We start from the raw sequence: 144,179 nt of genomic DNA, 5'->3' as shown, positions 1-144,179 counted from the left end.
TTTTTTAACAATATTAATGAAGAAATAGTTTTAAAAGTAATCATTTTCTGAGAAGTTGGTCTATTTTTAAAAAATTATTTCTGACATGCCTCCCCCTTTTTCTTGATCACATGTCAAAAATCCTAAATCTTTAAATTTTCACAAAAGGTGATATATTTGGCTTTAAATTTGTAAATACAGTGTTTTCACATTAAAACATGACCAGTAAAGGGCACCTAAAGCAAAAAAAGTACTCAATAATGGATTTTCCATGTTGCCATAGGGGAATGCTGATATGGCCTTAACCGCAGTAATGAAAGTGAGTTTTTCCTCATTTCTAACCTAATTTTTGCTCAAATCTACACAAAACTTGATTTCAAGTGCTTATTACCACTATATTTAGGTAAATATAGCCCTCAAAGTTTAATATTTGATATTTTGACTAAATTTTCTACACTTTTTACAAGATAGGACATAAAAATCAGCCAAAAAGACCAATTTTCCATAATTTGGACCTATAACTTAAAAAAATGCATATTTTGAAGGATTTTTGTAGTGTATTCCTCTCATGGCAAAGTTAACAAGATCTTCAAGTAGTTTAAAGCTATTTCAAGAAACTTTTCATTTTGCCATGGCTTCTTCTTAAGGCTAAAAACCACTAATTCCACTTTCCATAGGCTTCTATGCTAATTTCACAATATTCAATGGCTTCTCTGGACTTTACCTTAACTTTAACCTGCAGAGGACTATATATCAGCATGATTCTACATATGTCAGCTCACAATCCTCAGAATGACATGTGGGGTTAGCAGACTTGCAGTGCAGTACTGGTCACCGGAAGTGAAGGGTCTATAAATAGCATGGGAAACCCCAGTGTTTTCACAAGATAGGGGTATATTTAAAAATCATTATGGAGATTAGGCTTCACATCACAAGAAGCAAAATGCACCTATAAAATGTACAGAAATGTTTTTCCTTTCAGAAACTGTTTAAATTTTTTAAATAAGATGAGAACTTTTTTCACAGCACTATGAGGAACAGGGGTAATTTCTGCGTAGGACTATTTTTGCGTACGTTCCAAATGCTCATTGGTTGAATTGGTGGTCTGTAACCTAAATGTAGTGTATGAATTAGCAGTGCTAGAAAATTGCTAAATCTAACGCTAATTTCAACTGAATTAGCGGGTATTACTGATTTCATCATTACCTTACTAATTTACGCTAACAAAAGTTATTGTGAGAATATTTTTTTCAAGTTATGAAGCATGTTTCTAGCAGTGCTAATTTATGCTAGAATATGTTAAACTTTTTACCTGCTCCAGTGTATAATTGGAGTTTGTCAAATTTATTTTAGTGTAGTTGTAGCACTGCTAATTTATACTAACACATGTTTACCATTTTAGCTGTAGCAAAGTATATTTGGAAGAATTTTCCTTTTTTTAGTATAATTGTAGTGTGGCTTATTTCTGCTAAAATGACTTTTTAGCTGTTGCAGTAGATAATGTCGAAATGAATATATTTTATCCTAATATACCTTTAGCAGTACATTTACTATTTTCTATAGCTTTATGATAAACTGTTCTATACTTTTGATGCTGCCTTTATAAGGGTGAAGGAATTTTTCAAAAAGATATTTCGTATTTGATTAATAAACAGAAATGAACTATACAGAAAATATTACCTACTTCACTAGGCAATGGAGAAGACATACAGCAAGTAAAAATATTTGTACAGAAAAAAGTCATTTATTTACATACAAATGTACTGGTAAAGAAAATATGATTGTACACTATAATATACATGTGTATTATGTATAAAGCAAACATTTCACAGGACCTAATTTTATGAGATAAGAAAAAAACAGGCAGAAATTGACAGATTAACATTATGGTTAAGTATAGACACCATTCACATTATAAAATAACAAAAATTGTCAAGTTCAACAAGGTATGGGGGGAAATTAGTCATGTTCCTCTATTATGCATACATTATAAATGTACATGTATATGTATATAAATATTGTGCTAAGTTTCTCAGCTACTAGATGTAGATCTGCTTCCACTGTTGGTTATATAATTCAAATGGTAAATCCAAATTTGAAAAAGTGGAATTATGTTTTAAGCAAAAAACAACCAGGTCTGAACTTTGAGAAGGCATTAAATAAAATTACATCTATATAAATTACAATGTATGATGTAATATACTGCACACCTACAATAATGAAAAATGCATGAGCAATTCAAAAACCAAATAATGTCTTATAAACTGTTCAAAAATTATACAAATGTATGTAAATAGGTAAAAAATATATGAACAGCAAAAACAAGTCATCTGCTGACCACTGTTGTACCTATGTATAACATAAAAACCGCTCTTAATGGTAGACTTTTGGTGGATAAATTTTTTACAGGAAAGCTCATGGATTAAAATCTTTTAACTCAATATTTAAGCTAACCGTTATTTTCTTATTTTCCTTTTCATTCTTAATTTAAAAAGAATTATAAACCTTCCCAACAATTACATAAAATGTATGGAAGAATAACGTTTCACAAAAAATCACTTCACCCTCTGTCTACACGATTTGGGGAACAAGCAACAAATCCATAATTCTGATTTCCGAAGTCCATATAAACACATATCTCTGGTATTGTTTCTACTGGCACAGCAATCCAAGTATTGGACCTTCACACTGCTTTCAAGTTTTCTACTTTGTCCAAGCAAGTTCCTAAAAGTGTAAAATAATTATTCTTAATTCCTTGCCGTAATAAAACGAGACCAGCGTAGTTCACCATATTATTCGTAACATATTCATGTATATCTAATAATCTGATGGCGTTAGTTGACTAATGTCTTCAATATTTTCATACATTACTACATGTTAACTAAATACTACATGTATGTATGTACAATGAACATGTGAAATTTTAAAACTACATGCAAGGACATTTGTACCATATTTAATTACTTTTAGTTGATGCCATTGGCCGTTAATAATGCTGGTAAGGCAATAAAATTGTCTTATACTAAAGAAGATTTTGTGAAACTTTATTTGAATAAATTAATATTGTTAAAGCTAATAAAGATGACTAAAGGCAAGCACTAAATTTTATTTGTCATCACTACCGTGTGAAGCAACTCCTCAGAAAACCCTTAATGTTTCCTTCCATCTATTGTACTATCTCCAATGTTAAACCCCTGATTCTTAATCAATAAATGTCTTAGGATCAACACAAATGAAATAATTTTGAAATCAGCCTAGAAATTTAAAAAAAAAATTGCCCTCCCCCTCTTTATATTCAACAACAAAAATTTTGCAATTGTAAAAAAAGGCATATTGATGCAAACTTAAAGTTACCTGTTTCATATCCACTGCTGAAGTAACTTCATGTCCTTTATCTATGTACATTTGTATCTCCTGATGCAGGCTTTTTCATGAGATGCCCTACGAAAATTATTAATCATGTTGTCATAAACATAAGCTGATCTCTTTTTGCAAAAAGTCAAAATAGAGTCTGTTTAAAAGAAAACCATGCAAAACTGGGAAAATCGTCCAAAAATCATTTCAGAATTGCTGTAAATTTTATTTTCGGATTAAAAGAAGTTCATAAGAGATTCTCAAAAATATGTATGTGACTTTGACCAGACATTGTTCTATTTTTAGTAATAGCTGTTTTAGGTAATAGGGGTATTTCTTTACAGATATGCCATTTTTTATGATGAAATTTTGATCATTTTCAGCCGTTATTATTAATGCACACAATGACTACAGTTCTCGTAAATTATACTAAACCATCTGTAAATTATGTAATATAAAAGTGGCATTCGGGGGATGGCCTTTTTGGGATAGCATTTTTTTGGCACAAATAAAGTATTTCCAAATATATTATTATAAAACCTTTTACTGAGGAAGAAACAAGTGTTTGAAGATGTGCATGAAGACAAGTATTTCTACTTTTATATATTCCTTGATATTATAACACAATGTCAAAATAATAAATTTATTGTTTATTTTGAAATAATGCAAGTCTTGGGGAAGTGAAGTATTTTGGAAAAGAAAAAAAACAATACATGCATACATGTAAAGTGGCCCCATATATAGTGAAGCTATAGCTAGCTCTATAACATAAACTTTAATTTCAACTCCCCAGTCCCTCTACCTTGCCCAATAAAGCGACATGTCACCTGAATTGATGTTTTCCTCTTTGTTTGAAGAGTGGCTTAACCTATCATGTATCACAAACCGTCGCAATGGCCAGGGCAGAGACTTCCGGATGACTTCGAGGAAAAGGGGTAAAGTCAAAACTTTCGAATATTTTCCAGAACTTTTTTTAGCGCAATATTATGAAATGTCTAGGTGACCTGCTGGTGCAACTTTCCAAACATCTGGATTTGGTCCATTTTTATTGAGGTTTGTGTTGTTTTTTTTTTCATAGAATTTTAGGTTCTTTTTTGTTTTGTGCATGGTTTGCTCATTACCTATATAAGCTTAGTCCTTATACCCCTGTATTATACATAAAGTCCCTGCTATAAGTATGAAGGATCATGTATTATGCACAGTGATCCAGGTAAGCTAGCTGTTATCACAGGGCGGCCCGACTGTCCTTTTCCGAGAGTCCCCTTGTGGCCTCTTCTTGGCGCCTTGCCATTTTTCAGGTCAAACTACAAAATGTGGAGAATTAATTGTGGTCATAGAAACAAGATGAAACAAATCATATCAAACAAACTTTTACATGTTAAACTTTTATTGCACGAAGAAGTGTCATGAAGCGCTCTGTTATTTATTTTATTTATAAATTTGCCCTGTTACTAATTTCTTGAAAATAATTAAGTCTATCAGGCGCGTAGCTGCCGTTAGGCAAAAAAGCTTTTGCCTGCACTTAATTTTGCCAATTTTTTTTTTTTTTTTTTTTTTTGAGATAAAATACATCCAGGAGAGGCATAAATGATGCTCTAAAACACTATCTCCGCAGAGCTTCAGGGGGAGCTGCCGTACTTTTGCTTACACTTCAATTTGGCCTCAGCTACGTGCCTGTCTATATACACATTTGATTGTAAACCTTACATGTACACTTTTATATTTCACTTAATATGCCCTTTTGAAAATTTGAAAATGTGTCCCATTCAGAACCATGCACCCTGCCCTTTTGAAATCCTAGCTGGAACACTGATACAAATAACCAAGAAAGAATTTTTGTAGTAGAAAGGATTGGAGTCCATTATATAAATATGATGCATGGAGACATAGACCTGTAATTTTAAATATAAAAAACGGGTCTATGGTGGAGAGAATGAGCCAGTTAACCCTCCCAATTTAGGAGGAAGACTCTCTCTTTTTGGATCAATCTCCCTATTTGAAAAGGCTCCTATGTGACCCAAAAAGAGAAATTCTCCCTCCAAAAGAAGGAGGGTTAACAGGTATGTGTGAAAACAATAAAAAAGATAAAATAAATTTTGCACGTTTGTTTGAACAACATATGTCTTGTTCTATAATATAAAAACAAATCTGTCTCAAAATTAAAAACAAATCTGTCTCAAAGTTAAAAACAAATTAAATCTAATTAAAAAGGTAGAATATACCTATACACCTTCTTTATGTGTTCCAAATATTATCTGTTAGCAACAGCTGTCATGCTGTGCTGGTAGTGTGAACTCTGAATCAGTTTGCAGGTCGCCACATAGTTAACTTTCAAAAAAATATAATAAATTAATTTATATGCTGAGATGGAGAACTGTGATCAAATTGACTATTATAGAGTAGTAAATAATCTGATTGTAATCTACATATTGAATTGAGCAAAATATAAATCTACGAACTGTGTCAACAAAAAGTTTTTTTAAATCCAAAACTTGAAAATCTGGAAACTAAAAGTGGAGAAAGTGTTCAATTTGAATACTTCAGAGAGCTTGTCAGTAAGCATCAAGCATAGGATAGAAACGTCAATATTTATTTTTTTATTAATTTTTTGCTATTGTAGTTGTAATAGTTACCTATAAAACAAATTTTCACGATTATTTTGATAAATTACAAAATCAAACTGAAATATTTCCGTAAAAAATGTTGCCATGGTAACAGCCAGAAAAATACTTGATTGTTAAGGAATTTTCCATGATTTCAACTGTACATTGAAAAATATGTAAAATTGTATGTTGGCCTCCTAAGTTATAACACAGAAAACTGTAATGATATTTATACTGTTTGACTTTGCTTTTTTGGACCCTTTTTTAGCTCACCTGGCCCAAATAGCCATATGAGCTATTGCCATGACTCGGTGTCTGTTATTGATGTAGTCGTCATTTACAATTTGTCAAAATACTTCTCCTCAGATGCAACCAGGTACAACCAACTTTGGTATGAATGTTCCTTAAGTTAAGATATTCTGCATAGTGGGGATTTTAATTCCTCAACAAAGTTGGCCATGGTTACTAAATATAGAACACATGGTCAGACAGCAGTTTTACGTTATTAGCTCTACATGTGGTCAAATTTTCGTGTAAATCTGTCAAACTATGTTGGAGTTATTGCCCTTTTTTTACTTTTTTTGTTATTTTTTATGATATTACTTATGTTCCTTAGGGTATTCTGTTTAGAACGGATATGGGGATTTTTGATTCATTGAAAAACACGACCCTTGTTACTGAAAATAGAACATAGGAGTCAGACAAAAGTTTTTTGCATATGTCTACAAAACCACATTTGTTAGGTTCTTTTAAAGTTCAATAAATTTTGACTAAAACTAAAGAGAATTATAAGGAGAAAAATGTCAGTAGTGAATTCTTTTACATTTGACAAGTTTATACTCAACTATATTATCCAAAATCAGTTAAATGGACAGCTACCTGACTCGCATGGAATTTATACAAATAAAGCATTACACTGGAACAAATAATTCAGTTGGATAAAATTTATCCTGTACTTATATCATAGAATCTGCCTAATTTTTTCATGAACAGTTTTTTTACTACAAAATTACCCAATAAAGAATTTATCAAACTTGAATAGTTCTAATTAAAACCATTGATGCCAAAGTAATAGTTCATTAAAAATGTGCTTAAGTTGTCTTCTTTTGACAAAATGCAGTAATTTTAGGGTTAAATGGGGGGACACGGCACACTGCCTGTATTAACTCCATTCTACCCTTTTGGTACATAAAAAGTTTTTGTTTCACCTCAGCCTGGTGAGTGACACCTGACCTTGTAACTATTTTAAGTTAAGTTTGAAATTAGCTGTGGCCTGACTTCCCAATGCATTACCATTTAGTTATCTTCTCCATTTGTATTGATATCATAACGTCTATACAAAATTTTACTGACATTTGTACCATCTTCCAAGTTTCAAAACTTGCATGACATTCATAATTTTGAAATCTTCACACAACATTTTGTGAAATGTTTTACATATACATCCACATACAAAAACCTATGAAATATTGTACCCAGTTCCAGGCCAATTAAACTCAAGCATCTCAGACTGTAAATTGGACAGTCTTCCTTTGCCAGCAACTACATATAGTCTTGCTTTATTCACATATACTTATGAAGCTTAACCTTATCCATGTAAACTTTCATTAAAATCCATCTGAAAGAGGAATCAGGGCTAAAAATGTGGTGTCAAAACATTGAAGTTGGATTATCCCCCTTTATAAGCATTAAAGATTTTTTTTCTACCTTATAGAATGCACTTCTACATCACCTCCATATAAAGTTTCATCAAAATCCTCTAAACTGTATAAGTAATGCTATATTTACTAGCATCATATTCTATGTATTCCTTTATTCAAGTATTGCTACAATATTTCATTGCAACTAGCACATATACATCTGATGTTAGTTTCATCAATTCAATCACTTCAACAGTGAAAGAAGTGTTGTGCACATAGAAAATATCTTGACCTATGGATGGACGTTATCTGTCGACAAAACATGGCCACCGTCACTAAAAATAGAATATAGGGGTCAGACAGTAGTTTATCGCAAATATCTCCAAAACAGTTAGGTTAAGCCAAATTCTGATATGAATAAAAGTTTTCAGCATAATGAGATCTATCTGTGGTCAAATTTTCATTTTAATCTTTTAAGCCATGTTGGAGTTTTTGCCCTTTTTCGATGTTGTTTTTTTTTGTTTTGTTTTTTTAATGTTAACCCTTTCACAATTGTTCTCCCCTGACACTACTTGACCAATTGGAACCAAAGTTGATATGAATGTGTTTTGGGATATCCTGCAAAGAACTGGAATGGGGATTTTTGATCCGTCAAAAAACATGGCCAACATTACTAAAAATAAAAAATAAGGGTCAGACAGTAGTTTTTCGTATATATCTCCAAAACAGTAAGATTTAGCAAAATTATTTTTTTTCAAGGGAACCAAGGTTATAGCGGTAATCAAAAGAATGCAATCCAGGGACAAAGACCAGACATGGAAAACAGACATACACAACAAAGAACATAAAGTAAATAAATCATACATACAAAGTAACAAAAGCAAATGGGCAACTCGGATTTCACTAAAAATTGGGAACATGGACCAGGTGCACCAGTAGAGTAAGTGTCCTCTGCTTTTCTAGAAACACCCGCCGAGTGAAACATACATGCAGGACTAACAATCAGCTTGAAATGCATTTGTAGTTCTAAAAAATGGTAGAAGATAGTTTATTTGAATTGATTTTGACTATAAAAAAAACATTGTCAGAAAATTGTATAAAATTAAATTATTTTATAATTTCCTATATGACCGTAATATGGAAAGTAACCAAATCTCACAAAATTAACAAAAAAAAAAAAAAAAAAAAAGAATTTACTGGACTTGACAGAATTTGAAACAATTGATGCCAAAGTAATAGTAGATTAAAACGCCATTTTGTTTTCTTTTGACGAAAAACAAAAAAAAGTAGTAGGAAATTTTTATATTACAAAATTACCGGACAAAAGAACTTACTGGACTTTGCACCTCATAGTGTGTGAGGCCTGACCCTGGAACACATCTCTTTTTTAGTTAAGCATGAAATTATCGTAGCCTGACTCCTCCATATACATGTATACTCCTGTAAATTGGATGGACTTCTACATATCGTCTTGCTTTATGCACATATACATATGAAGGGTGACCTTATCCATGTAAACTTTCATTTAAACCCATCTGAAGGAGGAGTTGAAGGCAAAAACTATGGTGTCAAAAGATGGAAGTTGGACTACCCCCTTTTAAAGCATTGAATTATTTTTTTTACCTTATAGAATGGACTTCTACATCACCTCCTTATAAAGCTTCATCAAAATCCTCTAAACTGTATAAGTAATGCTATATTTACTAGCACCATATTCTATGTATTCCTTTATTGAAGTATTGTTACAATATTTCATTGCAACTAGCACATATACATCTGATGTTAGTTTCATCAATTCAATCACTTCAACAGTGAAAGAAGTGTTGTGCACATAGAAAATATCTTGGACCTGTGGATGGACTGAGGAATAGCCTAATAGACGGAGAAGTAGGTCATACTCCTTCATGAAACATTGGACTATTAATAAATAGTTGAAAATTTAACTATTTCATATTTTGATAAATTACCCAAAGATGGAAAACAACAAAAATATAAAATTACTAGACTTGACTTAAATTAATTGATACCAAAGTAGTATTAGATAAAAAACGCACATCGTTGGACAAAAAACGAAAAGGTAGTAGAAAATTTGTTCATGGAAGCTGAACAAAACTTGTTCATGGAAGCTGAACAATCTGCCACATCTCCTGATGCCACCCTATAATTACCTAGTATAGGGTCGAATTGGGGGACGTGGCAGCCGATGGCTGCTGCAGTGAACCCCAAACACTGCCCGACTTCACTTCATTCGACCCTTTTGGTACAAAAAGATTTTGCTAAATTCAGCTTGAAATTAGTTTTCAGCTGAACCTTGACTCTTTTGTTTTAAGTGTACAGTTGTGTAGATGTTGTTCATTAATTAATGTATTGATTTTATTGGACTTTTAGTTTATATTAAAGAAGTGTCCTTGTTGTCATAAGTTTATTACTCTTTAAATATTTTTGTTTTGAAAATTGTTTTTTTTTCAGGTTGGTATAAAATGTGGATTGGCAAGCATATTCTTTTAATTTTATATTGTGTAGTTTCTGGTAATTGAGGTTAACATACCTGGAAAGTAATTGCTGCATAATCTTCATGTGTCTTGACTTGAATCTGTTCAATAATCCTCATCATCATGTGCTGATAGTGTGAACATTCAAAATAGTGTCTACATTGCAAGCCTGAGCCAATTTGCAGGTTTGACAGGTGTATAACCATTTCAGAATGCCACAATTTCGTGACAAGATTAAAAAATTGATCAAAACTGAAATAAAGTCCAAAAAACAAGAAAACAAGTTTCAAAATAGAAAGGATTAAAGTCCAAAAACAAGATAATGAATCTCAAAATAGAAAGGATTAAAGTCCAAAAATAAGATAATCAATTTCAAAATAGAAAGCATTTCTGCACATAGCAATAATTACCCTACCATAGAAAAAATGAAAACCCAAATTGAAACAAACAGCAATTAGGATTCCAAAAAATACAACCAAACAAAAATACTAAGTGTGTCAACAGAACTAGAAAAGTAACAACTTTGTGACATAATTTTTTCACCTGATCTATTTAAATGCCAAACTTTATAAATGAAATTTTTTTTCATACATGCTCACCGGTTATACTTATTCTCTGGAATGAATGTTTTCCCCGAAAAATGTTTTATTTCTGAAATGTACTTTGAATCTTGAACTTTGAGCTACTGACCCTGTCATGAATGTATCACTCACTCTCTCACTCCTAAAAGATTTTTTAAAAATTTGAAAATGCACAAAAAAATTAAAAAATCAAAGCATGGAATACCAAATTTTAATTCTTTGCCTACTAGGAGACCTCAAACATGAACCTTACTGCCCAAAAATAAATCAATATCTTATCAGGCTATTTAGTACAAATTTTGTGAAAATACACAAATTTATGCGTTCAGATGTAAAGGCTAGAACTTAGTAATTTCTTATTTTACAAAATACTTCTTTAAGTATATATGACTTTGAACTACCTTGAACTTTCATCAATTGAACCTAAATCAAAAGCTGTCTTATAAACTCTTAAATTGTTAATTAAAGCTTAAGTTTACATGTTTTAATATATCAATACCTTATGATTGTTGAAGCAAAATAAAATATGGTATGGCATGCTCAGCCACACTTCTTAACAGACCTACCAATTATGGAAGAAATTTAACCAGTGGTTTCAGATGTTGTCTTCACATGAACAACATACTGTAGATAATTTACTTGAACTGATTTTGACAAGAAATACACCGTGAGAAAATTGTTTTACATGTTATTACTTTATTTTAGAAAAAAAATAACCAAAGAATGACAGTAACCAAATCTCGATCTGTTTCAAAAATAAAATGGAAGTCAATGTACTTTTTGATTAAAATCCTACTGAACTACCTAAACAGATATACTATGACCTGACTCACAACCTGATGGAAATACAATTTTTGGTTCTTAAAATTGCAAGTACTTGGACTAAAGACACAAAAGAAAAGTTCTCCTGATGCAACCCTATAATTACTGAAATAGTAATTACAGGGTTGAATGAGGGGACCCTTTTGGTACATAAAAGGATTTTATTTCACCTCACATTAGTGTGTGAGGCCTGACCCTGGAACACATCTCTTTTAAGTTAAGCATGAAATTAGCTGTAGCCTTTTGTCTTCTTTTGACAAAAAAAGAAAATGTTCATGGTAGCTGAACAATCTGCCACATCTCCTGATGCAACCCTATAATTACTGAAATAGTAATTATAGGGTTGAATGAGGGGACCCTTTTGGTACATAAAAGGATTTTATTTCACCTCACACTAGTGTGTGAGGCCTGACCCTGGAACACATCTCTTAAGTTAAGCATGAAATTTTCGTAGCCTGACTCCTCTATATATCCTGTAAATTGGATGGTCTTCCTTTGCCAGCAACTACATATAATCTTGCTTTATGCACATATACATATGAAGCGTGACCTTATCCATGTAAAGTTTCATTGAAATCTATCTGAAGGAGGAGCTCAAGGCAAAAAATAAGGTGTCAAAAAATGAAAGTTGGATTAACCCCTTTTAAAGCATTATTTTTTTTACCTTGTAGAATGGACTTCTACATCACCTCCATTTAAGGTTTCATCAAAATCCTCTAAACTGTACAAAAAATGCTATATTTACTAGCACCGTATTCTATGTATTCCTTTATTCAAGTATTGTTACAATGTTTTATTGCAACTAGCATATATACATCTGATGTTAGTTTCATTAATTCAATCACTTCAATAGTGAAAGAAGTATTGTGCACATAGAAAATATCCTGGACCAATGGATGAACTGAGGAATAGCCTAATAGAAGGAGAAACAGGTCATACTCCTTCATGAAACATTGGACTATTAATAAATAGTTGAAAATTTAACTATTTCATATTTTGATAAATTACCCAAAGATGGAAAACAACAAAAATATAAATTTACTAGACTTGACTTAAATTAATTGATACCAAAGTAGTATTAGATAAAAACGCACATCGTTGGACAAAAAACGAAAAGGTAGTAGAAAATTTGTTCATGGAAGCTGAACAAAACTTGTTCATGGAAGCTGAACAATCTGCCACATCTCCTGATGCCACCCTATAATTACCTAGTATAGGGTCGAATTGGGGGACGTGGCAGCCGATGGCTGCTGCAGTGAACCCCAAACACTGCCCGACTTCACTTCATTCGACCCTTTAGGTACAAAAAGATTTTGCTAAGTTCAGCTTGAAATTAGTTTTCAGCTGAACCTTGACTCTTTTGTTTTAAGTGTACAGTTGTGTAGATGTTGTTCATTAATTAATGTACTGATTTTATTGGACTTTTAGTTTATATTAAAGAAGTGTCCTTGTTGTCATAAGTTTATTATTCTTTAAATATTTTTGTTTTGATTTTTTTTTTTTTTTCAAGTTGGTATAAAATGTGGATTGGCAAGCATATTCTTTTAATTTTATATTGTGTAGTTTCTGGTAATTGAGGTTAACATACCTGGAAAGTAATTGCTGCATAATCTTCATGTGTCTTGACTTGAATCTATTCAATAATCCTCATCATCATGTGCTGATAGTTTGGACATTCAAAATAGTGTCTACACTGCAAGCCTGAGCCAATTTGCAGGTTTGACAGGTGTATAACCATTTCAGAATGCCACAATTTCGTGACAAGATTGAAAAATTGATCAAAACTGAAATAAAGTCCAAAAAACAAGAAAACAAGTTTCAAAATAGAAAGGATTAAAGTCCAAAAACAAGATAATGAATCTCAAAATAGAAAGGATTAAAGTCCAAAAATAAGATAATCAATTTCAAAATAGAAAGCATTTCTGCACATAGCAATAATTACCCTACCATAGATAAAATGAAAACCCAAATTGAAACAAACAGCAAAAATACTAAGTGTGTCAACAGAACTAGAAAAGTAACAACTTTGTGACATAATTTTTTTCACCTGATCTATTTAAATGCTAAACTTTATAATTGAAATTTTTTTCATACATGCTCACCGGTTATACTTATTCTCTGGAATGAATGTTTTCCCCGAAAAATGTTTTATTTCTGAAATGTACTTTGAATCTTGAACTTTGAGCTACTGACCCTGTCATGAATGTATCACTCACTCTCTCACTCCTAAAAGATTTTTTAAAAATTTGAAAATGCACAAAAAAATTAAAAAATCGAAGCATGGAATACCAAATTTTAATTCTTTACCTTCTAGGAGACCTCAAACATGAACCTTACTGCCCAAAAATAAATCAATATCTTGTCAGGCTATTTAGTACAAATTTTGTGAAAATACACAACTTTATGCGTTCAGATGTAAAGGCTAGAACTTAGTAATTTCTTATTTTACAAAATACTTTAAGTATATATGACTTTGAACTACCTTGAACTTTCATCAATTGAACCTAAATCAAAAGCTGTCTTATAAACTCTTAAATTGTTGATTAAATCTTAACTTTACATGTTTTAATATATTAATACCTTATGATTGTTGAAAAAAATAAAATATATGGTATGGAATGCCCATCCATACTTCTTAACAGACCTACCAATTATGGAAGAAATTTAACCAGTGGTTTCAGGTGTTCTTCACAAGATCTTACAGATGGACAAATGGACCCTACGTAAATATTACTTCAATTTAATGTTTTATGTTACAGAAAGAGGTTGTACATATTTAAAAGATATATATATAGCCATTAAAATAGAAAAACTTACCAAGTATGAGCGGATCACAGGACACAGTTAAGGTCTGTTTTTTGGTTTTTTTTAAATAATGTAAAATAGAATTCAACAATTTTTCTTTTGATTGGAAAAGTATTCTTATTTTCAAAAGACAATAATTTACCCCCAAAAAAGTTGTTCAGCTGAATATTATACTGTACACCTGGTTTATCATAATATTGTGTTTAACAATAGAAATATAGTTTGCACAGAAAAGTGATCATTTAAAAATATTTAAATTTCAAGGGTTCAGCGGGAGTCAGTGGGATAACTTCATGAGTCTCCCCACAATATTTTATGTATACTAGAAAATGCATATTCCATATTTCATGAAATGTTAACGATGATTTCATATCATGAAAGTCATTTTATAATTGGGAACTGTTAGAAGCATGCATGTATGAACCAGAAGGTAGCAAAACTCAGTACAGTTGTTTTCAGATAAAAACAGAAGGAGATTGACAACATAACTGATGAATGGATAAGTCTGACTACACTAATCTCAAGTAAAATAGGGGGGTGGGGGGGGGGGGTAGAGATGTGCACCAGGGTCAGTTCAAACCCTGAAATCAGAAGTAGCCTTACTCAACCAAGCATCACCATTTATTGACATCTTTCCTTTCATTCAATCTTATTACATCTGTACTAAGTTTTACTAACTCAAGTTTCACAAAAGCATACTTTTACAAAGTTTTTAATCAGAAGAGGACTATCATGATATGTATCTTCATAAAACATTTCATGATATATGTAACATGCACATACATACATACAAAATACTGTGAGCAGACTCACAAGATGAGACCAGATACTGTAATTAAAGTCGTGTCAGTTGGAATGACTTTCTTTGAAAGCATTTATTCACAATATGTGACTTTACAAGAGTGTTGGCCAAACTATTACCCAAGTTAAATATATAGATCTTCACTACTCACTACATTTATATAGAAAGAGGTTGTTATTTAGTATTGACATAGTGCTATTCATGTTTCAGTAAATGGAAAAGCATTATTTAATGAGATGTCCACTTCATTTAACTCCTTACTTCAATATATTTGAAAGCAATGGTTAATATTTTCTATTTTTCAATGAAGAACAGAAATTATATTGTTAAATAATGTCTTTTGATACAAATTGTAACAGAATAAAAATTTTTCTTGAAGAAAGAAAATTTTAAAGCTGTTTGAAGTGTCCTCTTTTCGAATTGTAGTTAGTTTGATACATCTTTATAAGGTTAAATACTTCAGTTCAACACAATGTTCCAGTGAGTCTTGAGATTTGGCAGTAAAAACTAATGAACTAAAAAGTTAACACTTGTGCATATCAATTAAGATATTGTCGGATTTGAAAGCTGTGGGCTGGGCTTTCGTAAGGAATCTATTACGCAAAAACGTTTGAAAATCAAACCAAAATAATGTAAAAAGATATCTATGAGAAGACATTTTGGTATGGAGTCAATAAAAAAATTTACGAACATAACATAAACAAAAAAAACAAAAGTTAATTTCCTAAATAAAAAAATTTAAAACAGAATACACAAAGAAAACATTGACATTTGAGTCATCAAAATCAGATAAACAACTTATTCTATAAATTTTGATAACTATTTTACACCTTAATTTTCTGATTTTTCAAAAACCTTTATGTGTAACAAGGCCTTCTGCCATTTCCCTAGGTATGTTGTGTTCATATTAAAAAAAAGATCAAGTAAGTAAGTTTCACTTAATAAATTAAACAGAAGTAAATGGATGCTAATGATGACAGTGGTATCATTATACAATAGAAAAAAAATGAGGGTCATTTGAAACAAGAATTTCCTCCATGAAAAAAAGTTTACATAAAGATTCATTCAATTGTAATCAATCCATATTGCACATCATTATAAATTTATTAGTTCAGTCTGTCATAGGACTTTATTATTTTTTTTGGTGGAACAAGCAGCTGTCACAACATCTGATTCTAAAAATCTGTTACTTAACAAAAATATTGATCCAAATGTTAACCAATTGAAAATGGTAATTAAGTAATAATATTTTTTCAGATGTATTTTTAGGAGATTTTGCTGTAAAAACTACTAAACTGAAAAGTAAACACTTTTACATAGCAATTAAAATATAAATATACATTGTCTGATTGTGTTAAAATCTCCTTTGCATGACCATAATTCAATCTAATAGACATGTTTTGTACCAGGTTAACATGCTGAGCCAATTTTTTCTTGTGCTACTTTGACTATAACAACATACAAGAATAATACCCCAATCAGAGCAAACCAGTGGTTACTCTATCACTAATATACTGCATTCATGAAACAGTGAGCATCATCTTTAAAGTCTTTGGTATGATCAAGCTGGAGAAGAAATCTAAATCCGGCTGCACACAAGCTAAGTACATTAATAACATATAAAGTTAAAGTTTGTACACACTTTTTTCTTCAATTGGTACCAAACCTTACCATGAATACCTTCATCAATTTGACACATTCACAAAATATTTTAGTTGAACAGTGTGAATACCTTGATTTTGTACTGACTACTAATTCTTTCACAGGTGACCAAAATCTTAATATACACATCTCAATATACTTGTAGTTATAGTTCATGACATGCTTTCTTACAAAAAACAAGAAGTGAAAACAAACAATGACCAATGTACAGAAAATAAATACTTTAGGGCATTGCCATTCCAATGATGAGACATACACTTATAATGTTAGTGTCATCTTAGTGCACATCTACAAAATACCTCTTCATAAAGTTCAAAGAAGTTCTCAGAACTATATTTAAGATCCAACTTAAATATATATTTGTAACATTTCACATCAGCTACAGGAATCATAAGGATTTTGATACTAAACATAAAGTTTAAGATTCATGTGTAAATGCACAAGAAGATGGATTATATCTAGAGATATGCACAGAATTTGAACTTTTTTCTTCTGAAATATTGAGTTCTGTGGGAATGTGTGGTATTACCTCATGATTCTCCTCACAATATTTCATGTATACTTGAAAATGCATATTCCATATTTCATGAAATGTTTATGATGATTTCACATCATGAAAGTCATTTTCTAATTGGGAACTGTTAGAAGCATGCACTTATGAACCATAAGTTAGCAAAACTCAGTACAGTTGTTTTCAGGTAAAAACAAAAGGAGATTGACAACAAAACAGATGCTTGGAGAAGTTAGACTACACTAATCTCAAGGAAACAGTTTTTATTTTAGGGGGGGAGGGGAGTCGAGATGTGTCCCTAGGCCAGTACGAATCCTGAAATCAGCAATAGCCTTACTCACCAAGACATCACCATTTATTGACCATTTTCCCTTCATTCAACCTTACAACATCTGTACTAAGTTTTACTAACTTACATTTCACAAAAGCACACTTCTACAAAGTTCTTGATCAGAAAATTAATGTGCCCAGACATGGCATTGTATGCACACAAATTGGCATTTTGTCTTGTTCATAAGACACTCCTTTTAGAGGGAGTTGTACCACACAGTCGGAGATACTGGGTCCTATTTATATACCCCGGGGGTCCCACGGGGGGTTTCAGAGATGAAGTATGGTGCCGTCCATGCACTATAAAGAGAGACAGACTTTCTTTTAAAAAAAAAGTCTTCCAAAAAGACACAGATGCCATGCGTCTTTACTGTAGCACAGAAACAGAAAATAATTTCTTAAAATGAGTTTTGTACATCTTCTCACTGAATTTAAATGTGTAAAGTTTCATTAAATTTCCACTATAAATGTAGGAGATCTAGCAACCACAAAATAATGTTGCTTCAAATTAAACAACATTCCATAGAAGTAATTTTGAACTTACTTCATGGTAAGGGTGTCATCCCAGGTTGAAAAAGAACACTGTCAGAACTGCATGTGGATACTTGTTTATCCAGATGTTCATAACCATGCAAATGTTCAGGCTTCAGCCATATGTGTGGTAATTCAATCAACTTTTGCTTGTCTTCTCCCACATTTTAAAACATTTTAAAAAAATTTTACCTGAAAGTTAAAGCATTTCAAATATGACACATAATTCACGCCATTAATAAGTTACCGATCGCGAGTAATAAATAAGTAGAACAGAACTACTTCTCCTTGATCTCAGTTGCTCATTTTTGTAATCTACCAATCCCGATACTATTCCGACTTGGACAAATTGTAATAATATTAAAAATATTCTTGAACAATTTAGCCTAACACGATATATTGAGACACGACACGTAACATGCTCGAAATTCATCAGATGAAAAAAAATAATTTGGTGATTTAAGCTTGAATGAAATTTTCAGCCAAAAACTTACGAGGAATATAAACATACTTAATCTGAAATTTTCACAAATTTAATAAAAATAAAATTTTCCTCCAAAACAGTAAAATTTCACACTTGCATATGGTGAAATACAAAATATAGTTTTTCAAATAAAGTAGCAATTCCTTTTCTTGTGAGACAAGAAAGTATAGAAAAAAGCCAAACTGATTGGACCCATGGACTACCAAATTACCAAAATGGGAATTGATTATGGGGCAAAACAGAAAAACCATGGCAGCTCATACACTAAAAACACTGCCCAACTTCACTTCATCTGACCTATTATCAAGTCTAATGATAACAATTACTTTCCCCTTTTAGCCTCATTTTCAAAAGGGGTTACATAAAAAACAACATTCATATAAAAAGGACCTTCTGCTATGTCCCTAGGAGCAATGACAAAAGTCTTATACCTTTATACGATGGCAAAAACATTTTGGCAGGCTTTTAAAAATCAAAATTAGAAATTACATTCACAAAATCAAAATTTTACATAATGATTCATCCAACTGTAACTAAAACATTAATTAAGCACATCTTTAGTTCAGTTCAAGACTATTTATTTTTTGATGGATCATGCAGTCACAACATTTGATTCTCAATATCTGTGACTTTACAAGAATATTGCAATCCAAATTATATGTTAATCTTCATATGGTATTTAACACATTAACAATATTTGAGTTCAACAGTATATGTTCAGATGTGGTCTTTTGCAGCATCAACTACTGAACTGAAAAGTTGGCACCTTTGCATACAAAGTAAAGGAAAAATTGGCCGATTGTTTTAAAATCTGCTTTACCAGACCATATTTCAATCCAACAGATCCTACTTTGTACCAGTCTGACATGTTGAGACAAATATTTCGTGTGCTACTTTGAAGAAACCCTCAGAGCATCTCAGTGGTAACTCTTATCAACCATGGAACTGTAAGCATCATCTTAAATTCTCAGAACTATATTTAAGATCCAACTTAAATACATATTTGTAACATTTCACATCAGCTACAGGAATCATAAGGATTTTGATACTAAACATAAAGTTTAAGATTCATGTGTAAATGCACAAGAAGATGGATTATATTTAGAGATATGCACAGAATTTGAACTTTTTTCTTCTGAAATACTGAATTCTGTGGGAATGTGTGGTATTACCTCATGATTCTCCTCACAATATTTCATGTATACTTGAAAATGCATATTCCATATTTCATGAAATGTTTATGATGATTTCACATCATGAAAGTCATTTTCTAATTGGGAACTGTTAGAAGCATGCACTTATGAACCATAAGGTAGCAAAACTCAGTACAGTTGTTTTCAGATGAAAACAAAAGGAGATTGACAACAAAACAGATGCTTGGAGAAGTTAGACTACACTAATCTCAAGGAAACAGTTTTTATTTTAGGGGGGGAGGGGAGTCGAGATGTGTCCCTAGGCCAGTACGAATCCTGAAATCAGCAATAGCCTTACTCACCAAGACATCACCATTTATTGACCATTTTCCCTTCATTCAACCTTACAACATCTGTACTAAGTTTTACTAACTTAAGTTTCACAAAAGCACACTTCTACAAAGTTCTTAATCAGAAAATTAATGTGCCCAGACATGGCATTGTATGCACACAGATTGGCATTTTGTTTTGTTCATAAGACACTCCTTTTAGAGGGAGTTGTACCACACAGTCGGAGATACTGGGTCCTATTTATATACCCCGGGGGTCCCACGGGGGGTTTCAGAGATGAAGTATGGTGCCATCCATGCACTACAAAGAGAGACAGACTTTCTTAAAAAAAAAAAAGTCTTCCAAAAAGACACAGATGCCATGCGTCTTTACTGTAGCACAGAAACATAGAAAATAATTTCTTAAAATGAGTTTTGTACATCTTCTCACTGAATTTAAATGTGTAAAGTTTCATTAAATATCCACTATAAATGTAGGAGATCTAGCAACCACAAAATAATGTTGCTTCAAATTAAACAACATTCCATAGAAGTAATTTTGAACTTACTTCATGGTAGGGGTGTCATCTCAGGTTGAAAAAGAACATCATCAGAACTGCATGTGGATGCTTGTTTATCCAGATGTTCATAACCATGCAAATGTTCAGGCTTCAGCCATATGTGTGGTAATTCAATCAACTTTTGCTTGTCTTCTCCCACATTTTAAAACATTTAAAAAAATTTTTACCTGAAAGTTAAAGCATTTCAAATATGACAAATATTTCACGCCATTAATAAGTTACCGATCGCGAGTAATAAATAAGTAGAACAGAACTACTTCTCCTTGATTTTAGTTGCTCATTTTTGTAATCTACCAATCCCGATACTATTCCGACTTGGACAAATTGTAATAATATTAAAAATATTCTTGAACAATTTAGCCTAACACGATATATTGAGACACGACACGCCATCAATTAGTTACCGATCACGAGTAATAAATAAGTAGAATAAAACTACTTCTCCTTGATCTGTGTTGCTCATTTGTGAAACTACCCTCATGATACTTTTCCGACTTGGACAAATCGTAATAATATTAAAACTATTCTTGAACAATTCCTGAAATTAACTATAACCGAACCCTCCATATATTACCATTTAGATATTTTTCTTTATATCAATATTACAATGCCTATACAAAGTTAACCTCTTACAATATCCAAAATTTATCTTCATCTTATCTTCATGGTAAGGGTGTCATCCCAGGTTGAAAAAGAACACTGTCAGAACTGCATGTGGATGCTTGTTTATCCAGATGTTCATAACCATGCAATGTTCAGGCTTCAGCCATCTGTGTGGTAATTCAATCAGCTTTTGCTTGCCTTCTCCCACATTTTAAAATATTTAAAAGAAAATTGTTAAAATTTTCTGAAAGTTAAAGCATTTCATATATGACATACAATTCACGCCATCAATTAGTTACCGATCGCGAGTAATAAATAAGTAGAACAAAACTACTTCTCCTTGATCTGTGTTGCTCATTTGTAAAACTACCCTCATGATACTTTTCTGACGGAAAAATCGTAAAAATATTAAAACTATTCTCAAACAATTCCACCTAACACGATATATTGAAACACGACACGCCATCAATTAGTTACCGATCACGAGTAATAAATAAGTAGAACAAAACTACTTCTCCTTGATCCGTTTTGCTCATTTGTGAAACTACCCTCGTGATACTTTTCCGACTTGGACAAATCGTAATAATATTAAAACTATTCTCAAACAATTCCGCCTAACACGATATATTGAAACACGACACGCAACTGCCTCGAAATTCTTAAGATGAAAAAGATTACTAGGTGATTTAAGCTTGAATGATATTTTAAGCCAAAAACTTACGAGGAATATAAACATACTTGATCTGAAATTTTCCTCCAAACAGTAAAATTTCATGCTTGCACATGGTGAATACCAAATGTAGTTTTTTAAATAAAAGTAGCAATTTGTTTTCTTGTAAGATAAGAAAAAACAGAAAATAGCCTAACTGATTGGACCCATTAACTACCAAATCACCAAAATGGAACAAATTATGGGGCAAAACGGGAAATCCATCAGGGCAGGTCATGCACTAAAAACACTGCTCAACTGACCCTTTTGGTACATAAAAAGATTTTAATTCACCTCGCATTGGTGTGTGAGGCCTGGCCCAGGAACACATCTCTTTTAAGTGAAGCTTGAAATTAACTATAGCCGGACCCTCCATATATTACCATTTAGATATTTTCCTTTATATCAATATTAGAATGCCTATACAAAGTTAACACCTCTTACAATATCCAAAACTTGCATGGTGTTCATTACTTTGAAATCTTCACACAACATTTCAAGAAATATTTCACATGCACATCCGCATACTAGTACTTATGAAAAACTGTGAGCAATCTCACAAAATGATACCCAGTTCCATGCAAACTGAAATCAAACATTTAAGACTGTACGTTGGATGGTCTTCCTTTGTCAGCATCTACATATACTAAATAGTACCATGCTTTATGCTCATATACATATGAAGCTTAACCTTATCCATGTAAAGTTGTATTAAAATCCATCTCAAGGAGTTCAAGGCTAAACAGATGGTAAACATGGAAGTTGGATTATCCCCCTTTGATAGCTAGACTATTTCTCTACACAGCAAACAGTTGATATGTTCTCTGTGATGAGGAAAACTGACATTTTTCCAAACAAAAGAATACTGTTTTCAAAAATTTTAACACAACACATCCTCATATATGGCCTTCAAATATTTGAAAGTGAAATTTCAAAATCCATTTAAACTAAATATGGACAAAGATATCAATTTCAAAAGAAAGTTTCAAGTTTTCATCAAAGCTGGCAGTTCACAGCCTCTAGAACTGTTCTTTTCACGAAAATAGAAGAAAATGGAGTCATACACCAGTGCCAAAAGCTGTGTAATCTATGAAAACAAAACAAAACAAAACACATCCAGAAATCACTGAAGTTGGAAAAATGATATAGTATTTGAGCAACACTGAACCCGACTTGAACCCTTGTTAAGATTTCAGGTCTCCCCAAAAGAGTGAGCAGTTACAAGAATTATTTTCCCAACAAAAGTACATATACATGTATGTTAACTGATGAACACAATCTGCAACAAATAATTGTAGTCCCATGGATTTTTTTTTTTTTTTTTTTTTTCAATTATTTTTTTTCATTTTCTTTTTTTTTTTTTTTTTTATTTTGTTATCGTACCATGGAAGTAAAATCATTTTGCATCAATTGGCTATTTATACTCTAACTTCTATAAAATCCCAACTTTAAATAGAATACTCCCCATTTTGACTATATGATATCATTTCACAATGTGTTTTCAGCCCTCAGATTACCCTTTATTTGACATTTGGTATAGTCATCCACTATCTTACTTTTACATTTGACTTTGAGAAAAACAGATGCCTCTCTTCGTGTCCAAGTGTACACATCAATACATCTGAAGTGTCTGATGTTTATTGGAATCTGCATTTGGCATATTTCAAGTGTACAGACTCTGCATTTTATGCACACAGATTCATATTCTGTCTTGTTCATAAGACACTCCTTTAAGAAGGAGTTGTACCACACAGTTGGAGATACGGGGTCCTATTTATATACCCCGGGGGTCCCACGGGGGGTCTCAGAGATGAAGTATGTTGTTGTCAATGCACTACCAAGCGATACTTTCTCTATAGAATTCTGCCTAAAAGACACAGACGCCACCAATTAGTGCATCTTTACTGTAATACAGAAACATTCAGTTGAATGACAAAGAAAAACATAGAAAATGATTTCTTAAAAAGTGCTTTGCACATCTTCTCACTGAACTTAAAGTGTGTAAAGTTTCATTAAACTTCCACTATAAATGTAGGAGATCTAGCAACCACAAAATAATGTTGCTTCAAATTCAACAACATTCCATACAAGTAATTCTGAACTTACTTCATGGTAAGGGTGTCATCCCAGGTTGAAAAAGAACACTGTCAGAACTGCATGTGGATGCTTGTTTATCCAGATGTTCATAACCATGCAATGTTCAGGCTTCAGCCATCTGTGTGGTAATTCAATTAGCTTTTGCTTGCTTTCTCCCACATTTTAAAATATTTAAAAGAAAATTGTTAAAATTTTCTGAAAGTTAAAGCATTTCATATATGACATACAATTCACGCCATCAATTAGTTACCGATCGCGAGTAATAAATAAGTAGAACAAAACTACTTCTCCTTGATCTGTGTTGCTCATTTGTGAAACTACCCTCGTGATACTTTTCCGACTTGGACAAATCGTAATAATATTAAAACTATTCTCAAACAATTCCGCCTAAAACGATATATTGAAACACGACACGCCATCAATTAGTTACCGATCACGAGTAATAAATAAGTAGAACAAAACTACTTCTCCTTGATCTGTGTTGCTCATTTGTGAAACTACCCTCGTGATACTTTTCCCACTTGGACAAATCGTAATTATATTAAAACTATTCTCAAACAATTCCGCCTTGTCCGCAAAAAACACGACAAGCAACTGCCTCGAAATTCCTAAGATGAAAAAGATTACTAGGTGATTTAAGCTTGAATGATATTTTAAGCCAAAAACTTACGAGGAATATAAACATACTTGATCTGAAATTTTCCTCCAAACAGTAAAATTTCATGCTTGCACATGGTGAATACCAAATGTAGTTTTTTAAATAAAAGTAGCAATTTGTTTTCTTGTAAGATAAGAAAAAACAGAAAATAGCCAAACTGATTGGACCCATTAACTACCAAATCACCAAAATGGAACAAATTATGGGGCAAAACGGGAAATCCATCAGGGCAGGTCATGCACTAAAAACACTGCTCAACTGACCCTTTTGGTACATAAAAAGATTTTAATTCACCTCACATTGGTGTGTGAGGCCTGGCCCAGGAACACATCTCTCTTAAATGAAGCTTGAAATTAACTATAGCCGGACCCTCCATATATTACCATTTAGATATTTTCCTTTATACCAATATTAGAATGCCTATACAAAGTTAACACCTCTTACAATATCCAAAACTTGCATGGTGTTCATTACTTTGAAATCTTCACACAACATTTCAAGAAATATTTCACATGCACATCCGCATACTAGTACTTATGAAAAACTGTAAGCAATCTCACAAAATGATACCCAGATAGAATATAGAATTCTGCCTAATAGACACAGACGCCACCAATTAGTGCATCTTTACTGTAATACAGAAACATTCAGTTGAATGACAAAGAAAAACATAGAAAATGATTTCTTAAAATGTGTTTTGCACATCTTCTCACTGAACTTAAAGTGTGTAAAGTTTCATTAAACTTCCACTAAAAATGTAGGAGATCTAGCAACCACAAAATAATGTTGCTTCAAATTCAACAACATTCCATAGAAGTAATTCTGAACTTACTTCATGGTAAGGGTGTCATCCCAGGTTGAAAAAGAACACTGTCAGAACTGCATGTGGATGCTTGTTTATCCAGATGTTCATAACCATGCAATGTTCAGGCTTCAGCCATCTGTGTGGTAATTCAATTAGCTTTTGCTTGCTTTCTCCCACATTTTAAAATATTTAAAAGAAAATTGTTAAAATTTTCTGAAAGTTAAAGCATTTCATATATGACATACAATTCACGCCATCAATTAGTTACCGATCGCGAGTAATAAATAAGTAGAACAAAACTACTTCTCCTTGATCTGTGTTGCTCATTTGTGAAACTACCGTCGTGATACTTTTCCGACTTGGACAAATCGTAATAATATTAAAACTATTCTCAAACAATTCCGCCTAAAACGATATATTGAAACACGACACACCATCAATTAGTTACCGATCACGAGTAATAAATAAGTAGAACAAAACTACTTCTCCTTGATCTGTGTTGCTCGTTTGTGAAACTACCCTCGTGATACTTTTCCGACTTGGACAAATCGTAATAATATTAAAACTATTCTCAAACAATTCCGCCTAACACGATATATTGAAACACGACAAGCAACTGCCTCGAAATTCTTAAGATGAAAAAGATTACTAGGTGATTTAAGCTTGAATGATATTTTAAGCCAAAAACTTACGAGGAATATAAACAAACTTGATCTGAAATTTTCCTCCAAACAGTAAAATTTCATGCTTGCACATGGTGAATACCAAATGTAGTTTTTTAAATAAAAGTAGCAATTTGTTTTCTTGTAAGATAAGAAAAAACAGAAAATAGCCTAACTGATTGGACCCATTAACTACCAAATCACCAAAATGGAACAAATTATGGGGCAAAACGGGAAATCCATCAGGGCAGGTCATGCACTAAAAACACTGCCCAACTTCACTTCGACTGACCCTTTTGGTACATAAAAAGATTTTAATTCACCTCACATTGGTGTGTGAGGCCTGACCCAGGAACACATCTCTTTTAAGTGAAGCTTGAAATTAAATATAGCCGGACCCTCCATATATTACCATTTAGATATTTTCCTTTATATCAATATTAGAATGCCTATACAAAGTTAACACCTCTTACAATATCCAAAACTTGCATGGTGTTCATTACTTTGAAATCTTCACACAACACTTCAAGAAATATTTCACATGCACATCCGCATACTAGAACTTATGGAAAACGGTGAGCAGTCTCACAAAATGATACCAAGTTCCTTGCAAATTGAAATCAAACATTTAAGACTGTATGTTGGATGGTCTTCTTTTGTCAACATCTACATATACTAATTAGTACCTTGCTTTATGCTCATACACATATGAAGCTTACTCTTACCCATGTAAAGTGTCATTAAAATCAAAGCTAAAGAGATGGTAAACATGGAAGTTGGATCATCCCCCTTTGATAGCTAGACTATTTCTCTACACAGCAAACACTTTATATGTTCTCTGTGATGAGGAAAAATGACATTTTTCCAAACAAAAGAATACTGTTTCAAAAATTATAACACAAGACATCCTCATATATGGCCTTCAAATATTTGAAGGTCAAATTTCAAAATCCATTTCAACTAAATATGGACATAGATATCAATTTCAAAAGATAGTTTCAAGTTTTCATCAAAGCTGGCAGTTCACAGCCTCTAGAACTGTTCTGTTCACCAAGAAAATAGTCATACACCAGTGCCAAAAGCTGTGTAACCTATGAAAACAAAACAAAAAAAATGAAACACATCCAGAAATCACTTAAGTTGGAAAAATGGTAGTATTTGAGCAACACTAAACCCAACTTAAACCCATGTTGTGATTTCAGGTTTGCCCAAAAGAGTGAGCAGTTACAAGAATTATTTTCCCAACAAAAGTACATATACATGTATGTTAACTGATGTAGCACAATCTGCAACAAATAATTGTAGTCCCATGGATTTTTTTTTTTTTTTTTTTTTGAATTATTTTTTTTCATTTTTTTTTTTTTTTTTTTTTTTTTATTTTGTTATCGTACCATGGGAGTAAAATCATTTTGCATCAATTGGCTATCTATACTCTAACTTCTATAGAATCCCAACTTTAAATAGAATACTCCCCATTTTCACTATATGATATCATTTCACAATGTGTTTCCAGCCCTCAGATTACCCTTTATTTGACATTTGGTATAGTCATCCATTATCTTACTTTTACATTTGACTTTGAGAAAAACGGATGCCTCTCTTCATGTCTAAGTGTACATACATGTATCAATACATATGATGTGTCTGATGTTTATTGGAATCTGCATTTGGCATATTTCAAGTGTGCAGACTCTGCATTTTATGCACACAGATTCACATTTTGTCTTTTTCATAAGACACTCCTTTAAGAAGGAGTTGTACCACACAGTTGGAGATACTGGATCCTATTTATATACCCCGGGGGTCCCAAGGGGGGTCTCAGAGATGAAGTATGGTGTTGTCAATGCACTACCAAGCGATACTTTCTCTATAGAATTCTGCCTAAAAGACACAGACGTCACCAATTAGTGCATCTTTACTGTAGTACAGAAACATTCAGTTGAATGACAAAGAAAAACATAGAAAATGATTTCTTAAAATGTGTTTTGCACATCTTCTCACTGAACTTAAGTGTGTAAAGTTTCATTAAACTTCCACTATAAATGTAGGAGATCTAGCAACCACAAAATAATGTTGCTTCAAATTCAACAACATTCCATACAAGTAATTCTGAACTTACTTCATGGTAAGGGTGTCATCCCAGGTTGAAAAAGAACACTGTCAGAACTGCATGTGGATGCTTCTTTATCCAGATGTTCATAACCATGCAATGTTCAGGCTTCAGCCATCTGTGTGGTAATTCAATCAGCTTTTGTTTGCCTTCTCCCACATTTTAAAATATTTAAAAGAAAATTGTTAAAATTTTCTGAAAGTTAAAGCATTTCATATATGACATACAATTCACGCCATCAATTAGTTACCGATCGCGAGTAATAAATAAGTAGAACAAAACTACTTCTCCTTGATCTGTGTTGCTCATTTGTGAAACTACCCTCGTGATACTTTTCCGACTTGGACAAATCGTAATAATATTAAAACTATTCTCAAACAATTCCGCCTAACACGATATATTGAAACACGACACACAACTGCCTCGAAATTCCTAAGATGAAAAAGATTACTAGGTGATTTAAGCTTGAATGATATTTTAAGCCAAAAACTTACTAGGAATATAAACATACTTGATCTGAAATTTTCCTCCAAACAGTAAAATTTCATGCTTGCACATGGTGAATACCAAATGTAGTTTTTTAAATAAAAGTAGCAATTTGTTTTCTTGTAAGATAAGAAAAAACAGAAAATAGCCAAACTGATTGGACCCATTAACTACCAAATCACCAAAATGGAACAAATTATGGGGCAAAACGGGAAATCCATCAGGGCAGGTCATGCACTAAAAACACTGCTTAACTTCACTTCAACTGACCCTTTTGGTACATAAAAAGATTTTAATTCACCTCACATTGGTGTGTGAGGCCTGGCCCAGGAACACATCTCTTTTAAGTGAAGCTTGAAATTAACTATAGCCGGACCCTCCATATATTACCATTTAGATATTTTCCTTTATATCAATATTAGAATGCCTATACAAAGTTAACACCTCTTACAATATCCAAAACTTGCATGGTGTTCATTACTTTGAAATCTTCACACAACATTTCAAGAAATATTTCACATGCACATCCGCATACTAGTACTTATGAAAAACTGTGAGCAATCTCACAAAATGATACCCAGTTCCATGCAAACTGAAATCAAACATTTAAGACTGTAAGTTGGATGGTCTTCCTTTGTCAGCATCTACATATACTAAATAGTACCATGCTTTATGCTCATATACATATGAAGCTTAACCTTATCCATGTAAAGTTGTATTAAAATCCATCTCAAGGAGTTCAAGGCTAAACAGATGGTAAATATGGAGGTTGGATTATCCCCCTTTGATAGCTAGACTATTTCTCTACACAGCAAACAGTTGATATGTTCTCTGTGATGAGGAAAATTGACATTTTTCCAAACAAAAGAATACTGTTTTCAAAAATTTTAACACAAGACATCCTCATATATGGCCTTCAAATATTTGAAAGTGAAATTTCAAAATCCATTTAAACTAAATATGGACAAAGATATCAATTTCAAAAGAAAGTTTCAAGTTTTCATCAAAGCTGGCAGTTCACAGCCTCTAGAACTGTTCTTTTCACGAAAATAGAAGAAAATGGAGTCATACACCAGTGCCAAAAGCTGTGTAATCTATGAAAACAAAACAAAACACATCCAGAAATCACTGAAGTTGGAAAAATGATATAGTATTTGAGCAACACTGAACCCGACTTGAACCCTTGTTAAGATTTCAGGTCTCCCCAAAAGAGTGAGCAGTTACAAGAATTATTTTCCCAACAAAAGTATATATACATGTATGTTAACTGATGTAGCACAATCTGCAACAAATAATTGTGCTCCCATGGATTTTTTCTTTTTTTTTTTTTATATTTTGTTATCGTACCAACAAAGTAAAATCACTTTGCATAATTGGCTATTTATACTCTAACTTCTATAAAATCCCAACTTCAAATAGAATACTCCCCATTTTGACTATATGATATCATTTCACAATGTGTTTTCAGCCCTCAGATTACCCTTTATTTGACATTTGGTATAGTCATCCATTATCTACGTAACACAAAAACATTCAGTCATATGAAAAACATAGAAAATAATTTCTTACACTGTGTTTTATCATATTAACATTATCACATTTTCAAGGAGTTGTACCACACAGTTGGAGATACTGGGTCCTATTTACATCCTACCAAATTCTGACCACAGATTGATCTCATCTTGCTGAACACTTTAACTCTATGTCAGAAAAAACCTAATGTATATACTACTGTCTGATCGCTATTTTCTATTTTTAGTAATGGCTGTAATGTTTTTCAATGGATCAAAATTCACCAAATCAGTTCTATGCAGGACTAAGTTTGGTTCCAAGAAGATTTTTGAGAGAAATATCATTAAAAATTGCAAAACAAGAGGCTTTTAGGAGCCTGAATCCCTCACCTGGTTAGTTTTTCAAAAGCAGTAAAATTAACAAGGAATTGTCCAAAAAGTTTGACTAAAGAATACTTTGGTAGGACTTATCATAAGAATCATTTTTGCAATTGAAAGTTTCTCTCTATCTATTATAGTTTTCAAGATATTGGCTGAAATCTGTAAAAAAAAAACCAAACAAAAAAAACCCTTCATTTTTCATCTTCCAAGAGCAATAACTCTGACAAGGAGTAGCTGACAACTTTGATCACTGTAAACTTTTGAAGGCCTTATAATAAGGATCATTTCAGCAATTGAAAGAGTTTAGCTTAACCTGACACTTTTTAGAGATATGCAAAGAAACTACTGTCTGACCTCTACGTTCCATTTTAAGTAAAGGCAGCCATGTTTTTCAACAAATCAAAAATCCCCATATCAGTTCTAACAAGATACCCCAAGGAACGTTCATACCAAGTTTGGTTCAAATTGGTCAAGCAGTGTCAGACGAGAAGATTTTTGAAAGAAATAACAATAAAAATAGCAAAAACAAACTTTGAAAAGGGCAATAACTCAAACATGGCTAAATGGATTAATATGAAAGTTTGACCACAGATAGATCCCATCATGTTGAACACTTTCACCCATGTCAGAATTTGGCTAAACCTAACGTTTTCACAGATATATACAAAAAACAACTGCCTGACCCCTATGTTCTATTATTTTGAAAAATTGTTTAGGATGACGGCGACGGACGCCAAGTGATGGCAATAGCTCACATGGCCTTCGGCCAGGTAAGCTAAAAACAGGGCAATGTATGAAGAATTTTAGGTACATCCCAACTTCAAGCAAAATTTAAACTAAATGAAGTCATGCTGTGTAATGTAACCCATTTGGTTACCACAGCTTCATACTTTACCCTGTGGGTCACATACTGATGATGTATACCGTCACAGGACTCAGTCTTGGCATGTGGCATACACCTTCACACAACATATAACTTCAGTAATTAGCCAAGTTCCACTTAAAATTAGCTATAGCCAAACTTCTCCATACATTACCATCTACTAATGTAGAACATAAAAATTTCTTGTTTCTAATCAGAATATGACCTATATGATATAAAATCTCTTGGAACATTTCATAAAATATGTCACATGCGCAACCTTCAAATTTTTACATCTTTGAAATTTATGAGCAGCAAGAGTCTTACCAGAAATAATACACGGATAGACAGACAGAATGTGTAAACAGGTATCAGGGTAGACTCATATGCCAAAATTCAGCTCAATATTTACAAGCACATTGAAAAAAAAAGTGTGGTAAGCTTAAATATCAGTAAATTTTTTGAAGTTCAAGGGCCACAACTCTGAAAAGCATCACTGAAGTGTAATGAAAGGTCAACTTGTTCTGCAAATCATCAAGGTTGACTTGCATACCAACAAGAGGCTCTCACCTGGTTGAATTTTGCCTTTCAAGGACAATAAATTTAAGAAGTTACATGTATTTTGAACTTACTTCATGGTAAGGGTATCATTTAAAGTTGTAAAAAAACATCATCAGAACTGCATATGGATGCTTCAGAGTACATCAGTTTATTCATGCTTCAGTAATCTGTGTTGTACCTTTACTATTCCTGTAATTATAAATAAAAATTAATACTAGTATATGTACCTTTTGCCAATCAAAACCAACAGCATGTTCTCCACTGCTGAGACAGAATAGTGACCTGAACAAACTACTTTGCAGATAATTGGCCTTTTTGTCCAGTTATTATCTGGCTTTCTACTTCATAATTACAAGAAACCTGGAAAGGAGATGCACAGTATATAAATAACATATAGCTAAAAGGGTGATAGAGCAGTTTGTTACCCCGAGAAAATCACTGTCAACCCGAGGCGTAGCTGAGAGTGACAATGTATTTTCAAGGGGTAACAAACTACCCATCACCCTCTAAGCTACATGTTGTTTATATTACACTAAATGTTCCATCATCTTAACAATAACTTTTGTTTGTCTTTGTTCTTTATATTTTCTTCAATAAAATTGTTTCATTTTCTTTCGAGTTTGCATTCATTTGAAACTGTAAATTGTGGATAACACCTCTTTTTTTAGTGTACTTGTATCTTTGATGGACCTTTTCCCTGCAGAAATGTCAATAAAATGTTTTCTGTTGTTTTCTTGTTTTTTTTTGCATTTATTTGTTTTTGTTTTCTTTGTTTTTTTATCTGTTTAAAGTTTTCTTGTGTATAATTACTTAATCCAACTGTAACCATAGATCTTTCCGAGGCAGAATTCACAACAACAAAAAAGGTCCAGAATAAATGCAGTGCATGGAAATTGAACAACAATGACATAAATTCTCACTTGAACACTATCTTTTTCCAGTTCAAGCTTCAGTCACTTTTTAATTTAACAAAACAATTAGAAATGTTTGGGTAGAAATTTCTAGTAGATTTGGCAACATAACAAAAAAAAATATAAATATATAGCATATACTGAATTGCATTTATTAATGGACGTTACTGGATATGTATGTTGAGCATATTGATTCTCTCAAACACATAACTGATTGAGATTGAACCGGTACCAATTTTTACCGAAATCAGTTAAGCTTTTCACAAGAGGATAATAGACAAAAAGCTATCACCCTCTGAAACATGTGATAGAGCAAAATATTACCCTTGTATTAAACCAATCAAAATTCAGAAAATTGACATGAAGTATAATAATACAAGTTATCAAGAAAAAGCAACCAACCAAATATCAAAGTATTCCCTCTTAAAGAAGAAGAGAAATCTGTTACAAAAAAAGATGAGAAATCTGATACAAAAAAAGAAGTTACAAATAACCTTATTTATTACAAATCGTGCGGTAAATAGGAAGATAAGCCACAAACCTGAAAAGGGGAGGGGGAGGGCAATCTGTACAGGTCATCATGCTGAAGTAACATAAATATCTAGTAAACTTGGCAATCCTTCTAATAGAAGCTGAGAAATCTGTTAACCATTACAGACAGGGTGATTGCAGTGTGGTATAAATCCAAATAAAAACAAAAGATTCAGGATTATATCCTCCACACACTGATACAAATAGGAATCAGAATTATACCCTCCACACACTGACACAAATGGGAATCAGGATTCTACCCTCCACACACTGACACAAATAGGAATCAGGATTCTACCCTCCACACACAGACACAAATAGGAATCAGGATTCTACCCTCCACACACTGATACAAGTAGGAATCAGGATTATACCCTCCACACACTGATACAAATAGGAATCAGGATTCTACCCTCCACACACCGATACAAATAGGAATCAGGATTCTACCCTCCACACACTGATACAAATAGGAATCAGGATTATACCCTCCACACACAGACACAAATAGGAATCAGGATTCTACCCTCCACACACCAATACAAATAGGAATCAAGATTATACCCTCCACACACTGATACAGATGTATGTTTTTCATCAGGATCTTGTATGAACAATGAAAATAAAATGTACCCATTGTATACCTTGGACATAGTTTATGAATAATAATCACATTTAAATATCACCTTTAGAAGAATCTGTACATGGATTTAAACAAGTTAGAAAAAAGACTGTTCAATCTTTGCTAAATGAAATGGTACAATGTATGTTAATTACCAAACAAAAGTTTTAAAGCTTTAAATCTAGTCAGTAATAAACATAGCCTTCAGCATTAGGTAGAATCTACATACACTGTAATGCCTTCAGCATTAGGTAGAATCTACATACACTGTAATGCCTTCAGCAAAATAGTGATAAAAGATCTAGAACCAATAGAAACAGTAATTGTAGCATAATTGGTCAATGACATGAACAAATAAGAGAGAAAACAAACTAACAAAAAAAGGCCAAAAAAAGAACAGAACAGAAAATGAACAATTAAGGGACACCCACATAAACCAGTTCCTGCATGACACCCACATAAACCAGTTCCTGCCTAACAGTGCTTATCATTTATATGTTTAGTAAACAAGTTCAAGAAAACTAACACTTGGAACAGAAAAAATATATCATAAAATAAACTGTTATCACAGAGATATGCCTCACCTGTTGCACATACATGTAGACCTTCCTATTCAAAACTTGACATTCCTAATTTCAAAGTCAACAGACTGTGACTGCAAGGCATATGCATGAATTGGATACAGAGTTACTAGTGCAACTGCATACCAAACACGATTGACCTATATGTAACATAAGTGGCTCATATCAAACTGACCTAATTAAGAAAACGTAACATGAAAATCTTAACATGACTGCCAATGTAAAAAGTCTTGCCTTTAACAACATTATTTGACAAAATGGTAACTTCTTTCAGGATAAGCATCACACCACTACCTCATTAAAATATATCCCTATTAACAAATGAAACAAATATTTCCTTAAAAGTAATCATTTCTCTTCTTTCCTACTGAATTTTGTACAAATATTGTTGCCCTTGGTAATTGAAACAACAGTGATTTATTTAAATCTTTTTTCGTTAAAAACAACCAATAGTAAGAAATCACTTAGTGATAAATATAAATGGTTACACAGGCAAATATTTTTCACGTGAAATTCACTAAACACGAATTTCATGTGAACTTTTCGTGTGAATTTCACGTGAAGGCTCCATTCACCCAAATTTCATGTGAACTATGTCATTAGTTTAATTGCTCTATTCAGGTGAAAATCACGTGAAATTCGTGTGAAATAATTTTGCCTGTGTACCAGAGACATGTCTCAAATGTCCCACATGGTAACTATTAGGCAACATTTGAAAATGTATGCAGGGGCATTATGCATGAAACAGACATGGAAATATTTGTAGTGATATTAATGAAACTTTACACTAAATACCATTGATTTAAGCATCATGCCTAGTATCCTTACACATGGAACCAGAGTGACAGAACAAATGCCAAGCTGTTAGGGAAAACAGTTTCAAAGTCAAAAGACAATGACTGGAGATATGGAACTGTAATGATTTGATACTAAATGCAACTACATTCCAAAAACAATTGACCTTAGCACAAGTGATTCATGTTTAACTGACCAAATCAAAAAACTTAACATCAAATTCTTAATTAGATAATTGTAAGTCAATAGCCCATGACTACATGAAATGGATATATAGGTTACAATAGCGCAATTATGTCTCCTCGGTATTCAGCCAGATCTTTACCCCAACATGCAGCCCAGTAGAAAATACAGAAATGTTCACGATTGGTGGATAATAAAATTTATATTTTCATGAAAAAATTGTACAAACAGTAAGGATCCAAAAGTATCAAATTTGAAAGCTAGCAGCCCATATATGTGTATTTTATGGAGCACTTAAGGCTTAGGTTGGCTACTGAAAAAATTGATGTTTGAAAAAGTATCCCCCTTTTTGAACCTTAATTTATGGGCAGAAATGCCACGACATGGTGGATTTTATTTAAAAATTTAAAAGATATATGGGTGTATTTTAGAAACATTGTGTAAGATTAGAGAAATTTCACCTGGATCTATTTTAAGATTTTAGTGGAAGTGAGAAGTTGGGTCCAAAAAATTCGGAAATCAGGAAAAAACTTTCTTAAAAAACAGGAGGAGCTGTATCGGGTGTTTCTCTGGAAAATTCAGGAAAAAATCAGGAATTGCTCAAAATCAGGAAAAATCAGGCATACATAGGAAAATCCGGAGTCACTTGACACACTGCTGTTGTGATAATACAACTGGATACCAAACGTGATCAGCTGAATGGTAGCACAAGTAGTTCAATTTAATCTTACCTAATCAGGAAACTTAACATTAAAATCTAAACAAGAAATTTTATAAATTTCAAAGTCAGTAAATTTAACTGCAGGGGCATATACATGTACATGTATATGTCTGTGATGTAGTGATGCTAATGAAACTACATACCAAATATAACTGACCTAGCACAAGTACTTAGATCATAAATACTGACCTTAATCAGAAACTTAAAATATAATCTTAAGTTGAACGCCAATGCTACACCAGAGCACTATAAAAACTAAAGATTGCATGATAAGTTGTGCTAAGAATATCCTCACTCAACCTAGGAAAGGGAGACACCGAGGCAATTGGTAAACAGGAATTGGATGAGCCACGAACCTGAAAAGAGGTGACAGGGTACAAGTCGTCATGAGAAAGCAATATACCATACATGTACATGTAAGCATTACCTCCAGTAGAAGCTGACGTGTGGAAACATACTGCTGCACAAATTAGAATATTTTCTGTTTGCCGTTTTCTAAATTATACTGTTCACAGTGGATGGAATGTACATTATATTATGTCTGAGAAGGACAATTATCGAAAATATTTTGGCCTACACCTCCTACAAAAAATGAATTTTATTACCTCAGTCTAGATACATGTACTTAATGCATGTATATTGGAAAAGAAATAATTCTCATGCCTTGGTGTGGTTGAAAATTGTTTTGACCAAAAAATTTCAAAAATAAATATTATGACCCCATAGACCCACAGACCTGGTTAGCCCCACTAAGTCAATTGGTCACTAATTTCCCTTATATACACTAGATATTTTTTTTTATTTTGTAAAAAAATCAAAAACCTTAAAGTGGCTCGCCTTGCACATCTCCTTTATGTTACTGCTGCAAAATTTCATTGTTACATGTAAAGCTCAAAAACTGTGATAGTTGACACCTTGTAGCAAGACAAACCATGCAGCCCCATTTTCTTAGTTTAACTACATGTGCCTCCAATTTCTGCAATATTTTACAATATAAAGCTAAGCTAAGTACAACACGATTCGACCACAGCCAGTTGAACTCTGTTTGCTGGAGCATGTGTGGACACAATATTAGTTTTTGACACGATTAAGCATACATGTAGGGACTAAGAGTTTGTTTTGGACACAATAAAGCTCAAAATTTGAAATTCAATTAAATTTAAAAGTGAAAAAAGTTCTGCTTTACAGGTGCTTATCAAAGATCTTTACCTTTAATCCCTATAAGTAAACAAGAAATAACTGAAATCTGATTGAAAATGCGTACTGGGGTTTTCATAAGGAAAGCCAAAAAAAATTAAAACTTCGCGTAGCAGACTGCAGTGGTCAAACCCTTTACAGTTGGGGATATTGTGGACATAGTATTAGTTTTCACACTTAAGCAAAGGGCCTTACAATTCATTATGAGGATGACTGCACAATACATTTCAAAATCAGTCCAAACATAAACAAGAGGCTCTCAGGAGCCTGAATAACTCACCAGATTGAACTTTGCCTTTCAAGGGCAATAAATTTAACATGAAGTTGTCCAACAATTTTGACTCAAGAAAACTTTGGTAGGACTTACCAAAAGGACCATTGCAACAAATGAAAAGTTCTTTCTATCTATCATAGTTTTTCGGATATTGGCTTAAAATGTAAAAAAAACCTGTAATTTTCCTCTTCAAGGGCAATAATTCTTACAAGGAGTCGTCTGACAACTTTTATCCCTGAAGACTTTTGTAGTCCTATTAATAAGGATCATTTCAGCTATTGAAAAATTTTGCTAAACCTAAGGATTTTGGAGATAAATGTGAAAAACTACTGTCTGGCCCCTATGTTCTATGTTCTATGTAATGACGGCCATGTTTTTCGACGTATCAAAAATCACCACATCAGTTCTATGCAAGATACCCAAAGGAACAGTCTCGCCAAGTTTGGTTCCAATTGGTCATGTGGTGTCAGAGTAGAAGAGTTTTGAACAATTGTTAATGAAGGTGACTGACAATGACAGCAGATGCCTAGAGATAGCAATAGCTCACATGGCCAACGGCCAGATGAGCTAAGAAGTGGACTTTTTGGGGTGTGGCTCCTTTGGCCCTTATAACTTTAAAGCTGTAAGAGATATCCAAAATCTATATATACATGTAGTAAAAAAATTCTAAATCAGACCAAAACTATAGAAGTGATTTTTTTTGGTGTTGCCCCTGCATGAAGAAGATAATAACCATGATAACTAAATGAATGCACTTATGTACAAACCAATACTCTGGACAGTTACATTTTTGTAGCTGTTAGTCAATGAACACAGGTAACCTTGGATGAAAAAAATAGGGTACACATTCACTGTAGGTAGGTAGGTATAACCATTCTATTAGACACCTAGGACTCTTTATAGTGCTTAAGTTTAGCGGCATCTCATAAAAAATACCAATAAAAGGCATTAAAATAGGGTACATGTAGGGAAGATAACCTTAGTCTTAAACAGACATTTTTTTTTCTTGGCCTTCCTTATTAATTTGTTAATTTTATATCTTATATATTAAAATTCCTGAATAACTTCTCTTCAACTGTATCCAAGTGGTACACATCAATCAAATGTTGAGTATATATGATTTAAGCTTACCAAATAAAATGACTGGAAAAGTTCTAATTATTTTTGCACTATAATTATACTTTGTTAGGAGTGACCAGTTTCTTTAATATAAAGTTCTTGTTCTAGGTACATTTGTATCCCACAAAAAAATTCTTTGTTGTGCATTTTATTCTATTCACAGGGGCTTGCTCCCGGGGGCGGATCCACGATTTGAGTTGGGGGGGGTTAATTAAATTAAATGCTGTGCAAAGCAGTTGAAGCAGAAATTTAGGGGGCGTATGCCCGGTACGCCAGTCCTTGGATCTGCGGCGCCTGGCTCCCACTAACAAATATGCAGCCCCACTAGTATTCTTGGTTATATACTAGTGGTGCTGTATACTTAATAGTGAAAACAAGCTCCTGTGTTCTATATATTGACCCCACCTCACCTGAACAGACACAAAAATAGAGGTGGGCAAGCCTATTATACATCCCTTAACATTGTGTAAAAATGAATTATTTTTGCATTAAATCTCGATTTTTCACAAATTCTACTGGCTAAATTTTCTTGCCTGACCTTGCTGTGCGTTTGTCCTATTTATGTCACCACTACCTAATCTCGATCTCTCCCTTCTGAAATCCTAGATCTACTTCTGTTTCCAACTATTTCATTTCATTTTAAGTAAATTAAAGCAACCAAGCAAAATATAAGTAGCTATAGCCTTCAAAGAAGAATGATTATTTTGAAATACACACATTTGACTTTAAAATTATACTGTCCCTAAAAAGAGCATGGTACAAAGGCTAAAAATGTATAGCATTAGTCCTTTCTAAGCTTAGTTACATATGATACCTTTTGGAAAACATTTACTGTGACTGTGAGCATTCACTGATTCAACTTCGTGCGGCGCGAAAAACTGGTTCTATAATTGGACCTTTCGGCTACTTAATTATATATATATATATATATATATATATATATATATATATATATATATATATATATATATATATATATATATATTGTAAATCACAGCTCAACAGAGAACCAGTACTGGGGTCACCTGATTTGTCTAAGGCATGCCATAATTGATATTTTTTTGAGTAACCACTGATCTGGCTGACATGAAAGAATACCTATTTGCGGTAGAGGTATTCCTAGCTTGGTGCAAGATCAGTTTGAAATCCGGGTCACTAAAACAATATCCAAATTTACTTTTATTGGTTACAATAATGGATATTTTAGTTTGAATGTAAGTGAATTTATAACCAGTATTAATACCATTGGGGAGGGTTTAGTCCTTAAAATGTCATAAAATCAATGTGTTTCCATATTTGAACTATTCTGTGTGGTCGTCTGTTATTTAAACCATGGATTTTCGTCTAGGAGATAAGAAATTTTGTTTTTTTTCATTCCGAGTTTATTACTGATCTCAATCCCATCACCGACCAAGACTCACAAAACTAAGACACTAACCTAGAGACAACCCCAAGACAAGTGAGTCTCAACACAGACTCACATAACGAAACCGGTAGTATCGAGCTCGAGACGACTCCAAGACAAGTGATTCTCGACACAGACTCACAAAACCAAGACACTACTATCGAGACAACTCCAAAACAAGTGAGTCTCACCACGGATGCATAAAACAAAGCCACTAATCTGGAGAAAACTCTAAGGCAAGTGATTCTCACCACTGACTCACAAAACCAAAAGGGCAATTAATCTGGTAATAAGACCATGGATCAGCTGTTTTCACCGATCCGATGACTCCACATTTACATGTATGTTAGCGGTAGTGGATTCCAATCTTGGCTTTTTGACCCAGTGGGGTACAGATATAGGCGTATACTGAAAAAAAATACGAGAATATTCTTTGGCGGCAATTTGATTTGGTAATGGGTGGTGTAAAGGTACCTAAAAATCACCATTAAGTTGATAAGTGGGGCGTACGGTGGACCCTCCCAGGCCACGGACTATTATTTCTCTTTCATTCTAATGTTGACTATAATGTGTCGCTAACTATAGCGAGTTATATTGTTTGTATTGAACTCCGTTAATTTATACAAAGACATTTTTCCTCCGTCAATTCATTGTAGACATTCATTTCTCCGTCAATTGATATTTGTGACACTTTGCTCCGTTATTTTATCCGCTAATTGTGACATGGTTCCGTTAAAGCTCCGGTCTTTGTTAATTTGTATTTAATTGTTTTAATTTCTTGATTTGCACGTGCTGTGTGTTCCTATATAAAGATATCTGAATTGTAATTAAGCAGATTAAAATATGAATACTGAGATGTGTTGTTGTTATATATGTCCAGTGATTGTGGTGAAAAAGAGCGTCACAACATAATGCGGATGGTTTAGCATGTCTGTTATACTGGTGATATTGTGATACTCGCTCGAGGGAGGGGCACTCCAATACTTCTTTGATAGTGAATGCCACTAGGATTCTGTAACCCCACCTTATTTATATACTTTGCTTTTGAAAAAAAATGTAGACCTTTTCATACATATAAGGAGTGTTCCCTTGATTATGATACACTATGACATATAATAATAATATTCATCATGCATTTATTCTACAAATACGAAAATATTTGATGACAGGACAAGGATAGTTATAACTATCCATATAAACTTTATTGACTTATCATATAATTATGTTTGTTTTATCCCGCCTATTCATATTTTTGCAAGCTGGAAAAAAGTACCATTCCAGCGGCACGTCCTATCGCCTTCTAAACCGAGGAACTTGTGTCTATTGGTGACGTATCTTGCTGCTCTACGGTTCAAACTTGTTCTGTTTTGAATCTTAATTTCTCTGTGTGAGGTGACCATATATACTTAAGCAGTACTCTATATCTTAACTCTGGTTTGTACGTCTTACTGTTTGTTTCAGTGTATTGAATTTGCAGGTTTCTTTTTGAAAAAAAGTATGATCTTAGCATAGCATAGCATATAGCGAACAAATAAAGTAAACAATTGAATGTTCAAAATATAACGACTCAATTCATTAGATTCTAATGTACAACATTCTAAAATGTCGAGCTTTCTGGAACATTTAGCAACATCGGTGACCAGACAGAGACCTATGCGAATTATCTCGGTAGTTGTTGACATCATACTTGTAGAAAACCTCAAAATTGTATCACAGAGTGGCATTGGACTTGAATCCACAAGAACAAGGAAAACAAGGGCGACCATTGCACAGCTGGAAAAGAGCTGAAAAATATTGAAAAGGAGGCAAAAAGAACAACCCAGAACAAGGTGAGATGGAGAACGATGTAAGCAGCTATTTACTCCACAAGAAACAAAAAGGACATAGTCAAGTAAGTCGAGTAAGTTAATGTCTATTCTGAAATTTTACCACCGACATCAGTTCCGACATTTCTTCATACTGTGTAGGAATTTTCCTTTACAGTCAAGTCTCAAGGTCTTTCCGAACTCTGGAATCATACGAGGCTGCGTGATGTAAAATTATAAACTCCTCAGCTTTCAAACACATTGTATGCACTTTAAGTACGTACAGTCCTTACAAAATTAAGACAGTTACTATGATAGGAGATTCATGGTGTAGAAAACGTCTTTATTCGGCCTTCAGATGCTATATTATCATGTACATTAACATTTTTTTCTGGATTTAGATCTGCACTTTTGAGACAACCCTACATCATATCAAGAACGATCACTCTTGCAAATAATGTAAGACTGGTTATGGGGTCTGCAATGATGTGTGAATCACCTCCAATCTGATTTTTTAAAGACTGATACTTTTAAATGTTTTAGAACCTTTTAAGTTGATTAGTTAATAGAATGTCTCTTTCAGAGTCGATATCATTTAATCAATTTAAATAAAATTTAATGTCATAAGAGGTGAAATTTTGATATAGAACTTGCTCTCTTTAAATATTTATAGCCATCGCCTGAATATAGCTGAAATATTGCTGCTCGGGCGTTAAACTCCAACAAACAAACAATTATTTACAGCCACCATAGTTTCGAAAAATCGACAGAAAACTGGAATATGTGTTCTAGTATTGTTTGAATTTATGACCCATTAAAGGGAATTATGAAACATTAGTTGTTTGTCAAAGCATACTTTTGATATATGTTCCCCCACATTTCAAAGACAAATCCATACCAATTATTCCATATTCCTATACTCCACCCATTGCATCCAACATTTTCAATTATAAGAGGCTATTGCAGAACCTCGTGATTGAGGACTTCAAGACTAAACCACCTGACTGTTCTTGCAAAAATCTCCATTCAAATATGGTCCATCCGGTCACGTCGTTACGGGAGGTTTATCCATCATCGAAAACGAATCTCTGCGTAATACCCTTTCTAAAGGTCCCACGTACCGTGAACCACGCTCCATAAATTGGAATTATAACTTTAAAGTTCTTATGGATGCCGTGGAGGATTACGCAAGAAAATGGATAAAACGAGAACAAGAAGACATTGGTTCTCTGTTAGAGTGGTTAAAGGCCGTGAGGTCTTTTATTTTGAAACGAATGAAAGTTTTAAGTAGGTCAATGATTGCCAGTGCTGCATCAGTTTTCAAAGACCCCAATGTAATAAAAACATTGTCTTCTATACATGACAAATATGTTGTCGTAACAGCAGACAAAACCCAAAAGAACATTGTTTTTGTCTGCAAAACGTTTTACATCCAATGTTTATTATCAGAGGTAGACGTAGAAAATAATAGCAGTGATAAGACCTTTACTGCTACCACGCTCTCCAAAGAAGAGATAGTGGAAAACCATAAATCTGTGCTATTCTCTTTTGGTCTCTCTACCAAGGACGATGATTGTGATTTACCGTCTATGTACTGGATTCCTAAACTCCACAAGAATCCATACAAGCAACGTTATAAAGCTGGATCTGCAAAATGTACCACCAAACCTCTTTCAAAACTTTTAACTTCTATACTCACAGCTGTCAAAGAGGGTCTACAGTCCTACCACAACACCTATTACTCCTGCAGTGGTATTAATTCAATGTGGATCCTGAAAAAGTCGAAAGATCTCTTAGAGACAATCAGTTCAAGACTATCATCAGAATATAATAACATTAAAACCTATGACTTTTCAACACTGTATACGTCTATTCCCCATACTCAGTTAAAATCCCGACTTAAAACATACATCGTTGTTTTTTTCCAAAAATGATGGTACACATAGATACAAATATAGTTCTTGGTAGAGCTTCTTCATACTTTGTAAATTCCAAATCATCTTCCAAATACACAGAAGAAAATGTTTACAAAATGCTGGAATTTTTAATCGACAACATATTTGTCCAAGAGTAATCAAGGGAACCAATGTTATAGCGGTAATCAAAAGAATGTAAACCTGGGACAAAGACCAGACATGGAAAACAGAAACACACAACAAAGAACATAAAGTAACTAAAATAAAACATAAAAAGTAATAAATGTAAATGAGCAACTCGGACTCCACTAACAACTGGGAGCATGGACAAGGTGCGCCGGTAGGGTGAGCGTCCTCTGCTTTTCTAGAAACACCTGCCGAGTTTCTCATAAAAAAGTCAAGTCCGGGGTAGTCGAAAGAGGAAAGGAAAACTATAACACGTTGAACAAATCAGTTTTCATGGCGCAGATGGATACACCGTAAAGATCCACGAGTGCATGATGACAACTTGATTACTCCTTGATGGGATTATTGCACAATGAACCAACTTTCACATACCTTTTTGATGAGATAATTTCACAATCATTTTTTTTTCTCTCATCCGTTTTATGAACGAGTTATTCATTATTTTTTTAGATATTACAATGTTTCTTTGCAAGTTAGTCCGGGCATCCTACTATGATCATCTCCTCTTTTTTATTTGGATATTAAAATACATGCAAGTCCACAAATCGATATCCAAATTAAAGCGACGAAGGTAGCAGGGCCGGAGAAAATTCGGACTAAGGTAACAATGGGAAGTATCTGATACAAAGAAAATATTCATGACTTAAATTGAAAGAACATATTCAGGTTATGGAAATAATACAAAGAAGAACAAATAAAACATATTAACTCTCCGTTCAACACAGAAAGTATTGACCAGGTGCATTGGTAAGGTAATTATGTCTTCATGAAAACAGAATATATGGACCCGGTGCGTTGGTAGGGTAATTACAGAACATATGGACCAGGTTCATTGGAGTGACGATTGAGCTGTGTCATTTGATGGTTTTTTTTTAATATGATGCTGGTACATTTTTCATTTTTCACCACATTCAGTTGGGGCCAGGGTGATGTTTTTTTCTCTCTTGAAAATAGCATACTACAATTATTTGAACCTATTTGAAATTTTCTTATTTTTCTTCTCCACAAACTGTACTCATCAATGAAAAACAAACCTTACTATACTTAACTGTGGGCCCAGTGTTTTTGCTATTGTTGGTATTTAAACGAACACGAAGATATCAAAGTCAGTCACACTTTGGACGGAAACTTAAATTTGACCTCTATAATAATTCACTTCCTTATTTGGATTTGTTTTGTATGGAGCCTATAATTATTTTAAAAATGACCCTCGGGAAATAGGTAAATGAGACTTAAGTGTAAGTATTTGTAAGAATCAGGCACAATGGGAAAATCAGAAACATGCATGTCAAAAACCCTCCAATCTGACAATGTAATATATCACTCAAGGATACATTCGCTATTTGAAAAGACCATTATTTGATCCCTGCATCACTGGCCAGGCGCGGATCTAAGGACTGGCGTGCCAGGCGTACGCCCCCTAAATCGGTAAGAAAAAAAATTTCAAAAGTTTCACCGCATAATATGTTTTTGCCTTGCTTTGCATGGCATTTAATTCAATTAACGCCCCCTAAACTCAAATCCTGGATCCACTCTGCTGGCTTTGCCCATAAAATTTTCAATAGAATCTTAGAAAAAATGAGTTATCTGCCCTTGAATTGTTCATTTTCAGTGCATTTTAATGAAATTGTAACTAAATGGTCCAGCATGATATGGAAAATCTTGTCTGTTTTCTGATGGCGCAAATAGTCAAGTTATACTATTAAAATGATGTTTTTTTTCATACAATGTTTCACCTACTTTCTTATTCTTACAGGGACTGACACTTACATGGATAAGTTTTTTTTATTCTATTTGTTGACGTGTTAAACTGAATATATATAAATGTCATTAAATCTAACAACTTTATTTTTGTATAATTATAAGAAAAAATATAAAAAGTTTATCCTTCGCGAATTGTATAGTTACGTGTATATGCTCTGATCAATCTTACCGATGGCGTTTTAATAGCCAATTAAAAGCTTTTAAATCTCAAAAGCTATTCATTTTACAATAAATTGGTATTGGGATTTTCTACATCAATAATCTGTCACACTTTACATATATTTTTCAACCATTATGGAATACAAGTAATGGGAACAAATTTGATATTTATATTTTTCTGTCCTTTGGTCAGTGGACAATTGTGGTTGGCTCATACTTATTGGAATGATAGATACGGTCTTGGTTATGATAATAGTAAGTAAAAGAATAAAACTGAAAATGTTCGATAAAAATAATAATATCGAGAGTTAATTATCTATGAAAGGTGAAAACAGAATTCTAGGTACGAGTCAAAAGGAAAGTCTGTATAACAAATGACAATATCATTGTACAAACCGGAAAGATGGAAACCACTGCAATGGTCCTCACTTGGTACAAGCATTTCAAAATGAAAGTGGGTTAAACCAGTTTTTATTGCGCGCTAAACATCCTGCTTCCATTATGGTCCATCATTTCTGATACAATTCAATATAAATAGGCAGCATAAAATTCCCACCAGTCAAAATAAATTTAAAAAGTTGTCAATTAGTACAGACTGAAGATATGAAAAAAAAACAAACAAAACGATTTAAACTACCTTATTTTTTATACTTTTTTTAAAGATCCGACAATTTTGATAGATACATGTATATGCATTGAACACTTGAGACGAAGAATACATGTACAGAATAGTTCAAATTACTGATCAAATAATTAAAAAAAATATATTTCCTTTGAAAATACTCCCGTTTTATATTTTATGTTAATTTTGTCAGATTGCTCAAGTATTTTAATAACTGTCGTGATAACGATGAATCTGATTCCTGAACATTTCTAGCGGACACTAACTATGGGATGTGGTCTGACCAACCAGACAGGACAAACGGATACACCGTTAATGATGCTGGTGGCCAAAGTTGTTCAGGATGTGATTGTGACACACTGAAAAAAGACTCTTTTCTCGAGTCATGTACAGGTAGTTCTGTGTAAGTTAAAACCAATAACACTTAAACGTCATGTGTACAGACAGTTCTGTGTAAGTTAAAACAAATGACACTTGAAAGCCATCTGCACAGACAGTTCTTTGTAAGTTAAAACCAATAACACTTAAACGTCATGTGTACAGACAGTTCTGTGTAAGTTAAAACAAATGACACTTGAAAGCCATCTGCACAGACAGTTCTTTGTAAGTTAAAACAAATGACACTTGAAAGCCATCTGCACAGACAGTTCTGTGTAAGTTAAAACAAATGACACTTGAAAGTCATCTGCACTGACAGTTCTTTGTAAGTTGAAACCAATGGCACTTGAATGTCATGTGTATAGACAGTTCTGTGTAAGTTGAAACCAATGACACTTTAATGTCTTAAGTACAGACAGTTCTATGTAAGTAAATGCAGTGGCGCACAGCCAGTTTTGTTTAACTTAGTTAAATCGAGTGAAACTCGGAGGCCTTTTGTACAGGCAGTTCTAGATCTGCGTAAGTTGAGTCCAGTGAGACTCGGATCACATGTACAGACAGCTCTGGATAATTTAAATCTGTGAAATTAAAATCAGGGACAGCCGGGAGTCACGTGTACAATTTTGTGTAAGCCAAAAGTGGTTACATTAGAGAGTCGCGTACACACAGTCAGGGGCGTAGCTGCCTATACGCAAATACGCAGTTGCGTACTTTCGGAAAAAGTAACAAAAATAAAAACACACATTTTAAAGATGAAATAAAGGTTATTTATCACATATGCATACCATGAACGTAGTATAGGCTCTGAAAAACTGGCTCCAAAATCGTTAAAATTCAGGAGTTTCCCTCAGGGCTTTGCCTTGCCGGACTCACTGGGGGCCTTGAGCGACCCACTCCCCAAGACCCCTCGCCGTAATTTTGCGTACAACTAAAACAGGCCTAGCTACGCCCCTGACAGTACTCATGGGTATGGATTGTCGATAAGCCATTTGTCCGATGATTCTTGATTTTCGCCGATGATGTTTTGCATTACTTTTAGGTCTTATATAACTATCATGCTAATCTTCCTGATACTAAAATTTGATTTTACAATTCGATTTCACCTCTCTGAATAAACGAAAGAAACATTTTCGAATTTATGCACCATTGAACAAGTTAGCATTTGTTTTGGGTTTTCTCCGATGACGTAACATTTTGTTCTTGTTTGATTAAGTCCGATGAGGTCAGGATATAACAATACACTAAAAATAAAAAAAATCGAAATGTCTATGGTTTAATATTTTTTTCAAAATTAAAATAAGTCGTTTAAGTATTTTTCCAAGCAATTCACATGAAAATATACATTAATTCTAGTGCTTTTAACGCCATACTATCAGAGAAACTTTTTTATGATTCTGGTAGTTTATTTTTAAGACATTTATGTCATGCTAATGGAAAACGCGATCAAGTGATGACAATTCCCTTCATGAAACAAGAATCACTTTGGGGAAAAAAACAGAACAAATCATCGTACAAAAACGGCTTATCGAAGAACAACCTACTCCAGCAATGCTAGAGGTTGTCTGGCAAGCTATTTTCTGACTTGGTGCCGTTGAGGTATGGAGGAACAAAATTCCAACCTCTTACGCTGTAGGAGTAAAGAACAACCATGCCCACTGAGGTACGATCAGTTCTATGCAAGTTAATACAGTAAGGAATCACCTACGGACGGTCATATACTTGCGATTCTGTGCACGTTAAAAGCAGTGACATTCCCGGGCGAGAGCCATGTACTGGCAGATCTGCTTAATTAAACATTTGTAACACCCAGGTTTTGTGAAGGTAGTTTAATGTGAAACCATTGATACTCGAGAGTCGTGTACATACGCATTTCTCTGCAGGTTAAAACCGATAGCGATATTTTATGTGTCTGTGGTGTTATTAAGGCTGCGTGTAAATTAAAGGAAAACGTCATTCTGGAACCATCTATCAGCTTATTGCAATGACACATGAGTAACACGGAGAAACGAAAAGTATTAGCTGTATAAACAACTAAATAAACAATTATCAATTTCGTGATTAGAATCCCTATTTTCAAACTTTACAACTTCGTTATATTAAATCCAATTTTGGTTCTGTAAGTGTTTCATTTGGATAAAATTATTCATGAAGTATAGAATCGAGAAAATTAGTTTGAATCTCTTTAAGTCAAACTTTAATGTCCATCTCCATCGCATGAGAAAAAAAAAGATAAATTTTCACATCATGGTATTTCAAATCCCTCCATCGAGATCGACCTTGTTTTATATCCTTCATGCAATTATGTATTTTCAAAAGTAATTCCACATGTCATTGACGCATATAAAATACACCTAACATTTTACACTGCATTGTAGTACTTAGCGAATACTCCTAATTTTGCATATTTCTTATATTAAAAATCGGAAAGGTGCGTTGCATCACATTGTGAGAAAGTGTTTTAACTGAACGTGTCTATTAAGGAAATAATGTGCGGTTTAATTCTGGCAGCGAAGTATTTAAAAATGTGGACCACATTGATTCATTGCACTGATTGCTTCTGTTTAATACACGGAAAGGGTGCATTACACTTGTGCGACTTTTGTCCTTTCAAGGCAACTAAAAATTTGCGTGACTTCTTTTAAATAAATCTTTTAGACAAATTGTTTAAAAACCATGATTGCGAACATTTGATAGTTTGCTTTCAATTCATCCTAATTCAAGAGCCGATTTTGGTCAAATATCCTATTCCAAATTGTACCACCCTGTGAACGTATGTAGTAAACAAAAATTCAAAAATGTGTAAAACTATAACAATTACCAATATCATTCAAGGACCCGAATTTAATATTCTTAATTTTAATATACGTTGTACAGCTTTTACCCTTATTCCAAAAATGAAAAGAAAGTATGTGTTATTGGACTCATTTTCCCCAAAATGGGGAATTTTGTCGTAATATGAATTCGCATTTTCTTTAGATTGTGTAGTATAACTGATTCTTGATATATGCAAATTCCATTAAATATATTTAAAGTTTTAATCTGTTTAGTATGCACTACTTTTTGAAGGTAAAAATATATATATATATATACCTTACAACTTGCACGTAGTAAATTTTATTTTTTCCACTGTTAGGGCCCATTGTTTTGCTTAAAATTGTCTAAAAATTAACACATAAATTGATATTAATAAAAATCACCGAATTCATTTTTTCTTATAAACTGATTTGTTTTACTCTTAATCTACAGACACAAAATTGAAACATTTTGCAGAGAAAAAATAGGGGGCCATCGGGATACCAACAGAGATATACGCAAAATTGTCACTGAGACCACCTCCTTTTCTTAATTTGAATATTTGTTCATAAAAAAATCGAAGTAGTGGAATTACAATTCAAGTAAGCTTATTCTATTTGCATTTTAATACAAAGTAGCTATCTGAAAAATAGTTTTGTGAAAAAAGTTAATAACACTTGAAATATAGCTATATTTGTGATATTTGATAATTTTCTTGTAATGGAGTTATCTCCCCTTAGCCATGCTTTTTCTTAAACGTTGGAAAACCTACATTGAAAAATAAAAGTTGTTCACAATTGGCCACATTATCATGTTGCATTTACATGAAATGAGAAAATTAGAAATTTTGAAATTCTACTAAATAGGAGAACCACTCTAGTCTCTAATTATAGTAATTTATAAAATATCAACTAGTAATTTTTAACTGGTGTCATCCTGGTTTGCCCACTTTTAATTCCTTGTATAAATAAATATAAGGGGTTATGTTGTTTTAACAATTAAAGTCTGTTTCTGAATTGTAGTATATATTTACCTGTATTTTACCTGTAAAATCTTGTAAAAAAAATCCTATAATGTACTATTGAATGAAGTTGAAATATAATTAAATTACATGCATTCAAATTATGCATCGTTATTTTGATACATGACTTTCTAAAATTGAAGTAATCGCAATTTGTTTTTCATTAAAAATTCGAATTTAGTAATACAAGGATTTGTAAAATGCATATTCAACTCCTTGGGTAATATAAGGCGGACTGTTCGATTTTGCCATGTTTTGGATAATGGAACTGGAATTTTTTACGGAAAAATAACCTGTCACAATTTTTATTTAAGAGTAGTATGGCCAGCATCTGGAGTAAAAACATATTCTGGTCTACATTTCAGACACTGTGAAAAATATTTCGCCCCAACAAATTTTATCTGCATGTTTTTTGGGATTCATTTCATCCGCATGCATATTCAAGTTTCCCAGAAAATAAAATAGTTTTTGCCTGGTGTAATTGTGAGAGACACTTCAACACATTTTCCTAAATATAATTTGTATTTTGAAAACAACAACAAAATAATCGAACTGGAAAATGAGAAAGATAAAAAGGATTTGTCTGATGTGTTCGTCTCAGGCTTTGTAGTATAAGGAATTACTAATTTTGTATGACACGTGGCGTAGCTGTCGCCATGTTATTAAAAACTGCAAGGTTTCACAAAAATCGCCGGCTATTTTCTTATAAAAAAAAATCTGTGGTTAGGCTAATATACAGCATTCATTATCGCATTCGAACATTTTCCGTTTTGTAATTATTATGTGAAATCAGCTGTTTTAATATTAAATTTTGCAATTGCAGACAAAAAAGTTTCCGAGAAAGTTCAACAATTAAATAAAGTGATGAATTTTGTCGATAATATGTCATATGTAAGCTTATCATTTTTGGATTTAGCGCTGGAAATAATTTTTTGTTTGCTTTGACCACCCATGGCGGTAAAAGAAATTAAAAAAAAAGGAATTATATAAGCCTGTTACTAAAGTGTAGAGTCAGTCAATGCGAAGCTATGGCTACTTAGTATAAGTTACTTCGACAAACGGTTGAAATGTTCTACTGTTTAGATAACAATGCTGCTATGTTTGGACGTTTTTGTAATGTTGTTATGCCAGCTGGGATGAGGTTGCAGAAATTGTAAACCGTATTCGATTATAGTTATAATTTTCCCGCAAAATTCTCGCATTCCAGTTCCAGCAGCATCATCTAGCTAGCCTGACAGAGAATCGACATTTTTCATATCTTAATCAGACGTACATTCATACTTGCTGTTCCAGTCCTTATCTATCCCTGTACATTTTCTTGCAGTTCAATAGTAGCATTGTCAGACTTGCCGTGAATTCCATCAGTGTTTTTCATCAGACAGAAAATCACTTGATTTTTTTTTATTTCCGGAAACCAAATTTCCCTAGTTATAAGCTTTTGTTTATGTAAAATACCCTCTAGTCATATCGAGTTTCTGGAGAGGGTTTTCTTGAAGGGGAAGCATTAATAATGGGGTGAGGTCATTTTTTCTGTCTAATTTAAATAAAAAAATAAACCAATTTATTGTTCCATTTAAGTCACTAAGTAGACAAGTCCTGTCTGAGGATTTTGGTAAATCTTGTCTTCTCAATTTTAGTTAAAATGTGTGCTTCTTTTTTTGCCAAGGAGGGAGGGGGGGGACAAATTAACATAATTTAGTTATAAAGATCAGTGACATAGTTCCAAAATCAATGGAATAAGTTGGCTAATATAGTGTTTTGAATCCTAGAGTATATAGTGTATGTGTTCCAATGTTTTTAGTTTTCAAGTCCATGAAAATTTGACACTCCACTATGTTAACATAGGCATGTTTATATTGTACCAAGGCAGTTACAGTATATTTTCAAATGTTTTTTTTTTCCATGTGTACATATATTATGTATTATTAAGAAAATTTCGTTAAAATGATTTTAGATTGTCTGTTGAATCCAATTTATCTACATGTATAGTATTCACAAATACTTGCTTGTCAGGTTTTTCTTGTACAAAAAAGTGAATTCCTCCCAAATAACTGAATTGAATTAAATGTAGCCTTCAGAGAATATTTATAAAACATTCTCATTCTAAGTTGCTATATTTAAGATTAATTGATGCAAACAATTGAGAGGTACCTTTGTTCATAAATAATTTAAACTAATTTTTGGTTGTTAGGAAGGGAATTCAATTGCTCAAAGTTTTTGTTTTATTTCTGGGCAGTTAGGGAAAGGAAAACTCAATATTTCATATATGCCCAAAATACCTTATAATAAATCCAAATGAATGCTCTATCCACAATTGTATGATACGATAGATGGTTCTTTTGTAGGTATGTGACCCATTACACGTTTCCAGAGATTTCTTATGTAACATTTGAAAATGTTGACACAGTACAAATGTAGGTATAGAGTAGAGTGATACATGTACATAGCGTTCAATTAGAAATTTAAGAAATTTTTTACATGGATTCCATAAATAAAAAGGGTTGTGTTAAGTGTGACATTTATTTTTTTTTAAGTCTTTACCAATAATTGCATAGAAAGTACATCTTGTAATACTGAGGGATTCTTTATAACAAATTTTCTTTAATTTTTTGTGAAGAATTGAAAACAATTTGAAGAATTATGGTAAGTAAAACATATTTCTTGTAGCTTTTAGTATATTGATCATAATGACATCTAATATATCACAATTGACTGGCTGGGATGTTATATATTAATGAAAAACTCCTTTGCTTCAGATCCATCAAATTCTGTTCTGCCTTTAACATACTGGAACATGCTTTTGTAAACCTGACCAGTCTTACCAAGTTGTAAGTTTGTACAAAGTCAGTTGAACAATTCTTTGTTTTAACATTTGTATATGATTTGAATTCTTTTTTTTTTTTTTTTTAAATTAAATAGCAGTCTTTGTAAGAATCATGCAAATTCTGTGATATGTGATACATCCCAAAAAAGGCTACATATTTTTATTTTTGTAAATAAGTTGTCTGTAGTATGAAATGTATAATTATCAAATCAAATCTGTCTGCTCTTATAACATAATTCACACAGAAAATGCAATAGTTTCTATTGTACATGTATTTCAGTGTCATTTACAGAGTTGTCTCCCTTAATTCTGAATTCCACAGTACATTCTATATAATTTTTATCTCCCTGGAACAAGGATTATATGAAAAACAACATGTTACTTTCTGTTTACTATAACATTTTAAATAAAATATCAAAAATAAAAATATGTAGGTTTTCCATGATTTTGCATTTTGCATGATTCTTATCTGGAGTGCTACTTAATGTTCAATGTAATCTGCCATCTACCTATTTGAAGAAGAAATAGGGATGAAACCTGTAAGAAAAATTTTATATGAAATGTGACCAAAGATATTGTCAAGGTTAAAATTTTTGAAGGGAGATAATCCAGCTTATGCAAAGTTGATAATTCTTATTTTTTTATGATTTTGTTTGGTAACAGGACTATAGAGAATAGTGGTATAACAACAATGCCTGACTTAAGCACAACTCAAATTACTCAACTGTAAGTATAGGAAGGATAGGACGGTAGCAAATCCTGAGATTTACAGATTAATTGGGATACTTGTGTTTCTTAAAACACAAAATGGAAAAATAGGAATTACATTCACTTGTTCATATAATACAATGCTTCATAACACACTTTATATGTTATGTATTGATTTTTATTAAAGTATACAAGTGTGTTCATTTCTGAGTGTCTTCTATGTTTTAGCATATTAAAAAATGACTATTTAAAAATTGTATTAACTGTATTTGTTTAGTGCCCTTTGCTCTTCTGTTATTTTTTTATACGCTCCGCAAACAATGTTCAGGGGTATGTAGGTTTCATCCTGTCTGTCTTTGTCTGTTCAGAACTATTTTCTAAGCAGCTTGCAGCATTATTATGAAACTTTGTGGGACATAATATAACAACATGGAGATGTGCATACTGTAAGGAATTTAAGATTGTGCACAAATTGTAGAAATGATGGCTGATGGACTTGTACGTTTTTTGAGCAAATCTTGGGTTTGAAGCGTTGTCTGCAACTCCTCCTCAATAACTTGTAGGATTGTTATGAAACTTGGTGTTAAATTACCATATTGAAAGGTGCATATTGTCATTATCTTTTTTTAAGTTTTGTTTGTATTTTTTTTAATTTAATTTGTGTCTTTGTGTTGTTTTGTCATTGAAAGCTGACTTGATTTGATTTGTTTTGGAAAATTTTTAAATTTCTCTCATTCTAAGCCTGTGATTAAAAATGCACCTGACTTTTTAACTATCAGGTGGTAACTAAATTTCTGTGAGTTTTCCTGCCATTTTACATTTCTGAGTTTTCTACAGATTTCATGAGAGAAACAGATTCTCCTCCAATGCTTTCAGGGATTACACAATTTCTCCACTCAATTTTAGATTGCAGAAACCTTGTAAACGCTTCAAAACTGAAGGAGAATCTATATACATTATAATTACTTTTGCTTAAGGTAAAAATATTAGTTAGAAAGAAAAAATTGAAGTTGCCAATAAATTGTTGTATTTACTGTATTTGACGGTAAGATCACTTAGCCACACTGATTAGTATTATATTTTTTTCAGGAATCTGATGTATAACAGCATAGAAATCAAGACAACATTTACAGGATCTCTGCCCAGTACTATCACTCATGTGTAAGTGTAATATTTACAGGATCTCTGCCCAGTACTATCACTCGTGTGTAAGTGTAGTATAGGATCTCTGCCCAGTACTATCACTCGTGTGTAAGTGTAATACTTATAGGATCTCTGCCCAGTACTATCACTCATGTGTAAGTGTAATATTTACAGGATATCTGCCCAGTACTATCACTCATGTGTAAGTGTAGTATATGATCTCTGCCCAGTACTATCACTCGTGTGTAAGTGTAATATTTACAGGATCTCTGCCCAGTACTATCACTCATGTGTAAGTGTAGTATAGGATCTCTGCCCAGTACTATCACTCGTGTGTAAGTGTAATATTTACAGGATCTCTGCCCAGTATTATCACTCGTGTAAGTGTAGTATAGGATCTCTGCCCAATACTATCACTCGTGTGTAAGTGTAATATTTATAGGATATCTGTCCAGTACTATCACTCATGTGTAAGTGAAATTTTTACAGGATATCTGCCCAGTACTATCACTCATGTGTAAGTGTAATATTTACAGGATCTCTGCCCAATACTATCACTCATGTGTAAGTGAAATATTTACAGGATATCTGCCCAGTACTATCACTCATGTGTAAGTGTAATATAGGATCTCTGCCCAGTACTATCACTCATGTGTAAGTGTAGTATAGGATCTTTGCCCAGTACTATCACTCATGTGTAAGTGTAGTATAGGATCTCTGCCCAGTACTATCACTCATGTGTAAGTGTAATATTTACAGGATCTCTGCCCAGTATTATCACTCATGTGTTAGTGTAATATAGGATCTCTGCCCAGTACTATCACTCATGTGTAAGTGTAATATTTACAGGATCTTTGCCCAGTACTATCACTCATGTGTAAGTGAAATATTTACAGGATATCTGCCCAGTACTATCACTCATGTGTAAGTGTAATATAGGATCTCTGCCCAGGACTATCACTCATGTGTAAGTGTAATCAAGGATCTCTGTCCAGTACTGTCACTCATGTGTAAGTGTAATATTTACAGGATCTCTGCCCAGTACTATCACTCATGTGTAAGTGTAATATTTACAGGAGATCTGCCCAGTACTATCACTCATGTGTAAGTTGTAACATTTTTGACAGTCATTTCCCTTTTTAATATAATTGATGCACATGTCCACAGGAAACAGTTAAGCAAAGAGCAATGTGAATATTATTATATTATACTTCTACTCACATAATGGTTGGTATATTGGAATCACTATGTCCACCTATCTATCATTCCATTCTTCCATCCAAATTTTGTTAGATTGAATTTATCTTATTTATAATTTAAAATGTTTTATATTACAATTTACTAGAAATGGAAATAGTGATGACCTTCAAAAAGCATATACTGATTTATACACTAGCACATTTCCAGTTTTCATACATTGTACAAATACAAAATAAACTAAGTACCTGAAGGCTATGGAAAGTCTCAAACGAGACCCAGAATGCAAAATTTTGCACCACACATTAGTCCAGAGCTTCTTGGGGCCTTAAGAAACATTTCTGTTCATGGCCTAGCCTAGATGAGTTGAAGATTTGGAATGGTTTTAGTACATGTCATTTGGTATGAACAGTCCTTGAACCAATCTGCTCAATTATTTGTTGGATTGGTGATTGACTGATCACTGATGGATAGTGACCAATCTGATTGCTGTGATATGTAAAATGAAGGACAATATGTTCGTAAAAACTTTAGAATTTTTGTTTTAGTGAGTCAAATTGAGTGCCATATTAAATTTACTTTGAATTTAAATTAATTTTGTATTTGAATGGAAAAAGCCATTGCATGTATTAAAGAAAATTAATTAGAATTGTGTCTAGATTTTTACCATTTAGTAAACATGGGGAAAAAAACGAAACAAATTAATAGAAAAAATATATCTGATCTGTGGTCACGTGATGTATAATAAAGGCAATCAGAAACTCATTGGTGATCCATGAAGGATCGTAATTACAGTTGCACAAATTAGGTCAGGTACTGTAATGATTGTAAATATTCTGTTGAATAATTTAATTAATTATGAATTTCAGGGCTTTAACGGGAAACAAGATATACTGGTTACCTAATGGATTTCTTACTGGTCCTAATCTTAGAAGTGTGTAAGTAAAGTAAGGTAGATGAAATCAGTTGTTATATAGGTAGCAATGATTTACCAAATGTTCCATACCTGCCAACTTTTGAAAAATCACTATAGCATTAAAGGGCTTTTTTTAAGTTGAACAACATGTGCATGCACTATAATAGATTGAAGTTTGTAACCCCTCCCTTTTTTGTGTTGGATTCCTCCAAACCTGATTAAAATTCTTAAGTTTTATCAAATTAAAAAAAAAATATAAATGAGGAAATATACATTGAGCACATATTTCCATCTTTCCATCAATGTCAGTTGGAGTAAAGTTCAAGTGTTCAAGTTTTGAACTTGAAGAATTACAGTACAGCAAATTTTTATGTAAATTATTTGAAGTAGTTATCGAGAAAATGTTCTTTATTCTATTGTATATATTTCTTAGGTGGTAACTATCAAAAATTCTAAAATGGTTGTTCTCACTCTCAAAGCAGGAGATTTGCCAGGTTTTTGCTCTCGTCACATGTTTTCATAGGAATTGAAGTAATTCATTAAGATTTTAACCTGAAAATTCAAATAAGACAGGAGAATTTCTACAAATGCGTGGAAATCTCCTGCTTTGACACAGGCAGGTAATCAGGAGAATGTTGAAATTTTCATGAAATAATTGGAGATTTCTGCCAAAATAGGGAGAGTTAACACCTATGATATTTACTTCCTATTTGGCTGAAATACATGTTTAAAATCCTTTCTGATAGTTGAGTGATACATAATATCTTTTATCTCAGAAGAAAATGATGGACAAATAGAAACAACTGTACCTAAAACGTTTTATTTTATCTAAATTTTCTTCAACAGCTTGAATTGAAGAATTAAAAATTGGTTTCTCATCGTTTTTATTTAAAGAATACACTATAAGCTCAAAGAGATCATAAATGTCTTAACTGCTTCAACTTAAATTTGGACCATTTATAGGAGAGTTCGCCAATCTCATTAGTGATGTCATATTCACTAATTTGCATATCATTAAGTGTCAAATTGGTTGGCAAATAAATGACTAAATAAACAATTGACAATTTTATGATCAGAATCCCAATTTTCAAAACTTTATAACTTTGTTATTTCATATCCAATTTCGGTTCTGTAAAATGTTTCACTGAATAAAATAATTCATATTTTGAATGTGAATTTATAACTCTTACTTGAAAAATAAATTTGTAGTGATATTTATATGTAAACCTCTATTTTCGTATAACATTTTAATTAAAATCTTATACACATATAGTCTAATTTTGGAATAGTTATTTAAAAAATTCCATGGATAAAAAGAATTAGCAATTTTTGGAACCAAAAGAATTTTTCAATTATCTTTAAAAATGAAAAAGTTATGATGATTTGAAGTTGATGCCTGGTGCCATTCAATGGATTTTTTGCCGACCAAGACGAAGTCACAGGTAAGTGATGACATCACAAAGAACTTGCCTTTCCTGCCCTTAATTTTTCTGTTTATGTTGTTTAGACAGTTATTTGTATTGAATGGTATGTTTTATGATTATTCTATGATTATTTTGTATTTTCAGGAGTCTTGGAGGAAATGCTTTCATCAATTTCCCAGTATTAGGCTTTGGTAGTCTTCCAAGTCTTGTTTACTTGTAAGTAATTGAAACATACAATGACTAAAGGAACATTGTAATTTTAATTCAAGTGATTTACTAAAGTTCAAGCTGTCCTTTCCACAAAAAATCACAAGTGTAAAATTAGTCGTAAGTTATAATGTCATAAAAGATCAAAGTATTGTGATGTCATAACCTAAAACTGATTTTACACTTATGATTTTCTGTAAAATCAACCACAAGAAACATTGCTGATTTTTTATTACTACCAACAACACAATTTCTTTCATATTAAATACCACTAAGATACCAATTATGTAATTATACTTTTTGCTTATATTTTATCTGCAGATTTTTATATATTTTAAGGTCTGATTATAATACCTGTGTAAGTGTTGGATTCATATTACAGAAAAACCTGTCTAAACAGCACCCCTTATGGAGTCTAAAATTGGTTTGGATTAGAGAGGTGCTTGGTTTAGACAGATGTTTTGTTTTTGATGGTTTGGTTTAGACAATGTTTGGTTTAAACAGGTGTTGGTTTAGAGAGGTGTTTGGTTTAGAGAGTTGTTTGGTTTAGACTGGTGTTTTGTTTAGACAAGGTTTGGTTTAATCAGGTGTTGGTTTAGATAGGTGTTTGGTTTTAGAGATGTTTGGTTTAAACATGTGTTTGGTTTAGAGAGGTTTGGTATAGAAAAGATTTGGTTTTAGAGAGGTGTTTGGTTTAGACAGGTGTTTGGTATACTTATGTTCAAAACATACTTAAAAGGGATTTTAAAAAGTGTTTAGTGTATACAGGTAATCAGATTATGAAGGGTTCAGTTTAGACAGGTTTTCAGATTATGCAGGGTTCAGTTTAGACAGGTTTCAATGTAAAATTTTAGGATCACATGGAAATTTTTGAAAGAATTTCTTATTACAGTGGTATAGAGAATAACCAAATTAGGAAACTGTCAGCTAAACACATCAACAACTTCAAAGAATCACCACAGCTTCATCTGTATGTAGAAGTCTTTTTCCTTTAAATATTATGCTGTAAATGTATAAATGCTATGACTTGTTACATGAATCACCACCCATCACTTTTTGTTAGCTTTATAGACTTTATTTATTTTTTTTAATTATTGGAAGATCAGAGTTTACTTTTACAATTTATTCTTATTTGTTTATCACTGTAATTAATATATATATGATATAAAATGTAGAACTATATCTTACTTCTGCTCTTAAACAAGTAGAGGTTTCTGTCAACAGTTGTAAGTTTGTACCTCTATGCTTTATTTAATGTCTTTTTACTCAGCTATTGATTTCACAAAAATTTTATGATTTGTTGGTGAAAAAGACAAGATTTCAGCTGCATATTTTGCCAAACATAAAAGGTTAGGTAGATACTGTAAATTGGGATATTTTGTCATTTTCTGTCATAATATGCATGTTAAATTTTGGTGTGATGAATTTTGGTGCATTCTGAATGATAAGTGTTTTATTATTGCTGACAGTAAAAACAAACTATCCTTTATTGTCCTATCCTAAACAGAATGTTTGCTAATCTGACTGTTGTTGTTTACCATAAAAATAATTAGTAAGAGTTATATTTCTGTAAAAAAGTTGTCAAATCAATTAAAGATATGTAGCATATATAAAATGTTTGCTTGTGAACCATATCACTATTCTTGTCAGTAAATGTTTGTTGGTAAAAAAAAATCCTTAAAACTGTAAGGTTTTAACATTACTTGCTTTTGTCCACACCTTCTAGTACACCAATATATATTGGCTGACAAAAATTAGGCAAATGGAATATTTAGGTGTGTTTAATTTTGGTACTTTTCAGAGAGGTTAAAAAAAAAAAACCAAAATAATATTCTGGCACTTGTTCTTTGCTGTTACAGGAATTTAAGTCATAATGCAATAGACTATATCCAGCCATATGCTTTCTCTGGGAATACAAATTTAAAAGTAATGTAAGTATTGAATTAATTCACACTTTGTTCTGCTAAGTCGAGTCAGAGTAAATTTCTTGATGTTATACCATTTGCTTATGTTGGAAGGAAGAATTGTTTTTTTTGTTTTTTGTTTGTTTTTGTTTAAAGGAAAAGTAACTTTTTATAATATACTGATATGAAAGTAACATTGGGTAAAAGAGTAATCAAGGGAACCAAGGTTATAGCGGTAATCAGACAACAGACATACACAACAAGGAACATGAAGTAACTAAAATCATACATACAAAGTAACAAAAGCAAATGAGCAACTCGGACTCCACTAAAAACTAGGGCATGGACCAGGAGCACCGGTAGGGTAAGCGTCCTCTGCTTTTCTAGAGACACCCGCCGCTGCTAAAAGAGATGAAGGACAGCTTTAGAAGTGAACTCCTAATTTAAATACATACTGTTCAAGTGTTTGAGATTAACAAAACACATCTGACACATACTATTCACGATCTTAGTAACATCAGTGTATTGTTTTTTCAGTGAACTACACCAAAATAGTCTATCTACTATTCCAAAAGGTGTATTTGATAATCTGTTTGGACTTCTTCATTTGTAAGTAGGTCATTTGAATAAGTTAAACAACATTTACAATTTAAGGTAGTAGACCTAGGGTAAGGGACACAACTGTTAAAAATCATTGGAATGTTTGTATTCACCATTTTATATCCATCTCATGTAATCATCAAAGTAACTTGGTCTGATTTTCATTCTGTTTCAAAGGGAAGCTTGAAAGGCTTTTGTGAAATTGTATATGATACAAACATATCACTGATTTGAAGAGTTATGTCCCTTACCCCAGGTCTACCTCCTTAATTATTTACGAGTACAAGTACAAATGGTAAGTATCATTATACTCCTGTTTCGCAGGAGAGGTCGGTAAACTGTTTTACCTTGTCTGTATTTATGTGTGTTGTAACAATTTTTTCAGTCATAGTTTTCTCAGCAACTACTCATCACAGCTGCTTGAAATTTTAATCCATTCTTCATGTAGGTATGCAATATGATGGGATCCATTTTTGGAAATATTTCAAAAACAACTACCTGTTTACAAAAGGCTTTGTTTATTTTTTTACTTCTATTTTTGAAAGTTGAAATTTTCATTGCACTTTTCTTAGCTACTACTCATCACAACGGCTTGAAATTTTAACAAATTCCTCCTGTAAGAACACCATATGGTATGGTACCAGTAACAGATTTTTTTTGTTTTTATAGCATAAATATGGTTATTTTTTTTATTATAATGTATTTAAACAGAGTATGTGACTTTTTTTTATCTTTTGATTGACATATTTCAGTATTTAAAAATTACTTATTTTTATGCTATTTACATGTAATAGAAGAAAAAGTAACAGTTAACTCCCACCATAAATACTTTATTTAAATACTATTTTTAATTATTCCAGGGATCTACATGCAAATAAATTACAAGTATTAAATAAAGAAGCTTTAATGAATCTTGAGAATTTAGAAGAACTGCGACTACAGACACAGGAACCGAAGATGACAACCATTATATTTAACTCCATGATCAACGTTGGAAAATCACTGAAGTATCTGTAAGTTACACACAGACAGACCTGCTCAGAAGGTCACCTCTTTTGTGCATAAACCTGTTTTATCAGATAATCTTCCTAATCACTATAACAGTCATTCTTTTTATTTCTAACCCTGTAATATAAAGGTCATCTCTCGGTTTTGCCCTGTAAAAACAAACTGGTTTACAGTATCTTGTACTCACAAAATTCCTACTGAAAAAGGAAGTAAAAATTTCAATTCAACCACACTTGTAATACTGTAATTGGAGACTTATAAGGAAACCATTCTATTGAACCCATTTGATTTGAATTGCAACGTAGTCAAGAATTTCAACACAATATGATCTCGGATACTAGAAAAAGGAACAGATATGGTGAAATTCAACAAATGCACCTTGGTGTAACCTTTAAAAAAATAGTAAATACTTACAGAGATTACCCAAAAATGTGCAATAAGTGTAAACATACCTTCAAGTAAGCCTTGAAGGCCCTGACAACAAAAGTAATAAAATCCATGGTAACAGAACGATGACACCTGAAAAGACAAATAACGATACAAAGACACATTAAAGTACAACATTTACAATAGGGTAAAATCATTCATTTCTAACCAAGTATCATGCTGCAAGTGCAGCATACAACTTGGAAATAGTGTACAAGCATCTGAAATTGACAAAATTAATGTACATTAATCAGGACTAGGCCTGGTAAGCTCAGTTTTGGACACTTATCGTAAATATATTGATTCGATTTTGCAACTATTTTTTCACAAGCAATACCCTGTTTAACTAACATGTATTTCATATTTAAAGGTCATGATCAGTCAATTTATTTTTACAGATTTGTTCTTGTTCAAAAGTTACTTGAATAGTACTTGAATTTGTTTGAACTATCTGCATTGATTATTTGGTAGTGCACTTTGGATTGATACTTCATTACAAATATTAATGTTTCAGATTCATGGCTGAAAATGATCTGACCCATGTTCCACATCAAGTGTTTATGGAAAACAATTTTGATGCTATCATTGAACTGTAGGTATTGGTATTACATTTAGATGTTTTAATTCAATAAGGATCCAGTAGAATGCATTTTGTTTAGCTGAAATGAAGTGGTGTACACTGTACAAATATAATAACAAAAATCCCTTTCAACTGAGATATAGCAGTGGCAGTAAAAAAAACAAATTAAACCAAGGCAAACTACATTCATTTTCTATGCATAGCATAAATTTCCTTGCTTTAATTAAAAAAAAAAATAAATACATGTACAAACATGACAATAGACAGATTCACTAATTGTACTGACTTCTGGGACAAACATTCCTATTTGTTTAACATGTACTTTATGAGGATGCTGCGATGGCACAATGTTGTTTATGAGGATGGAAGTTGAATTTCTGAACTGGTTCATTACATGACTTCTGATAGGACATATTCTATATAAAGAAAACAATACTATTTGTTAAGCTAAAGCTCGTTTAAATTTATTGAAATTCAGGAATTATTTTGTTGCAATTATTGGTGTTATTATATTGTGTCGAAAAGATACTATTTTTAATTTTACCCTTTTTAAAGAAGATGTCATAAACTGCAAAATATCATGTCTTATTTTCCTCTAGAATGAATTACAGCATCTCAATTACACTTTAATACTGATTTTTAGAATGTTCTTGTGAGGTATTAAGCAGGTGTCTTCTAATTCAGTCATCTAGGTACTAACTTGATCACCAATGTAACTGCTTTGGATGCTAATGGTTATGGATCTACATTACGTAGTACATTTAATCAGAAGGAGACTAAACTGGTTCCTTTTTCCACTATGGGTAGTCTCAAAGATTTGTAAGTTAGTTTTACTCTCATTAGAATACAATGTATATTTTGTATACTATTGTCATATTGTTTTGCCTCTATGAGGCCCTTTATTATTATTATTATTATTATTATTATCATTATTTGTTTACTATTTTTTGAAATACAAAAATTAATTGTTGTCTTCTAGCAATTTTAAAATGCAATAAGACAATATATACTATAAAGTATATTATACCTCCTCTCAAAGAGTGGGTGGTATATTGGAAATGCCTTGTCTGTCCATCGTTCCTTCTTAATTTTGTAGCAATTATCTCTCTTCTTAATTGGATTGATGTTAAATTTGGTGTGTGGCTTGATATAGGTTGGGCATATGTTGTAAGAGATTTTGGGTGCTGTGTAACATCAACATTCTGTAAGAATGGAGTTTACTTAGAACATCAATGCATGCAACTTACGTTAATATTGAAGTCTTATAATGGTATATCACTTACTTGATCCATGCTGTTGTGTAGGCACTTGGTTTTGCTCTGACTACTTAAATATTAGTTGATGGATCTTGACAAAATTTTACAATTAGGTGATATTGATTTTGGTGATCTCTGAAAGTTTTTATTTTATATTTAGGTTAAAGACTGGTGAGTTCGTTGTGTTTCCCGATGTTTGTTCCTTTTTCTATTGACTGGTTCAGAATTAGGTGCCAAAGAAACTTTACACAATCATTTTTCAGATTTCCAGTCAATAACTTGAGTTTTAGAAAATAGATAGCTATAAAATTGGTCCACAACAGGAAAATTTTATTGATTTAAATGGATTATGATTCATACGATAATAATTAATTCAGTAATTTAAGGTTAAATATGGAGCATTAAAATTATCTTCTTAAACTTCATAGAAAATGCTTGTTTTTTTATGTCCAACTGCAATTTTTTAAAGTTCTTTATCCCATTTCATTCCAGTCAGAAACTTTTGCTGTGTAAAAAAGTGAAATCACATTCTAAATTTTGAGTTATATTAAGCTTAAATGATGTGTCTATTATTGCCCAAACTATTCAGTTTTACCTCTGAAGTCATTTAAAGTTGCATCCTGCAAAGTATTTTATTTCTAAATGAACTACAGTGCTTTATTTTTTCAATAGTATCATGTTGGCAGATTTAAACATAGAATTCCTTCTTTTTCAGTTATCTTGAAAAAAATGATATAACTCACATTTTGAATACAGATTACTGTAACCTTACATCATTGGATCAGCTGTTCTTGTCCTCAAATAAAATCACAGATGAAAACCTGGACAAGGATGCATTTTCCTGTGTTCCCACATTACGTGTCCTGTAAGTCCATTGCATTAAGGAGATACACCTAGGGTAAGGGACATAACTCATGAAATCAGTGAAAAGTTTGTATCATATTTAATTTCACCAAAGCCTCTCAAGCTTTCATTTGAAGCAGAATAAAATGAATCCAAGTTAATTAGATGCTTACATAAGATTGATGTAAAATGCTGAATACAAACGTTCCAGTGATTTTTAAGAGTTGTGTCCCTTGCCCTAGGTCTACCTCCTTAAATAGTATATTTTCACAGTTATGAAATAACCCTTGATTTTTAAATATTTTTGAGACATATTTATCTATGTGCAAAACCATAATTTTGAATTCCAAAGAATGGTAATGTAATTTCTTTTATTAGGTGTTATTTATAAGAGAAATTATTGAAATAGCTTATGCCAAACAAAACATTTCTGAGCTAGCTAATTTTTACACATGACAATAATACTTAAATCAAATGATTTATGTTTGTAAATTATCATGCAATTGACACATGATGCACATGTGATTTTTATATGAATTTAGAATCCCATTTACACCATATTGGATACTTTTAGCTGTATGTTGAACTACTTGATGATTCTATATATTTTTTTTCATTCATATTCCAACCCTCAGAGATTTAGGCGGTAACTTGATACAGTATGTACCACAGGCCTTGAGGAATGGGACACAACTGCCATCACTTCAACATCTATATCTCCATAGCAACAAGTTAACATTTATTGAAACAGGAAGTTTTACTGATGTGACAACTTTAACATTTTTGTAAGATTTTTTAGAGCTGTTTTGACACCCAGGCAACTGAGTTGAGAGGTCATATAGATTTTCAGTCTGTATTGTTATACCCTCACCCACTGGTGGTGGGGGGTGATATATTTATCCTTCATTCCAATAGAATTTCATCAAAATTTTCTGGGGTCCCAATGGATGGATTGATTTTAAATTTGGGGTGTGGATTTATATAGATTGGGTCATGTAAGTGATTTTTGGTGCTGTCCAATATCAACTTCCCGTTTCTTTGTACTTTGCCTTTTTTTATTGAAAGATAAAGCAAATTTTCCTTCCAAAAATCTGGGCTCTAAATGGATGGATCGATTACAAGAATTTGGGTTTTGGCTATATATAGATGGGACATTGTAAGCCATTTTGAATGTTGTCTGATATTGAACTTCCTGTAGGGGTATACCTAGCATTGAACTTCCTGTAGGGGTATACCTAGCATTGAACTTCCTGTAGGGGTATAGATCTAGCATTGAACTTCATGTAGGGGTATACTTAGCATTGAACTTCCTGTAGGAGTATAGACCTAGCATTGAACTTCCTGTAGGGGTATACTTAGCACTGAACTTCCTGTAGGGGTATACCTAGCATTGAACTTCCTGTAGGGGTATACATAGCATTGAACTGCCTGTAGGGGTATAGACCTAGCATTGAACTTCCTGTAGGGGTATACTTAGCATTGAACTGCCTGTAGGGGTATAGACCTAGCATTGAACTTCCTGTAGGGGTATACTTAGCATTGAACTGCCTGTAGGGGTATAGACCTAGCATTGAACTTCCTGTAGGGGTATACCTAGCATTGAACTTCCTGTAGGGGTATAGATCTAGCATTGAACTTCATGTAGGGGTATACTTAGCATTGAACTTCCTGTAGGAGTATAGACCTAGCATTGAACTTCCTGTAGGGGTATACTTAGCATTGAACTTCCTGTAGGGGTATACCTAGCATTGAACTTCTTGTAGGGGTATAAACCTAGCATTGAACTTCTTGTAGGGTTATACTTAGCATTGAACTGCCTGTAGGGGTATAGACCTAGCATTGAACTTCATGTAGGGGTATACATAGCACTGAACTGCCTGTAGGGGTATAGACCTAGCATTGAACTTCCTGTAGGGGTATACTTAGCATTGAACTGCCTGTAGGGGTATAGACCTAGCATTGAACTTCCTGTAGGGGTATACTTAGCATTGAACTGCCTGTAGGGGTATAGACCTAGCATTACCATGTTTCTTAGTTGTTGTTTCTATGAAGACAGAATTTCACATGGTGTAAGGTTGTATCTTTTCAAAAGCTTAACAATTCTTTGAGTGATTTAACCTGAAGAAAGTCTTTGTTCAATTGGAATAGCAATAATTCAAAACTATTGTGTTATAAATATTCTAGTTTATCGCGTTGTTTCATTTTCTCATGACATTTTGATTTGAATTGGATATGAATGTCTTCTATGATTTACAAGCACTGTTGGCTGTACATGTGTATGTAAATTTTCAGGTCTGTCAGTCTGTTAGTTTTGTATTACTTTACAGTTTGTTTTGAAACTAAACTATAATCTTTAGATGAAGATGAAATCATGGTAAATGATATGTACTTTTATAAATGTGATGCTGTATGAAAAAGTCAAACAGATTCATGGGTACCAAGAGTTTCTTGATGTGTTATATCTGAATGATTAAAAGTTCAAGTCATGGAATAAAATCACCTTACACTCATGCAACTAACAGTGAAAGAATGAAGTTAGAATATTAACAATTTATAATTTTATAATGAAAAACCTAATTCATACAATTAAAAAAAAAGTCAAATTTGATATTTTTCATTTTTCTGTTAATACATAATTTTATGTACAGGGTAATTTTTTTTCCAGAACTTTGTACGACAATATGATAATATCTGTGGAGGATGAGTCCTTCCCATTGGGAATTAAATATTTGTAAGTTACATTAATGAGTACTGTATGATAGTTATCAAAATCATATTTTTGTTTGAATTTCTTTAAATGTAACTTTTCAAATACACAGAAGAAACAAATAATTTGGTGAAAGATGCATTTTGAGTTAAAAAAAAAAAAATATTTGATGTTTTGTAATACTTCCTGTCAGTATGGTCTCCCTTGGTGGTCTCATGGAAGCATGCTTAGGTCGAGTGTCAAAGGTGATTGATTTGATCTTGGTTAAGTCACAATTAGACTTTTAAAAAATCGGTAGTCACTGCTTCTCCTCAAAGCACATGGCAAATAGAAGATTGAGTAACAACTATTTGGCTCTGAGTCAGAATGATATGTTAGAGTAAGGTGAAATACCTGTTGTCTCATTCAGCCAGAATAGTAATGTAATCAAGGAAACCAAGATTCTAGTGGAATTCAAAAATTCAAAATTTCCAAGGACAAAGACCAGACATGGAAAACAGACAAACACAACAAAGAACAAAAAATAACCAAAAAATACATACAAAGCAAGAAAAGTAAATGGGCAACTCTGACTCCACTAAAAACTGGGAGCAGGTGCCCCAGTAGGGTAAGCGTCCTCTGCATTTCTAGAAACACACTATCGGAATTGCTCATAAAAAGTCAAGTCCAGTTTGACAAAAGAAAGAAAGGATAACTATGACACATAGAACAAATCAGTTTAACATGTAAAAACCTGAATAAGTAACAACAGACTAGTACAATAGCTCATCTATTGGTTATAAATTATCATCCTAAAATAGATGAAATATCTGCCATAATATTTAAACCATAATGAATCCAGTCAGTATTGCATGCATTATGTACATTGTTCTTTGATATTATTTCATTCTGTAGAAAATTTGCTCATGTACATTGTCATTTTTTGGTAAGAAAATTAACAGTCTAACTATACTTAGACTGTTCCTAGTCTTGTTTGTTCAGTCAATTAACCAGGAACTTTTCACATTAATTGGATGGCATTATAACATTGCAATGTCATTTCCATCTAATAATTGGTTGTTTGGAATATTTTTGCAGATATTTACAGAACAATGATTTCCGATTTATCCACGAGAATCAGTTCAGATACTTGACAAGCTTGTACCAGTTAAACCTTGCAATTAATGATATAGACTATCTACCTGACCAGGTGTTTAGTAATTGTACAAAACTGGATGTGCTGTAAGTATAATAGTCGTAATTCTGAAGTGCTGGTCTATATGTGTAAACACTTATATATCTTTTTTTTTCTGTTGACACTTTGTTTTTATGGGATAACTTAGGTATTGGTTGGTCTTTGGAAAAGTCTACTACAGGTTTAAAAAAAAAACAAATGAAAGGTTGGTATTGATCATGGGAGTTATGGCCCAACAGGTATCTTTAATTCGAGAAATCTTATATATTAAATGCAAAAATTATTGCAAATCAAATGAATATTTTTTTTTAATTTAGGCAACTGAATAACAATAGAATTAAGCAGTTAAAGAAAGTCCACCTAGAAAATTGCCCATTGACTTCAAAACTGCATCTACATAGCAATGAGATTGGATGGATTGAAGATGGATCTTTAGACCACATTACATCAACTGGAGAATTGTAAATCTGTGAAAAATAGAAATTGATTTCTCTTTTCTGATGCGTACCTTACTAAATGGATTTTCAGTCTTTAATCTTGGTTTTACAAAACCTGAATATTTATAAAGCCCAGAATAATGTTTACTTTAAACCAACTATTTGGGATTTATTTTCACTGATTTCACAAGCTTGAAGTAACTGCTGCAAAAACTTGCTAGGCATAAGTCTCTTTATAATACAAGGGATACTGGAGAAAGTTTTAGTCCCAAAATTAAAAAGCTGCAAACTGATTGACAGTAAAAATATTCTTGTATAAAGCAGATAAGATTATTTTGGGATATGAATGATTAATATCTTCAAAAAATACTGAAGAGTAAACAATGGGACAAATCTGTTAGAATACTTGGTACATGGCCTGAATGTGAAAACGGGAATTAAAGACGATCTACATATACAATGTAGCAAAACAAATAAACAAGTTACTTATTAAAAATGAAGACAAGGAAAACAAAACATAACACAAAAAATTAAAGCACTAGCTATATGAAATCCCATAAAAAACCAGGAGTAACATCAGGTGCTTTGAAAGGGTAAGCATGTCCTGCTCTGCCTGCGGCACTTGTCTTATTGTGAGTGATAATCAAGCAACATTAACATAAATTATGTAGCTTCCTGACACAAGTCTCAAAGGGGTTCCATCCAAAAAAATTCACACTTGAAAGATATTCAATAAAAGTATTATGGTGTAAATATAGTAAATAATGTGAAAATGGTGGAAAATTATCTGAAATAGACTAATTTAAAAGAAAATCACCAGAAAACATGGGACAATAAAGAGATTAAAAATTAGGTACTTTTCACTTGTGCATCCAGAGGGGTTCACACGGGTTGAAAACCCCCCTCCTTTTGAAAATGAGCAACTGTTAGCCTTGAACCCCTTTCTTTTTTCATAAATTTCTGGGTTGGACCAAATCGCTATCTCTCCACTTAATAAATTTCTGAATCTCCCCTGTTTTGTATTCTCAAAAAAATATCTCAATCATTCAATAGGGGAAAAAATTATAATTCAAGAGAGGTTCTCTTACATTACTATGTATATTTTATAGATTTTTATCCAACAATCGTCTGTATACTTTGCCACTTGGAGGAGATTTCTGTGACCTGTCTGTAAATGAAATAGATTTCAGCAATAACAGGATATCCACATTACAAAATGGAACTTTTAGAAACTTTGTGGTTAGAAATGGTAACCTGTAAGTGATGTAATTGATAAAATGAAACAAGATGTACTTGAATGGCTTCTACCTATTAAATGATGATTAAATGAGTATGATTATCTATAGCGTTATCAAATTGCCTTTGTATTAGTAATTCGCTTCATTTCGTAATCATATGCCTGCCTTTTTATATAAATGACTGTTCGTCATCTCTTGGCCTCTCTGTCAACATATCTTAAAATAAATAAAAGACTTCGAAGATCTTTTTTTTTTGCTCAATGTCTGTAAAATTCAAATTAGAAATCTCCATTATTTTATTAATGTACAATTATGGGAGTGTAAACTTTGAAAAAGTAGGTAGATATGTCATTCACATTTTTTCGTTAGTTCTTATTCTACGACTCTTATTTCAGGAATCTACAAAATAACAGAATAGCAACTATTGAAGGAACTAGTTTCCAGTCCATCTCTCTCACTAAGGACAAGGCTGAATTACAATTACAGAATAACAAAATCAAAAATCTACAGTCCTATGCATTTATTGATGTGTCTGCATACAAAATAAACCTTGAAGGGAATATGCTGGGAACCTTACCATCTTATGCCTTCAATGATGTGAGTGTTACTCAACTGACTTTGAATAACTTAGGGATTACTGCAATTAATGAGAGAGCCTTCCACAACTTAAATGCTGATTATTTGTAAGTATAATCAAGTCCTTATTAATATCATTGGTACTAGGATACCAGTTTTAGTGCTTTTCATGATTGATTCAAACCACAAATTTAAATTTTCAACAAAACTTTAGATTTCCATAGAAAACTGTTGCCCATGTGAAATCCATGATGTAAATAAATTGGATGGGATATAAGGCTTCATGTTTACTTGGATTTACGTGGATGACTATCTCTTTGGTAATCAATGGTAGAAGTGGTGAATGTCAGTACAAATTTTTAGCTCACCATTACTTGGCATCTGTCGTCTTCGTTGTCGTCCATTGAAATTTAAAAAAAAAATTTTCCTCTGAAACTATTGAGCAGAATTATATGAAACTGCACTGATGTTCCTTAGGGTATCTTGCACAAAATGTGTGTTTAGATTTTTGATCGGTACAAAAGCTTGGCCACCATTACTAAAAATAGAACATAGGGGTCAGACACTAGATTTTCCATATATCTAAAAAATTGTTAGGTTTAGCCAAATTCTGATTAGGTAAAAGTGTTCAGCATGTTAAGATCTATTTGTGGTTAATTTTAAGTTTTAATCCCTTAAGCTGTGTTGGAGTCATTGCCCTTTTTCAATGTTTTTTGGCTATATGTAGTGTTATTTCTTTCAAAAATCTTCTCCTCTGACACTACTTGACCAATTGAAACTTTGTATGAATGTTCCTTGGGCTATTTTGCGTAGAACTGATCTGGAGATTTTTGATCTGGCAGAAAAACGTTAGTAGTTTTTTGCATATCTCTCCAAAGCTTGTTGGTTTAGCCAAATTCTTTCAATTGTTCAAATGATTCTTATAATAAGACCTAGAAAAGTCTTTAAGGGATCAATGTTGTCAGACAACTCGTTGTAAGAGTTATTGTCCTTGAAAGGTGAAAAATGTGGGTTTTTTTTAAATTTTTCGGCCAATATCTTGAAAACTATGATAGATAAAAAGAAACTTTCAGCTGATATTGATTTAAAATTGTTTGATGACTCCTTGTGAAATTGCCCTTTAAGGGCAAAATTTAACCATGTGAGTGATTCAGGATCCTGGAAGCCTCTTGTTTTACCTACTAGTATGAATAGTTAGGTATCACAAAAAAAAATTTGGATTGATGAAGGCTTGATTGATAGGAGAGCTGTAAATGCCAATAAGGATATTATTGCAATCTTAAGCAATACATGTTTATTTAATGTATTACGAGTCCAATGAGGGGAATGTAGATATGATCATAATGTTGAAGGAATTTACAATATAAATATAGGAGATGTTGTATAATTGTCAATGAGACAGTCATCCACTAATTACCAAACAACAAACAAACTTCTACAGGTCACCCAATGTCTTCATTGGTTGGTGAAACCCATACCATAAAGTAAGCTGTAAATAGCCTCAAAACAAGTGAAACTTCTCATAAAAGACAAAAATCAACCTAATCTATATAGTAAAATGAGTAATAAAGTACCTAAAAAACAATGAAAACCACTGGATTACAGGTTCCTGGCTTGGGACTGGCACGTAAAGTATGTACATATTTAGATGTGTTTGCAAGTGTTCAACCCTCCCCATAACTTTAGACAGTGGTGCGAAAGTACAGAAATAAAATGAATTATAAAAAATCTGTTTTACTGACAATTGTTAGGAAGGGGAATCATGCATATTGATGTCAATCTGTCCAGTTGTCAGTGTACATCGACAGCATTAGTGGTAACTCAGAATTCTTTTGACACAGTTGGTTTAATATCACTTTTACCCTTCAACAATGAGAATGCTCGTTTATGGTAATGCTGTTTCTTGATTGGTCAAATACTGATAACTTAGTGGCATAAAAGAACTGTATAAAAAAAGGAAATCTCATCTCATGTGTTACTATTTTTTTATGAAAGGAAGAAAATAATAAGAAAATTAAAAAAAAGATTGCCCACACAGCAGATATTTACTGTGTGGGCAATCTTTTTTTATAGATATTATATATATATTTTAGATACCTGAATGATAACTCTATAACCAGTTTAGATGGGCCTATATTCAGTGGAACATCGGCAGTAGGTTCTTTGTACCTCAATAGTAATGGAATGACGTACATCAAGTCATCAGCATTTGAAAACATTACTATACAGTATATTTACCTCCATATCAATGAACTTACCATTTACCCAATTGCATTGAGTAAAATAACTCCAAGACAAATGTAAGTAATATATAATAAACACAAGTCTTTGAAAGAATTGGGCAACATGAAAAAAATCTGAAACATGCATGTCAAAAACCCACATATATGACAATGCACTTTCACTCAAGAAAGCCTTCTCTTTTCGATATAACCACTATTTTATCTCTTCATTATTGGAGATGTTGAATTTTCAATAGAATGTTAAAAAAATGTGTTTTTTGATAGAATTAGCTGACCATGAAATGCTCATTGCAATGCATTTCAAATTAACTATAACTCATTTTACAAGAATTATATGGGAAATCTGATTCTGTTGGTACAAATAATCAAATTACACTATCAAAGTAGGGAGTTATTTCATACCATGTTTCAACCACTGCCTGATTCTTACAGAGACTGATCCTTAAGTGTACTTACATTCATTGGTTTGAATTAAAAATATGGTTTTGTGTCTAGCCATTAAAACTGGTCAAATTTCTTTTCCATATTTTTTTCATTTCTGTCTTCAATGTCCTCATCAATGACTCAGATTTATAAGAAAATTCAACTTACTTGTGATATAAACATATTTCATTGGATTGGGGTAATAAGTTAAAATGTCATTCAACTTCTCTGGTTCTGTACAAGGACTCTAATGTCACATAAGCACTTTATTTATATTTCAGTCATTTGTATAATAATGATATAACTGGTATACCAGGTGGAGCATTAGATGGACAGACAAATCTTCGTGTGTTCTCCATGTACAACAACAAATTATCAGAAATTCTGTCTACAACATTTACTCCAGCAACCAACCTCATAACTATGTGAGTTTATTATTTCTGATCAGTTATTTTTATATTATAAAATTTGCAGTCATATATATAAGTAATGGTGTCATGCTGTCATCTTCTTTGGTGTCCTCATTGTCATCTGTACCCACACTTCATGTCGAGACAATAACATGAGTATAAGTGCATAGATCATTATTAAATTATACCACAAGGTGCCAAACCACAAAAACAAGCTTTGAAATGATTTTTGGAATTGTGAATTGAACCATTGAGGAAATTGGCCAAAAAGGGCCCAGAAACAGTCTGGAAAATAACCTGAGTAAATGTGAATGGATCTTTTTTGAAATTATATCACAAGGTGTCATACCCCAAAAGGGAAGGCTTGGATTGATTTTGAGAATTGTAACTCAAACCATATAGAAATTAGGGGCCAGAAAAAGGACCAGACACAAGCATTTTTATGATGCCCAGACAGTAACTTGACTGTAAGTGAATGAATCTCTTTGAAATTGTATCATAAGGTGCCATACCACAACATGGTAACTGGGATTGATTTAGGGGGGTATTACTTGAACCATTTACAAATTACGGGCCAAGAAGGGGCCAGAAACAGGCATTTTCATGATGTCTGGACAATAACTTAACTATAAGTGAATCCATCTCTTTTAAGTTGTAGTACTAGGTGCCATACCACAACATAATTACTGGGATTGATTTTTCTGTGTTTGGACTGGCATCGATAGGGAATTAGGAGCCAGAAAATTGCCAGAAACAAGTATTTTCCTGATGTGCATTTAATAACTTGAGTGAAAGTGAATTGATCTCATTGAAATTGTACCAAAAGAAGGCTGTGATTGGTTTTGAGGGTTGTGTTTATTGAGGAATAAGGAGCCAAAACAGTACAGCAATTTTAATTATATTCTTTTCCTGTGACAAATATTTAAATGCAATATATGAAAATTCAGAGCTGTATCAAGCTTGCATGGTGTGTCCATACTTATCCCAACTGCTCAGGGTTCAGCCTTTGCAGTCTTACGAAGCTAGAACCTGTGAAAGGCATAAATTGTTACTTTGATTTACTTAATATGAGATAGATTTAACCTATACTAAAGAATAAGAAGAAAGGCCTTAAAGATGTTTGCTGCTGGGTCCTAGTAGACACAGGATGTAAAGATGTTTGCTGCTGGGTCCTAGCAGACATAGGATGTAAAGATGTTTGCTGCTGGGTCCTAGCAGACATAGGATGTAAAGATGTTTGCTGCTGGGTCTTAGCAGACATAGGATGTAAAGATGTTTGCTGCTGGGTCGTAGTAGACACAGGATGTAAAGATGTTTGCTGCTGGGTCCTAGTAGACACAGGATGTAAAGACTGCTGGGTCCTAGTAGACACAGGATGTAAAGATGTTTGCTGCTGGGTCCTAGTAGACACAGGATGTAAAGATGTTTGCTGCTGGGTCCTAGTAGACACAGGATGTAAAGATGTTTGCTGCTGGGTCCTAGTAGACACAGGATGTAAAGATGTTTGCTGCTGGGTCCTAGCAGACATAGGATGTAAAGATGTTTGCTGCTGGGTCCTAGCAGACATAGGATGTAAAGATGTTTGCTGCTGGGTCCTAGCAGACATAGGATGTAAAGATGTTTGCTGCTGGGTCCTAGTAGACACAGGATGTAAAGATGTTTGCTGCTGGGTCCTAGTAGACACAGGATGTAAAGACTGCTGGGTCCTAGTAGACACAGGATGTAAAGATGTTTGCTGCTGGGTCCTAGTAGACACAGGATGTAAAGATGTTTGCTGCTGGGTCCTAGTAGACACAGGATGTAAAGATGTTTGCTGCTGGGTCCTAGTAGACACAGGATGTAAAGATGTTTGCTGCTGGGTCCTAGCAGACACAGGATGTAAAGATGTTTGCTGCTGGGTCCTAGTAGACATAGGATGTAAAGATGTTTGCTGCTGGGTCCTAGCAGACATAGGATGTAAAGATGTTTGCTGCTGGGTCCTAGCAGACATAGGATGTAAAGATGTTTGCTGCTGGGTCGTAGTAGACACAGGATGTAAAGATGTTTGCTGCTGGGTCCTAGTAGACACAGGATGTAAAGACTGCTGGGTCCTAGTAGACACAGGATGTAAAGATGTTTGCTGCTAGGTCCTAGTAGACACAGGATGTAAAGATGTTTGCTGCTGGGTCCTAGTAGACACAGGATGTAAAGATGTTTGCTGCTGGGTCCTAGCAGACACAGGATGTAAAGATGTTTGCTGCTGGGTCCTAGTAGACATAGGATGTAAAGATGTTTGCTGCTGGGTCCTAGCAGACATAGGATGTAAAGATGTTTGCTGCTGGGTCCTAGTAGACACAGGATGTAAAGACTGCTGGGTCCTAGTAGACACAGGATGTAAAGATGTTTGCTGCTGGATCCTAGTAGACACAGGATGTAAAGACTGCTGGGTCCTAGCAGACATAGGATGTAAAGATGTTTGCTGCTGGGTCCTAGTAGACACAGGATGTAAAGACTGCTGGGTCCTAGCAGACATAGGATGTAAAGATATTTGCTGCTGGGTCCTAGCAGACATAGGATGTAAAGATGTTTGCTGCTGGGTCCTAATAGACACAGGATGTAAAGATGTTTGCTGCTGGGTCCTAGCAGACATAGGATGTAAAGATGTTTGCTGCTGGGTCCTAGTAGACACAGGATGTAAAGATGTTTGCTGCTGGGTCCTAGTAGACACAGGATGTAAAGATGTTTTTGCTGCTGGGTCCTAGTAGACATAGGATGTAAAGATGTTTGCTGCTGGGTCCTAGTAGACACAGGATGTAAAGATGTTTGCTGCTGGGTCCTAGTAGACACAGGATACTTGTGTTGTCTGAATGGTCCCATAAACAACCAAATTTTGCACAAATATAAAGAGTTATCTCTCTTTTTCAGTGAATTTTAATGCTTTCTTTGTAATTTTTTTTTCTCTTTAACTGTTGCAGTTAATAAAAAACCAACATTCAACTTTGAGAAAGGATGCATTTGTGATATGAAATGGATGACCATTTTTTTTTAAAACAAAATAAACATGGACACCCTCTTTCTGTGAAAGTGAGATCATGTCATTGTGAAACTTTGTATGTTTATAAATATGCATTAGGGTAATGTAACTCAAATTCAGACCCTTTACGAACATACCCAGTAAATCCATTTTGGCTAATACAATACAAACTGTAACATGTGTAACACGTTGTGGAAAGGGTAGGCATTTTTTTAAAGTGAAATATAGAGTTGATGCAACAGAAAATTCCCAAAATACTGTATCAGCTGTGGATGACTTGGAGTATATTATCAATGAACCCTGGCAAAAAAACATGATAAAGATCAAAGCGTCATTTCTTTATATTGTAAAGTTTACCCTACCGGTGCACCAGGTCCATGCTCCCAGTTTTTAGTGGAGTCTAAGTTGCTCATTTGCTTTTGTTACTTTGTATGTATGATTTTAGTTACTGTATGTTCTTTGTTGTGTATGACTGTTTTCCATGTTAGGTCTTTGTCCCTGGATTACATTCTTTTGATTACCGCTGTAACCTTGGTACCCTTGATTACTTTTCTAGTACTTTCTATGTTATCTATTTCAGTCTTACAATTTCAGATAATGACAAACCATCATTCATTTTCATAGAAAACATGAGTGTGTGATCTCTTTATGGATGAAAATATTTTGAAAAGAAAATTTTGCATACATCACTCACTGCCTTGGTTTTCTATGAATATCTTCTTAACATTATACATCAAAGAAAAGAATAACTGTTAGTAAGTTCCTGAAATTAAAGTAATTGTTTTAAATTTTAGGAGACTTCAGAACAATGAGATTCAATACATAGAAGAAGGATCATTTACAGGACTGAACAATCTGGTAACCCTTGACTTGGGAAGGAACCAGCTGTCTTACTTCCCTTCTATTAGTGGAAATAACCTGGCCACTCTAGACCTAGCTAATAACATGCTAGAAACACTTGGAGGATTTCCTGTGACAAATAATATTGATGTGTAAGCTATGTGGTATTTATTAAATCTTCATTTTATAAGTTTTTCCTACATAGAAATTTTTTGATAGATGTCAGCTATTGGACCACCCATATGCTGCTTGGTGATTTAAGAATATTTTGACGGACTTTAAAAAATTGACTCAGTATCTGTTATCATCGAGGAAAGTTCCATTTTGTTTTTTATTTTTCATCAGTTAATACTAGATATCATACATAAAAAAGGGGGGACAACATATTATGTGCCTTAATGTAGCTGTTTATTTACTAAAACTTGATCTCATGTGTAAATTAGTATATTTATTCCTAAAAGCATTGGATCTCATTCATGGCACTATATACATGAAAAATAAAATGAGATGAAAATATAAAAACTTTTTAAATGCCATAGAACAAACAAGAGTCAACTGAAATATGAAAAGTGATACCAATAAAATAAACAAATCGCTGATAGAACTTGATTTTTTTTCTTTTTTGAAATTTGAAATCCTGCTTTATTTTATTCTACTTTTTACCATAATGATTCTTTTTAATTGTTTATTTTTAATTTAACCAAATTAAGATTTTCTGTAGGCATTATAAATTTTTGTCTATTATGATATTTCTCTGTAGGATTAATACTAATGTAGGTTTAGCTAGCACATTATAGCTAGTTCAGGTATGACTAGGTCTGTAGCCGGGGATGTTACAGCTAGCTCAGGTATGGCTAGGTCTGTAGCCGGGGATGTTACAGCTTGCTCAGGTATGGCTAGGTCTGTAGCCGGGGATGTTACAGCTAGCTCAGGTATGGCTAGGTCTGTAGCCGGGGACGTTACAGCTAGCTCAGGTATGGCTAGGTCTGTAGCCAGGGACGTTACAGCTAGCTCAGGTATGGCTAGGTCTGTAGCCAGGGACGTTACAGCTAGCTCAGGTATGGCTAGGTCTGTAGCCAGGGACGTTACAGCTAGCTCAGGTATGGCTAGGTCTGTAGCCAGGGACGTTACAGCTAGCTCAGGTATGGCTAGGTCTGTAGCCAGGGACATTACAGCTAGTTCAGGTATGGCTAGGTCTGTAGCCAGGGACGTTACAGCTAGCTCAGGTATGGCTAGGTCTGTAGCCAGGGACGTTACAGCTAGCTCAGGTATGACTAGGTCTGTAGCCAGGGACGTTACAGGTAGTTCAGGTATGACTAGGTCTGTAGCCAGGGACATTACAGCTAGCTCAGGTATGACTAGGTCTGTAGCCAGGGACATTACAGCTAGCTCAGGTATGGCGAGGTCTGTAGTCAGGGACATTACAGCTAGTTCAGGTAGGGCGAGGTCTGTAGCCAGAGTTATTTTACTAGTTGTGTTCAATAAATGATAACTTTCTGGTTTGGCTAAGTCTGTAACTATGGTTACTTTACAAGTTGCATTTAGTAAATAATAACTTTCAAATAGAAATCTGTTGCTTTATGTAAAAGTTTTTATAGAAATTAAACAATTTAACAAAAACTGTGTTTATTAGTAGGAGTTGATAGTATGTTGAATACATGAACCCTAAATTCTACTTTAACTGTATGGGTTTGATGTATGTTGAATACATGAACCCTAAATTCCACTTTAACTGTATGGGCTTGATGTTTCATATTTATTTTGTTAAGTCTTTTTTACCATTACAGTGATTTAACCGGTAACTCACTAGGATGTGAATGTCATACTGCCAACAGTTTGTTCTATGTCATGGACACAGTATCGGGAGGTATATGTGCCAGTCCAGCATCTCTAGTGGGTGTCTCCTTCCAAACTTCCCTGATTAATTCTACAGCATATAAATATTATACTAGCGTTAACGCAAGTCTGTTTCAGTGTGGTAAGTACCATGATTAATGTAGATGTCTGTGTTTTCCACTATAAAGTAGAGACTATATAGTGGTCAAGAGGTTTAAAGCTATGAGGTGCTACTAAGGGGGTTTTTAATATCCTTGACTACCCTGCCAGGTCTCACACAGATGGCCCAATTTGGTGGGCTTTAAACAAATTTATTTTAATTGTATTTTTAACAAAATAAAAGAAATAAATAAGTTAATAAATAAATTGTAAAAGTAAATAAATAAATAAATGGTTAGTAGAAAATTGTAATAAAAAAAAAGAAAGAAAGAAATATGAATTGTGAATAATTGAAATGTTGGTCATTAAATGCAAAATTACTGCTTGATTTGTAAAGTAAAAATAAAACTGACATTGGACCATGTAAAGGAGGAAAATGCCAAGTTAGATGGAGGAGAGCCAAGGACATCCAGCCGGACTATGAGTGTGATATAAATATTTGCTTTTATACTGTTTTTAGGGAACAAATTTTCATGGTTTATTGCAGATTCAGGTTAAACTGAAAGTTTGACTTTGTGGGGCTCTGTTGATTCATTTATACACCAATATCAATCATGCAATCTTTTTTTACTACACAATGAACCATAGTGGAGAAATTGACTTTTTTCAATTTCAAGGTTTCTGTCAATTTTATGCTTGTTACATCATGTTGTACAGGATTACTGATATCTAAAGACTGATAAAAAAAGTTTTTCAATGTAGGACCAATGTGGTCAGTAAATAGAAAAGCTCGCAAAAATTCAACTTATTTAATCAGTGCACCATTTTATATTGGGAAGACCATAGACCTGTAATCGCAGGGTTATGAAAAAAAATGTAATTATAAAACTGCTTTTTATGACAATAAAATTTGTTGCAGCTACAAAAATATTTTTTGCAAAAAGCAAGACTTATGAAAGGGTATTTCTTAGTATGTCCATGAGTCCAGTTTGTCAATCAAGAGAGTCATCATGAAATTAACAACAGTTAAGTAGCACTCCGACTAAGAATCATACAAAATGTGATTCATGGGTTAAAAGCCTACATATTTTGATTTTTAATATTTTATTTGAAATTTCATGGTAAACTTAAAGTTACATGTGGTTTTTCATATAACCCATGTTCATAGGAGATAAAAATTATATAGAATGCACTGAAGATATCAAAATTAAGGGAGATAACTCTGTAAATGACACTCAAATACAATAGAATCAATGTTGATTATCTTCTTAGAGCAGGGTGATTTTAATGAATAATTACACATTTCATAGTATAGACCCATAAAACAACTTCTTTGGGGTGTATCACATTTTTCAGATTTGCACGATTCTTACAAAGACAGCTTCTTAATATCTTGTATATTGGAGGTTCTCAGCCCTAGGAGTCTACTGTTAGTAAATTAAAGTTCCTGCCCGAGGCGGAATGCCACTTGGAGATACCTTAACCACAGATTGTTCAATAGAAGAATCATCATAAATTTTAGCTCTGAATTATGTTTTTCTTTAGATTGCTTAAGTTGATCTTTTATCTTATGATATAGCATTGAATATTGGAGTTTGTTCGACATGTATAAAATTACAAATTGTGAAAGATAAATAGAAAGACTATCGCACATGTTTAGTTTCAACCATGTTTTACTGTGACCTACATAATAATGATTATATTGAATATGTTGAAGAATATAAATATCTTTTTTTTTCTTTCAGAAACTATGATTTCCGACTTAAGTTTTCGTATTTGTTTCATTTCAAAAACTTTTTTTTAAAAATGTACAGACTTATTTGTGTATAAGCTTGGTCATCAATTTTATTATTTAATTACTTAATTAAATCATATTTACCTGTTGGGTAGTTAATTGAAATATACAGGGTGTGACTGGCGTGCTGGTCCACCTTTGTAATAGCACGATGACAATATGCAGGAAGTATCTGGCACGTCTGTGTAATGTAAATCATGTAACTGTTTACATGGGTTTAGTGTAATACTGTAGGGTTTCAGAACTATGTATTACATGCATTAATCTGTTTTCAGACAACAAAAATTGTGCAGATATTTAGAGGTTAATAAAAACTTGAGTATAAGAATTAAAGTTCAGAGAGACCAAGATAATGTGTGCAAAAAAAGTCATGTGACTCCTCAAGATCGAAGAAATGCATCTTTAAAATGCATTTCTTGTTAAAACTAGGCAGTTTTAGCAGAAATTAATTGAATTAGTTTTCCTTTACGCTATGTGCATACTCAAATTTTGAAAAAATTATGAACCTTAGTGACACTTTTACTGCATGATAAAATTTCGAATGAAATGTTAACATTCAATCCAGAATTCAAAAACCTGATTACCAAGGTTAAATAATATTTAACCTAGAAATTAAATTACTTTTACAGTATCAGAAATATGTATTGTCAGTATTTTTTGGTCATGGGATCTGCAGATAAAGGTTATTTATGTGCACCATACATTCAAATTGCGCTTATTTATTTATTTTTTTTAAATTTTATAATTTTACAGTTATATTTCTTTGAAAAAAAAGGACAGAGCAGCAGGCTGGTTATATTCTATTTTGAAAACTAACATTTGATTTACTGCTCTGTTTGTTATGACAGCTGCAGAGAACATAGTAGCAACTGCAGTCTCCTCAACAGAATTAAAAATTCAATGGGATAGACCCTCAGAATTATATGCAGTGTTTGGTGCAAATGCATCAGTTGCAGCTGAAGCAGTTGGCGAGGATGTCAGTACTTGGTAGGTTTGAATAACAATGTATTTATTGAGTATATGGTACATTTATATATAGATTTAGAAAATCCTAATACACATGCTGGGTATTCGGACACTAACAACTGGATCAGATACTATTAACTTGGGAAAAACAACTTTCATGTACGCTATGGATGAGCATGAATGCTTCACTACCATGCATTGTTAATGTTTGACATGGGATGCCTGACATGGCACAACTACTGGGGAATAATTTGAGTTGGTTTATGCAGAACTTCCAGTAGTATAAGTTGATAATGAATATGCTGCAGATTTGGATCTTTGAAAGTGTCAGAAAGAATTCCAAAATTTTGACTTTATCCTAATATTTCTCTTTCAATGATATCATTTTTTAAAATTGTAGTGTAAGACCCGATTCTAAGTGTCTGAATACTCGGTGTGATACAGGGTAGATTGAAAAGGTTAACTCTATTTCCTATTACATTTAAATAAAATGGTATTTGTTTAAAATATTGATGTGGTTGTGAGTAGAGCATTAAGCTTACTAGCTTTTACTTTGCCTTTGAATAAAGCCAATTACCATCTACATTGTTTACTAAAGAAAGGCATGTTGTCCTTGTCATTTTTACCTTAAGTCTTCACTGCACATGATAGTATACTCTTGAATGGTGCACCCATCATAACAGGTTTCACATATTCTAATTACTCAATTATGATACCATAAAGCAAACTTTTTTTATTAATTATGAATTAAGCTATTTTTTTACTCTCTTTTAATATGTATTTCAAAGAATATGGTTTAGATTTACTAAATTTTGTTCAGCTAAAACTAAACCCTCTGAAAAGTTGACTGACCCTCCGTCAATCCCTCTGTCTGTCCCCTGAAGGTTTCTAGATGATAACTTTATAAGGTATTAAAGAATCTTTTTCAATCTTTGTATAATTGTTGAGTATCATAAAATGCAGATCAATTTCGAATTTCAGTTTGATTATTTTCACAAAAATAATTTAAATACTTAGTAGTTTTTACACCCAAAATTGTTTTGCAACATGGTGGGTATCATTTTAAGTCCCATTAGAATTCCTATCTTTTTATTTGTGCTTATGTAATTTTGTTTTATCTAAGGAAATACACAGTAACATGTACCAGTACTACAGCAGCAACATTGACTAAGACTACCACAGTAACAGTTTCTACACCTTCAACATCACATAGTTCATCTGTAACGTTTACTGATACTGATGGGTTACTTCCCTTGAATTCTTATGACTGTGTTATTGAATTAGAGGTTAGCAGCTACAAATCTGCCAAGAGTGCTCCAGTCAAAGTGTTCATACCCCAATCACAATCTACTACTACTTGTAAGTTATATAAAAAACTTCTACACTTACACAGTCTTCACAAATGGTTGACATTTAGTACACCATTAACCAAATATCCAAACAATGCTGGACTGAAAAATTTTGTTGTGTTTCAGTCCCAACATGGTGCAAGATTTTAACAAGAGTTATGGTTCTGATAAAGCTCCAGAGCAATATCACATACTTCAGGTTCAATTACAATATTGTACATTTTGTCTCTCAGACTGACAGACTTCATGAAGACTGCTTACATATATGGTAATAGCTTTAAATATATTTTGATATAAGGACTTTTCCGAAATAGTCTGTATAATTGGATTATGTTAGGTGATTAGAAGATTCTGCATATGACTTTTATAGTTGATGGTTTTTCAAGGTATTTTTCAGTACAAAGTTTTGGAAAAAAAATAATTAAAATTCAGTGTACTGAGTGTCCACATAAAAATACCTTCACAATCTGAATTTGATTTATTCCATGATAGTTTCATTGCCCATATTTGGTCATTGATGCAGATTTTGTTTCTGTATGAATGATGTTGACTAAAATTTAGAAAAATGGTTTGTATTAAATGTTGACTGATATCCTTCAAAAAGAACAGATGATATTGGGAACTTCAGTATTAAAGATTTTTTTTAAATCATTTTTTAGCTCCAGACTATTTGAATGTCATGGTCTATGACTTTTCAATCAGTAATGACGATTTTGGATCAGGAAGTGAATCTTTCTCCCCCTCCAACCCTTATCATGTGACCAGTCCACTGGGTTCCTGGCCAGCTATTTCTACTGATCCCACCACTGATACATTCTCAGACTGGTTCCGTAATGTTTCTGCCAATCATAAACTAGACAGAGAGATCACACTAACTTCCTCTGGGAATGTGTTAAGGTAAGTAATATACAACATGTATAGAATGAGAACAAATTGTTTTATGTCTTCATCTTCTCAATGCAAATTTTAAGGTAGATCATACCTATTATTTCCAGTAGATAAATTTCCCTAGTTTTTCCCAAAGAATATACTTTAGAATTTCAATAAACAAAAACATAGGTCACCGAACTTGATTTTGAGATAATTGAGCCTTATTAAAGCCCATATTTTATTAAATTTTATATGGATTCTATTGGGAATTTTCAATATTTCATGAACTTCTAAAAACCCTGGTAAATATAATCTCATATTTTTGTATAAAGAACACTTAACTGATATTCTTCCATATTTTAGAACAAAATTTGGGGGTCACCCAACTTCCTTTCTTGCAATATTAAAAAAACTAAAATTCCCTGTACATTTCAATGGAAATTTTTCCCACCAATTACATCCCCATTGAAAGAATTTTCCTGTCAATTATCTCCCCTTGAAAAAGGCTTTTTATAATGTTTTTTATTTTACATTTATAATTTTTATGTCAAAAATCATTTGAAATAATTGATATATTATTTTTACATCATTTCAATTACTATTAGTTTATAGAAAATATATATGTCTGTAAGATGACAGAAAAGAATGCTCCATATAATAGGAATGAACTACCTTAAGAGAGTAATCCCATAGAATGTCAAGGATTTTCAGCAACAAACAACAACATCAATAGCTTATGGTGTAGATCTTACTTTAATCCCTCCACTCTTTATAGTCCTATATTGGAATTGCCTTGTCTGTTCATCAATAATCAATCCATTACATTTGTCTATAATAGATTTCCCAGCTTCAATCGAAGGGACTTTACTTTTACATGCTAACTTGTGTATTGTATCCCCTTTCCAGATTCTTAAAGTCTGACACTTCTGCTAACTGTCTTTTCATAAGATGCTTTGCTGTGTTCAAGAAAATGTTACCGGTATATTTGATAAATTTTTATTTTTAATTAATATTAAGGTTTAAGTTGTATAACAAAAGTCAGCTTAACTTTAGAGTAATTTTTAACTCATTTTCTTGAATAATGACTGACTGTGACACTATTGACCACAAATACTCAAAATGTTTTGATTTATATTGAAAAGAAAGTGAAGACACCAAAAGTTGTAGATAAGTCTCCATTTTAATAATTAAGTTGTTTTTCAGTTACTATAGTAATGCTTACTTCCTGGCAGATGACTCTGGCTATGGTGCTGAAGGTCAAACAGATTGTGGAGGAATTCTGCATAATTTCTTGTAAGTTATTCATTGAGATAATGTTCATGTTTTATACTGTAATTGTTGTAAACATGACTGCACTTAAAGTTTATAAATGACAAGTTTTATTACTTGGGTTCCCTTATGGCAGTAAACAGCTAGGATGGTGAAAGTTTTTGAAAAATTAAGTGCAATGATAAACCTATACGTTAAATAGCAAAATATCAAATTTTCTTTTGCTGCCTTTTGTATAGCAACATTATGACTTTGTTATTTTCTGTGTTTGCCATTTTTCTATAGAATATATATCGTATTTCTCTGTTACTTTACAACCTATCATTTTTTAAACCGTGACTTACATTTTGACAGTATCTGAGTTATAATTACATATTATAAAAGTATAAAATTTTAATGAAATACTTTGAAAGTACTTAAATTTGTGGACACCAATTTTCATGGATTAGGGAAGAAACACAAGTTAGTGGATTCTTGAATTCGTAGTTTTCAGGTTTTCCGTATACACATAATGGAAATCTCCTTTTCGTTGGGAACCAAATTTCATGGCTTTGCCTACCCACAAAAACTACGAAAATTGGTAGCCCACGAACAATAATACTTTCACAGTAGTCTCAATTTTACTTTTGTAACAAATAATTTGGGTTACAACTTTGGCAATTTTTTTCATTGATAGAAAAAACTGCAATAATATCTGATTTCACAGTGAGTATTTATGTCCTTCTATTTTAGTTTCACATCAGCCGTCAGAACTGGACTGAAATTTTCAGGTCAAGAGAAGATAACTGTTGGTGGCGGTGAGGAATTATGGGTATTTATAAACAAAGTTCTGGTGGTAGAAATCCTTGCCAACAGAACATTAACAGATGTGACATGTAAAAAGATTGACCTGTCCCCAGCAAAGAATACTGGTCAGTATCATAGAAAATAGCGTATTATTTTGTTTAGAATTATTTGAGACTTGAATACATTAAGTTCATCATGGTACTATATATCTTTTTGCATTAGATTCAAGATTTGTTTGCTTTTCATTTTAAATGGATATTTTCATCAAATACTGAAAGAGATGGAATGCATAAACTATCCCGGGAATTTAGACGTAAAATTCTTCAATAATAATATGGTTATGAACCTCTCATAACAGGGTTTCAGTTTTGCAAGTTGTTTGTTTCTTTTTTCCAAGATGATTTTTTTTTTAAATGAGTTGTTGGAATTGTGCTGTTGGTTATGGTAAATCTTGCATATTATATTGAGTTGTTAGTTATTTTTTTATATTATATTATATTATTTTTATGTTATTTTTTTGTATTTCCTATATTTTCCATTTTTATCAGGAGGAGGGAATGTAACCATAGAAACTGGAATCATTGTTGGTGGAGTTTGTACTGGATTAACTCCCTTGGATACTTCTATTTTTCTAGATTTTGAGGTAAATGTGATAGCTCAAAAAATGGCAGTATATTTTTGTACAGTAATTAGATTAGATTAATCAGATTTTTATCAGCTTAAAGAAAAATTATGCTGAACTGGCAGCATACTTGTTTTTTCAGGGCTTAGGTAAGTCAAAAGCCGATCATAAGTAAAGGATTTTGCACTGTTCATTGAAGGTCCGTAGACTGCATTTATTTGTTTTTTTTTTTCCTGAAAGCTAGGTTTGTTGTCTCTTTTGACACATTTCCATATAGTTATATGACTAACCAATGTATAGAATTTAATCTTTGCAAATTACAAAATATTTACCAAGTTACATACTTCTTTCAATACTCTCTTCCTGTTCCAGCTTCATCATAAACCAAAATGTGCTTAGCCTTTTTTTTAAGTTCCTTAAGAGTAAAATTAAGTCTTTATTCTAATCTCTGATGATAAAATAAATTCTTTGGTCAGAAAAAGGTCTTTATGACTCAACTCTTTTAAGTCATGATGATAGAGAGTTGGTAGTACAGGTTTATAAGTCCAAAATAATGTTAGGTGTTATGTAATGTAATTAACAAATATTTTTTTTTGTAATTGAGTAATTTTGTACATGTATTTCATATTTCTGATATCTTGAAAACTGATAGATAGAAAGAAACTCTCAATTGCTGAAATGATCCTTATGATAAGTCCTACCAAAGTCTTCCTGAGTCAAAATTGTTGGACAACATCTTGTTAAGTTTATTGCCCTTGAAAGGCAAAATTTAATCAGGTGAGTGATTCAAGCTTCTTGAAGCCTCTTGTTTTTTTTAGCAAAGTTCAAGGGTTTATAAATTTTTAGAAGTTAGTGCGTCAATCAAGGATACGGAAACGGTAAAAAATGCCGGTCATTTTCAAATATCGGTCATAAAAAAATCGTCAGCCCTTATAAATTACAGTCAGCGTGGTTTTATTACTTTGCAAACATCCTGGCAACCTGTCTCCTAATTGTTTATTGGAAATTATTTGACAGGTGTACGTCAATATCAATTAGCCGATGTGCAGCCACCTGTGACTGATTAGTTGATTGCATAATTAAATCAACACTCCACGTGCAGCACCATTGCATATACGAATTAATTGAAGTGACTCTGAGAATTTTCGTACATTTATTACTTGATTTAAATAAGAAAAAGATTGACAAATCCATTTTCCCGCATATTTTTTAGTGGTAAGGAAAGCACATGGTGCTGAAACTACGAATCACTCGTAGTTTGTTATTATTGATTCAACGATTGAATCTTTTTAATACAGAAGTCAACAACCCATTCAAATCAATATACAAAATGTATTTGCGATTTTCGTTTTTAAAATAATCGACATTTTTTTCATCACCCGGAAGTTTTCGGCTGTTTGCAGATGTGATGAAAAAGTCTGAGAGACACGATGTTTTGTTTATATGTCAGAACATGCACATGTGGTCGAAAGTGAATTCATTCACCCATTCAGATATTTTGTAAAAGACAGAGTATGTGATTGAATAACAAAAATTCCAATATTTATCTTTAAATAACTACAAAAAGAGTTTTTGAAGTTTATTCTTGATCTAGGCAGGTAAATGACTGACACAAACGTCTGCTTAAATTTGATAAAATGTCCGACGTGGGCTGTCAAAATTTCTGGACCCTTGGCGTCAATGTACCTTATAAGTGTGACTCCTCCAAAACCATTCAATTTAAAACTAAATTATGTAGGTTAGATATTATAGCTATATGTAGCCATTCATGTAATAATTGATTACTGTGATATGGTTAGAAGGGTATGTTTTTATGGTCCAAGTTGAAGCAGAAGGTTTCTTTTTTGTGAGTCTATTTGATGATTAGTAAATTTCTCTTGGTCATAATTACAGGAAGATTACTCATATCTGTTAGAGATATTCCATGTTGAGAGAGCAGGTTGTTCATCAGAACTTCTACTTCACTTTGAGGATGTTTATTTGACCAATCATCCTGGTGATGATGAACCGATGCATTATAAGTTTACAGTGGCTGAAGATTTCCATGTGAATGGTTTGGTGGGACAGTTCTCACTCTGGGACGTCTTCACTCAGGGACCGCCATACTCTATAGAACTTTATAAAGGTAAGGTTCATAGTCTTTCTGTGGGGCAGTTCTCATTCTGGGATTTGTTTACTCAGGGACCACCATACTCTATAGAACTTTATAAAGGTGAGATTCATAGTCTTTCTGTGGGACAGTTCTCATTCTGGAATTTGTTTACCCATGGACCGCCATACTGTATAGAACTTTATAAAGGTAAGGTTCATAGTCTTTCTGTGGGACAGTTCTCACTCTGGGATTTGTTTACTCAGGGACCGCCATACTCTATAGAACTTTATAAAGGTGAGATTCTTAGTCTTTCTGTGGAACATGTTCACTCAGGGAACGCCACACTCCATATAACTTGATAAGGTGAGATTCATAGTCTTTCTGCGGGACATGTTCACTCAGGGAATGCCACACTCCATATAACTTGATAAAGGTGAGATTCATAGTCTTTCTGTGGAACATGATCACTTAGGGAATGCCTTACTCCATATAACTTGATAAAGGTGAGATTCATAGTCTTTCTGTGGGCCACGTTCACTCAGGGAATGCCACACTCCATATAACTTGATAAAGGTGAGATTCATAGCCTTTCTGTGGGCCACGTTCACTCAGGGAATGCCACATTCCATATAACTTTATAAAGATGAGATTCATAGTCTTTCTGTGGGACAGTTCTCACTCTGGGATTTGTTTACTCAGGGACCACAATACTATATAGAACTTTATAAAGGTGAGATTCATAGTCTTTCTGTGGGCCACGTTCACTCAGGGAATGCCATACTCCATAGAATCTTGTAAAGGTGAGATTCATAGCATCACTGTGGGATGTGTTCACTCAGGGAATGCTAAACTACATAAAAATTTGTAAAGATGAGATTCATAGACTCACTGCGGAATGTGTTCACTCAGGGAATACCACACTCCATAGTCTTATAAAGGTGAGATTCATAATCTCACTGTGAGATGTGTTCACTCAGGGAATGCCACACTTCATAGTATTTTGTAAATGTAATGTCCATAGTCTCATTTTGTGATGTGCTCACTCAGGGGCTGCCACACTAAATAGACTTTTGTAAAGGTGAGATTCATAGTCTCACTGTGTAATGTGTTTACTCAGGGACAGTTATACTGAATAGAACTTTATGAAGGTTAAGTTTAAAGATTGGTTAACAGTTCGCACTGGGGAATATAAAGATTAGATTCATATACTGGTTGGGCAATCATCATACTCTATAGAACTTTATAAAGGTGTGGTTTATGTCTTGCTTGTTGATAGATGATAGGGTCAGAGTGAAAGTGACATCCTTCATATTTACATGCTTAGAAACATGAATTGCTCAAAATAGTTATGTCTAGAAGAGATTTATGCAATTATGAAGTAATTGGTTGAACTTTCAACGCAGACAAATTGCATGTGTTATACAAAGTTCTGTTTGTTCGCTTTGCTTGAGATATCAGCATTATGGTAACATAGCAGTTTATATTCAATGAAGTTCAATGTTACTTGAATACAAATAGCTCCATCATTCCTAAGCAAAACCTAAAATCATCTTACACATCATGTTTCATGTATGTTTTATAATGACTTTGCTTCAGTTACTGTGTTCCTGTCACTTTTTTTCTGTCTTAAAAGTACCAGTTCATTTAAAATTCAGACACTGCCTATTGTAGAGTTGATTCATGGGTTAGTAAAACCCATTGAACATTATATTAAATTGTTGAGTTCATATGACACTTTTGAAGTCAAGATAGGCTTTATTTTCACTTAACAATAGTTCTTTCTATATTCAGATCTGTATTTTTGAGAATAAATTCTTCTTCCACTTGAAATAATCAAATCAAGAATGACTACTCTTTCCAATTTTACACACAATCTTTATTATTGTTATAACATAAGAGCAAAACCACACAACAAACTATGATTGGGTACACGTCCTGAAACGTGTAACGTTCTCAATCCCACGCACATTAAGCACACGATACAGGAAAGCCACACGAAACACGTTGCACGCAGCACGATAATCAAATGATCATGTCCACCAGAAGTATTCTCAGTAATAAGTATATTTCAAAATCTTACTTGCAAAACAAAACTGATATTATTTAATGATATACAGTGTATGTGTTTGTCATATTTTGTTGATTGCTAACATCTTACATGTAATTTTACATTAATGTTTCTTATGCTTTAATAAACACATTTGATATACACAATTTCTTAATGTCTATAAATGTTTTGATATAAAATTATTTTAATTTCCGTTATAGATCGTACATTGGGAAAGTATTGTCATTGGTCAGGAAGTATGAAAATGTTTTTTTTAAATTGAAGAAAAATACTAAAAAAAAAATTAGTGTTTTTACCATACATTCTTGTTGCTTTGAATATGAAATAAGTAAAACTATTTTTATGTGTAAAAAATGTCCATATATGGATCATTGGGAGCAAGAAGAATGAAAATTCTGAAATTTCATAAAGCATTGGTAAAAAGCACTCTTTTTTAAATAATTTTGCTATTTTAACTAATGCGATACCATTTTATTTATCTAAAAAAGAAAATAATGCATTTTTGATATAAAAAAAAAAAATGTCCATTTTTATTGTACATGATACTTTGCAAAAACATTTTCACTGGTCTCAAAGTGTTAAAATTTTGAAATTTCAATAAATTGGGGTAAAATATACTCATTTTTGAAATAATAGAGTATTTTTTGCTTAGGCGATACCATCTTATTGCTCTAAATATGGAAAGAATTTGTTGTATATGGATCATTGGGAACACATTTTCCTTGTTCCAGGAAAACAAAAATACCAAATGTCGTAAAAAATTAGTAAAAAGCACTATATTTTGCAATGATTTAGCTATTTTAACTATTGGGAAACCATCTTATTGCTCTAAATATGAAAAGAAAGTTATTTTTATGCAAAGAATATCCATATGTGTTGTATATGGATTATTGGGAACACATTTTCCTTATTACAGGAGAATTAAAATATCAAAGCTTCATAAAATATTGGTAAAAAGTACTCTCTTTTATTTAATTTAGCTCTTTTTAACTAACGCAATACAAACTTACTTGTCTGAAAGGGAATATATTGCATTGTTGATATGAAAAATATAATTTTTAGCTCACCTGGCCAAAGGCCATGTAAGCTTTTGCCATCAGTTGGCGTCTGTTGTTATCTGTCGTCGTTGTCCGTCCTCGTCGTTAACAATTATGCAAAACTCATCTCCTCTGAAACTACTTGACTGATTAGAACCAAACTTGGTATAAATATTTCTTGGGGTATCTTGTCGAAAAACATGGCCGCCGTTACTAAAAATAGAACATAGTGGTCAAACAGTAGTTTTTCACATATCTACGAAACTGTTAGGTTTAGCTAAATTTTGACACAGTGTTCAGCATGATGAGATCTATCTCTGGTAAAATTTTGGTTTTAATCCATTAAACAATCATGAAGTTATTGCCCTTTTTCAATGATTTTTGCTATTTTTAATGTTATTTCTTTCAAAAATCTTCTGCTCTGACACTTCTTAACCAATTGAAACCAAACTTGGTATGAATGTTCCTTGGGGTATCCTGCATAAAACTGATGTGGGGATTTTTGATCCGTCAAATACATGGCAGCCGTTACTAAAAATAGAACATAGCAGTCAGACAGTAGTTTTTGCATATATCTCCAAAAACTGTTAGATTCAGCCAAATTCTTTCAATAGCTGAAATGATCCTTATTATTAGGACTACAAAAATCTTCAGGGAAAAAAGTTGTCAGATGACTCTTTGTAAGAGTTATTACCCTTGAAAGGGAAGAAATGACAGTTTTCAGTCAATATCTTGACAACAATGATAGATTAAAAGAAACTTTCTAATGTTGAAATGATCCTTATGATAAGCCCTACCAAAGACTTCTTGTTAACTTCTTGTTAAATTTATTGCATTTGAAAGGCAAAATTGAACTAGGTGGGTGATTCAGGCTCCTGGGAGCCTCTTGTTTATTATACATCTTATGGCTCTAAATGTGAAAAGAAAGTAATTTTTATATGAAAAATGTCCATATATGTTGTATATGGATCATTGGGAATAATTTTTATTTGTTCCAGGAGAATAAAAATATCAAATTTTCATAAAATATTGGTAAAAAGTACTCTTCTTTGAAATAATTAAGCCATTTTAACTGATGCAGTACTATCTTATTAGTCTACAAAAATGACATTGCATTGTTGATATGAAATATGTTCATTTTATTATACATGGTACATTGCAAAAACATTTTCACTGGTCTTGAACTATGAAAATATTGAAACTTCATAAAATTGGGGTAATATATACACAATTCTTATTCTCAAAAGACTATTACCACTAGGTGAATGATCGCCATGAAATCATAAACAGTTATAGTTCAGGAAACTTTATCCAGATCATTCCGGAATGCCATTCAAATATTTACAGTATTTTATTATATGTACAAATAACGTTCGAATGTTTGAAACCAATTAATTCCTACAAGTATTGATTCCTGACAAAAAAATTGTCTTTTCAATGTAAAAGGAATATTGATTTTGTCATAGAAATTGAAATTACAACAATATTCCATAAAATTGATCGACCATAGGAGCTATTTTTATCATCCAATCAAAATACATAACCATTGCACGATACATGACACACGAAAGGCACACGCACACGATCCCATGAGACAGGCATACAAAGCACATGAAGCACACTAAAATGGGAATGTTACACGTTGCAGGAGGTGTATGTAACTGTTTCTGAATGAGGAATGAGAAATTAAAGTTAATTGATGGGTTTCACTCACTGTCTGATTTTTATAAAGACTGATACTTAATAGTTCGTATGGATACTTATTAGCCTTTATATTTTTTAGGTAATGAAGCTCGCCATTTTACATTCCAAGACGATACAACAGCCAATCATGATGCAGCCACTACTGTAGCTCCTCCTTCATATACATATGAGACTGTAACCGGGACAAATCTTCAGTATATAGGTAAAGTCAACCGACATTGAAGAATATGATGTGAATACTAGATGATTTTTATGGGTAACTTACATGTATTAAAGGAAAAATGATAAACAATACTGTCTATTAATGACTTGAATTGTAATTTACAAAGCAGGAAAACCTAAATTGTTTGATTCATGAACTCCCTATATTTCAACATTTTATGTTGTGAACTGTGGATTTTAATAACGGAAAATACTCATACTTTTCAAGCTGTCATCAAGTGAAAAAGAAATATTTGAATCAGATAAGGACCATTTAAGTTTTAAAATTTAGTTCTGCGTTAATATTCTGTTAGCAGTTTTTATGTCCCCATAATGTTCAGTTCAATTGTTTTACCCCTGTCCGTCCATAATTCCATCCGTCCGTCCTTCCCGTTCAGGCTATATAGTTATTCCGCTTAACTCCTCCTACATTGTTTATGGTACGAAGTTGATATTTGCAGAATAATTATATATGGGTTGAAGATGTGCATATAATCAGGGTTTTCATTTCTATCAATATTTGACATTTTTATGGATAGTTGGACTTTGTAATTTTGTCACCATTTTGAGCATAAAGGGTACATGTCTATTCCGGTTAACTCCTTCTACAGTATTTAGGTTAGGAGGTTGATACTTTTCAGAATGATTATATATGGGTTGAAGACATGCATATTATCAGGGTTTTAATTTCTTTTAATACTTGACATTTTCATGGAAATCGCCATTCTAAAGAACTAAAGCTTGTAATTATAAATTGACTTTTATATAGGTCAGAAAGTACATGCGGAGACATCAAATGTGTCTCTCGGACACAACAATCTTCTCATAAATGAATTTTGACAACGAAACATTATGTGGTAGCTGTGTTAAAATGTAGTGTGGGGCATTACTTTGTCTAGTTTTTTTTATTATTTTTAATGTCAAAATACTTGTGTTGTAGCATTTGTTTTGTTTGGCATTTTGTCTAAAATTGGAAACGGAACCAATGGTTAAACTTTTCAATGTTGAAAACATTGTTCTTTCTGCCGTACAAATAAAAAAAAAGGTCATTATTTAGTTCAATTAATTGAGTCATTATTCTGTGATGATTATAACCAGTTCTCCACTTACAGCATGTACCAGCAATATCCAGTTACCAGACCCTACCAACACAGGGACAGAGACTTTCACTATCTCTACAAAGGAGACACTCCTAACCCTGACTACAGAACTGAATTATGAAGTGGCTCAGTCATATAATCTGGTATTCAGGGTGGTAGATACTACTGCTGGTCATACAGGATCTTTGGTTGTAAAGGTCACGTTTTATTTATAGAGGTCAAAGGTGTATTTGTGCTATATACTTTTTTTTGCATCAATTGTGTGTCATCTACTCCTTTTATCAGAACAATTTACCATACTATGAAGAAAGCTTTGGGTGGAGTTAGAGTGTGTAGATTGTGAATGTGTTTTATATGGTTACAGATATAATATTGATAACTGGTTTCTGCAATGTGCTTGATGTCATGCATATAATTACACTTTATGCAGTGAAGTTGTTGTAAATGATAATTTTGATTGGTCTGTTTGTTGTCTGTACATTGCTGCCCATTGGTCTTTACTATGTTGTGGGTAGGTACAGCCTTAATGCTTGTCCCATTTCCTTTAAACTTGGATGTACTGTTGATAACAATAAAATCTTTGGAACTTGTTTTTTACAGAAATTTGTGGTCAGGGGCCAATTTATTTTTGGAGGGAGACTTTGGTAAAATTCATCCTTCATTTATTGTCAGATTTGTTCAGAAATCCTTTCATGTATGATCACTTTTTTCTGCTCAGTGCCCAATGTGAGGGCTTATGAAATATGTGAGCATGCTCAGTTTGGTCTTGATGTCCATTGTCATCATTATAATTTTTGAAAACTCTGCTTCTCTGACATTATTAGACCAATTACAACCAAACCTTTGGTATTCTGCTCATCTGAACATCAGTTTTTAGCATTTATGTCCAAAACTATATAAGCCAAATTCTGACATGGAGTAGTGTGTTAAGGCTTGATGAGATATATCTGAGCTTATTTTTTATTAATTTTATTCAATTTAGAGTTGTTGCCCTTTTTGGATGTTTTTTTTGTTGTTATTTTTCATTACATTAAAAAAAATTCTCAGAAACCACCGGACAGAATTCAGTCAAAGTTGTTATGATATTCTCTACAAAATGCCAAATGGTAATTTTGTTTATGAAACATGGCTGGTTTTACAAAAAAATATAACAAAAAGATCAGCAAATGTAGTTATTTCGCTGTTCTTACTGATACTAATATTGAAAAGTGATTTTTATGTTACTTTTTTAACTGACGTGAAAATTGAATTCTGACTTTCAGGTTGCTGTAAGTGATGTTAACGACAACTGTCCAGTGATGAATATAACAGATAGTTTATACTTCACAACTGAAAGGCCATTATTACAGACAGATCCATTGTTGGTGGTTAATGCCACTGATGTTGACAGTGGCATCAATGGGCAGTTCCTTTACCACGTATCTGGTGTGATACTTGAAGAGTAAGTAATCTAAAAGTAAAAGATATATCACCTTCAACTGTCACTATGATTTCTATTGATGACTTTAGTATTTGCCATTTAAGTCGAAACTGGTTTCCCATTTTATTCTAGACAAAGAAAGGAATTTGTGATTGGAAGGGTACAAGGCCTATAATACTGTATCATTTAAAAAGATTCTGTAGTAATCTGTTTCTATTCCCTTGGCTCCCATTGTACTGTCTCCAGTCTTACACCTGTTTATCCCTGTTGACCTTTATATAAATGAAGTACTTATTTGGAATGGAAATGAATGTAAAAGTCGTCTATAATTGCTACACAGCCATGTTTTGAAATTAATAAACTTAGCATGCAATGTTACTAAAGACGTGCTTTTGGTGGTGTTTTGATATGTAACGATATAATATTTCAGGCCACCTATTGAGTACAGTCCAGCTTTAGCCATCAGAGAGCAGGTTTATAATGGCAGTACAGAGGTTACTGTAGAAGTGGCTGTTATTGACCTTGGAATTCCCCCTCATGGCAGTGTATTTAATGTGACTGTGAACCTCAGTAATACATGCCTCATTGATGAACTGTTTGACAGGACCAATATCACATTTATCATCAATACAACAAACAGTGACGGTGAATTATATCTACGTATACCTGGATACTGGATTGTTGATTTTAGTAAGTACTGTCATTATTGGAAAGTTTAAATTACAAAACAAAATTAAGGCAGCAATAATAAACCTTGAAAGTCATAGAATGAAGACAAAGCCAAGAAGTTTGAAGTACCACAACATGTATATACATTCGTTGTTGTTAATTTTTGCATATTTTGTTGAACTTTTGTTAGACCATAGAGTTTTGAACTTGTTGGTTAGAGTATGTCCTATATTATTTCAAAAAAATTTCATTGAGAATTTATTGGTGGTTTGACAAGACCACATAAACCAAGCAAAACTGGGTATCCATGAAAAATAGTGCCAGTCCAATATACTGGTATTTTGATGGGTTTCATAATAAGAGAAACTTGAATATTGTAAAATATCAACTTAAGCTATTTAAATCATCATCATAACAAACATTTTGGCAAATTTGTTGATGTTGAAATTAAATAAAGCCAGTTGATGTTTTGTGATATTGAAGGTTTTTTAGTTATAAACATACGTTTTAACCCTCCCTATTTCTGCCAGAAACACCTGCAAAACAGACCTTTCTCCTGCAATTAGTCAGTCTCCGGACTGGAGGCACAAAACTCCCATTTTTGTGGAAGTCTACTGCAAGACCTCCTGTGATGATTGCATTTTTCTTTTTCATCAGGCACTGTTAATGGGCACCATTTTTGTACCCTTGTGACACATCTCCATTTTTTGTTTGTTATGCTTTTTTTGCAGGGGACATTGGAACACTATTCTTTTATTGTTGTCATTTTACACATTTACCATTGGTTTCGTATGCGCTTGGTTAATTTAATGTTTTGAAGAGGTGATTAATGCTCAGATGCTCTCTAGACTATTAATTGTCAACAAAGATACCCTGCATAGTTTACCATTTCAAATGGATAGTTTCCTGAGTGTCAAGGTCGACAAACATTCTATTTTTAACCAAATAAAGAAAAATAAATAATGACATGCTAATATTTACCAAAATGGATTGAATTGCACACGTCGTCGCATGGCCCAAATTGGCTACGTAAAATATTAAACACTAATTCATACAGATACATACTGACTTGTATTTACACATATGATAAGGTACAAAGGAAATTAGAAAAAAAGCACTAAAAAAGATATTAATATTAAATAGTGAAATCTGAAGTCAATGAAACGCTGTGTGGTGACAATAAGTTGTAACAGACACTCCTAAATTTGATTCATTTGATTTCCTTGCTATAGAATGTGATGACTTAGTGGGTGTATCCAGTGGTATAGTACGAGATGAACTAATCACGGCTTCATCATCTCGTGATGTTCTGAGTTTACCTGGGAGAGCTAGATACAATCTGACAGACAATGATGGTAAGAAATGTTAAGACTTTGGCATTCTCATTATGTTTGGGGTATTTTGTCCATTGGAAAAACTTTTTAAATTACAAAAAGACTGCTATCTAAAGTATTAACATTAAAAATATTACAGCTTTTCTTATTTCTGGGACAACTTTAAGCAGTAATAGCATTTCATAAGGAATTTTTCCTCTCACTATATTAGAATATTGAAATGTAAAAAAAAATTATGTAGATTTTTATTGATGATTTAGGCATGTGATCTATGGTATAGGAAAACACTTATTGATTAATGAGAAATGACCAACAGCAACATTTAAACCTATTGGTCATAGAAGTTACTCATTGATCAGAGAGACATGACTGACAGCAGCATGTAACCTTGTTGGCCATAGAATCTACTCATTGATCAGAGAGACATGACTGACAGCAGCATGTAACCTTGTTGGCCATAGAAGTTACTCATTGATCAGAGAGGCATGACTGACAGCAGCATGTAACCTTGTTGGCCATAGAATCTACCCATTGATCAGAGAGACATGACTGACAGCAGCATGTAACCTTGTTGGCCATAGAATCTACCCATTGATCAGAGAGACATGACTGACAGCAGCATGTAACCTTGTTGGTCATAGAAGTTACTCATTGATCAGAGAGACATGAATGACAGCAGCATGTAACCTTGTTGGCCATAGAAGTTACTCATTGATCAGAGAGACATGACTGACAGCAGCATGTAACCTTGTTGGCCATAGAATCTACTCATTGATCAGAGAGACATGACTGACAGCAGCATGTAACCTTGTTGGCCATAGAATCTACCCATTGATCAGAGAGACATGACTGACAGCAGCATGTAACCTTGTTGGCCATAGAATCTACCCATTGATCAGAGAGACATGACTGACAGCAGCATGTAACCTTGTTGGCCATAGAATCTACCCATTGATCAGAGAGACATGACTGACAGCAGCATGTAACCTTGTTGGCCATAGAATCTACCCATTGATCAGAGAGACATGACTGACAGCAGCATGTAACCTTGTTGGCCATAGAAGTTACTCATTGATCAGAGAGACATGACTGACAGCAGCATGTAACCTTGTTGGCCATAGAATCTACCCATTGATCAGAGAGACATGACTGACAGCAGCATGTAACCTTGTTGGTCATAGAATCTACCCATTGATCAGAGAGACATGATTATCTATTGAAGAACTGATCATTTTTAAAGTTGTCTTACAGTGATTTTGAAAACTGATTGCTTAACATTTCAGCTGTAACCGATTTCTCAGGTGGATGGGTGGCAGGTGTTAACGATGTTAACCAGTATATACAGGTTGATATGGAGGATGCCTACAGGTTTACAGGTCTATATCTGCAGGGTCAATCAGATGATGCTAACTGGATCACTTCCTTCAGAATATACTACAGTGATGATGGTACCAACTGGTCTCTTTATATTGATAGTTCTGGACAATTTGTAAGTGTTCCTATACTTACAGAATTCAGCTTAACCATGCTATGTATGTAACTAAAAGTTCCCCTGCTATGTATGTAACTGTAGAGTTCCAGATCTATCTCTGTAACTGTAGAGTTCCCCGGCTATCTGTGTAACTTTTGAGTTCCCCGGCTATCTATGTAACTGTAGAGTTCCCCGGCTATCTATGTAACTGTAGAGTTCCCCACTATCTATGTAACTGTAGAGTTCCCCGGCTATCTATGTAACTGTAGAGTTCCCCGGCTTTCTATTTCACTGTAGAGTTCCCCGGCTATTTATGTAACTGTAGAGTTACCCGGCTATCTATGTAACTGTAGAGTTCCCCAGCTATCTATGTAACTGTAGAGTTCCCCGGCTTTCTATTTCACTGTAGAGTTCCTTGGCTATTTATGTAACTGTAGAGTGCCCCAGCTATCTATATACTTGTAGAGTTCCCTGGTTACCTGTGTAGATGGATCCTTTTATTAACTAGCCAGATTGAAATGTTGAATATATAAAGAACTGTTTTAACCAAACCCAGAATAAATTATTACTTTGGGTCCATATTGGTCCATTTCCCAAAGAGAAATATGTCAGAAATTTCGAAGTATGACTTGAAACTTCATCTCAAGATTCATTAATGCTATAAATGGATATTTGTAAGATGTAATGTACTAAAGCATCTCCAGTCTACTGTATCAAATTTGTCATCCAGATGTCACCTTATGGACTTCAACACAATGGAAACTATAGTGCTAATCAAATAATTAACTTAGAAATTATTTAAAAAAAAGCTGTTTATAAATCTGTGTATATAGATTATTCCAAAGTTTTCACACTCTTTTTCCCAGTTGCATGGGCCCTTGGCCCCTTCCCCATAGAAAAGGAAATTCACAGAAAACTTACATGTAATAAACTAAAAAATGAGTTACATATTTTTCTAATATTAGTTCTTTCTACAAGCAGCATTGAATCAAGGTTATTTCCTTCAGATATTTCTGGGAAATGTAGACAATATTTCTGACCGTATGATGACCTTTGACCCTCCAGTTCTGTCTCGCTACATTAGAATTAACCCACAGACTTGGAATGGGGCAATTGCTTTGAGAATGGAGTTCACTGGTTGTACTCAAGCTGAGCAGTTCCATTGTGAGTATATACTGTACTCAGATTGAGCTGCTGTATAGTAAATATATACTGTTCTTAGGTTCAGAAGTTCTATTGTAAGAATATACTGTACTCAGACTTAGCAGTGCTATTGTGAAAATATACTGTACTCAGACTTGGTAGTTTTATTGTGAGAATATACTGTACTCAGACCTAGCAGTTCTATTGAGAGTATATACTATACTCAGATTTAGCAGTTCCATTGTGAGAATATACTGTACTCAGAATTACCAGTTGTATTGTGAGTATAAACTGTACTCAGGCTGAACAGTTCTATTATAAGAATATATTGGAAGGTAAAATACCTATTTTTTGGGATATCAGTTCTATGATACATCCAAAAAGAGGATTATTAATTATTAGCTATTGTCTGCAAGAGCAGACAATCTAACTTCATTGTTCTGAAACACAATTCTTCCAAAAACTGTCATATTGATTTTGATGAAATTTTATATGATGGTTAGGCATCACTAGTAGATGTGCATATAATATACCCCAGTAATATTTTTTTGATTTCCACGAGGAAAGATAATTCTACTACGGAGTTTTATATGTAAACAAGCACAAATCCTCCATATTGGCTTAATGGATTTTATTGAAATCTTTTTGCAAGAAATTGAACTGTTGCACATGCTTAATTGATAAGAATTTTAGGATCACATGACCGACGATTATAAGTTTATAAATTTAAAAATGATTGAATGTTTATATCATATATAAGCCAAACAAAAGTGATCTGAAAATTTACAGATTTACTGTACTTTTAAAAAGGTTTTTTTTTTTCAACCCATGTTCATTTGACATATATAGGAATCAACCAACATGTAACTGTCTGTCTGTCTGTCTGTCTGTTCACACATCTCATTAGCACAACATCTCATTTAAATCAATCTTTATACAGGCTCTGGACCGATCTGTGCAACTATTTGACGGATCAGTGACCGATTATTGAATGATTGCTGAAGGATTGAATATCGATGACTGTTAACCAACTGATGGCAGTTTTGTTGTGAAATTTGACGGATGATCAGTACAGTTAAATTTCCGAAATTAAATTGGTACAAATTAACATAGTGCCATATTAAACTTATGTTGAAATTAAAAAAAATAGTCAATTTAAAAGAAAAGTAATTAAATATCTGTCTAAATTTATTTTATTTAGTAAAACTGTGAAAACTGATCCCTAAAATCTGTAAATTAATCATCAGTATGGAAACGGTCACATGTTTTACAGATAGGGTCGACGGATCAGTGACTGATTTGAATCTGATTGGAAGCTTATTGGTGATCGATGAACATCACAAATAGTCACGGACAGTCGGGCATTTTGTGTACATATGCCAGAAAGACACTCGACTGTATGGGGAGGTAGTCTTATTGAATGGTTTCACATGTTAACACCATGTAAATGTATGCACCTCCTATCTGTTGTATGTATTTGATGACATTTTTTAAAATTGGTTCTGTTTCAGGGGACTTCACATGTGAGAGATGTTACACATCCTACTATTGTCTTGGTGATGGCGAGGCCCACATGTGTGGAAGATGTGAAGGGTCTGGTCCATGTGATAGGTCTCCTACTGAACATTCATTTGGGGCTGCTGGTGAATGTTCTCCTTGTCCTATAGGCTGGGTAAGTATCCTACAGAACACTCGTCTTGGGTTGTGTTCTCTGCACCCTATAAGCTAGGTATGCATCCTACAGAACACTCCTCTTGGGCGGTGTTCTCTGCACCCTATAGGCTAGGTTTGTATCTTACAGAATACTCCTCTTGGGCTGTCTTCTCTGCACCCTATAAGCTAGGTATGTATCCTACAGAACACTCCTCTTGGGCTGTCTTCTCTGCACCCTATAAATTAGGTATGTATCCTACAGAACACTCCTCTTGGGTTGTCTTCTCTGCACCCTATAAGCTAGGTATGTATCTTACAGAACACTCCTCTGGGCTGTGTTCTCTGACCCTATAAACTAGGTATGTATCTTACAGAACACTCCTCTGGGCTGTGTTCTCTGCACCCTATAAGCTAAGTATGTATCTTACAGAATACTTCACTTGGGCTGTTCAAAGTTCTATGTAGGCTGGGTATGTGTCCTATGGGTTTGATATGTATTCTACAGAATGTACCACTAGGGCTGTTGTCTGCACCATATGGGTTTGATATGAATCCTATGGAATGTACCACTAGGGCAGTTGTCTGCACCATATGGGTTTGGTAAAAATCCTACCGAGTGTTCCTCTAGGGCTGTTGTGCTATGGCTGTTGTCTGCACCCTATGGGTCTGGTATAAATCCTACGGAATGTACCACTAGGGCAGTTATCTGCATCCTATGAGTTTGGTATGAATCCTACAGAATGTACCACTAGGGCTGTTGTCTGCACCCTATGGGTTTGGTATGAATCCTACGGAATGTACCACTAGGGCATTTGTCTGCACCCTATAGGTTTGGTATGTATCTTACAGGATGTTATACTAGGGCATTTGTCTGCACCCTATGGGTTTGGTATGTATCCTACAGAATGTTCTACTAGAGTTGTTGTATGCACCCTATAGGTTTGGTATGAAGGCTACAGAATGTTCCACTAGAGCTGTTGCATGCACCCTATAGGTTTGGTATGTATTCAGCAGAACACTCCTCATTGACTCTGTGCTCTGTAGGCTGGATATATATATATTCTACTAGGAGGAATGACCCGGCCAGCGAAGGCTATATTTTTATATAGCCTAGCTGGTCGAGTAGTCTAGGGCGCTGGACTTTGTGCAGGCGGTGTGGCCATAGATGTCACAGCGGTACGAGTTCGAGTCCCGTGGAGGGAACAACCAAAAAATTTGCATCACAAATTTGACCGTTCTAACATCGTTGGGAATTTTCAGACCTTTCTATACATTTACATATCTTCCCTGTATCAATTTGATCCAATGGAGCAGTGTAGCGAATAGAGTCGTCACATTCTGAGATGTTTGTATACATATATAAAATTTACTGAAGGTTGCGCCATCAAATCTTCATGATTATTTCTTTCTTAATGCTTTAGTTAAACATTGCAGATATGTAAGGATGGGTATGCCACACCTTGTGAAGACTACCACTATGTTAACTGTACAGATGATTCCTGTCCATCAACTTGTGCTAAATGTGACCCTGGCTATGCCTGTCGTGGAGGCCAGTCTTATCTTTGTAATGTAGGAACATACTCTGATGGAGAAATGGGTAAGAACTTCCTTTGAATTATAAAAAATATTCTCTCTTTTTTTCCTGATATATAAGTTAACAGGCTTCTGGCAGTTATATTGATTGTCTATCTGTCCGTTTGTTCATCTGTCCATATCAAGACCACAACTACTGTGAAAGTACTTATATTCGTTGGTATCAATTTTCGTGGTTTAGGGGAAAAGCACCAGTTCGTGGATTCTTGAATTTGTGGTATTGATGATGCTGTCATACAGTTTAAGGAAAATAATCCTTTTGTTGGGAACCAAAATTCATGGTTCATCTTATCCACAAAATCCACGAAAATTGGTACCCCACGAACAATAGAACTTTCACAGTACTTGGTATACTATCATATGAGTTTTTATGAGACTGTTGGTAGTTTAGTCATCATTTCTTTGGTGCACATGAACTTTTAAAGGATCCTGACCCTGATCTAAAAAATTACATGTTTACACCTTTGAAGAACTACTCCTGTTAAGTTGTTGTTAAATCTTGTAGAAATTGTATAGACTTCTTTGTGCTTGAAAGAAAATTTTGGTTGAAGGCTTGCAAAGGGATATTATCTAACATAAGGGTCATCCATGTATAAAGTTTAAAGGTTATCCTTTAATGTATCTCTTAATGATCCATTCATTAATGTCCCATTTTTATACCCCCTGCAAAAGAAGTTTGGGGAGTATATTGGTTTCACACTGTCTGTCCATCTGTTATTCTGTCCAAACTATCTTCTAATTAGCTTTCAGCATTGTTATAAAACTTTGTACATTGTAATATAACCACTTGAAGATATGCATATTGTCAGGAATATATGTTTGGACAAAAAAAAAGTAGAAATGATGACTGTTGAACTTAGGCATTTTTTGTTCAGCAAAACTAGGTCTCATGTGTTGTCTCCAAATCCTCTTCAATGACTTGCAGGATTGTTATAAATACTCATTATAGTGTTAGATTTTCATATGGAGATGCGCATATTGTCAGGAATTTGTGTTTAGACAAAAATTGTTGAAATGACAACTGTTGGACTTGACATTTTTCAGCAAAACTTGGTCAGTCATGTGTTTTAGGCATCTTCTCCTCAACAACTTGAAGGATTGTTTTGAACCTTAATGGGGTGTTAAATTACCATATTTTGATGTTCACATCGTTAGAAATTTATGTTTGGACAAAAATTGTAGAAGTCATGACAGTTTGAACATACATATTTTTCAGTAATACTTGGTTTAGTGTGTTGTCCACAACTTCTCCTCAATGACTTGCAGGATTATTTGAAGCTTAATAGAGTGTTAAATTACCAAATTCTGATGTTGTCAGGAATTTACGTTCGGACAAAAATTGTAGAAATTGTGACCGTTTTAACTTAAGTATTTTTCAGCAAAACTTGATCTCATGTGTTGTCTGCAACTCCTCCTCAACGATTTCAGGATTGTTTTTATGCTTAATGGGGTGTTAAATTACCATATTGGGATGTGCATATTGTCAGGAATTCATCTTTGGACAAAGGCTGTAGAAATTATGACTGTTGGAACTAAGGTATTTTTCAGCAAAACTTGGTCTCATGCATTGTCCACAACTCCTCCTAAACGACTTGCAGGATTATTATGAAACTCCATAAAGTGTTAGATTACCTTATTACCATATAGAGATGTGCACATATACTGTCAGGAGTTTGTCGTATTCTATTATTGTGTTGTAAACAAAAAATAGTACTGATCACTGTTTGGTGTGGGGTGTTTTAGAAATGGCAGCAAATTGTTTGACAAAAGTGTTTAGCCTATCCGCCATAAAGTTATAGTATTCCACTAAATTAGATGTGCCCCATTTAACTCAATATTAAAGTCATACAATAGTATAGAGTACTTTTTAAAAAAATGTTCCCAAATCTAAATGGACTATTGTGCAATCGCATTGTCAGTCTGTTGTCTGTGACACTTTTCCAGGACAGATTTTTTAACTTTAGTTGAAGGGATGCTTAGATCTTTAGTATATTGGTTTTGCATGATGACGGACCATGTTTCCTCTTTCCAGGTTTATTGCTTAACTACTCCCTGTTTTCCATATGACTTAATTTGACAGAAATGTTTGAGTATGAATATTCTTAGCATGACATAGCATACAAAATCTTGTTTCAAATTTACTGATATATTTGTTCAGAGTTTTGTGAACTGTGTCCGGAAGGAACATATCAAGATGGACAAGGCCAGACCAGTTGTAAGAACTGTCTGGCAGGATATTTCAGTGCTACAGCTAAGGAAAAGTGTGATCCTTGTGATGTTGGGTCATACAGCCTTGGTGATGGGTCAGGAGGATGTGTTGGCTGCACTGATGAATCAGAATGCCCATGTATGGGTAATAGTACCTGCTTCTCTGCAGGGGAATATTCCACAACTTGTATTAACAAAGGATCTGGGTCATATGAATGTTTAAATTGTCCTCCTGGATTTACTGGTGATGGAAACACTTGTGCTGATGTCGATGAGGTGATCTACTTAATAAAAACTATCAGTCACGACGTTATTTAATATTATTTATTTAAAACCTGGCTTCAATTAGTAATGATCATTTAGAGAGAGGGTATAAATTGATTGATATAAAGATAATACTTGGGACACTGATAGGTCAAGTCATGGAACATTTACACTATAAGCAGAAGCAAAGCCAAGGGCATGGTGAGCAGTTGACATTTTCCATCCTTTTCAAAAACTCTTTTTAAATTTTTACAGAGTTGAAGTTTTATTCCTCTTCTTTGGTCATGCTAAAATGCTATGTTTCCCCTAAGAAAAAAATAAAAATAATAGTCAAAAAGCAATGTCTTGTATATTGATGGAAATAATCAATATTTTATTTATTTCAAATTTAGAACCAAATGAATGGTTACAAGTACATAGCAGCTGATGATTGTGAATTATGTTAAACATTTGTAAATTTATAACCTTGATAAATGTTAAGATTTAAGCTGAAACATGATAGTGTAATCTTATAAAATTACAGTGTACACTATACCAGCCATGTTGGAACCCAGCCGCCTGTATTAACACAGTCCCAGGGTACCAGTGTAGTGCCTGTCCCTATGGTTACACGGGGACTTATGAGGATGCCCTCTCACAGACGGTACATCTACGTGTGTTTGACTATCAGTCTATGAACCAAGTTTTGTCACCTGTACAACAACAGCAGTGTTTTGATGTGGATGAGTGTGCATTAGGTACACATATCTGCGATGTCAACTCAGATTGTGTTAATACCATTGTGAGTGTTAATGACTGTTTAAAAAAAAAATTGCTGGACTATTTCAATTTTTGTCAGATCTTGTAGCAATGGCATATTTCTTTTATGTCATGCACAACGCGACCATTTTTTATTAATATACTAAAATATAGGTTTGAGAACTCAATTCTATTACCATTCATTAAGCATTTATTTTTCAGTTTCTTTTGGCCTTTTGAACCTTGAAAATTTGGAAATATATAACACGAGATTACCAGCTCAACTTTTTATTTTTTTATGGTAAATCTTTTGATTTGGTATTAAATTGTATGTGAGTGGACAATTATGAGGTACCAATTACTGTAAACATATTAATTTTTGCGGTTGCTAATTTTAGTGAATTCTGTGAAGTAAACATATTCGCAGGTATGAATTTTCACAGTTTCAAAAGTCATAAACGTTCTATAGTGTTAAAACTCAATTAAGCAGTTACTATTTTTTGTGATGTTGTGTCCACCATGAAAATAGTGAAAACTAGTACCACTCGAAAAATTATACTTATACAGTAAATTTTAGAATTCTAGTTGTTTCATCATTGGGGGAGTTAGTGGCTCTTGGTTATTGTTCAGTACTATTTGACATACTTTCTGAGTATGGAAGGCAGTAGGGAACATTGTATAATTTTTGTTGTACCCTAAGAATATGGGAGGCAGTAGGGAGCATGGTAGAGTTTTTGTTATACCTTAAGAATATGGGAGGCAGTAGGGAACATCATAGAGTTTTTGTTATACCCTAAGAATAAGGGACGCAGTAGGGAACATTGCAAAGTTTTTTGTAATATTCTAAGAATATGGAAGGCTGTAGGGAACATGGTAGAGTTTTTGTAATACATTGTACCCTAAGAATATGGAAGGCAGTAGGGAACATGGTAGAGTTTTTGTAATACCTTAAGAATATTTTATTATATTGGTTTATTTACAAATCATATATTTTTGCTACCTGTTGTTACAGTGCCTGGAAATATGTTAATTACAGGGGAGCTATACCTGTGGATTCTGTAATGAAGGATATGAAGGTGTCTCAACACATTTCTGTTACTCAACAGATTACTGTGAAACTGGGAAGCATGACTGTGATGAACTGGCTACATGTATCTACCTCAGAGCTAAGGAATACAGATGTGAGGTAAAATGTTTGGTTGAAAATGGCCTGTATCTATACAATGTATGTACTATATTCATTTGGCTATGCATTCTTCATGGATACAACTCCTTTAAAACCAGCTATTATATTTTGTTGAAATTCTATAGGATGGTCAGACACCATAGATATGTATTGATCATATTACACAGCCATTTTGATTCAGTAAATTTTCAAAAGTTATTTGTTGGCTTGGAGTGATGTGTTGTAGTATGCTGACAAGCCTGTCTGTAAACTGTTGCTCCTATGAGCTAGCTCTTTAAAAATCCACTCAAGTACACTACAGAGTCTGTTTGATAGGTCAAATTTTTTTGTCCTCAAATGCATGAAATATCTGTCAATGAATCTTGAGTATGACTTTGTATGATCAGTCAGTCTGTTGTAAATGTATCCTCTAGTTATAATTGAGTTTTCTAGCTTTGATCAATGGCTAATATTTACATACATTGTTCATGAAATTTTCCACACTAGAGCAGAGGTGTTTACCTTCAGAATATTCTCTATGGTATTTTCTGCTGTTTAGTGAAAATTATACATAATGGACTGCTAGTTTCGGTAAAAGCTCCATATCTAAAGAACAGAAAATACCAAAGATTTTATTGTGAATGCATTAAGCATTTGTATCAATGAATAATCAAGGAAACCAAGGCTATAGCGGTAATCAAAAGAATGTAATCCAGGGACAAAGACCAGACATGGAAAACAGACATACACAACAAAGAACATAAAGTAACTAAAATCATACATACAAAGTAACAAAAGCAAATGAGCAACTCGTACTCCACTAATAACTTGGATCATGGATCAGGTGCACTGGTAGGGTAAGTGTCCTCTGCTTTTCTAGAAACACCCGCCAAGTTGCTCATAAAAAGTCAAGTCCTGTTGGTTATGCTTTCCTCAATAATGGAACTGTTCGTAGTTTTTGGTAAATGGATCTGCTGTTGACATGTCTTACATTATAAGCTTGTGATTACAAGTTTTCTATTTGGTAGACAAATTAAACTAGAAGTAGCAGCTTATACATGTTATCTAATTCATAGTGCCCTTCTTGTTATACCTTAGTTAATAATGATGGTGTTTTTTTTTATTTACAGTGTTCTTGTTATACTTGAGTTAATAAGATGTTTTTTTTTATTTACAGTGTCCTTGTTATACTTGAGTTAATAATGATGATTTTTTTTTTATTTACAGTGTCCTTGTTATACTTGAGTTAATAATGTTTTTTTTAATTTACAGTGTCCTTGTTATACTTGAGTTAATAATGATGTTTTTTTTTATTTACAGTGTCCTTGTTATACTTGAGTTAATAATGATGTTTTTTTTTTTATTTACAGTGCCCCTCTTGTATAGCGAGCGCCGCGAAGCAGTGTGAGCTCTATGGTATCTTTCTAACTTTCCCTTGAGGTTCCCCAATATACTAACTAAAAAAAGTCATGTCCCAGAAGTAAGAAAAGGTGACTGTCCGTACAAGAAAATTCATTATTTCCTTCAATCAAACAAATAAAAAAATATCGGTTAAGATTACGTTACAGTAAAAATAAATTAATCTTTTCTGATAGTTTTCAAGTCTTTTTCTATTTTTTTTTTACTTATTTAAAGAAGTGAATGTTATGTTTATAAAAACTTTGGGTAACACGTGGATGTGTACGTACGTGTATCTCCGCTGTTCCACTGTTGCTGTTGTCAAGAACCTAACACGCCTTGGAAAAATATATAACTCTGATTGTATTATCAAAATCAAAGCATAGCTTTTCTAAGATAGGAAAGGCAATCATTTTCTTGTTTGGAATTTGCAGCTGTCGTCTGCATTTTGTTTACATCACATGATATGTGACATAAAATATTCCCATCATACGTGGAGAACTGTAATATTTGTGGTATCTGTACAGATTGATCTGACAGGCCAAAACTGAAATGAATATTGCTAGAGATGCCCTTAAGAGATAAAAATGTACAGTATTGTGAAGTGCTATAAAGTTATTGACCATTTTGAGAGCGAAGGGAAAGGGGGGGGTATTGGGTTGGGATTGTGGGAAAAAAATGTTCAAGTTATTCATTTATTAAAAAAACTCCCCCATTAATAAACACGACAAATTTTCAAATAGAAATATTGATTTTGCTTGCTGCTTAAATATAAATAGAAATTTTCATCTAGGTTGACACCCCCCCCCCTCTATTTAATGTCCTTTATTATTTTTACAAGTCTCGCACTGATGGTACACATATGGTAAAGCTCACTGTGCTGGCTGATTTAGGCAATGCCTACCCCATATTACTTTAGTTAATAATGATGTCTTTTTTTTTATTTACAGTGCCCTGTTGGTTTTGTTTTTAAGTCAGTAATAATGGGGTTTTTATTTTGTGCCCTGTCAGTCATGCTTCAGTCAGTAATGATTGTTTTCTTTTATTATCAATGCCTTAGTCAATAATGATGGTTTTTTTTATTTACAGTGCCCTGTTAGTTATGCTTTATTTAGTAATAATTGGGTTTTTATTTACAGTGACCTGTTGGTTATCGTTTAGTCAGTAATGATAGGGTTTTTCATTAACAGTATGCTTTAGTAACTAATAATTGGGTTTTGTTTATAGTGCCCTGTTGGTTATGCAGGAAATGGTAAACAGTGTGGGAAAGATTCAGATTTGGATGGTCACCCTGATATCACTATAGCCTGTACAGACTGGGGATGTTATAAGGTGAGTAGTCCCCAGGTTGTGGTGTAAGGTCTCCCTGATATCACTATAGCCTGTACAGACTGGGGATGTTATAAGGTGAGTGGTCCCCAGGGTGTGGTGTAAGGTCTCCCTGATATCACTATACCCTATACAGTTTGGGTATGTTATATGGTAAGTGGTTCACAGGGTGTGGTGTAGGGTCTCCTTGATATCCCTGTAACTTTTACAGACTTGGGATATGGTGAAGTGAGTGGTCCTAAAGGTTTCGGGAAGGGTCTCCCTGGTATCACTATAGCCTGTACAGACTTGGGATATCATTAGGTGACTGGATCACAGAGTGTTGTGTAGGGTGTCCCATAATCACAATTGCCTTTACTGGCTGTTATAATGTGAGTCAGGTCCACCCAGTGTAGTAAAGGTTGTCTTGTTTTCAAGTGTTGATCTTTCGATTAGGAGCATTCCCATTATTTACTGATGTAGTAATGTTTTATGCCTCTTTAGGAATGAATTAGCCAAACTGATTTCCCATTTGCAACTGTTGTGTATTCAAACAATTTATTACATATAAGACACATTGCTTGCATATCCCAATCCTTAAATATTGTTTTTGTCATAGCCTTGTAAAACTGATACTCTTTTTTCCCGCACACAGCGCATGCCATTTTGTTTTGGACAATTTTGTGGCAGTTCCCAGACTTCAATTTTTTTTGTACATTGACTCAATAGAAAGATTTTGTTAACACAACACCACTGTTAACTGCTAGATGAGTTTACAAATTTGTAGGATTGTTAGTCACCATATGTAGTTGATCATATTCTGCTGCAATTTTGTTTCAACATATCTAAATTTTACAGGTGTTATGGAGATTTTGCACTGGCTTTTTAGCTCACCTTGCCAAAGGCCATGTGAGCTATTGCCATCACTTGGCGTTAGTCGTCATTGTCGTCATTGTCGTCGTTAACAATTTCTCAAAACTCTCCTCCTCTGACACCATTTAACTAATTGAAACCAAACTTGGTATGAATGTTTCTTAGGGTATCCTGCATAGAATTGAAGTGGGGATTTTTGATCCGTTGAAAAACATGGCAGCCGTTACTAAAAATAGAACATAGGGGTCAGACAGTTGTTTCTCACATATATCTCCAAAACCGTTAGGTTTAGCCAAATTCTGACATTGAGTAAAAGTGTTCAGCATGATGAGATCTGTGGTCAAATTTTCATTTTGATATGTTAAGCCATGTTGGAGTTATTGCCCTTTTTTCAGCATTTTTTTGTGCTATTTTTAATGTTATTTCTTTCAAAAGTCTTCTCCTCGGACACCACCTAACCAATTGGAACCAAACTTGGTATGAATGTTCCTTTGGGTATCATGCATAGAACTGATGTGGGGATTTTCGACCCATTGAAAAACATGGCTGCTGTAACTAAAAATAGAACGTAGGGGTCAGACAATAGTTTTTCACAAGTATCTCCAAAACTGTTAGGTTTAGCGAAATTATTTCTATAGCTGAAATGACTCTTATTATAAGGCCTTCAAAAGTTGTCTGGGATCAAAGTTGTCAGGTGAATCCTGTAAGAGTTATTGCCCTTGAAAGATGGAAATGACGTTTTTTTTTACAGTTTTCAGCAAATATATTTAAACTATAAAAGAAAGAAACTTTCTATCACTGAAATGATCCTTATGATAGTCCTACCAAAGTCTTCTTTAGTCTGAATTGTTGGACGACTCCTTGTTAAGTTTATTGCCCTTGAAAGACAAACTTTAACCAGGTGAGCAATTCAGGCTCCTGGGAGCCTCTTGTTTTTCTGTGGTAAGGGTCATTTGGCTATGCAAAGCAAATTTGTATCAATTTTACTATTCTGTGTGTGGTAAATAAAATTTTGTTTAACTCTTATTTGTTCAAAAACATTTTCTTAGTTAATTTGAAAAAAATTTGTTATCTTTTAAGTGAAAAAGTTGATGATATTTTGAAAAATGAGTATACTTGCTTTAAATATCCTGATATTAAAATGATCAAAAAACTGATTTGTGTTACTTATTACCTTATGTTTTTGCAGCACATTTCTTGTCAGTTAAGAGTTATTACCTTTAATTACAAAATATTGTGTTCTCATAAATATGAGATATTCAAGCATATGGTATTCTCATATTCAGGAAAAATATGTTGATTTACCTCCAGGTTGGTATTTATTCAGGCAACATTATTTGCTTTACTGGCGACAGTTTATGAATGATATGGTTCTCATTTCAGGACAATTGCCCAACAATTCCTAACTGTGGTCAGGAAGATGTAGACAATGACAATATGGGGGATGATTGTGATATGGACTCTGACAACGATGGTCTGATTGATTCTATTGTGAGTAGTAAAAACAGAGTGTTAGGGTGAGAAGGGTGGGGTAGAGAGAAAAATGACAACATGGGGGGTGTTGTGATATGGACTCTGACAACTATGGACTGATTGATTCTATTGTGAGTAGTAAAAACAGAGTGTTAGGGTGAGAAGGGTGGGGTAGAGAGAAAAATGACAACATGGGGAATGATTGTGATATGGACTCTGACAACGATGGTCTGATTGATTCTATTGTGAGTAGTAAGAACTGGATGGGTACTTTAGGGTGAGAGGAGAGAGGTAGAGAGAAAAGTGACAACATGGAGGATGATTGTGATATGGACTCTGACAACGATGGTCTGATTGATTCTATTGTGAGTAGTAAGAACTGGTTGGGTACTTTAGGGTGAGAGGGGAGGGGTAGAGAGAAAAGATGACAACATGGGGGGTGTTGTGATATGGACGCTGACAATAATGGTCTGATTGATTTTATTGTGAGTAGTAAGAACAGGGTGTTAGGGAGATAGGGGAGGGGTAGAGAGAAAAAATGACAAAATGGGGATGATTGTGATATGGACTCTGTCAACGATGGTCTGATTGATTCTATTGTGAGTAGTAAGGACAGAGTGTTAGAGAGAGAGGGGAGGGGTAGAGAGAAAAGATGACAACATGGGGATGATTGTGATATGGACTCTGACAATGATGGTCTGATTGATTCTATTGTGAGTAGTAAGGACAGGGTGTTAGGAAGAGAGGGGAGGGGTAGAGAGAAAAGATGACAACATGGGGATGATTGTGATATGGACTCTGACAATGATGGTCTGATTGATTCTATTGTGAGTAGCAAGGACAGGGTGTTAGGAAGAGAGGGGAGGGGTAGAGAGAAAAGATGACAACATGGGGATGATTGTGATATGGACTCTGACAATGATGGTCTGATTGATTCTGTTGTGAGTAGTTAGAACAGAGTGTTAGGAAGAGAGGGGAGGGGTAGAGAGAAAAATGACAACATGGGGATGATTGTGATATGGACTCTGACAATGATGGTCTGATTGATTCTATTGTGAGTAGTAAGAACAGGGTGTTAGGGAGATAGGGCAGGGGTAGATAGAAAAGATGACAACATGGGGATGATTGTGATATGGACTCTGACAATGAGGGTCTGATTGATTCTATTGTGAGTAGTAAGAACAGGGTGTTCAAGAGGGGAAGGGTTGAGAGAAAAATGACAACATGGGGGGGGGATTGTGATATGGTTTAAGTTTATTGATAAAGGAATACAATTGTAAGATACCAGAATGTAATCAACCACTATTTTATATTTTAGGATAATTGTCCATACTTTCGAAGTTTTGATAAGACTGACTCTGATGGGGATGGTGTAGGAGATGCCTGTGACAACTGTCCTTCTAACACCAATGCTGACCAGACGGATACAGATGGTGATGGTACTGGTGATGTGTGTGATACTGATGATGATAATGATGGTGAGTATACCTCAGCTGGTGGTCATGATGATTACAGTGGTGATGAGTCAAACAATTCTAATGATGACATGTTGGTGAGTTAAAATACTGTGAAAGTATTTAATTTGTGGTTACCAATTTTTGTGGATTGTTGAAGAAGCACAAATTTGTGGAATCTTGAATTTGTGGTTTTGAGGATTTCAGTAAACACATAAAAGGGAATCTTCTTTTCTTATGGAACCAAATTTTGTGGTTTAGCCTACCTACAAAATCCACGAAAATTGGTACCCAACAAACAATAGTACTTTCACAGTAGACACTGATTACAATAATGATGAGTAAACCTATACTGGTGACTCTAATGATGATTTTGGTGAATAAACATTGCACTGGTGGTGAGTTGTGCTGGTGGGGTGTGTTATACAGTGTACTGATCAAGCCAAGGATCTGGAAACAGTGAAAAATGCCAATCATTGACCAACAAATATTGCAAATGACCAATGACAATTTGCCAATATGGGACATCATAAATTGTCAACCTTTATAAACTACATTGCATGGTTTTATTACAGTAATCCCTCTCTGAAACAGCCCCCTGACCAATGGTCACCTGCCTTATGCGACCACATTTCGACTTATAGTGCGAATTGACCCCTTATAAAGAGAGGGACTACTGGTACTAGAGTATCTAAACATCCTGTCTATTTGTCACCTAATTGTTTATTGGAAATTGATTGACAGGTGTGCATCAATGTTTGCCGATGCGCAGCCATCTGCGACTGTGATTTTACCTGTAACAGATAAGTTGATTACTTAATTGAATTGATAGTACACGTGCTGCACTATTGCGTATATGAAGGAATTGAATTACTTGATTTATGAAATTAAGAAAAAGATTTACAAATCCATCATTTTCTCACCGATCTTTCAGTGGTAATGAAAGCATGCAGTGCTACGAATCATTCATTGTAGTTTGTAATTATTAATTTATCAATTAAATACTTTTAACAGAGATGTCAACAACCTATTTAAATCAATTTTAAAAAAATGTGTATTCTCAATTTTTTTTATTAATAAACATTTTTCAAAGGGAAGAACAACTGGTTTTACTGACAGTATTTACATTAAAGTATATAAATTTCAATATCAATTCATATGCATGAAGAAAATGGTTATTTTACAAGAATTAAAGATAAGAAAAAGAAAGGATTTCCGTAAATCGAAATGCCAAATATCCAAGTTCCTGCATGTAATTAATCAGTTTCACAAATAAATTATTTGAATAAACAAGCTTGGCTTTATTTTTGGGTTAATATAAATGATGTTTTTTATAAGATCAAGAAAGTTATAGTTGTTAATTTGGAGTGATTAAAAATTATAATCAACTTAACATTATTTAAATACACTAATTAAACTTCTTGAGAAATTTAATGGAAAAAAAAATCTAAATTGAAAGTTTTGAGAAATAACTACAAAAATTTTTTTAAAGAAAAAAGTTTATTCTCGATCTGAGCATGTAAAAGACCGCCCCAAATGTCTGCTGGAGTTTGATTAAATGACCGGCATGGGCAGTCAAATTTCCTGAACCTTGGTACTTAGTAAACCTATTTTGATAATAACAATATTACTAAGAATACCATAGTGGTGTTTTACTGTGACGTTGCAATGACTGGCAAATTTGTACTTGTAGCCATTACTGTAATCAATATTTTGTAAACAAATACATGTGGTACATGTACAGCAATACTGCAAATCTCTTAAACATTGAAATAATAGAAACAAATCAAAAGTAAATGTACTTTACGAAAACCACCAGCAGAATTTGCTACATGTACTTTACTAAACCCACCAGTAGGATTTGCTGCATGTACTTTACTAAACCCACCTGTAGGATTTGCTGCATGTACTTTACTAAACCCACCTGTAGGATTTGCTGCATGTACTTTACTAAACCCACCTGTAGGATTTGTTGTATGTACTTTACTAAACCCACCTGTAGGATTTGCTGCATGTACTTTACTAAACCCACCTGTAGGATTTGCTGCATGTACTTTACTAAACCCACCAGTAGGATTTGTTGTATGTACTTTACTAAACCCACCAGTAGGATTTGCTGCATGTACTTTACTAAACCCACCAGTAGGATTTGCTGCATGTACTTTACTAAACCCACCAGTAGGATTTGCTGCATGTACTTTACTAAACCCAACCGTAGGATTTGCTGCATGTACTTTACTAAACCCAACCGTAGGATTTGCTGCATGTACTTTACTAAACCCACCTGTAGGATTTGCTGCATGTACTTTACTAAACCCACCAGTAGGATTTGTTGCATGTACTTTATTAAACCCAACCGTAGGATTTGCTGCATGTACTTTACTAAACCCACCAGTAGGACTTGATGCATGTACTTTACTAAACCCACCTGTAGGATTTGTTGTATGTACTTTACTAAACCCACCAGTAGGACTTGATGCATGTACTTTACTAAACCCAACCGTAGGATTTGTTGTATGTACTTTACTAAACCCACCTGTAGGATTTGCTGCATGTACACAGAGCAATATGCCTAGAAACCATCTGCTGTTTTACTAGAAAAAAAATATCCTTTTACCAATTATAAAGCTGATGTTGATAATATCTTGTGAACTAGTTACTATAAAGAACTATTATAAAATAAAACATAGCACATGGATAGTAACCAGATAACTGATAATGTTTATCATCCTTTAGACTTCGATCCAAAACAGAATTATTTCTGATATACTCACTACAAAGGAGTGACTCTTTACTCTAGAGAAATGGCAAAATTGTAGTATGGTAACTCATCATTAAGGAGTTTAGAAATTCTTGACAATAATTCACAAAAGATGTCAACAAATTAATCTTGTGATATGCCGACCATCCCATGTAACATGGCTTTATCAGCTGACGCAATCAGTAAATTAAGACTGGACTGTATCACAAATCATCATGATCAGTGATCATTCTGATATAAAATAGATGGCATTTAATAATTACATTTGGGTAATATTTTGAACAAATTTCAGGTAACGAACATCATTTTCTATTGTAAATATCAAATTACTGATAAAAGGAATAATAAATAACATCTTGTTTTAAATAGTGACTTCATCATGGTTAATATCAGAGCTCACCCTAACAGGCTCACCTGATTTGAACCATCATTATCAAACCACAAAGTGCCTTTATTCTTATATAAATTGAAGATGATGTATAATTATATCAGTGTAATACACAGGGTAACTCATATGTTTTGGACATAAGAAGTAACGCACCCCATGTTACAGATGACGCCCAAAGCGAATATTTATGTTTTATGACATCAATGTTTGTGAAATCAACTGATGCGTATTTTTGGTGTGCACACATTGACATTTCACCCATTATTTACAAACATTGACACATGTTTCGAAGGTACACTTTAATAACTGGTAATGACAAGTCTACTACAGTTATCGTTACAATGACATGTGGCAAATCTTAGTAGGTCTTTATATGAATATGTTTGTGTATTTTGTATTTGAATGTCTTGTTTGATATGATGTCTGTGTTACTTGGTCTAATTCAGGAACATGCATGCAAATAGTGATTGTTTTTTATCCAATTTGCAGTAGTTACATTTTGTACAATTTATGCACACCATATTTCTGACTTTGTACAATTTGGTGATTTTTGCCAGGTTATCCATCCATGATAAACAGCTGATTATAAAACATTGGTGACATTGATAATGAGTCAATAATCATGAGCTGACTCAGTTTGTGGGTACAACAATGATGGAACTTATTTTTTTGTGATACTTTTTTTATGCTGTGTTTTAAGGAATGACTTTATTAATATCAACAACTTTATCATTTTTGGGTTTTTGATCCTTCAGGATCAAAAAGCATTATGTTACTGGTCTATTACTGAAACTTCCCTACAATTTGTGATCATCACACAAAAATATAGTTCAAATATGATTTCTTTTATATCATTCAATGCCTCTTTTGTAACAAGTTAAAATTTTTCTTGCAATTTATCAGCTCAATGATATTCTATTATTTATGCAAATAAAATTAAGATCTAGTCTTCATATCAGCTCAAGATTTGAGGGATGCATTTTTGGCCTTGAAAGATATTTAGTAATAAGTTTACTAGAGGGAATTTATTTCTTGCAGTAACGTATTTGGAAGGATAAAATGTTTTAAATATCAGCACTTTCATTCAATTTTTTCTTCTGTCATGATACTAAAATATATTGGCAATATCCAATAACAACATAATGTCAAATTGATTGTCATGTTTCTGATATGCAGAACAATGTCACTATTGAATGTCTCGATAGAATATCACATTCCACCCTATTGCTCTCACTGTGATATTTTCTGTCTAAACAAATTGTGTTATTTTGTATAAAACAAAATAGACTACACAGGCAGATATTTTTCACATGAAATTCATGTTAATTGACTTCACATGAAATTCACTTAACATGAATTGCATGTGGACAACTCACATGAATTTCACACGAAGGCTGATTCACACAAATTTCACATGAACTCTGACACAAAATTTATTTGCTCAGTTCAGGTGGAAACCATGTGAAATTTGTGTGAAAATCATGTGAAATAATTTTGCCTGTGTAGTGATTGCTTGTAATGTCAGCTGAATGTCTTTTTATTGGCTCTAATGTCAAGAGTCTGCCATAATGATTGTAATATCAGCTTTGTTGACAAGGTTTTTGATTTTCTAGCTCACTAAGCCTTAATGGAGCCCATGGGAGAAAAATAATTCAATGAAAAAAAAAGCTTATGGTTATCATAATTGATTATTACCTTGCCTAAGACATCATAATTATTGACATTCCTCTACATGACATTGCTCTACATGACATTCCTCTACATAAACCAAAGATTTTTTTACTCTGATAAACTGAGAAAGAAAGTTATCAATAAGATTAGATAAGATTTTTTTAAATAGTGTATTGAATTTCATTTTTTTTTTATTTCCAGGTGTATTAGATGTATCAGACAACTGTCAATTTGTAGCCAACCCTGGTCAGGAAAACTTAGATGGTGACAGCTTTGGTGATGTATGTGACAACTGTGTAAATGTTGCCAACAACCTACAAACAGACTCAGATGACAATAAAGTTGGTGACGATTGTGACACTGTTGGAGGGACAAACAAAGATCGGTAAATATTCAACAACAAAAAATCAATATAGTTTGGATATCAGTTAGGATTTTATAGCTTAGTAAATGAAAAAAATAGTGGAATTTATTTATACATAGCAGCAATTTGTTTAATATTCCCTGTGTAATGAATTTCAATAAATCACATTTTAAATAAATTTGGTAATTTCTCTTTCAAACCTTCTGACCATCTCCAATCAAAATGTCACAACACGAATATCAATCTTCTGATCACAAAATTTAAAACTTATCTTGAAAGTAACATTATAATTATATTGAGAAAATCTATATTATAATACTGGATAATCAATTTGCTACCTTGATTAACCAAAATGTGGTTTTTTTTCTGACAATAATGCATGAAGATTAAACTTGTTTTCTGAACTGTCGTTATATCTGAGTATTCTTTGTTGCATGTGATCATACTTAGGTTTCTTACTCTTTCCAATTATCTTTTATTGCTAATATTGTATTTTTCAAATTTAGACTTTGTTAACCATTTGACATTTTGTGGTCATACATTGCTGTTTCATGTAATTTCCCATGGACATTTCTTCTTTACTTTTTTTCAGGGATGGTGACGGTGTCCTGAACTTTATTGATAACTGTCAGGATGTAGCTAATGGTGACCAATCTGATGGTGATAGTGATGGACAAGGTAAAGTAAGAAGTGGTCATATTCACCCATTTCAAAGATGATGATGGTAAAGTAAGCAGAGATGGTATTCACCATTTCAAAGGTGATGATGGTAAAGTAAGCAGTGCAAAATATGTATTCTTACCTGACCATAGATAGATATTGTAAATGATATTGATATGGACGGCTGACTTTTGTATAGGGATGCTAGGATTGATATTGAAGGTTGACCTTTGTATAGGGATGGTAGGATTGATATTGAAGGTTGACCTTTGTATAGGGATGGTAGGATTGATATTGAAGGTTGACCTTTATATAGGAATGCTGGGATTGATATTGAAGGCTGACCTTTGTATAGGAATGCTGGGATTGATATTGAAGGTTGACTCTTGTATAGGGATGCTGGGATTGATATTGAAGGTTGACCTTTGTATAGGGATGGTAGGATTGATATTGAAGGTTGACCTTTGTATAGGGATGGTAGGATTGATATTGAAGGTTGACTTGTATAGGGATGCTAGGATTGATATTGAAGGCTGACCTTTGTATAGGGATGCTAGGATTGATATTGAAGGTTGACCTTTGTATTGGGATGGTAGGATTGATATTGAAGGTTGACCTTTGTATAGGAATGCTGGGATTGATATTGAAGGCTGACCTTTGTATAGGAATGCTGGGATTGATATTGAAGGTTGACTCTTGTATAGGGATGCTGGGATTGATATTGAAGGTTGACCTTTGTATAGGGATGGTAGGATTGATATTGAAGGTTGACCTTTGTATAGGGATGGTAGGATTGATATTGAAGGCTGACCTTTGTATAGGAATGCTGGGATTGATATTGAAGGCTCACCTTTGTATAGGAATGCTGGGATTGATATTGAAGGCTGACTCTTGTATAGGGATGCTGGGATTGATATTGAAGGTTGACCTTTGTATAGGGATGCTGGGATTGATATTGAAGGTTGACCTTTGTATAGGGATGGTAGGATTGATATTGAAGGCTGACCTTTGTATAGGGATGGTAGGATTGATATTGAAGGCTGACTCTTGTATAGGGATGCTAGGATTGATATTGAAGGCTGACCTTTGTATAGGGATGGTAGGATTGATATTGAAGGCTGACTCTTGTATAGGGATGGTAGGATTGATATTGAAGGCTGACCTTTGTATAGGAATGCTAGGTAAAAATCAATTGTAACTAATGAATGTGAAGGTATTGTTAATCATGATCACATTCTTGTATAATTATAATTTTGTGAAAGGCAAATGATGTTACCATATTTGTTAATCTTTGTGAAATTGGACGGCACTCAAAACTGCTTACAACAACGCCCTATTGGATGGAATGACAGATCAGCAAAGATATTCCAATATACCACTCATTCATTGAGTCCTGTGACCAAAATTGCTAGTTCCGTAAATACAAAAATTTCTCACTATAATGTGAAACTGGAAAAATAATACATTCATTAACTATTTTTTTAATCTTAATGATCAGGTGATGTCTGTGACACAGATTCAGATGGCGATGGGATTTTGGACACAGTAGACAACTGTCCTTACAGAAATAACCCCCTACAAACTGATATAGATGGTAAGTATGACCTTTGACCTTGGTACAGAAGGGGTCATGGGTCAGTGTTGGATCATAGTAGAAAACTGTCCTTTCATAAATAATCCTCTGCAGACTGATATAGATGACCCTACAACATATATTGTTTTATGTTGTAACCTTGACCTTTTGTTAGAAGCAAAGGACTTAGACACTGGGTTTTTTTCTTGGTGAACTCACTAAAGTTGATACCTATGACTAATATATTTAATTCTGTTTTCTTTATATAGAACTTAATTGTTGCATTTTTTATTCCCCAAAAATACCAACAAAATACACACTGGAATAAACTGTGTCAAAAACTGTAATCTTCTGTGGTTATAATTCAGTGTTATATTGGTAGTGATAGTGATGTTGATGAACATAATTGGGGTGTTTTCTTCACTTAGGTCACATGTTCATTCAATAAAATAAAGTGATGATACTGTTGCAGATGAAGTAGACAGAACTGGCACATCTCTTACATGTGGACACCTTCAAAAATCTGTTATCTTTCAGATAACAAAGGTCTGATTGTGATAATGTTGATGGAGGACAGTAATGATACCTGTTCTCACCTGTCCACACCTTGATAAATCTGTTTTAACTTTCAGGTAACAAAGGTCTGATTGTGATAATGTTGATGGAGGACAGTAATGATACCTGTTCTCACCTGTCCACACCTTGATAAATCTGTTTTAACTTTCAGGAAACAAAGTTGGTGATGATTGTGATGTTGATGCTGACGGAGATGGCACCAAAGACAGTAATGACACCTGTCCACACAACCCTGACATCCATGAAACATCCTTCAGTTCTTATTTCACATTAGATTTCTATCCAGGATACAGTAATGATGCTGATTGGTTGGTGAAGGCTGCTGGGAGAGAGATATACCAACAAGCTGACACTGACAAACCAACAGGATTAATAGGTAAGTAGTACCTCCTGAAATGTTACTTGCCTATCCCACACAGACAAACCTACAGCATTAATAGGTAAGTAGTACCTCCTGAAATGTTACTTTTCTATCCCACACAGACAAACCTATAGCATTAATAGGCAATAACACCTCCTGAAATGTTACTTGCCTATCCCACACTGACAAACCTACAGCATTGATAGGTAAGTAGTACCTCCTGAAACGTTACTTACCAATCCCACACAGACAAATCTACAGAATTGATAGGCAATTAACATCTCCTGAAATGTTACTTTCCTATCCCACACAGACAAACCTGCAGCATTAATAGGCAAGTAACACCTCCGGACATGTTACTTGTCTATCCCACACAGACAAAACTACAGCATTGATAGGCAAGGAACCCCTCATGAAATATGTAAACTTCCATCAATAAGTAAACCATATTAACACCATGAAATGTGATTTAACTAGTCGGCTCCCGAAGTAAACAGCATTTCAGCTTAAATCCAAGTGACCTAGTCACCAAATCTATTATGAGTTTGCATAAATATATTCATTCTCTCTCTTCAGGTGATCGGTCGTATGGGTCTATAGAATACAGTGGGACAGTTTATGTGCGATCATCAGAAGATGATAATTATGTTGGATTTATCTTTGGTTATGTCAACAATAGGAAGTTTTACTTGGTGTCATGGCGACCTAACAACCACAACATGGGAACAACAACATACAAGGGTGGAATTAGAGGAGTACATATTTCTGTAAGTGGTAATGTATGAGATACAAAATATTCTTTTTATTGTAGATTGTCCATAGTCTATAGAATCAACATTTGTCATTAAATTATGCCTGTATAATGATTTATACAGTGTACTTATTCATTTGAAAAATCTGAAGCTTATGAATTTTGTTTTATAATTATTTCATTAAAACACTGTATTTATTTTAACAGAAACAATGTCATGCATAAGTACTGGATTTTAACATTGTTAATTAGCTGTATATTATTAAAAAGAGGAGGGTGCATGGAATGAATTGAAGAAGATAGTAGATAACTCAGTAACTGAAGGATTCTTTTTATGCACTTTTCATGAAACAAGCAGTACAGAGCATATGTCAGTATGTCCCCACTTGTCATTTTTCTTGTCAGGCTGTGAATTCCAACTCAGGACCAGGGATGACCTTAGCTAAAGCATTATGGCTTGATACATCTACTGCCAATGTTTTGGAAGTTATATGGCATGACCAGAACCTTACAGCTTGGAGTAACTACACATCTTATAAATGGTTCCTGACTCACAACACAGACCTCAGTAAAATTAGGTATCTATTCGTCTTATAATTATATCCCCTCTAAACAAGGGCATGGTATATTGGAATCAACTTTTTATTGTTCCTGGGATGTGTTGGAAATGCCCAGCATCCGTCCGTGTTTTATGCATTTTTTTTGTAATGCTTTTACCAATTGATTTTATCTTTTGTATGTATTCTTACTATAGGAAGTTAAGATTAAGTTCCACTTTGGTTACGGTTGATTGATTTTTATGGAAGTTATGGCCCTTGGACTTGGAATATTTGGCTTTATACAGATGGGGCATATCTTAGCAATTTTGGGTGCTGTCAGATGTCAACTACATGAAAAAGAAGGGATATATACCTGACACTACCTGGTGTCCAACTTCATTTAGGATTAATGTTAGAATTCAAAAAAATGCTATTACTAATTTTTCTACCCTAGACAGATATGTCAATTATACTACCTGTTTTTCCTGTTTGTCAATATGCATATCCTGTAATTATTTTCTTAGAACCTTCTCATATGACATCACAAAATTAGAGATTATTCCAATGAACCATTTTAATCTCCATGCAAACAATGATTAGGGGTATATAGGAATATCTTTTGTTTGTCCTCCCCTACACCAGCCTATCTGTTTACAAGTGTTGGAAATATTTATTTATGTACAATCATAGTGTGAAAGTACTTAAATTCGTGGATACCAATTTTCGTGGATTAGGGAAGAAACACAAGTTTGTGGATTCTTGAATTTGTGGGTTTGAGGTTTTCACTTAACACAACAGTGGAAATCTCCTTTTTGTTGGGAACCAAAAACCATGGTTTGGCATACCCACGAAAACCACGAAAATTGGTACCCTAGGAACAATAATACTTTCACGGTTCTTAGATATGATTATACTTCCATACTCTTCCGCTCTCCACTGCAGTGGCTAGGGGCATGGTCTCCAACTGTTCATTTATCTGTTGTCTATCCATAACATTTTCATTACAGGTTTTTCTGCATGCAATTATAATTATCACTGCCACTTGAAGTTTTGACAGAAGCTTTATTTGGTATGCTGTTGGTATTTTATACTGAAGTGACATCAACTTCCTGTATGACAACTTTATTTTAAGAAGGTAGACCTTGAGTAAGGGACACAATTCTTGAAATCAGTGAATTGCTTGTACCATATTCAATGTCATTAAAGCCTATCAAGCTTTCATTTGAAACAGAATGAAATCAGTCCAAGTTACTTTAATGCTTACATGACATTGATGTAAAATGCTGAATACAAACGTTTCAATGATTTGTAAGATTTGTGTCCCTTACTCTAGGTCTACCTCCTTAAATTATGACCATGTGATTACATAAATAAGATCTGCATTTTGAAGATTGAGGGTTTTTGAATTGACGTGCTTTAAAAACTTTAAAAAAATTTTTTAGACTCAAGATATATGATGTTGATTCCCTGCTAGTGGACAGTGGTGACATCTATGATACAACAATTACAGGTGGACATGTTGGTGTGTTCCAGTTTGCCCAACAGATGGCATTGTGGTCAGACCTGAAAGTCAGATGTTTAGATCGTGAAAACAAAGCTCTGCATTTCAATGGAACTGCTGATTATGTGTCATTGATTGAATTTGGGTCTTTAGGAATTTATCATAGGTAGGTCAAAGGTCATTATAAAGCTGATTAACATTCATTTAAGAATCATGGTACTTTATAATATAAAAATAGGAGATGTGGTATGATTGCTAATGAAACAGTCATCAACCAGAAGCCAAGCAACCAACAATTAAACTGCTAATAACACAATTTACAGAAAGTGAGGCCCAAATTTTTGTCCTTACTGCCTTTGTCAGGGTCAAAAAGTTCTAAAGGTGAAGATTGTTGATCCAGACTGTAGAGACAAGGTGCCCTTCAAAATTGATTTTGATCCACAATGTGGACATGGAACACTGTTATTTTATGTAAGATAAAATTTCTATTTTATTTCTTTTAATTCCCTGTTAAATCTGGCTATTGTTCCCTCTTACCTGTTAAATCGGCTATTGTTCACTTTATTAATTTTTCTAACCTTTATTAGACCCTGTTTCAAGGATTCATGCCCTTGTTTATGAATATGTTTGTTTGTCAATTATACAACAACCAGCAAGTTTCCATACAATTTCTGTCAGTTTGTCTATCCATTCCTTTGTCACAATTTGTAAGCATTCTTACACATACATTTTTCAGTTGTTTTTTGGATAAAAATCGTACGAGAGGTTAATACTATTAATCTTTCTGACAAGCTTGAAATTCAACAAAGATTGACTTTTCTACCTTGTAAATTGAAATTTCTGGCTTGGGACATGGTACATTGTTATTTTCTGTGACACACAAAAGTAACACCAAGACCCATATGATGACATCTTTCCAAAGTAAAAATATTACCATTAAAAAGGTTATTCAAAAATGCATTTATTGTACTGAATTTACTATAATAATAGTCATTGAATAATTTACTATTTACTACAGACATAAAAATAACCCTGTTTTGAAAAGGGAACTATGAACTATTTGGTTATTTTAAGAGATATGCCATTACATATCAGAGTTGGTTTTCAAAATCCACCAAGAAGAAAGAAATTCTGTATCAGAGACTTTTATTAGATAAAAAGAATTCTTCTAATGCTGTTCAGTCAAAATAGGGAAAACATGAAGTGCCAACGTACCAGATTAATTTTATGTATTTTTAAATTACCATTCCAATGGTAGTACTTTTACTTCAGAAAAATATTATCTAATGGGTCTTGGTGCTACTTTTAAGGTCTCAGTGCACTAAGACCAGTCTTTGTGGTATTTAGACGTACCGCAAAATTATTGGTGATGATAGAAATCATCTGAATTTTTATTTCCCTCCACATGAAGTGGGGAGATATTATGTGATACCCTCTGACAGTTTCCAGATGATTTCTTGAGAATGAATTTTTTTTAAACTTTGCAGATGTAAAGCATAATACAATACAGCTCAAGTTTTACTTTCAGCATGTTCTAAAATTAGTTTTTGAGTTCAGCCGTCATCATATTCGTTAACAGTTCTTCAAACATCTCCTCTGAAACTACTGAATGGATTTGTATGAAACTTACAATGATTGTTCCTTAGAGTATCCTGCACAAAATGACTATTTGGATTTTTGATCTGTTAAAAAACATGGCTGCTGTTATTAAAAATGGAACATAGGGGTCAGACAGTAGTTTTTTGCCTATATCTACAAAACTGTTTGGTTTAACCAAGTTCTGACATGATAAAATTGTTCACCATGATGAGATCTATCTGTAATGTAATTTTGGTGAAAATCTGTTGACCCATGTTGGAATTATTGCCCTTTTTGGACGTTTTTTGCTGTTTTTGATGTTATAACTTTCAAAAATCTACTACTCAGAATCTACTGTATACAATTCAATGAAAGTTGGTATAATAAAGTGTAACAGTATTTTAAGGTATCACACACAAAATGACTATTGGATTATTTGAATATATCACAACAAGGGAGTTAAAATATCATAACAGAGGGTTAATTTATCACAGCAGGGGTTTAATTTATGGGGATGCTATAAATGGTTGTAAAATCATTGTAATTGTAGCACCTTAATATTTTTCTTACTTGAAGTATTCATACAGTGTGTTCCACAAATGCAAAATAAACATACAATTAAGGAAAGGGAATTTAAGGGCCTTTGAAGGGATGTGTTGTTCAATTAACCTGTAAATAGATCAATTGAAAATTATATGAAGTAAGGTACATGATATATAAGTTTCTTGGATTTATCAAAATAAAATTTGTTTAAGGTGTATTATAAACATACAATTAAATATAGATGTAATAAAATGCAATTTGTTAAAGATATATATATATGGAATATCATGATTTTAATGATAAACATGGTATTGTTTAAAGGAAAATGACATTCAAGCCAGGTTTTGCAATAATTCATTTAGTGCTCCTGGAGCTCGCCAGCTGATTCTGCCTAAATAGGAGTGTCACTTGCATACAGAATGAGAAAAAAGTTTGGGAAATATGACGAATGATGCATAGCAAAATTCATCTCCTTTCAATTTTTATTTGATATTTTTCTTAATATGCATGATTTTTATTAATATTTCATCTTTTTTTGCTTTTTCATGCAGTACAAGGCACTCTGATGTAGCCCTTTGCCTTATTTCCCAAACTTACATGTTTATCTTGCCAGTAGAGGCTTAAAATGGAGAATTAACTATGCATACATACTTCAATTTGTGTAATTGGTTGAAAAACAGTTGTTTTAGAATAAAGGGAAAAAATGTACATAATCATTGTCTGTATGTCTGTATCAAGTTCTTCTTTTTTCTGATACAGCTTTACTATATCAGTGTGGGTTAAGATAGAGACAGGTTCCCCTGCCACTGTGATGCCCATCTTGTGTACAGAATCCCACACTGTGTGTCTGTGGGTAGAGAATGGTATCATAAGTGGACAGTACATTTCCAGTACAGTGGAGGCAACAGCTGCTGTTACCATGGATACATGGACCAGTGTTTTTCTTATTTATGATGAAACTGGTAAATTCATTTCAATCTATCAGGTCATTTTTGAATATATAATCAAGAGTATTAGTGCTGCGGACAGGTATTAAAAAAAGGTTTAGTTTTTTAGTTTAATTGGCCTAGAGGGCATATGTCTTTAAAAAGATAAGTTAATGTAATTTTTGAATTTCAAAGTGAAAATGGTAAATTTTTCGGCTATTTTGCATTTACTTGAGGAGGGGTCAAAGATCAATCAACCCCAATACACTTAGATAGGTTATATAAGTGATATTGTGCATGGTTGGTATTTAGAAACAGGTAACATGTAAATATCATGTGTATAGAATTTCATAAATGTGAATAAGAACTATTTTGACCATTTAACCATTAAACAAAAATGCTCCTTATAATGTTTGCATTTTAGTGCATTTTCAATGATTAAAAGGTAATAAGAAACATAGAATATTAAAATGTATATCTAAATATTCTGTACTGAATAACAAATAAAGAATACTTAATGTTCTCATTGGAACTGCAACGTGAGTTTGAACTTGCAAATTTCCACATTTTTTTACTACTAATTATACTAAAATTGTATAATACAAAAGCACTTTCCAGACAACATGTCCTATTTCCAAACTGTTGGTATAACAGAAAAGCATGATATTATTCAAAGTAACCTATTTTGACATAATCATTATTTTAAAGTGCTTTATTAGCAGATAGATAACAGTTTGACATATTTTGTTTCTTTTGATAAATAATTAAGCACCCAGTAATGTTTTGTTTTGAGGAAAAGGCAGGAAGACGATTGGAACGAAGAACAGGGTATCCATATTCAAGACAAAGCACCATAAATACAAAAAATAACATATATAAATTAAATTAATGAGCTACCCAGTCTTGTTAAAAAAAACTGGGGGTGTGGATAAAGTTCATAGGTAGGATATAAGTTTCTCCAATTTTGCTTCAATTTTCATACCGCTTGACCAGTGTGGAAAAAAATGTTCTCATCACTAGTGACTTTTTTTGTACTCAGAGTTCGATTGACTTAGAAATCGATTGTCTTGGACTCCATTTTGAATTGCATTGCTTGCCATTGTAGTTATGTTTCAGTTATATGAGATAATTTTGGTGTTTTCTTACCTTAAATAAGAATTATGAAGGGACTGGAAGATTTGAAGTGAAAAAACCTTTGAAATCGTCTGGTATCTTTTTGTTTGGAATGTTTGCATTTGTGTGACGTCAACATGTTTCCTACAAATCGGAATCATAACATTTCGCACGCTTTTCATTTTTGGGTATTTTTAACATTTTTAGGACATTAGAGAAACAGAATCTACACTCAAAGATTGTTGCTTATGAATTTCTCACATCTCATGAAATAAATTTCATAGTTTAAATAGCTTGGCAAGGCTCGCATTCAAAACTATAAAATTTATTTCACTCAATGTGAGAAATTCCATAAGCAACTCGTTATCGTTGTAGATTCTATATTTTCATACTCTTTCTTTGTTTTTTTTTACAAGCGCCTGTCCATCTGTTCTTATTTATATGATATCATTCTGGATTTAAACAAAGGAGGAAAGCTCCAGCATAATTAAAAGAAGGTGATAAAAGAATGTTACGAAAGATTTTTCAAGTGGCCAATTTCTGATCCCTGGCTTTTACAGCATCTTTGCCAGGCAAGGGTTACTGTCCTGTCTCTTGTCTTGGTGTGAAAGGAGGGGGCAGAACCTAACTCTTGGCTAGGGAAGATGCTTTTACAGTTGCATATGATAAATCTCAGATTTAATTAAATTTTTTTTGGCATTTAGATTATAATCAGTCTGAGTTTGAGAAGTGAACTGTAAAGTGGCTCACTTGTTCATTCTTTATGTTAAACAGACAGACATGATTTGTGTCAGGGCTGTTACCATATTATCTGTTGGGCTAAGCTTTTGATATTGGGAATGAGAATAGATCAGCTCAAGGCAATGTGTCATATACCATTATTGGTGACTTTTGAACTTGAACTTTGATTTCAAGGTCAAATTAATGATTTTTGAATGGCAGATGCATGTTGGAGCTGTAACATTTTTGTCTTTTGGTCTATGATTTTGATTTTTGGCATGAAGGTAGATCAGCTTGAGATAATGTGTTGCATACCTTTGATGGTGATCTTTTACCTTAAATTTTGACCTCAAGGTCAAATTAATGATTTTGGCATAACTGTTTTGCGTCTCAGCTGTTATAAGTTTTGCATTTACTGGATTTTCACCATGGCAGTACCTGTAGAGATAGATTCCATATCAGTGATATCTAGTTTATAAACAGTAAGATCATCAATCATTTTTTTTTCTCTTTCTGACAGATTGTGCTCTGAAGCTCTACCTAGATGGAAGCTTATCAAACCACATCACTAGTATAAAAGCTGTTGATTTAGTAAGTATGAAATTTTGTCTAACCATGCAGTCCAGTCTACTCAAAATTCACCTGAAAAATATTACGATTGCACTGCTTTGTGTCTTGTATTCATAAAACAAAAGATGAATTATAAAACCTTTCAATAATTATAAGGCTTTATCTTCCTTATATAAATAACAAAAAGGACTCTATACGTATCATTGAAAAAAGATCTAATAATATCTTATTCTTCAGAGCCAGTATAACAATACAGTTGATACATTCCTGTACCTTGGATTCGATGGAAGTCAATATTACCAAGGATATTTGGATGAGGTATTTGTTTAGGACGTTTGGATAAGGTATTTGTTTAGGACATTTGAATGAGGTATTTGTTTCGGAGATTTGGATGAGGTATTTGTTTCGGACATTTGGATGAGGTATTTGTTTCTGAGATTTACATGAGGTATTTGTTTAGGATATTTGGATGAGGTATTTGTTTCAGACATTTGGATGAGGTATTTGTTTCTGAGATTTAGATGAGGTATTTGTTTAGGATATTTGGATGAGGTATTTGTTTAGGACATTTGGATGAGGCATTTGTTTCGGAGATTTAGATGAGGTATTTGTTTAGGACATTTGGATGAGGTATTTGTTTAAGAGATTTAGATGAGGTATTTGCTTAGGATATTTGGATGAGGTATTTGTTTAGAACATTTGGATGAGGTATTTTTTTCGAAGATTTAGATGAGGTAGATGAGGTATTTGTTTAGGACATTTGGATGAGATATTTCTTTAAGAGATTTCGATGAGGTATTTGCTTAGGATATTTGGATGAGGTATTTTTTTCGAAGATTTAGATGAGGTAGATGAGGTGTTTGTTTAGAAAATTTAATACATCAAAAGCAATGAAATATTAACTTGGGTTTAATTGTCCTTTTTCTGTAAAATGATGATGTACTTTTTTTTTACCCTATAGTATAGACCCTGTAATAATGAGATTTTTAAGACTTTCCATTTTTTTTTTTTTTTTCATTTTCCCAAAAAATAATGAAAAATACCACATTGGAAGGGATATTTGTAAAATCCTAGATTTATTACATTTGCCTTTTGATTAACATATCATGGGGTCTAAATGTCTGTTACTTATTCGTCAGTGGGTATTATTTGTTGAAGGTTTTTTTTTTTTTTTTTTTTTGTCATTGAAGGAAGTTCTTTTGTTTTTCATTGCTTCTTCATTTTTCTTATAAAAAGTTGGATAGGCATATTACATGCTTTAGGACAAAGTATCAGCCAAAAAATGCTGTTCATAAAAAGACAATTCAGATCCACAGTACATGGCCTGATTAGAAAACAGCTAACAAAGACAACCTGCATACACAACATAACAATTAAAATAAAATACATTTAAAAAGTGAAGATAAGGAAAAAAGTGATTTCAGACTGAAAATAAAAGCAGTAGCAGTATGAACAATAAAAAAAACTGATAGTGACATCAGGTGCGCCGGAAGGGTAAGCATGCCATGAAATAAATTGTATCTTGTGAGAGTAATCGCAATATCTTTTTTTGCTTTCATCTGATATCAACAGTTCCAGTTCTATAATGTAGCTATACTTGAGTCTGAGGTATTGAACCATATTGAGACACCAATGGTGGATCAGTACTCCATCTATCATCAGTATGGGCAGATTTACTTCAACTTTGATCATACAATTGGGACAAGTACAATGAGTAATGCTGGGTTACTGTCCTTCACAGCTCAGGTTCATGGCAATGCAGTTTTCTCTGAGGTAACAGCAAAAAGTCTCGGCCTATAGTACAAACAAATATGTTTAAATAAAAATAAACAATTGAAAGTCAAGTTAATTAAATTAAAACTTATTCCCGTACAGCCTATAGTATAAACAAATATGTTTAAATAAAAAAAAAAATAATTGAAAGTCAAGTTAAGTTAAATTAGAACTTATTCCCGTACAGCATATAGTTTAAACAAATATGTTTAAATACAAAAACAATTGAAAGTCAAGTTAAGTTAAATTAGACTTTCTGATAAAGTCTCAAATTAATCCTACATTTGAGAGATCTCTACAGGGTAAAAACACGATTTCGTCCAAACCATTTGTAATCTTATAACCCTAACAAACTTAAGCTTCTGACTTTAATGAAATGTTATACAACATCTTTGATCCTTTTTTTTTAAATGTTTGTATGTAGCTAATGAATGTTTCTTTTTCAGAGTGACCAGGATTATCATAGATTCAAACTGATTTATCCTAACAACTGAAGCCATACTTGGTTTTCTTTAACGACTTCAGCCATACTTAGTCTGCCAAAGCATCTGACACTGTACTTAATCTACAACCTCAATTGAAGCTGTACTTGGTTAACATTGACTTGATCTTCCTTAACAAATAGAACTGTATTTTGTATCTAGAGAACTTTTGGTGCGCTTAATAATCTCTACCGATTGAAGCCAAATTAAGCTTGCCATTACATTGCTAAATCTCTTAAATAAACTCATTATTGTTACTATATAAAAGTAAATTTATTTTTATTGTTTAAACTTTCAACAGATTTATAGAAACAAAATTTTTGTTTTCTTGTTTATTTAAGGAATTGGAGATGTACTTGGGGTATAAATGAATCATCGTGTCTGATCATATGTTGTTTAAACCTGTTAATTTTCCACATTTTTAAGGAGGCTGCCACATTTGAGCTCTGTTTCCCACAAAGTGTGTGACTGCTGCATGGGAGGCTGTAACCTCCCATTTTGAAAGATTTCTCACACAGATATGCATGTACAAGACCACCCATGGTGGCATTCTAATTAGTGCAGCGAAAAATAATGGGGACATTACCTCCTCATCAATAATTAAACCTAACATTTTTATTATGCAATCAGCTGCATGATAATCTTATAAATGCTGATTAACCAAACAACATTCTCACACGATGGTCAACGTGTCAACTGGGAATATTACACGAAAACACAAATCAGGATATACCTTGTATAAACACAACACATTGCATTTTACAAAGCAAGGTTACATTCGCAATTAATACTTCAATCTTTGGTCTTGTACCAAAGTCACTACTCTCTAACCACCAAGAGTTAATAGATTATACTCCGTGGCTAACATTTACCATTTTATCTGGCTTGTACAGCTGGTGATTACTGGTCATTATAATGATGTATGAAATACACGTCATAATTGTAACTAACATAGACCTCTTTATAATATAACTTACATAGACCAAAGATGGACAACACAGCAGCTGTAGCCCTTTATCAATATTAGTTCACTTACCAATAAAACCACTAGCAAAACATATTATATCAATAATATGATGACATCCAGTCATAACAAGGACACAATACAAACTAAATTCAATATTGTACAAAATCATAGTACTCGTGTACTGAATCAATTTATATCGTTAGTTTGAATTTTTGCACCTCAAATAATTGTCAAATTGCAAAAATATGGGATAAAAGGAATGGGGGTCGAATTGAAACGTATATTAAAATAAGTTTATTGTTGTAAATGGTTAATATTGAACTCTGATTACGAAGAAAAAAATACTCACACCAAAATTCATGATGCATAGTAGCTGAGCGCCAGTTTGTGTATTATGCAGTTTCAATGTTGGTTAACATGGTACACCTAGATGAATAAACAAATAACTCTTTGACATATAGCATAATTGAACTACAAACTTAATTCTAGCATGACTTTCCATGTTTCTAAATTTTTAAGTCAAAATTCAATTTATCGACTTGTAGATCGAAACTGCCTGTCTATATGTTATCGCATAGACACTTATGTGTCATGAAAAAAAAATGCTAAGTTTCCAGAGACATGTACATTTACATAAAAACCAATGACTTAGAATACAATTACAAACAGTTATATCTGGTGCAGTGTACATTAAAACACTGGAGAAGCTACAGCTCTATTATAAAACGTGACCAAATGGCCAAAAAGAATGATTATTACCAATATTACCAAAAAAGTTTTATGACAAGACGGCAGACTGATACCATTCCAGAGGAATGCATTATCGAAAATTTCTATGCCATCGTCAAAGCAAAGTTTTAATTTTATTTTTCATCTCAGGGCTTCGACGTCATAACGGTAACTGTAATATAAATACATGATGCAGTGGGTGATACATCAGGATGGTTTTGGAGGTTATGGTACCCTTTTTGTTAAAAAATAGGCAAAACATAATTAAGTGGCAAATAATTTATATAAAATTTGTAAATATTAAGAGTTGCTAGGGCCTGCATGAAAACAGTACTTCCAATTGGTACTCACCATTCCTCTGTATGTCATTTCTATGACTAATAACATTTTTCTAATCTAGTATGGTTTCCATTTCTAGCTAAACATCATATTGTTTTTGACTAAAGCTTGAAGATATCGACAGTGAATGACTGCTTTATTTGGTAAATTCATAGAATCGAACAGGTACTGATAAGAGTGTAAGAGGTCAACTATTTTTCGATTGGATCGTTGTCAAATCAGCATATTTAGTTCGCAATAAAAGTTGTTTATTGGGTTTGTTTATTGGTGTAAATAACATAGAACTAAATTTAATATTATCTGATATACCTATAAAGTGGACCTAACTATCCGCATTTGAACCTTAAAGGGGTATGCCAATGGGACTAATTTCCTGCGTTGATGTAAGATAATTGCAGATGCTAACAGGCTTTACAAATTTAAGGGCTCTGGCGATCTAAACTGATAAAAAAAATAAACGACTGTCCATACCATGGTCAGTCATATTTTAACTAATTCAGTTTGTGTATAACCGATAAAAACTGACAAACGAACTGATTTTGACTGATAAAGTTGGTACAGTCTTTTGTATCAACTGTTTAAGTTCAAACTTTACCAAGTAAGTCATTTTTCGTCTGTCAACTGATTTTGGGTTAAATCAGACGATTTTGGACTGACTAAACTCAATTTGCGTTTAATCAGTCATATTATATCAGAACATAGTAGTATATTTTCTTACTAAATTCCAAATGCGGTTATTCGGACCCTTTTTAAAATGGTTTATCTCGTGTCCTATGTTGTGTTGCGTACTAACACAGTGAATTATGTATTTTCTTTCTTAGCACTGGATTGTGTATTTTCTTTCCCAGTTTTTAGTGGAGTCCGAGTTGCTCATATGCTTTTGTTACTTTTTATGTATGATTTAGTTACTACATGTTCTTTGTCGTATATGTCTGTTTTTCATGTCTTGTCTTTGTCCCTGGATTACATTCTTTTGATTACCGCTATAACCTTGGTTCCATTGATTACTCTTTGATATTTATAGTACATCGTAGAATAAGAGGACACTCAAATAGCATCATTATGGCCTATCATCTAGACAACACAAATTAAAAATATTAATACCGTGGCGCACACAGCACAATACCAATATAATTCTCCATTTATTAACTTGTATATCACGAAACTATGAAATCGTCATGTCATTTTCAGTTTATCATTCAACAGGCCATAAAATTCTCTTTTGATATCAAAACATAGCTTAATTTTAGAATAATGTAAACCTGTATCCAAGCCGATTTGGCATGTCGCTATAAGACATGTATAAAGGAAAAACTCAATAAATTTTCAATATGTTCAAAATGAACTTAATACATATAAAGCTCAGTCGATCCATAGCCAAATTAGTAAACTTCACGGAAACCATTCCACAAAATACATGCACATGCATGTAGACTATAGTCGGATACGTATTTCATTAAGGTTTTTATTAAGTCATGTTACGGAATCCTGATTTATGTCACCATTAAGTATTTGACCCAAACGAAAGTTAAATATTTGTTTATGTGTTGTGTCGTGGTTAGCTCTACATAACCTTCCACAGAACAGTAATTTGAATTTAACAATACGTCCGTTCACTGACCACAACCCAATGTTACTGATGCACGCATCTGTTGAGGACCGTTTGTCGAACCCTAATACAAATCTTTAAAAGTACCGTTGTGTCTGCTCTAACATTTCTGTTTCTGTAGCCGTTAATTTACCCCAAGTTTCACATGCATAAGTGGATGTCGGTAAGATAATACGCTTCCAAGTGGTAGTATTTGTAATAGTTGACATATCGTTACAGTTAAGACCAGTTAAATATAAGGAATGCAAGTTCTTTTTTAATTTTTTACACGCGTTTTCAGTTCGTTCTGTAGTTTTTCTAAATGAGTCAAATAGAGTCCCTGCATATACAACCTTTGATATCGTATGTATAGTGTCATTTCCAAGCTTGAATAAGACTTCAGAATCGTTACACTTTCACGATTTCCAGATCTAAATATTAAACAATGGACTTTAGAAGTATTGTATTTAAGTCTCCAAGTTCGCGCGTATTCATCCAAAACATTCAATAGTGTCTGTAAACCATGTTTAGACATACTTAGCTGTGTTGTATCATCTGCCAACAAAATCGACGGTATATGTAGATTGCCTAACATGAGACCACAGTTTGTATCGATAAGTTGATAAATCAGATACTGAATAAAAAGCGTCCATGTCCAACGCCCTGCTGAATGGAAAATGTTCTACTGGTTCTAGAGTTATATTGAATATGTGCAGTGGCACTTTTGAAGGAAACGTAAATATTTTTTTTATATTTTGCCGGTGATCCCAATATTCCAAAGTTTATGTAAAAGTCCATTATGCCAAATGCGATCGAACGCTTTTTCGTTGTCTAAAAATGTGGCATAAACCATAGAGCTTCTCTCAATATAATAGTTTCTCGATTCTTTTAATGGGTAGATAGCAGGAATCGATCCATGTCCTTTCACAAAGCCAAACTATGAGGTACAGTGTTATCGATTTGTTTGAAGAATAAATCAATGCGATAAAGTAACAGCTTCTCGAATAACTTTCCTATTGCAGATGTCAATGTCACTGGTCGATAACTATTAGGAATAGTTGTTATTGCCTTTATACAATGGAATAATTATTCCATGACGGAACGATGTAGGTAAGTATTCCATTTTTAGAATCAAATTGTACAGTATGCACAAATATTTCAAAGTCTGTTCGCCGCCATATATCAAATTTTCATTCGTAATATAGTCATGCCCGGGTGATTTGCCATATTTAAACGATTGTATCTGGTTTCGTATTTCTTCTATAGTTATTGGTTGCTCGAGTTCTAGAACAGACGCCTTATCTGCATTGTCTAAATATGTTTGCACACGGGATTGTAAAGAACAGTAGAAATCTTGATTAAAGCACTCTTCATTGTTTTCAGAGTATGTCTACAAAGTATTCACCCCAAAATTCACAAGCGCTATCATCCGACACTGCAACAGTTTCATTGTATTTTAGATAAGTTGTAGAGAGGCCATTTTTACGCATTCCACGCACTTTACGGTAAAATTCTCCAATGTCTAACTCAGCCGCACATTTTATATCCTCGTATTTCTGCTCTTGCCACTCTTTTTCGGCTGCTCGTTTACGCTTACGAAACTCGCGTTTCTTTTCTTTGTAATCAGAAAAAAACTTTTGTCGGAATTAACCTGCGGTCTACCGTTGTTGATCCAATTTCGCCTGGATTCTCGTTGTTTGAAGTGAAAGTAATTTAGGTTTTGGTTTTTCCAGTAATGTTTCAGATAAGGTCGAAATTTTCCACATGCACATGTTCTACTATATTTGTTAGTTTTGCTATATCAGTGTGGTTAAGAGACAGGTTCCCCTACAACTGTATTGCCCATCCTGTGTACATAATAATTGTCTGTCAGTCTGTACCATATACTACTGTTTTTGTAACAATTACTATGTCATTGTGGGTTAAAATACTAGGCACTGAATCACTGTCTGTCTGTCTGTCTGTCTGTCTGTCTTAAGAGACATGTTCCCCTACAACATTGATGCCCATCCATTGTATATGATAATTGTCTGTTTGTACCTAGTACTATATTTTTGTTACAGTATTATTATATCAGTTTGAATTAAGAGACAGGTTCCTTTACAACAGCGATGACAATTATGTGTACAGAATCCCACACTTTGTGTCTGTGGGTTTATAATGGATTTATATAGAATCCTTTCTATTGAAACCATTTGTAACAAATTTTATCTGAAGCATTTTTATGGTACCTATTTAATAAAAATGTATTTGACTATGCTGATCAAGCCAAACGTTTAGTGGTAAAGTTACAAATATCAACTTCTTTCTCCAAAAGTACAAGAGATACAATCAAATTCTCATCGTCAATCCAAATTTCAACTCGCTTTTACCAATGGAAAATAATTACTTCAAAATTAGAAAGGCTGCATCATTTTAATAGCTGATCCCCATTCTTTATGTTAGCAAAAATCTTTTTTAAACAGTGCTTAACAGACCCTTAAAGCGTGAAAAGCATTTTTAAGTTGTAAGTGTATATTACTATCTGTATCTACGCAGCCAATTTACGCTCGGAAGTAACCTCTTCCAATATTACCATCACACATGGGATAATTAAGTTGACATATAGAATTACATGAAAGTGATAGGCAACGAACAGGAAAATTTGTGCGTTGTTTAAAAAAAAAATTTTTAAAGCAACAGGGGGAAAGGTCAAAGGTCAATATCAAATCAAAGATACTGCAGGTTTTAAGCATAAACAGCCACTATTATTCCATTAAAAATACAAAAAACATTGATAAAAATGGGTCGCTTATATTTCAATTTAGATTTAACCAAACAGATATAAACAACAGTTTTCTGCAGCCAATAATATCAAGACCTATGCTGTTTCAACCCTTTATACTTTTATTCTCCTTACTCAGTTATACACTGTAGTTACTTCAGAAAAGACGGTATACATACTGCTTGGTAGATAATTCGAATACTTTATAAAAAAAAAGATTTTAAATCATCTTCCAAATATAGCGAAGATGATATTTTAAAAATTGTTGTGAGTTTGGTTGTAAACCCTTTGACAAAATCTTCAACAGTCGCCAAAATAGATAGATTAAATGAAAAGTAAATAAAATAATGATAAGCTTTAATTGTCAGATTCAAATATTATAAGAATTAATGAACAATGTATTATTAACAATTGAATATGATTAAATGTATAAATTTGGACAGTGTAATGGCAAATGCCTGATGAGAAAATAAATATCGACTGCCAGTTTGAGATCCAAGATTCTAACTAGTACATTTCCGGTAATTACTGAGTTATCGTTCTGGGAGTGGCATAGTTCCATTTCCGGTTCACCGGTAAAATAAACAATGAAGTACATAGACAACTTCTGGCAGAAGCAAAAAGTAGAACGCCACAAAAACCTATCATTCAACAAAATGTAGATCATTATATGAAATATAAACAGGTAAAAGCACTGTGGTCAAGCGAAATACCTATGCAAAACAAGTAACGCTCATGAAAAGTCATGAAACACGGACAAATTCGCGGAATAAAATATTGCGGGAAATATCAGAATGATAAACGAACTAAGAAATGATCGTTGAAAGTAACGTAAACTACAAAAATGCTGGCATTTCTGATCGATAACATATTTGTCCATGGTGGTGGTCGCGTTTTTCAACAAACGGTCGCCATTCCAATAATAAAAAAAATGTGCTCCCGAGTCCTGTACTTGCTGACGAATTCCTTCACTCTTATGAGGCTGACTTCATTGCTGATCTGGTCGAGAAGAAGGAACATCGTTTAGACAGATCCTTTGACCTACGTTTCCGCTATATAGATGGTGTATCATTGTTAAGCGATCCTTGTTTCAGGAATTTTATACATCGCATCTACCCAAAAGAACTTAAGATAAAGTTTACTATAGACACTGTAAAGTCAGCCTCATTCATTGACCTACACTTAGAGATCGATAGAAATGAAAAAAAAATATTGACTAAACTATAAAATACAACAAACGCAATGACTTTTCATTCCGTATTGTCTCATACATTATGCAAGAGCTTGTAATTACGCAGACTTTTTTACCGTGTCAGACTCCTAACAATTAGGCTTCTGGAATGGTTATGTCGCTACAAGACTAAAGTTATCACTACAGAAGTTTTATGGCCATAATCACGAACTTGTGGATCGTAACGGTGTTTCCATATGCACAATGAGAACCGAATTGTTCATAGATTTCTAGATTTTCCATCCTTTTTCGTCTTCCCCGACTTGACTTTTCATGAGCAACTCGGCGGGTGTTTCTAGAAAAGCAGAGGGCGCTTACCATATCGGTACACCTGGTCAATACTCTCAGTTTTTAATGGAGTCCAAGTTGCTCATTTACTTTTGTTTCTTTGTGCGTGTTATTTTAGTCATGTTATGCGAGTGTCTGTTACCCTGTCCAGTCTATATCCCCGGATTGATTCTTTCAATTTCTGACAAAGCTAGTAAACTAAGCCACATTTGAATTTACTTATAGCAGTTTCTTTATTTTTGTAATATTGACAAAATATTAATTTATATTATAACCGTAACTATTGTTTACGTTGAAATAG

The 144,179-nt window shown here is 33.3% G+C and overlaps 1 protein-coding gene and 1 long non-coding RNA gene across 4 annotated transcripts; one reads left to right on the top strand and one right to left on the bottom strand.

The window, feature by feature from the left end:
- Positions 1-1,703: 1,703 nt before the first annotated feature.
- Positions 1,704-4,679, bottom strand: LOC148609816 (uncharacterized). The gene is made up of 3 exons (XR_015914519.1): positions 4,161-4,679; positions 3,334-3,420; positions 1,704-2,703 (listed from the first exon to the last, which is right to left on the bottom strand). It is a non-coding gene; the product is annotated as an uncharacterized LOC148609816 (long non-coding RNA).
- Positions 4,680-46,340: 41,661 nt separating this feature from the next.
- On the top strand, positions 46,341-136,289 carry LOC148609815 (uncharacterized). 3 transcript variants are annotated; one of them, XM_088541098.1, is made up of 59 exons: positions 46,342-46,508; positions 47,131-47,278; positions 53,413-53,481; positions 53,824-53,895; positions 54,555-54,617; positions 55,689-55,760; positions 57,809-57,877; positions 59,424-59,495; positions 60,379-60,456; positions 61,346-61,417; positions 61,928-61,999; positions 62,851-63,003; positions 63,939-64,016; positions 64,689-64,823; positions 65,976-66,125; positions 66,739-66,888; positions 68,769-68,834; positions 69,888-70,031; positions 70,302-70,445; positions 71,531-71,677; positions 72,055-72,342; positions 74,329-74,535; positions 75,183-75,326; positions 79,119-79,316; positions 80,952-81,142; positions 83,743-83,881; positions 84,984-85,219; positions 85,869-86,106; positions 87,283-87,372; positions 88,081-88,259; positions 88,683-88,777; positions 90,650-90,881; positions 95,737-95,859; positions 96,971-97,155; positions 98,221-98,399; positions 98,809-99,068; positions 100,280-100,402; positions 101,665-101,870; positions 102,860-103,016; positions 104,507-104,667; positions 106,083-106,245; positions 108,400-108,725; positions 109,237-109,494; positions 110,488-110,637; positions 113,242-113,346; positions 115,579-115,686; positions 116,987-117,146; positions 122,144-122,327; positions 122,899-122,984; positions 124,465-124,560; positions 125,267-125,491; positions 126,053-126,243; positions 126,633-126,805; positions 128,209-128,433; positions 131,148-131,350; positions 133,668-133,738; positions 133,955-134,035; positions 135,290-135,490; positions 135,937-136,289. In XM_088541098.1, the coding sequence occupies exons 1-59, from the start codon at positions 46,403-46,405 to the stop codon at positions 135,982-135,984; spliced, it is 8,745 nt and encodes a 2,914-aa protein (XP_088397224.1). In that variant the 5' UTR covers positions 46,342-46,402; the 3' UTR covers positions 135,985-136,289. The 3 variants fall into 3 exon arrangements, with proteins under 3 accessions (XP_088397226.1, XP_088397224.1, XP_088397225.1); XM_088541100.1 differs by lacking the exon at positions 135,937-136,289 and having other exon boundaries at positions 46,341-46,508; positions 133,955-134,061; positions 135,290-135,427; XM_088541099.1 differs by lacking the exon at positions 115,579-115,686.
- Positions 136,290-144,179: the final 7,890 nt, after the last annotated feature.

Source organism: Perna viridis, chromosome 8 (genome assembly GCF_037379345.1).
Source record: "Perna viridis isolate PV_CMFRI_1.1 ecotype Kerala chromosome 8, ASM3737934v1, whole genome shotgun sequence".
NCBI classification, from domain to species: Eukaryota; Metazoa; Mollusca; class Bivalvia; order Mytilida; family Mytilidae; genus Perna; species Perna viridis.
This window is presented reverse-complemented; position numbering and strand designations above follow the sequence as displayed.

What these genes read in the sequence shown, in the direction of transcription:
- LOC148609815 (XM_088541098.1), top strand. Translation starts at nt 46,403, where the DNA reads ATGGGAACAAATTTGATATTTATATTTTTCTGTCCTTTGGTCAGTGGA. An exon ending in ATCACAATCTACTACTACTT is followed by an intron (nt 85,220 to 85,868) that starts GTAAGTTATATA and finishes ATCATTTTTTAG; the next exon opens with CTCCAGACTATTTGAATGTC. An exon ending in CTAAGGAATACAGATGTGAG is followed by an intron (nt 110,638 to 113,241) that starts GTAAAATGTTTG and finishes TTTTGTTTATAG; the next exon opens with TGCCCTGTTGGTTATGCAGG.